The sequence below is a fragment of the Rhipicephalus microplus genome, unplaced genomic scaffold, assembly GCF_043290135.1.
Source record: "Rhipicephalus microplus isolate Deutch F79 unplaced genomic scaffold, USDA_Rmic scaffold_24, whole genome shotgun sequence".
NCBI classification, from domain to species: Eukaryota; Metazoa; Arthropoda; class Arachnida; order Ixodida; family Ixodidae; genus Rhipicephalus; species Rhipicephalus microplus.
In genome coordinates this window covers 4,192,012-4,336,190 of record NW_027464597.1, presented here as the reverse complement: position 1 = coordinate 4,336,190, position 144,179 = coordinate 4,192,012, and the positions used below count along the sequence as shown (strand labels likewise).

General features: G+C 44.0%; 3 protein-coding genes and 2 pseudogenes across 14 annotated transcripts; 4 read left to right on the top strand and 1 right to left on the bottom strand.

Moving 5' to 3' along the window:
- Positions 1 to 60,314: 60,314 nt before the first annotated feature.
- Positions 60,315 to 101,828, bottom strand: LOC142786443 (uncharacterized). Of its 5 annotated transcripts, none has more exons than XM_075884131.1 (13): positions 100,461 to 101,828; positions 87,709 to 87,759; positions 86,565 to 86,641; positions 82,272 to 82,465; positions 80,352 to 80,411; positions 78,587 to 78,652; positions 77,558 to 77,683; positions 77,029 to 77,130; positions 76,512 to 76,713; positions 74,985 to 76,387; positions 64,597 to 64,654; positions 64,282 to 64,331; positions 62,010 to 62,186 (listed from the first exon to the last, which is right to left on the bottom strand). In XM_075884131.1, the coding sequence occupies exons 6-9, from the start codon at positions 78,608 to 78,610 to the stop codon at positions 76,624 to 76,626; spliced, it is 342 nt and encodes a 113-aa protein (XP_075740246.1). In that variant the 5' UTR covers positions 78,611 to 78,652; positions 80,352 to 80,411; positions 82,272 to 82,465; positions 86,565 to 86,641; positions 87,709 to 87,759; positions 100,461 to 101,828; the 3' UTR covers positions 62,010 to 62,186; positions 64,282 to 64,331; positions 64,597 to 64,654; positions 74,985 to 76,387; positions 76,512 to 76,623. The 5 variants fall into 5 exon arrangements, with proteins under 5 accessions (XP_075740251.1, XP_075740246.1, XP_075740247.1 ...); XM_075884132.1 differs by having other exon boundaries at positions 74,985 to 75,157; XM_075884133.1 differs by lacking the exons at positions 82,272 to 82,465; positions 86,565 to 86,641; positions 87,709 to 87,759; positions 100,461 to 101,828 and adding an exon at positions 81,150 to 82,261.
- A 700-nt stretch (positions 101,829 to 102,528) lies between these two features.
- LOC142786441 (lysine-specific demethylase 3-like) lies at positions 102,529 to 106,176 on the top strand. The gene has a single exon (XM_075884124.1). The coding sequence runs from the start codon at positions 102,653 to 102,655 to the stop codon at positions 106,121 to 106,123; it is 3,471 nt and encodes a 1,156-aa protein (XP_075740239.1). The 5' UTR covers positions 102,529 to 102,652; the 3' UTR covers positions 106,124 to 106,176.
- A 151-nt stretch (positions 106,177 to 106,327) lies between these two features.
- Positions 106,328 to 114,916, top strand: LOC142786510 (uncharacterized; annotated as a pseudogene).
- A 279-nt stretch (positions 114,917 to 115,195) lies between these two features.
- LOC142786444 (uncharacterized) lies at positions 115,196 to 118,433 on the top strand (annotated as a pseudogene).
- On the top strand, positions 115,646 to 131,750 carry LOC142786442 (uncharacterized). 8 transcript variants are annotated; one of them, XM_075884128.1, is made up of 5 exons: positions 115,646 to 117,555; positions 118,897 to 118,928; positions 120,003 to 120,058; positions 127,566 to 127,634; positions 128,648 to 131,338. In XM_075884128.1, exons 1-5 carry the CDS (start codon positions 117,444 to 117,446, stop codon positions 128,799 to 128,801), a joined length of 423 nt encoding a protein of 140 aa, XP_075740243.1. In that variant the 5' UTR covers positions 115,646 to 117,443; the 3' UTR covers positions 128,802 to 131,338. The 8 variants fall into 8 exon arrangements, 6 of the variants coding, with proteins under 6 accessions (XP_075740243.1, XP_075740241.1, XP_075740245.1 ...); XM_075884126.1 differs by lacking the exon at positions 115,646 to 117,555 and adding an exon at positions 131,580 to 131,711 and having other exon boundaries at positions 118,578 to 118,928; positions 128,648 to 128,838; XM_075884129.1 differs by lacking the exons at positions 115,646 to 117,555; positions 118,897 to 118,928; positions 120,003 to 120,058 and adding exons at positions 120,070 to 126,894; positions 131,580 to 131,750 and having other exon boundaries at positions 128,648 to 128,838; positions 129,833 to 129,998.
- Positions 131,751 to 144,179: the final 12,429 nt, after the last annotated feature.

Genomic DNA, 144,179 nt, shown 5'->3' with positions numbered 1-144,179 from the left:
GAAGATGATTTCCACCTGAGGGGTGATGACTCGAGCTACAGGCAAGAGTGTGTGTTTACCGCTATCGAGCGAAGACGTGTGGCAACAGCTGTGTGTGTGAAGCCGACGTGTTTCCGGCGAAGAAGTTGAAGCTTGGAGAGTGGCCAATTGAAGACGCGAGGTTTCCTAAAAGAGAAACTTCAGCGAGGTTTCCTGGAAGAGAAACTTCGGGGGCAGCGGAACGACCACAACACTGGACTTTGAGTGAGTGATTCTCGGAAGAGTATCATCCAGACTTTTGTTCCAAGAACTTAGGACTGAATAGGTTTTCTATCTCTTAGGTCTTTAAGTGTCTTGGTTATGCAATGCATGCGACTGCATTGTAGTGTGTATTGTTGTCTGTGTCCGTCGTTTCGAGTGTGGCTGATTTTACTGTGTAGTACGTTGTTTGATTGGTGATATATTGTATGCAACTATTGTGGAGTGTGCATTCTTGTGTACTGTTTTCGATCTGTCATTATTGAGAATATAATTCTGTTTGTTTATCAACTCTCGGCTCTGACTTGTTCTTTGGGCCACAGCCGGCGTCCGCTGGCGCACCAAAAAGGACCACTTCTAAATTGTCCACGCTTTCGTGGTGCGGTTCGGGGACCGATACTTCGGCCCTTGGAATTAGCCCGGCGATCGCCTCCCTAATTAACGGGACCCGTGACAATTACTCTGGCGTCTGCGACAGGACTTTTTGGGGCACAGTGTGTCCAAAGTAGTGAGAAAGAGCCTCGAGTTGTCGATAATGCTACCGGAACGATTTTGTGTGTTGTTCAGTGTTCTCATTAACAAGTGCAGGGGAGTGTTCCGATAGACTGATTTAGGCAGATACTTTTCACACGCGACAAGACTTCATTTGCGAGACACAATGGATCTCGAAAAGTTGATAGCTCTTGGTGAGAAGATGGGTCTTTCTGGCGCCGAACTGCGGAAGTGGGTAAGCCAGAAGGAGAAAGAGGCAGTGGAGAGAGAGAGGTTGGCCGCTGAGAGAGCCAAGGAAGAAAAAGCAGCTGAGTGAGCGAAGAAAGAAAGGGAGCAACAATTGAAGTTGGAGTTGGAGGGAGATAAGCTGGCAGCTGAAAGGGCGAAAGAAGAAAGAGAGGCAAAGGAGCGACAGCTGAAAGAAGAAAGAGAGTAGCAATTGAAGTTGGAGCCCGAGAGAGAGAAGTTGGCAGCCGAAAGGGCGAGAAAAGAAAGAGAAGCGGAAATGGCTGAAAGGGAACGGCAGCGGCCGCACGAGATGGAACTCGAGCGGCTCCGTTTGCAACAGCGAAGTGAAACTCCCGTCCAAGCTAGAGTTGAAAGCAGCGAACGGGAAGATCATGCCTTCCGCTTGAACCCAAGCAAGCTTCTCGTAGCGTTTGATGAAAGGAAGGACGACCTTGACGCGTACCTTCACAGATTTGAGACGATTGCAAGGAGCCAGAATTGGCCGGAACATCAATGGGCAACTGCTCTGAGTACTTGCTTGAGTGGTGAAGCGCTCAGTGTGTACGGTAGGCTGACGCCGACCGATGCAGCCAACTATGCAAAGGTGAAAGCTGCTTTGCTGAAGCGATTTAGATTTACTGTGGAAGGATTCCGGGACAGATTTCGGACAGAAAAGCCGGCTGATGCTGAGACGGCTACGCAGTGTGCCGCCCGACTTTGCCATTATTTCGACAGATGTATTGAACTTTCAGGGACAGCGCAAGAGTACGATGAGCTTAGAGAGCTCCTAATTAGAGAACAATTTCTTACTAGTTGCCACCCAAGCCTGTCGCTGTACTTTAAAGATAGGAGAGCTAAATCACTTGATGACATGCTTGAATTGGCCGATCAATTCTTGGAAGCGCAAGGTGGCACAAATTTGGCCAAAGTCAACAAGGAGTGTCCAGAAGATTCAAAGTCGGCACCCGAACAAAAGAAGCGTGCACCGGAGAGTGTTCCGCGATGTTTTCTGTGTAACCGAGTGGGTCATCGCGCGAACAGTTGTCGAACGACCTTTACGAGCCCTACGGTCGTAAAATGTTTCAATTGTGGTCAGACTGGGCACAAAGCAGACGCATGTCGTAACGGAGCGAGTCAAACTCACCAGGTATCCTGTGTGTTAGCAGCACCGAAATCCAATGATAATGCCATCACCGACGGATTTGTAGAGTTGAAAAATGAGAAGAAACTTCCTATTGTGGGTGCTGTAATGACAAAACAGCCAACCGGTGTTACGAAGGGAATGCCAACGCTGCCTGGAAAAGTTGCGGGCAAGAAGATTACGTTGTCAAGAAACACCGGTAGCTCCACGGTTATCGTGCAGAGAAATTATGTACGGGAAAGTGAATTAACAGGCCAAACGAAACCGGTGTGTCTAATTGACTGTACGGTTCGGATGCTTCTTGAAGCAGAGATTGAGGTTAAAACCCCGTACTTCAGCGGGAAGGTTACTGCTCTATGCATGACGACCCCCCTGTACGATCTCGTCATCGGAAACATCGACGGGGCGAGAGGGCCGAATGATCCAGAATGTTTGGGAGAATACTTTAAGATAGAGCCCTCGCCAACCCAGCCACCGCGAGATACAGTGGAGGAGCGTCCCGTGACGGATCTCACTCGAACCCAAGGTGAAGCGGCGGTGCAAGAGACAGTGAATGAGAAGATGATCGTGTTGAATGAGTTCACGTGCTGGGCAGCCGGACTTACGTCGGCTCGACCTCAACCAACCGACAGTGTAAAGGTGACGGAGTCGGCCAGCCAGGCCCAATGTCGTGACATGAACAAGCGGGGGACAGGACCGGTTGAACGTTCTGACCCGTTAACGGTGTCGGAAGTAACAACGATGGCTGAGACGCCACCTCAGCTACCGTCGTTGGAAGGGGCTCACCGGAACAAAACGAGCAAAAACAATAAGAAGAGATCGAGAGAGCATCGAAAAAAAAGGGCGCAAGCGCCGCTCGAAATGCACCGGATAGGTGTCGAAGTCGATGTGGAATGTGTTTGACAGTGCTATATGTTAAGGTAATGTGATTGTTTTCCTGTGCCACAACTGTATGTCGAGTGAGTCAAAATGTTTGTTACGGTGATGTGATGTATAGTAATAATGTGAGTATAGTAATTGTCGTAATGAGAGAACTTTGTACATTTGTATTGTCTAGAATAAGTGATGGAGTGTTGTACTCATGTACCTGTGGTTATATTTCATGTGTGTGAGATTGAATTACAATGGACAATTGAATAGAGTGATCTATTGTGAATGTGACGTGTCATGAGCAACGGACTATGTTCCAGTATTTAAGTGTGTTGGGACTGTTCGCGCTCGTTTGTGTGGGTTTGAATATTATGAGATAATATTCTTAAAGTGGGGGGCAGTGTAACAGAACGAGCGCTCCAAAAAAGGGCGCGTCGCCAAATTCTCGCGACGAAACGCCGGAGTGACGCCGCGAGGTCAACGATAAAAGAAAAAGAAAAAAGAAAACAAGCTCCCCGGGCACGCTCCCTCTCCCCTCGGAAGCGTGGCTTCGCCGACGAACCTCCTCACCCCACATCGGCGGCCAAGCAAGCACTCGAAATTTCTCGATGGAAAGAGGCGTGGTGATGCCGGGTTGAGTCATCTGTCGCGGACGGCCCTCGTATCGTCTCGACCTTTCCCCCAGCCTTCGCTGCGCATCGCGCCGACGAAATGATGAGAACCTTCTGGAATCTTGCGCGGAAGGTATTTAATCGAGCGGCCGAGACGAGAGATCAGGAGAAGACGAAAGTTAGCGCCAGAGCGCGTAGGGTATACCGCCGTGTAGTCGGCGAAGGTTTTGTCCGTAGAGACAAAGCAGGAGAAGAAGAAGAAGATGATTTCCACCTGAGGGGTGACGACTCGAGCTACAGGCAAGAGTGTGTGTTTACAGCTATCGAGCGAAGACGTGTGGCAACAGCTGCGTGTGTGAAGCCGAAGTGTTTCCGACGAAGAAGTTGAAGCTTGGAGAGTGGCCAATTGAAGACGCAAGGTTTCCTGGAAGAGAAACTTCGGGGGCAGTGGAACGACAACAACGCTGGACTTTGAGTGAGTGATTCTCGGAAGAGTATCATCCAGACTTTTGTTCCAAGAACTTTGGACTGAATAGGTTTTCTATCTCTTTAGTCTTTAAGTGCCTTGGTTGTTCAATGCATGCGACTGCATTGTAGTGTGTATTGTTGTCTGTGTCCGTCGTTTCGAGTGTGGCTGATTGTACTGTGTAGTACGTTGTTTGATTGGTGACATATTGTATGCAACTATTGTGGAGTGTGCATTCTTGTGTATTGTTTTCGATCTGCTATTATTGAGAATATAATTCTGTTTGTTTATCAACTCTCGGCTCTGACTTGTTCTTTGGGCCACATCCGGCGGTCGCTGGCGCGCCAAAAAGGACCACTTCTAAATTGTCCACGCTTTCGTGGTGCGGTTCGGGGGGCCGATACTTCGGCCCTTGGAATTAGCCCGGCGATCGCCTCCCTAATTAACGGGACCCGTGACAAAGACACAGTCTCACCATTAGCAGCCTTAAACAGTATTAATTATCAATGTTTTCTGGCTTAAACATACTGTGCCCAGGCACTGAGTGCTCATTACCACCATGAGAATGCTCTATTCTGGGGAATTTTCGCTTCTGAATACGCCTGAGGCGAATCCTTCAGATGTTTTGTTCATGGCCGTTTTGGCAAAAGTGACAGGAATGGCTGTATGTTTTCTGCGGCTTCGAAAGCCATCTGAATCAAAGGGACAAATTACTAAATTAGTATAATCATAAACTGTAAAGAAACAAGGAATCAGGGGAGCTCCAGCAGTAAAATAGAACATTTTGGAAATTTGGCACACTAACCCCTATTCTGTTATATTGTTGTTACTCTTTGTCTTTGCGCAGTTGGGTTGTAAATTCTCAAGTTCTTAACAGGAACGACACAGAGACAGCATGTTTTGTGCTGTTTCACAAAAAATTCTGCAAAGTCAAATGTGCAGAATATTCTCGCTTTATGAAGTGCGACACTGCGCTGTAACTATATAATCTCCGCACATAACAGTATTCACTTGATATACGCTCTATGTGCGTGTTGGTAGCTGGTTTTTACTATACTGTCGGCGTCCTAAGTGCAAAGTTTCTCAGGCACAGCATTTGAAAACAGGCAATTAGAATTCTGATCCACCAGCATAGTGGGGCTCGAACCAATTTATAGGGTTCGGATTTTGACATTGATTATCATGCACCAAGTGCCACGGTCTTGCACCGAATATTACGCGGGAGCATATCATGCTTCACGAGTGATAGTACTTAACATAAAGTACTAATAGTAAAGCTGTACCGCCATGCTGAAAATAGAACAAAACAGAAAAGCTTCCACTATATGGAAATACGGCCAACCAAGCGAACGGGCTCGCTGCTTAAAGGGGTACTGACACAAAAAATTTGGCCTTGTGTTTTTCGGCTGAAATGCGTTGCTGTAGGGCTGTTAGTCATGACACAACACATTGTTTGCCGCAGCACGTGACATATAAAAAATTGCGGGCCCCTAATTATCAATCAGTTTTGGTTTGAGAGAGTTCCAAAAACTGGGTGCAACTGTCGCCACCTAGCGTGTGCAACTATTGACCACGTCAGCACACAGAACTGTGACACACTTCCGCACTATGCACAACAAGAATTACTTTCGAATAGGAAACGGCTCTAGAATGTCGCCAAACACAAAACTTTCTAAGCGTGCGCCACGACTACGCACTCACAACCAGCCACCGAGAAATATAGACTTCGGGAACTAACGCGGCAAAAGAATAATGGCGGCTACGACGTCACCATAACTTGTTTTGTTGGCCGCGGCGTGGTGACGTGAAGGAAGTAGGCCATCACCTCGGGGTCACCTCCGAGTGTGTCTATAGCGCTATGGAGTCGGTTGCTCACGCAAACTTCCCAATTAATTTAAAATAACTTTAAAGCTATATTCGCTGTTGATAGCTTGCAGATGACATACGGATGTTCACGAGAATCGACCCCGCAGGCTGTCTCGGCCCCAAAATTTTGTGTCAGTACCCCTTAAATGCTTCCAATTCAATGGGCTTTTCCGTGGGTATGTTAGCGTTTTCCTGAGTCTATAATAAGTTTGCTGACTTTATGTTGCTCGGCGTTGTGCCTCTTCTGTGAGTGCAGATTGAAGCAGAGTAATCATGCGCAATATTCCCGCAAGGATGTGTTCGTATGCCTACGCGCTGCGGGAAATAAGACGAGCCAATACTTCCGCGAGCAGATGACACTCTGCCGGCGCTCTGGCTTCCTGTAATGCTTTGGGCCAGCCTAGGTGGCACGCGCCGATTTCTGGAAAGGTCCATTCTGACGCAGTGCCACTTTAAGTCTTTCACTGACAACTGTTATTTCCGTGAATGCCGAGGACATATACTCTGTAAAAATAAAAAAATGTAATTTTCAACATCCGTTGTTACTTTATGTAGTAGCAAGCAAGAAATACATGGCGAAATTATCAGCTCTGTTTATGAAGATAGGTAGCTTAGGACTATTTGTATAAAAGCAATGTGAGTAAGGGTGATAAAAAATTATGGTATCTATAGTTATTTCTTGTGCATAAAGTTTGCCCTGTGCAAAAACTTCGAGATACAACTGCATTTCATTCATAAAGAACTTCTATGTGTAGCACACAAGCAGCAAAAGTGAAACATTCCTTACTGCTGTCACCTCTGCGTAATAATGTGGTTCCCAACTTTACTTGCTTAAAAAACTTATCCACGAACATTTAAGTGAAAAAAAAAGTACAGCTGCAATATTCTATCTCCATCAAACAATATCAAAAGTAGTTTAAGGCTTATAAGCAATGCTGATGATGATGACAGAGTATATTAATAACCTAGAGTTGGAATCTATAGAAAGATCGAATATCAGCAGCTATTTAACTATAAGGTTTCAATTTAAGGCTGATTTTTTTTTATGGTTTAAACATGAAATATTGCTTTGGAACAAAAAAGCAACTTGATTTTGGTTTCACCCTGGGAACTTTCATATTAGCAATAGGGAAATGCCCCATCTCATTGTCTGTAAGACATGATATTAAATGTCTGCGCATTAAGGTCTTATCAAAAGCAACGGTGCACGGGTCGACACCAGATGCAATGGTGAATGCATTAGCAATGGCAAAAACACCACAGTCATAACAGTTCTCTTGACGCTGTACTGCCTTAGTGTGTATGATAAAAGTGTTAGAAGCTAGACTCATTATGTTCTTAACTTGAGTTGCTACACTTGGCATAATGTCCTGGTCTAACGAATCATACAAAAAACACTGTTGGTAGGGGCACCATAATTTGTCACTGTAACCCAATGCCCAGGAATATGCAGAATTTGAATTAAGTTGTCTCGCTTCTTAAATGTCAAGCTCTCCCCAAGAAGAACATCCTGATAATTGCACAGACCAGAAAACTGACGCGAAATAATAAATTTCCCTGCATTTACAATTGCATCTGACAGCCATCTTGTGCCTCGTAAGGCCACTAAATCAGAGAAACTTATTTTGTACAGGTTGCAATTATTTGGACCACAAATCGGGTCAGCTATGGGGTCACTAATTTCTTCCAATGTTTTACCAACGACTGTCACAGATGCCTTTTCTTTAAATTGAGAGTTCTTCAAAACATGCAAACGTAGTCTTTTTTCTCCCCGCTTTCTATCATGTACACATCGCTTACGTGGTCGGCTGCGAGCAGATTTAACTAGAGGTATGCTAAGCGCTGTTAGTTGCTGTGCAAAATTACTAGGCGAAGAGCTAGTATACGATGTCTTTGCTAGAACCTGACATACCTTATTATTATGCGAGGCTATAGTAAAGTTAATTTCATCTTTTGAATCTGATTTAACTTGACCAGATTGCTCTTTCAATTCCGATTTATCTTCTGTGGAGCCCTTCTTCGTAGTGTCATCATCTACAGACTAGGCCAATAGATAGTCGTTCAGGTCTACACTCCACGAATTACTTACTTCTTCTGACTTTTCTAAGCCTTTTCTTTCCCCACTAACTTGTTCATTACTTTGTGCTATTTTATGAAGTGGTGAATCATGTTTCTTATTTCTAGAGTAAGTAACAACATTGTGGAAAAAGTCCTCACACTCGCTCAATTTTTCACAAAGTTCAGTTGCGCTACATTGGGCTAGTACATTAGCAGCTTCCTTTGAAAGTTCCAACAGACGTGCATATGCATATTTATATCTGGCCTCTGAGTTATCAAGTTTCGGCTGTACTTTTTTTACCATGCTTGTGGTTAAAATGGTTAGGTTGTCTGGTGACACCGTCTGGTCGGTCTTCACAAAATGAGAGTTAAGCCAGCGCTTTGACACACAACTTTCATCGAACAGTTCCATATTATTTTTTGATCTAGCTGCAAGAATGTGCCTGCAGGGCAGCTGGTACTGCATGTAAAATGTGCATATGCACGTCGTCATATTATTAGTCACTTCATAAAGCTTACTGCCAACAAAAACGGTGCATTTGCCATCAGAGACAACACAGTCTCCTGGATATTTCATAAACAGCCCATATTCTTTAAATACCAATTTCCTAGCGTATTCGGTGCATTTTTCTGACACTTCAATGCAAAACTCATCAGCTTTACTGGTGTCAATGCAAGTTCTCATTTCTTTATACTGTGTATGGCTGAGTGCGGGAGCATCATGGGTCACATACTTTATCAGAGCTTTCACTGCTTCCACTAAGTGCATGTCACTTGTTAGATAATTCTTTAACTTTTGATTGTGGCTTTCCATTCGATTGTTAGCATTATTTCCTAAACTACATGCGTTTTCACGATAAGCACGAACCCACATGACCTTGCAAATGTGCCAATTTTTATAAAAGTACTCCAGGACAGCTTCGTCATCTTCAAGTGCTTCTTCCAAGTCCTGCAAGTGCTCTTGATATATATTGTCACGCACCAAGAGTCATAGAAACAAGACAGGAACAGCGGGGCAGAACACCGAGCGTGTATCTTCATGATGATGATGATGATGATGATGATGATGATGATGATGATGATCCTTGACACTCTGGCGCACACCCACAAAGGGGGATCGGCCAAGAACCGGGCGGCAGGATCTTAACTAAAAGGCTAATGGTTTTTCAAAGAAAACGTAATTTTGGGCTAAAAAAATATAGAAAGGAAAGCCGAAAATCGAAAAAGGAGTATATCTGAGCAGGGAGCGATGCAGACCATCAGATGCGATTTGAGACAGAGGTAATGGTGGGTCTATATATATATACATATATACATATACACATATATATACATATATATACATACACACATATACATATATATACACATATACATATATATATATATATATATATACACACATACACACATATATATATACATACATACACACACACATACACACACACACACATATATATACATATATAGGCAGATTAACATGGCAATCGCTTTGTTTCAATTATGTATTCAAATACCGCAGAGCAGACGTCCCTGTGGCTATAACCGAATTTAATGCTGCCAAACGACAAAATTACTGCCACATTTAATTTTAATCCCAATTTTTCAAGTGGAGCTACCAGGTATCTTTTCCGCTGATGAGAATACCGGCGACAGAACAAAAAGAAGTGATCTATCGTTTCCATTTTTTGGCAAGTCTGACATAAAGGTGACGCCTTTAGACCAACTTTATGCAAATAATAATTCAGTTGAGGAATTCTGCAACGCAATCTTGTAAAAGTAACTTCCAAGTGCCGTGTTGCACACCACTGTCTATTCCAGCGGCATCTTAGATGTGCGAAATCTCGATATTTATCCAATGAGTAGCAGTCGTATTCACGCAAACAGAGGTTTCTAAACCTTATTGCTGTCGCGTAAGCCGTATCAGGCAAAATCGGGATAATGGGACCGCTAAGAGATACTGTGGCTAGTGCATCCGCCATCTCATTGAGATATATGCCACGATGACCTGGTACCCATAAGAGCTGCATTTTTTTCAAGTTTGTCGGTATGAGTTGTCGAAACATGTGCATAAGTGTTAAGTTGGCTCCTGAAGACAGAGCAGCACATACTGAAAAAGAATCTGTAATTACGACTGCTTCCGATTCGCCCAAAGGAAGTTTCCGTAGTGCCAGTACAATAGCAAATAATTCTGCCATGAATATTGGTGTGTAATCTGGGAGTCTAACCGAAAAGGACCAGTCAAGGGAACGTGAGAAGATACCTGCCCCAGCCTTTTCATTTGATACGGATGCATCGGTCGCAATTATGTTGTTCAAGTTCAAATGCGCCAAGTAATCCTGCAGCCGATCATTTAAATATTGAAATGGCATTTGCATTGCGTTAGAGGGATAAATATTCTCAAATTCTATCATAAGATCTAAGTTAACGTCTCTTGTTGTGAAAATATGTTTTATTTTGACGTTCAGTGGTTCTAGCAGCGCTTGAACGAACAAGATCTGTGGGCAGTGGAATCGTGACCACCAAGTTTCAAAAAATAAACTTGGTTCTTTAATAAAAGCATAAAAGGATGCTCTCTGGGGCACAGTGTATAGTTTTAAAAATGTTTGGATAGTAAGCATTTTGAATCTATTTAACAATGACGGTAGACGCGCTTCCATGTATAGCACGTTGTTAGCAACAAACTTGGGCAGTCCAAGGCACAGTCGTAAGGCCTCCCTTTCTAATAGTATTAGCGGTCTCATTTTATATGTCGCACTGCCCGAAAATAAGACGCAGCCGAATTCCATGATAGGACGAATGTACATTTTATAGACCATTACCAATGTATTTCTTCGCAACCCCCTTTTTATGTTGCTGAGCTTGCGTAACCACCCCATGGCTCGTGTTGCTTTGGACGCAATGTGATCGATGTGGCTTTTCCAATTTAACGAGCTGTTATATATGATGCCTAAGTATTTAAGTGAATCCACCTGGGGAATCTGCTCTGTGCCATACATCAAGGAGATGTTAACAGGATCCCTGAACGAGAACGCTAGAAGCGCGCTTTTGTTTACATTTAGAGACATTCCAATTTTTTGAAGCCATTCCTCTATCATGTTTAGGTAATTCTGTAATGTCTGATAAAGTAATTGCAGATCACTGTTTGTCGCAAAGAAAGCAATGTCATCTGCGTAAAGATATAAATGAATATCGCTATGTGTTGGAATCGAACTGAGGAAGATGTTAAACAACACCGGTGAGAGCACTGCACCTTGTGGTACGCCACGGTATTGTCGATATCTGTTAGAAAAACAACCCCTTTGAAAGCAATAAAACTCTCTCTCCCTTAAAAACTCTGCTACCCATGATGTCATGTATTTTGGTAAATGTGACCTTTCCATCTGCTCTATTAGTATTTTATGCTCCACTTTGTCATACGCCTTGGCCAAATCCAGAGTAACTAATGCACAATACTCTCTTCTACGCCTAGCCAACTGTATACGACTCTCCAAATCCGCGTGCGCACACCATATGGAGCATCCCGATTTAAAACCAATTTGACTGGGGTTCAATATTGATTTCTCCTCAATGTATGTTATCACACGTGCATTCAAAACTCTTTCAGTTAGTTTAACCAAATTAGATGTAAGAGAAATTGGCATCACATTGTCAAGTGTATACCCAAGCCCCTGTTTTTTAAGTATCGGAATTATTTTGGAAAGTTTCCAATCCGCCGGTATCCAAGAAGTTTTCAAAGAGTAATTAACCATATTACAGAGTTCATGTGGGGAAATGTCATATAGTACTTTTATCATTGCTGAAGTTACTCCATCTGGTCCAGGTGCTGTAGGAGGTAAGTGCCTCACTACACCCGCTAGTTCCGCTAATGTCACCTCGTTGAACTCCTCCCCTGCAATTGGCTTTACTATGTGTCTTGGCATTGTTGATCTGAATCTTTCTTCTAATCCTTTAGCAACATTTTCTAAGATTTCAGTGAGTTCGCTAGGCGATAGAATTGAAGAATCAGTATTGTCTGATGGTGGTATCATTTTTCTGGAACGCAAAAATCTAAAAAGCGCCTTTCTGTTGTATGGTTTTGAAAGATAGCTAAATTTGTTAGTGTCATAGTCATCTTTTGCTTTGCGTACTGTGCGTTTAAAATCTGCTGCCACGTATTTATAGTCACACCAGTTTTTTGGGCATTGGTTGTGGATAAGTTGCTTCCACGCCGCTTTTCGTTTTCTATACCCCCTTGTACAATCAGCGTTCCACCATGGGCTAAACGACCCGCCTGTGCCTGAAGTTATTGAAAAAGTTGACTTTTTTATTGCTCTTTTCAGTACCGCACACAGACTCATAGCCCGAATGTCTTCCTGCATGTCCTTGCGAAGAACCAAAGTGGGCTTCAAGTCTTTTTGTAAGCGCTCATAATTTACAAACGAGCCAATTTTACCAGTTAAAAATATTCCGGGAAAGTTAATATCAAAGCTAATAGGAAGGTGGTCACTGTTTGTTGCGCAATCTAATGTTTTCCACGACGAAATGTTTAGTGAGGAGCTGCAAAAGGTCAGATCTATCGCCGACTTTGATTGTCTCCTAATAAACGTAACAGTGGGGAAATTTGCACAAGATAAGTTATTATCAACAGTCCATTCCCACAAGCGTCTTCCATTTACATCAGTCTTGAAACCCCAAGACACGTGGTGTGAATTAAAGTCACCAGTTAATATTACATCCTTCCTGCAGGAAGCTAACATTGCATCTAAGCATCTTGTGTCCTGTACTCCTACCGGAAAGTATGCGTTAACAAAAGAAAAAGGGGAACAGCCTGGCAGAGTGATGTCTAATACCATAATTTCATAGTTAGAATCCATGCACAGGTAGTTAATCTTCGCTCTATGACTAAATTTAGTTGATATAAAAATGGCAAGTCCACCACCTCTGCTAGGTCTGTCTAAACGAAATAAGCGATAATTTTTTAGGTAAAATTTTTGTCCGTTTGTAAGCCAAGTTTCTTGTAAAGTAATAATATCTGGGGAAATTTGCGAAGAAATACACAATAAATCTGTGGTAGCCGACCCTATTGATCGACAATTCCACTGTAATACTTTTAAGGAGCCTATTTTGATTCTATAAACCCGCCGCAGAGTCTGCTTGATCCAAAAGATCTTTCTTCAAAAAGTCTTTTTTGGAGAGGTTCTCCAAAACGTCTTTCTTTGACAGGAACTTTTTAGATTTTGATTTCTGTGAAGACTTTTTCGATAGGGGAGATCTGGCGCGCTTCAAGAAATTATGAGATTCCGCATCCATATCTGTGAATTCATCAGTGTCATCTGATACGGTTTCTAGATCTGTCCGCAGTATCTTATTGGAGGGTCCTGCTTTAGGAGATGAGCATCGTGTAGGAGCTATCGGACTTTCTGTCCCGGCACAATTTGAAACCTCCAAATCCTGTGAAGTCTGATTTTTCATAGACACTGAAGCAATGATTTGGGTCAACTGAGATGTTAACAATTCAGCCACGACTCCAATAATACTGCTGGCAAGACGCTCCATCGCCTTTTCCGTTGCCTTCTCTACAGCCTCTGCTATATATTTTGCTAACGATGCATCCATAGCAGTGGTGTGTCGTGCTGTTACGCTTGCGTAACCTTTCGAGCGTTCTTGTAATTCAGTCACAGCTTCCCTCCGGGAGCAACGCCTGCGTTCCACAATTTCCAACAGCTTAACTTCTCGTTCTTTCGCTTCACAATCTGAAGAGTCTGCAGGATGCGCCTCATGACATAAACAGCACTTCTCTTCCGTCGAGTTGCACTTACGGCTGTCGTGATTTTCTCCGCATAGTCGACATCTGGCAGTTGATCTGCACCCTTTCACGCTGTGGCCATATCTCCAACAATTCAAGCACTGCAGTGGCTTAGGGGATAGAGGCTCTACCTTATAGATAAGAGGCCAAGCTTTAATTTCAGATGGTCTTATCGTTCCCGCAAAGGTTACTATGACCGATTCGGTAGGTGATTTTTTATTGTCAACCAGACGCGTGCACCTGTATACTGACACTGCACCTGCTACTGAAAATAACTCAAGAATTTCTGCAGGGGTCAGGCTCGTATCTACACCGCGGACTATGCCTTTCGAACATGCCAGATGCGCTGGAATAAACGGGCTCACCGGCTGTGCTGCAAATTCGGAACAGTTGAGAAGCTCTCGGACGCACTCCTGATCGGCAGAACAGCACAAAATACCACCACGACCAAAATGCCGGACCTCAGTGATCTTTTGAAAGTGTGTTGTGGCTTTCCGAAGCTCCATTTGAATCATCTTCGGGTTCTTCATAGGTATCGTACCTCCATTGGTCGGTACCAAAGCCACGGGGACGTTAATAACCCCACTGCAAAGAAAAGAATCAATTGGCCAATCCTTGACCGGTATAGATGCTAGCCAAGGAGAAGGCCCTTGGCCAGGCGAAGAAACCGACATCTAGATAGCCTGAGTCGCTTGAACTCAGAAAATCATATGGCACAAACCACAAACAACTGCCGAAAAATCACTAAAACAACAAAGAAGCAAACGTTAAACTCAAGTGCAATCCCGCCGCCCGTCGTTCAAGCCGTTCCAACCCGTGAGCAGCAGCGCAGAACAGGATCAACGCGAACAGGAACAGGAACCAGCTACAAGAGACGTGCCTGTCTTATGCTTGCTCTTTTCTTCTTCTGCGCGAGTTGCCTCGTGCCCAGCTATGTGCCTATGTATCTTCAACCGAAGCGCTAACCACCCTTCTTCTTCGTTCTCTTTGCCCTTTTTGGCTCGCTAGAGCTTGCCGGCACATGACTCTAGGTGGCATTATTCCACCTCTCATTAGAGCATCGACCCAATGCTCAAACATAAGGGGACAGCAAGGCCGGTAACGAAAAAAAAAAGAGAGAGAAACGGTACCTATAGTATACAGGGCATAAGTAGGTGCAAAAAAAAATTGTCTGAGGTTAGTCATATGAGAGAAAACCATTAACAGAGTTCACAGTTCATTCGAGACCCAACAAAATGTAAAAAAAAACGAAAATGTTTGCTGCCCGAGCACAATAAGGCGAGTATCACTGCGTAATATAAGGTTTTAGGTGGACGACATGCACAATCTCTGTTCGTGATGAGTGGCGCTGGGTCGTTGCCGAGCCTCCGTCTAGAATAACTTCGTAGTTGACCTCGTTCAACCGCCGTAATACTTTATAGGGTCCAAAGTACTTGCTCAGGAAATTTTCGCTCAGACCTCGCCGTCTAACTGGGGTCCAAACCCACACTTGGTCGCCAGGTTGATAGGAGACTTGTAAATGGTGGATATTGTACCTTCGGGCGTCTTAATATTTCATTTCATTCATTCATTGCTGGGATCTTATGTGCACGCGAGCTAATTGACGTGCTTTCTCTGTACGCTGAATGTAATCGTGGACATCAGGTGTTAGTAGCTCGTGCTGGTCGATGTCACAACGAATCATAGCGTCTAGCATGGTTTGCACGTCTCGACCGTAAATGAAGCGAAGGGTGCGAACCTTGTCTTTTCCTGGGTTGCGGTGTTGTACGCAAACATTACGTATGGCAGGATTTCATCCCACGTTTTATGCTGCACATCCACGTACATAGAAATCATGTCCGCCAGCGTTTTGTTCAGCCTTTCTCTTAAGCCATTACTCTGGGGGTGGTAAGCGGTTGTCTTGCGGTGGTTCGTGTAACTGAGCTTGAAGATGTCGTCCAACAGTTTTGCTGTAAACGCTGTCCCTCGGTCAGTGATGATGAATGATGGGGCACCGTGACGAAGCACAATGCGGTGCATGAAAAACTGGGCGACTTCAGATGCTGTACCGCGTGACAATAACTTCGTTTCAGCGTAACCCGTCAAGTAATCAGTTGCAACGATGATCCACTTGTTTCCGGAGCAAGACAAAGGAAATGGTCCAAGGAGGTCCATCCCAACTTGGTCAAACGGCGTGCGCGGTAGATCAATGGGTTGTAAGAGGCCTGCAGGCTTTACAGGTGGTGACTTGCGATGCTGACATTCGGGGCATCTTTTCATGTAGCGTTTGACACAAGCTACGAGCTTTGGCCAGAAATACAGCTGTCGAACCCGGTCGAGCGTCCGTGAGTATCCCAGATGGCAGGATGTCGGCTCATCGTGGCAGGCTAATAGGATGTCATCACGGAGGTCTTGAGGGACGACTAGAAGATAAGATCTGCTGCCAACACCGTTGTTTTTCTTGTATAATATGCGGTGTCGTAAGCAAAATGACAGCAACGTACGAAAAAGTGGACGAGTCACAGACGTGGTGCTGCCTTCTAAATGATCGATGATGGGCCTTAACTCGGGGTCCGCTCGTTGCTTACTGAAGAGGTCCATCCCACTGAGAGTACTTAGGAAGGCTCTGTCGTCTTCTACAGCTGTATGGTCGGATTCTAGAGGTGCTCGAGGTAGCGTGTCGGCGTCTTCATACTTTCTACCCGACTTGTATACGACGGAGACATCGAACTCCTGAAGTCGCAGACTTCATCGTGCTAATCGCCCAGAGGGGTCTCGGAGGTTAGCCAACCAACATAAAGCGTGGTGATCAGTCAAAACTTTGAATGGGCGCCCATAGAGATAAGGCCTGAACTTTGTAATCGCCCATATTATCGCGAGACATTCCTTCTCTGACGTTGAATAGTTGGTTTCGGCACGTGATAGAGTGCGACTCGCGTAGGCAATCACACGTTCGATCCCATCTTGTGTTTGCACCAGGATAGCTCCGAGACCAATGTTGCTTGCATCAGTGCGCACCTCTGTGTCAGCGTCTTCATCGAAATGACCGAGTACAGGAGGGAAAGACAATCGATGTTGCAGTTCCGCAAAGGCAGTCGCTTATTTGTCAGTCCACTAAAATGGGGTGTCGTCACTTTTAGGTCTGATGAGAGGCTCCGCAACCTTAGAGAAGTTGTCAATAAAGCGGCGACAGTATGCGCAGAGCCCTAGAAATCAACGACGACTTTTTTCTGTCTGTCGGAGCTGGAAAAGCGGCTACAGCGGCAGTCTTCTCGGGTTTGGGCCGAACACCTGAAGCGCTCACAACGTGACCCAAGGACTTCAGTTCATTTGTAGCCAAAATGGCACTTCTCAGGCTTGAGGGTAAGGTCAGCGGATTTTATGGCTTCAAAAACACTCCGAAGCCGACAAAGGTGCTTGTCAAACGTTTCTGAAAAGACGACATCATCTAGATAGACGAGGCAAATTTTCCACTTGAGGTCAGCGAGAATGGTATCCACCATTCGTTGGAATGTGGCCGGAGCGGAACAGAGGCCGAATGGGAGCACTCGCAATTCATACAGGCCGTCAGGAATTACAAAAGCCGTTTATTTCGTGGTCACGTTCATCCACTTCAATTTGCCAATAACCACTCTTGAGGTCGATTGAGGAAAAGTACTTTGCTCGCCTCAGCCTGTCAAGAGAATCGTCCACCCGAGGCAACGGGTACACGTCTTTCTTTGTGACGTTATTTAGCTTCCTATAATCGACACAAAAGCGAAGTGTACCATCCTTTTTCTTTACAAGGACCACTGGCGATGACCAAGGGCTGCTTCATGGCTGTATTACACAGTCTTGAAGCATTTCCTTCACTTGCTTTTGAATCGCGCGTCGTTCGGTTGGTGAAACGTAGTAAGGCTGTTGCCGTATAGGGTGCGCGTCGCAGTTGGTGATAATACGGTGTTTGGTAATCGATGTTTGACAAATTCTCGATGAACATGCAAAACAGGCGTGGAATTCTATCAACAGGCCGTTAAGCCTTCGTTTGTTCTCGTCAGAAAGCGTTGAATTTATGTCGACGTCCTGGAGAGGTGCTTCGGCATTGTCGGTTGCCTCAGAAGTAAAACACTATGTGACATTGGTTACTGGGTAGGCATAGGCAATGACAGTACCAGGAAAAAGGTGTCGGCACTCGTAGCTGAAGTTTATTTTATTTTATTTATTTATTTATTTATTGCATACTGCCAGCCACCTCTTGGTGGCCAAGGCAGGAATGATACAAACTTTCATACTTGCAGCCACTTATAACACTACACTTCACGGCGCAGAAATAAAATCACCACGTAACAGGTTTGCGTGGAACATGAATACTCGGGTTACAGGAGCAACACAAGAGCGGTATCAAAAATACAATCCAAATTTTTGTTCCTAACACGAAGTGTAAAAACATCATTAGAAGAATTGAAATCTGCACATACGACCAGACAGCTTTTACTACAGACAGGCAGTGGCAGCTGATAAGAATGCGTTGGGCGCTGCGATGCTAGTGACGTCATGAGGTAGTTCATTCCAGTCGGAAATTGTTCGTGGAAAGAATGACTATCGCCGAGAATTTGTTTTTGTAAGCGGCACCACTATGGTGTTATCATGCTTGTTCCGAGTTTTTCGCGATGTATTGTACTGCATGTAAGTGTTAAAGGCGAGTCCTGAGTGGCCGTTGACTATGTTATAAAGGAATTTTAAGCGATGTAGCTTTCTACGGGACTCCAATGTGGGAAGAGCGGATCTATTACGGAGTTCAGTGACTGAACAGTGTCTACTGTACGCGTGGTAAATAAACCGAAGGGATTTATTTTGGACTCGTTCTAGTAAGTATATTTCTGTTTGTGTGTGTGGATCCCATACAACGTCAGCATATTCCAACAATGGGCGTACCAATGTAGTGTAAGCGACTAGTTTTGTTTTGCTGGTGCAGTGCCTCATGCGATGCTTTAAGAACCACAATCGCCGCAGTGCTGCTGATGTTATACCTTCGATATGAGTTTTCCAGCTCAAATTAGAAGTGATTGTCAGACCAAGGTATTTGTACTGGTGAACGGTTGTTATAGCAGTGTTGTTTAACATGTAAGTGAATTCCGAGGGATTTTTTTTACGTGTTATGGTCATCTTGACGCACTTTGCTATGTTGAGGCTCATTTTCCAGGAGTTACACCATGCTGTAATAACCGATAAGTATTCATTTGGGGTGGCGTGATCTGTTCTTGATTGAATGGACAGGTACGCAACGCAGTCATCCGCGAAAAAACGGCACTGCACAGTAGATTCGGATGACATGTCATTTAGATAAACTAAAAATAAAAGTGGTCCTAGGACAGAGCCCTGTGGTACCCCAGAATGCACGGGAGCGGAAGAAGAATTTTTATCTGCTATCCGAACGTGTTGGTGTCGGTGGGATAGATAACAATCAAGCCATCGAAGAATTCTTTCATTGGTTAGGATTCGGCGAATTTTAAACATCAAATGGGAATGGGAAACTCGGTCGAAAGCTTTTTCGAAGTCTAAAACAATCGCTTCAATTTGTCCGCCTTTGTCAAGTGTTTTTAGAAAGTCATCAGTAGTGTGAATTAACTGTGTGGTGGTTGAAAAGCCTTGCCGGAAACCGTGTTGATTTGGGGAAAAAAATGGTTACTCTCCAGAAATGAACTTAAGTGTTTGAAAAGGAAGTGTTCCATAACCTTGCCGGCTGTACATAACAACGAAATGGGGCGGTAGTTTTTCACGTCATATTTATCACCTGATTTATGAATGGGTACCAATTTACCCTTCTTCCAATCTACTGGAACTTCGCCTTGTAACAGGCTTTCCCTAAATATTAAGCCTAAGTATTTGGAACACCACTCGGCGTACCGATAAAGAAAAGCATTAGGTATTTCATCCGGCCCAGCCGATTTTTTTGTGTCAAGATGAAGTAGAGCTGACAAGATGCCTTTATCTGTTATAATCAAGTCTGGCAGTTCGAGATTGTTTGCGTGGAAATCAGGAGGGGTGTCACCCGTTCGCAAAAAAACAGAAGAGAAGTAGTCGTTAAATGCTGTCGCTATGCAGCTGGCATCAGTCACGTCCGCGTCCTTGGTTTTAATTTTTGTCACTTTCACTTTTTTGTCGAAGAGGTGCAAAATCCAAAATTTTCTTGGATTGGTTGTGAGAAAGTTGTGCATTTTTACGTTGAAGAAATGAAATTTGGAGCTTTTAATCTTGTTGCGCAGTTCGGCGCGGAGGCTCGTCAGAGCAGCACTACGTGGTTGTGTTTTTGAGCATGACAGGCGTTTTATCTTGCGTTTTAGATGGAGTATTTCGCGTGTAATCCAAGCACTACGGCCGTGTATTTTTTTCACTTTCTCCGGAACGAACGAACTTATACATTTGTGAACGGTTGTCTTAAAGTGCGACCATAGCTGGTTAACGTCACAGCGATTGTGAAGATGTTTGTTAGTAATTTTGTCATACTCCTCCTCTAGGAGGTCCAAAATACTTTCGTCCGAAGCAGTATTAAAATTGAGGAATCTACATACTTGGGTAGCCGAGGGAGTACACAACATGTTGGTTTTAAATATTACTAGTTCGTGGTCCGATATACCTGGTACAACTTCAATTGTGTTGTTAAACTTGCAAATAGACTCAGAAACAAAAATAAGGTCCAGAATCGAACTCGTGCCTGCAGTGACACGCGTAGGAGTCTTTACAAGTTGCGTCATGCTACAGGAAAACGCTATATCAAGTAGAAATTCGGAGTGCTGGCAGGGTGTTGTAACGCAAAAGTGATCCCAGTTTATTTTTGGCAGATTTAGATCACCTCCTACAAGAATGTGGGTATAACGTTTGCTTTGTTCGAGCAAAAAATCTTGCAAAGCTTCGAGTACCGCTATATCGGAATCGGGCGGCCTGTAGACAGCGCCAATGAGCATGCTCAAATTTTTATGCCGAAGAACTATCCAAGTCATTTCGACGCACGTCCCGTGCGACAAAACCTTAAAATCCATGCCCTTTTTCAGCACTATCACTACACCGCCCCCCTTTGCACCTCGGTCGTGACGAACGATTTCATGAGAGCTAGGAATTACTGCCGAGTCGGGAATGTCATTTGGAAGCCATGTTTCAGTAAGGATTGTGACGTCGGGATCATAAACAATGAGGACGCTTTCTAGATCGACCGATTTGTTGACGACACTTCGAGCGTTTATGTTTATTACAGAAAATGTTGACGGGACCGCGTGAGAAAGTGGAGCCGGTAGCCTTCGTTGACGCTCCAGATTGCTGCTGTGTTGCTGTCACTGCACAGCTACTGGAACCCTTGAGTTCAGTGAGTCATCACACCGATAAAGCTTGCCGTTGACTTTGATCTCGTCAAAGATCAAAGCAACTTTTGCTCCACTACTCCGTTCTTCTCGTGCGCTCGCCCATAGCTTTTTTCGTATTTGTTGAACTCGAGGTGAAAAATCCTCCAAAATGCTGAACTCTGTGCCTTTTAGATTACCGCAGTTCTTTAGAATCCTAGTTTTGTCTCTTCCGTCAACTAGCTTCAGAATGGCTGGCCGGCACTTGTTTGCCACTGGCTTGCCAATCCTATGAATGCGCTCGGTGGCGACATTTGGCACCTGAATTATGTCTTCCAAGATGCCCTTTGCCACTTGTTCACCAAGAGGCTGATCAGCATCGTTCTCTTCTGTCACGCCAAAAATAAGCAAGTTATTTCGTCGACTGCGGTTTTCAAGGTCGTCAATTTTTTTTTGTCAGCCCGTCTACTTGTTTTTGTAGGTCATCTACCTTGGTTGTGTTAGAAGCGACAGTTTGAGAAAGGTCATCCAGTTTTTTTTTCGATACTGGTCAGCGTATCAACCGTTTTACTTAAATGTTGGTTGACTGCGCTCGAACTCTCTTTCAGCTCGCGAATATCATTGATAATCGTTTTCAGCATTGCTTCTGTTGTGGGGCCCGGATTAGACTCAACATCACCACACGACGACAATAAGTCAACCAGGCATTCATAAACGGCACAGTACGCAAGAAGCAATGACCGTGGGCACGGCAGAAGCACAAGGCAAACATTGTCGTCTCGATAACATGAAAGATTGCGATCGTCTCCCACCTGTACGAAAAACAGGAACGGATTCCTGAGCAACATATTCGCAGAGCTTCCGCCGTGCCCACTGGTGAAGATGGCCCGGTCCAAGCGATTTATACTCTCTTCTATCGCTGACGTAATCCACGCCATGCTGAGCTGCGCAGCTGGTTGGGGTGGCCAAGAGCGCATGCCCAGGAGTTCGTCGCTGAAGCAGCATTTTGAAGAATCCATGTTCCAGCTGCCACGGTGCCAATCTTCGTTGTTGTCCGGGAGAGCGCTGCACTCCGCCTGCCCGTGACTGGTGGATGAAGCGAAGACCACGGCCTGTATGAAAAACAGGAACGGATTCCTGAGCAACATATTCGCAGAGCTTCCGCCGTGCCCCCTCAAGTTCATAAAAAGTATCTCGCAGTGGCCAGCCTGTAGGTCTACTAGGCTTCGTACTACGCAGACACCTGGGGAAAAGAGTAGGGATTGATTGCTCTCCGCCACCATTTCACCATGTGCTGATTTGTTACATGCCACTTGAACCATAACACTTGAGCGCGGTGGTATCGTCACAGCATCGTCAATTACCCGCAGACATACTCGATCGTGGCTGGGAGTATGCTCTGGTGTGGCGCTTTTTGTTGAGAACGTCACGAGGCGTTGTCGAATGTCGATGATAGCACCGTGCTCCTTCAGGAAGTCCATGCCAATGATCAGGTCTCGAGAACACTGACGGAGAATGTTCAAGCTGACAACGAAGGTAGAACCACGAATCTGTATTCGTGCTGTGCAAACGCCAAGTGGAATGACGATGTGCCCGCCAGCAGTATGAATTGGCCTGAGGTTCCAAGGCATCGTCACTTTATTTAGGAGAGCAGCCTGTTTTTCACTTATTATAGAAAAATCCGCACCCGTGTCAACTAAAGCACTGACTTTGCGAACGTCTAGTCGCATTGGAATGTCTAATGAAATCTTTGCGGAACCAGCTAGTGCCGTCGTCGGGGAATCATCAGTTTGCGGAAGCGTCGGTAGGAGGCCTATAGCTTGTCCAGTATGAGTGGCCTTGCCCCCGAAGGTCGCTGTGGTTAGTTTTCCCGGCGTGGACTGAGTGACATACCCTGCGCCACGCTCGAATAGGTGCCGCGATTAGGAGAAAATCGCCGCGGTGACGGGGAGCGTGACTGGTGCAAGGATGATGAAGTTCCGCACTGTTGAGCCACATACTCTTCGATTTCAGGGGACCGCTGACTGAACCTGGGTGGTGGTCAGTTTATCGAAAATCCGCGTAGTCCAAGTTGCCGGTAAGGACACTGTCGGTACAGGTGCCCAGCTTCACCACAGTGGAAGCAGAGAGGTTGTCGATCTGATTTCTGCGAGATCAGGCGAGGTTCGCTATAATATGGCACCTCTTGGACCGTCTGCAGCATGGCTGGGGCCACGGTGGGATGCGGAATTGCAGGTATAACAGGTTGCCGCAAAGCTTGAGCATACGACATTCGGGGAAAGTCACCGGGTGGTTGATAATCCCGCATGCAAGGCGGTTCTCTTAAGGCATGCTGGACTTCATCTCGGACAACGCTGGACGAGGAGGTAGTGGGCTGCGAGGGCACTGACAGCTTCTGGAGTTCTTCGCGGATGACTGAACGTATGAGCTTTCGGAAGAAATTCATTTGGCCACCGAAAGCTCCTAAGTAGTCCGTAGTTGAAGCGTTGACGTGCCGTTCGTATGACGGGGCCCGGTGCCTAAGAGTACTTTTGATGGTGACGGCTTCCACGAGAAATTCTGACACAGTCTTGGGTGGACTGCGTACAAGCCCACCGAAAAGCTGCTCTTTCACCCCGCGCATGAGGTACCGTACCTTCTTTTCTTCTGGCATGCCGGGGTCAGCTCAGTGGAAAAGGCGCGTCATTTCCTCAACATACATCGCAACCCCTTCGATTAATTGATTAATATGTGGGGTTTAACGTCCTAAAACCACCATATGATTATGAGAGACGCCGTAGTGGAGGGCTCCGGAAATTTTGACCACCTGGGGTTCTTTAACATCGCAACCCCTTCGTTCGGCAGTTGTATGCGGGACTGCAGATCGCGCTCAGCTCTCTCCCGATGGTCAGGGCTGGCATATGTCCCAATAAGTCGGCGTTTGAAGTCTTCCCATGATGTAAGAATACCCGCCCGGTTCTCATACCAGACACGTGCGCCATCCAAAAGACTGAAATAGACGTGCTGCAGTTTGTCTGCGTCATCCCACTCGTTGCGCACGGCAACGAACTCGTAATGAACAAGCCAATCTTCCACATCCTCAAGTGCAGTGCCATGAAAGGGATTTGGCATTCGCGGTGTGAGTAAGGTGCAATGAAGCCGCGTTGAGCCGTTCGTACCGGTTGGGTTGGTGTCGGTAAGGCTGGTCGGAGCTGCCATGTTGCTTGCGAGCAGTTCAAACTCAGAAGATTGCCCTTGGATTCTTCTGCTGGCGCGGTGCACAGGAGTGACCACCGGTACGATGCTTGTGTTGCTGCTATGTGGAGGGGTACGGTGCATAGATTACCCAGCACACCACCAGTTTGTCACGCACCAAGAGCCGTAGAGACAAGACAGGAACAGCGGAGCAGAAAGACACGAATGTGTATCTTCAAACGAGGCGCTAACCACCCTTCTTCATTCTCTTTGCCCTTTTTTGGCTCGCTAGGGCTTTCCGGCTCACAACTCTAGGTGGCAATATTCACAGTATGTGCAAAAACCAGTTTCGTAATTATATTTTAACACACTTCTTATCTAGGCTGCTTGACTTATGATGCATCACTTTGGTGTGTAAATACTTTAACACGAGCCATGAACACAACAAAATTCTACATTTGGGAAGAAGCTGCTTAATTATATTCATTTCATTTAAATCTTTGTCCATTATCACAATTTTGCACTTATCCTCCATGACAGGATTCAAACAAAGGAATTTCTCTAGGAAAGACTTTAATGTTTCTGATGTCTCCTGCTGAAAAAATGCATAACATACAGACCTCCCATGGCTTGTTCCATCTTCACACAGAATTGAATGCAAGATATACCCTTCTTTATTAACTTTATACGTACCATCAAAGAACCACACTTCAGGGTAATTTTTCTAGTAACTGGGTCATATGCTCCGATTAAAGCAATACGTACAAGAGACCATTTTCTGTATTCTTTTCAATATGAACCTTTCACCCAAAGTTTTCAGAAAACAGTTCGTTGATTTTTTCTAATAGAAGGGCTCCATGATGGGCCTTGTCCTGAATTTTTTGAACTGTTCTATGCTTCAAGTTTGTAATATCACGAGAAGTAACGTGTTTTCTCGTTTTTCCTCAGAATGGAATCCTTTAGGTCTTTAGGTTTCACATTACAAGAAATCAAGTCCTGAAGTTGCTCTTCTTCAAAAGCACCTAATGCACGATTATTATTCTACGATACAAAAATCTCGGGACAATTTTATGGTTGTGCACATTTGCTAAATTTACAACTTCATAATAGGGCTGTAGAGAACCACACAGCGCAAGCTTAAGTTCAACGTTGCAACCTGTACCGTTATACTTATAAGTGCTGAACTTCTTCCCTACAGAAAGATTTCCTCCACCTGTGCGAATATGGCTGTGTGATGATTTTGCTGATGTTGCTTTCTGCTCCTGTTCAGGGCCTTCACCACGAGGTGAGGAAGTACTGGTGTCAGCCACACTGCGTCCCTCGCACAGAACCACACCTTCTGACTGGGGGCTGACTGGAGGCTCACCGTGAATGTTGCGCCGCAGGCGTAGGATGGCCCACAGTCAGAAGCTGGGCTCTGCTGAAAAGCAACAGAGCACAGTGGCACGGCAGTACACCCAGTCTTCGTCACTTTGTGGTGCACACTTGCACCACTGGCAAGAGTAGGAGAAACTGGTTTCTTGTTACTGCACCCTTTCTTATTTTCGGCCCCAACCTCCTTTTCTAAACAGTGATCACCACGAGGTGAGAAAGTGCTGGTGTCAGCCGCAATGCAGCTCTTGCGCAGAACCAGACCTTCTGGCTGGGGGCTCACCGTGAATGTTACACCGCAGGCATTGGGTGGCTCACAGTCAGAAGCTGGGCTCTGCTCAAAAGCAACAGAGCACAGTGGCACATGAGTACGCCCAGTCTTCTTCACTTTGTGCTGCATCCACACACCATCGACAAGTGCAGGAGCACACACAGGGCGCCATTTTACTTGAGCGAAAACGGTCACAGCTGGAGCCCTAGTGCTTGCCACTGCAGTTATTGGCAGTGAAGGGTACCCATGAGCAGTGTCTGTTTCTGCGACCTTAGGTGTCACTGACATCGCACTGTGACATTGTATGGTAGCAGAATCTGACTTCCGTGCAACGTCCGACCACATTTTCTTGCACGAAGATGCAGGGGCTGCAACAAGCGTAGGGTCTGCGGAAAGAGCAGGAAAATTGGTTACATTATTCCAATACTGTGCCAGCCCTTCTTACTGATCACTGCACTGGAATCGAAGCTTCTTGTGGTCCTTTTCTCTCTGGTGCTGCTGCTGTAATGCTCCATTGTGGCTTGCCTCAAGGTCCTCGCTTGCTTGCTTGATGGCCGCACGTAGCAGGCACCCCAGCAGCTGGAAAACAGAGGAGCACATTTACAGTTGAACCCCTCCATAACGGAAGCCCTGAAGAATGAAGTTCTCATAGCAAGGAAGAAATATAACGTCCACGATGAACATTCATTGAGTACAAGGTGTTTGCTCTCTCTCAACAGCGAAGAGATGTTAAAAGCACTCCCACAATACATGTTAGTAATATGCGACTTTTTTTAGACTCTAAAGCTAGATGAGAAAATAGATGTAAAATAATTGCAGCGCCGCTCATTTCATAAGTCGGGCACTTGGCTATTTGCCAAAAGGCATTGGTGCAACCATTTCTGTTTACGTTGTTGAACAATGATGATAGCAAAATCACTTCTTTTTCTTCAAGAGAATACTTTTTGCTAATGCTTCCGTTGGCAACTACATCAGCACATGACATATAAAGTGCCATAATTTCGATAGATGTTCTGTAGACTGCCTAAGTTCTTGCTGATGTGGTTCTGTCCGAACGCATGCCAAGACCTCACATAGTTTGCTTATGTGCAGTGTTGTTTGGCCCTTCAGCTTCAATGGAGCGACACCAGGCGCTGCTGATCTACATGACTTTGTGTGAGGTGATGGTGACCTGATCGTATGCGAGGAGTTCTGCAATGTTGCCAACATCAGAAGTACATGCCACAGTGGAAAAATAAGAAGTGTATGAACTGGCCTCCAGATTTGGTAGGCGAATCAATAAGGCTGTTCTCCTTCTGCAATAGATGGCATAATACGTAGTGAGCTGTGCACCAGGGTCTCACCAGCTTGCCATGTGTGTATATAAGGAAAACCCAGCTGAACTATTGAGGGCAATAAAATGGGTTTGTTGACATTTTTTTCCCTTTGTCGAAGTTCTTGCGATCATCTGCTCAAGCTGTGAAAGTAGAAACAAATGTAGGCTGTCGCCACAGGCACGGCTGTCATGCATAGATACCTATGCGAGCACAGCAGTCACATGAAAATGCGTGAAAAATCAACATACACATTTGTATAACAGGCACCTGCAACATGTATACCCCACTAGAGGGATGGTTTTGTTCTGTAGCACAATGAAGCTGTAGGGAGAGTCAAAGCTGGTTTTTTTATTTTGCTTTTGTTTTTGAATTGAATGTTGGAATTTAGTTTCCGTATTATAGACATGTACTCTGTCAACACTGAAAGTGTTATTTACGTTCGTCGACAACTGCAGGCTGCGGTGCCCACCCTTACTTTTGTAAGGGCCTGTGATGCAGTGGTTTGTGTCGTCTGGAGTTGTAAAATAGTGCCTGTACATCCTCGCATGGCCAGTGGTTTAGCTGGACTCACATTACTCACTGAAGCAGTTTCTGTTACAAATATATTTTCTAACTTTGCCAATTGTGTCAGTGGTTATATGAGCATTCATGAGGCACCACAGCAGAGTATGTCACGTCACATAAGCTGCGCAGGCTACAGTGAAACAAACCTATGGCTAACTAAGACTTAAATACATGTATACCATGAGAGGAGCAGTAGTGACACTCTATTAAAAACCTCAGCAGAACCAATTCCTTCACTGCACTTAGCAGCTTGGCATTTAACGCAATTTTTTCTCACATTGGTCGGGTATCCCAGGTAGGGAACTTTATCGGCACAGTGTCCCTTGACAATGTCCCCCTTTGCGGCATGTTCCTCAGGACGTGTTCATTGTAGTGTGTTGTTCATTCTTTGCACATGCATTTGAGCTTGAAATGTTTTTTGCAGGCAAAATCAGTTGAATGAAGCGCCTGATTGTTCATGAGGACTGCTCGCCTCCACTTGTCCAGAAGATCGTAGTCTTTTCTTGCACAGAACAAGGAAAACTTTTTTCTCACGTCTTATACTCCGGGGTGTATTGCAGCAGGGTACAAAACATTTTCTCCCAATTATGAACTGCAGACTGTGGTGCATTCTTACGAAATCATGTGTTAAATAACTGGGCAGCAACTGATGCTACCTATCATTGAAACCCAACAATTACAGCAAGAGCATGTCACACTCTCTTCACAGTGCTCCCACACAGTCTTCTTTACATTATCTTTTTTGAACGTGGCGCCGCCTGCCTTGTTCTCGCATAGTAGATGCCCTTTCGTAAGAGAGCGCTTGTTTGCCAGGCAGTGATATGAGAGCTTGCACACCAGCTGTCAAACTCACCATAAAATTATCTAAAGGAGTGTCACGTTGGCCAACGAGAGCGCTGTGAAGTGCCGTATAAGGATATACAACATATGTAGAGAGCACGCACAATGACTGTCAGTAGAAGCAACAGCTCACATTGATGCTGCTGACGTATGACGGCGATGTTGCCAACAGCCAATTTAAGTGTTTGGGGGGGCATCTAAGGTTTTCACATTAATAATGCGCCAGACGGCATACTGGATAGTTTTTTTGGTGCACATAATTTATAGCTGATACATTCGAACAACAGTAGTTATTTCGTTAAGTGGTTAGATAAACCAGCCATATTTTGCAGGAGCGCCTTGTGGAGGTGTCTGGCATACAAACTATAACACTGAAATAACTAGCTAGCAAATGAATGAATTAGCATGCCACCGTAAGCAATTCCTTCACAAGAGCTCCAGTCATGGATATAAATCTTCACATTTAATAGCACGAAGACCGCCACGCGAAATGGCACGTCTACGTGAGGTTCCTAAATGATGAACGCACTCAACGACTCAGTAGGTGTTAAAGCAGGGGCTTTGAATCAAGCGAGCCTTGACATAACCCGTACTCAAAGTGATAGACTTGCAACTTACATCGTAGAGTTGATTGAAAAATGTCTGCCTCAAATTCTTATTTGATTCATTTGATTGATCGATATGTGAGGTTTAACCACCATTTGATTATGAGAGACGCCGTAGTGGAGGGCTCCGGAAATTTCGACCACCTGGAGTTTTTTAACGTGCACCCAAATCTGAGCAAACAAGCCTACAACCTTTCCCTCTCCACCGGAAATGCAGCCGCTGCAGCCAGGATTCGATCCCACGACCTGCGAGTCAGCAGCCGAGTACCTTAGCCACTAGACCACCGCGGTGGGGCTGCCTGAAATTCTTACTTCTAATTCTATGCAACCGTGTCTTTGGTCGCAACTCATTACATTCAACAGATGGCATCATGAAATGCTTTCAGTCGACAGTAGACATATTCTGGCATCATAAGGTGCAACAGGCACTGATGGAATCCAACAGCAACATAATTCTAGGGTGAAAGGTATTTAACAGCTCAACGCACACTGAAGGACAAGTGCATATCCAAAAAACAGATGCGTTGTACATCACCGAATCCGTGCTTCTAAAGCAAAGTTGGTAATCGAGAGCGACTGTAAACAAACTAGGGCCGCGAGCAGTCCCACGTGACAGCACCTAGCCAAAACCAACTCGGCGCCAGCCTCAGAGAGGTTCGAGGAGAGAGAGAGGAAGTGTGCTTTTAACCACATATATTGTGACTTAACGAAGTTGCAGGGGTGTTCGCACACCTCTCCTACTGTGCGCAAAAAAAAATGACGATGACAACAAGAGTGCGGAAAGCCGCAAAGCAAGCTTGGGTGAAGTTGTTGATGCTTTTAACATCGTTCGCGCATTCTTTAGCACCCACGACAATGACGAAGCTATGCGAAGCGTACTAAGCGGTCAGCCATCAAACTCCTTCAAAGCAATGTCATTATATGAAACAGAACAAAGTCACCAACAACCTTAAATAAATTTTAATTGTGCTTTGTAACTGCAAGATTTGCATATTTTTCAGTTCTCACTGCGAAGAACTTGTGACAACAAACAGAAATTAAGGTTTTCGATTGTACAACAGTTGCAATAGCTTAAAAAAAGCTCAGAAATTTTTGTGCACAGACGTGTGGTGTCTCACATATCATGGTACTAAATTCATGTTTCTGTAGAGCTTGTGTGGGTTCCGGCTCACTCACAGGTAGCAGGCAACATCATCGCTGACTACCATGCCTGAGAAATGTTAACCTGGGCCGAGCAAGAACTGCAAGAACTACTGCACCCGGGTACCGGCCTTTGGCGACATTACCCGGTTACACCAAGAGGAATGGTGCAAACTGCTAGAACCACACCCCAAACTGTCCAGGCAACAGCAGACGATCCCACATTGAGCGCAGGCAGGATCGCTTAAGCATCAAGTCTTATTTACTGATCTCGTTTCCTTCCTCACATCAAACTCTTTATTTTACTTCATTTTGGCATGGGTTTTGCAAGAACTACTCATGCGAAACAATACTAATATTGTTTAACCATAACATTTCCTCTACTTTTGACAAGAGCCATATTACATAGCGTAATTTTTTAGATTTTGCTAAAGCTTCTGACAAGGTGTCTCATCGCTTACTACTTTTCCAACTTAATATTCTTAACATTGACCCTAGCACCTTGAACTAGATAACCATGCTCAATTTGTAACTTGATGCTGCATCCCCTTGTTGTGATGTAAAGTCGGATGTCCCTCAAGGCTCTGTCCTCGGCTCATTGTTATTTCTAATTTACATTAATGACTTACCAACAGTAATTAATAGTCCCACTAAACTATTTACTGATGACTGTGTTTTATGCCATGAAATAACTAATCAGCATGATAACTCTATTCTTCAATCTGACTTGAATAACGTATAAAGCAACTGCTCGCAACGACTTATGTTCTTAATGCTCCATTGCGAACGAATTCAAGTTTTAGGGATGCAAATCAAGAAGATCACCACCTTTCGAATACGAAAGGTGGTGATCAAGGAGCTTCTCAAGGAGCTTCTTATAGACTTGATTAAGCAGGTGCCTCTTGACCACATGCACCTTGCATGTCCAGGTGTTGTGTGTAAGCTCTTGCTGCTATGGATGAAAGGGGAGAAAGCTTACAGAATTCGGGAAAAAATAAATAGAGAGTGTGTCTGGAGCAAACACTGAAATACGGCACTATGTGCCATCAGAGATGTCGCAAAAGCCCAGAAGCCTCTCAGACATTGACAGGTGGAAGGCTTCAGAATTCCATCTTTTTTTGCTCTATACTAGTCCAGTGGTCTCAAGATCAAATGTACCTTACCAAGTGGCAGATAATATCATGGCATTGCATACAGCTATGAGCATTCTGCGCAGTTCGCTGTCATGTGCCGAGCACCTGGAGTATGCAGAGAAATTGTTAGTGCACTTTGTTAATGTATTCATTACAATATATGGCAATCACGCAGTTTCACTCAATGTTCACTGTTTGGTGCACATCGTGGATGATGTTCGAATTCATGGACCTCTACATGGATACAGCACTTTCCCTTTTGAAAACTACATGCCTAGGCTCAAAAAGTACGTCAGAAAGCCTGAAAAGCCTCTCCGTCAGCTGTACAATAAAATTATGGAAGAGCAAGCATTGGCTGGCATGGTTGGCAGATCAGAAAGTTCTCTTGCTAATAATCCAAGCAATGGAAACTTAACAGAAGTTCGAAAGCTGCTTTTAAGGCATGATAATGGACCGCTTCCACTAGGTTGTGTAGGACCTCAATTCAAAGGTTTAAAGTTCTCCCACTATGTCACTATAAAAGTGAACAAGAAAGACTGCACGTGCATGTTACATGATAATAGTGTTCTCAAAGTGGAGAAGTTAGCAATTTGTAATGTTGGCCTAGAGCCTGTGCTTATTGAGAAAAAGTATGAGAAATTGGAAGACCTTTACACTTATCCATGCAACTCCCCTTTCATGAACATATTTTTAGCTTCCAAGCTTTCAGAGCTCTGATTCTGGCCTGTTTCGGATATCGCACTGAAATGTGCCAGGCTGCTTTTCAGGGGGAAGTATGCTGTGTTTCCAATGAGACACCTGCAGTGATATTTGTTAGAGTTCTATTTACGCTTTGTAATTTTACTTCGTGCTGTTCAACTAGCTGCTTATAACTTTATATTATTTTTAAAAGGCATGTGTTTATACTTGTCTGAGACAGTCTCTCTCTCTCGAAGCTCAGCAGTCTTCCGTTATGAAAAGTGTGGCTGCAGTTAGGTTCTTTCTGTCCTGTACAGAACTTTACTACATTTAGTATGTTTAACCTATTATATAAGCGTTTATGTAACTTGAGCTGCTAGAAACAAAAAAGCATGGCATATAGACTGAACTGACACAAAACAGGCCTGCAACAATGAAGGTGCACAAACTAGTTAGTGTTTGTACATCCTTCTTTTTTGAGTTGCTTGTTGCTTTTTTTAGATGTCTCAGTTATGCGTTTTATCATGTTTTGCATCTTCATGTATCTTGAGTCGGCAGATTTGCCGTGGTAGAATTCCCTGAAGAAGACGACAGCTTGGCTGCTGTGCATGCGTCGTAGCTTAATGAGAGTAGAAATCGGATGCATTCGCCAATCATAAAAAGTTCTACATAGCTTTCTCGCGTAATCACCGAATGAGCAACACCATCACCTGACTGGGAGCAAACAAATTGTGTGGTGAAAGGCTGGGCTCGTATGATTGCACTTATGCTTCTTGTGTTCCCTGCACTGATATGTATATTTTTCAGAAACTTATGAGAATGCATTAGAAATTCAGCAACATTTGGAATACTATACAGAAATGAGCGAGGGGGAAGAGTAGGGCTGAGGTAAAAGAAAAAAAAAGAACTGCCTTGCCTTAGGACTACGACAGCCAACATGAGAAGATAGTTCAGGTGAAGACCACAGCTCCAAACCACCGAGACCACCAACACCACCTGAAATGATGAAAAAAAAAACCGTATGAAAAACGTTCTCTTATAGCTGTTTGTGTGTGTGCACACACCCTAAAAGTTGAGATTGAGCTGCTATTAATTATCATATATACTATTAATATGATCTTTTTGCATTGCTTTCTGACTGCAAGCCTCCTGTGTTCTTTAAGTTTTGCACTATAACCCTTTTAACAGCACAAAGCAAATGTGTATAGGTTAAAAACTTTACTTTGAAATTAATTTTCAGATGCCTATATTCCGACATCTTCTAAATTTCCCAAAAGACCTGGACAACAAAATAAACATTTTAAAAGTTTGTTGTGCATGTTTTCATAGCAACTGACTTATAAACGTTTTAAAAATAGGAATTGTCAAATTAATCTTTCACGTAAACATTGCTTTAACCATTTGTAGTGGGCTGTGAACATGGAGCATTGCTCCAAGCAAGACTGAACTGCCCTCAGTTTATACCCAGTACCAAATCATTTACTCGTATTGTGACACCATTCGTAAAAAAAAGTCATAACTTACGTTGACAACATTCACAGCAAGACACATTCATAACATTCTTTTATTCAGTCACATTAATGAATCTCACTGCTTGTCATAAGCCAGCAGGTTATTTGAAGACAAGGGCAAGACCCAGTCTTTCTGGTGGTGAATACAATATCTTTTGAGATTTTAATTATGGTATTTAGCCTTTTGAAACAAGAAGCTGAGTCATGTATGTCAGTGTTTCTGCTACAACTCTAGAAGCAGCCGGGCCTGTTGCTCAGTCACTTGGTGTATATTGGCAAGTAGCACATCACCTTGCTCCCATATATATATATTTTTTTCATTGCACGTTGTTTTCCCTTTTTATGAGCAGTTAAGTAGTTTCATGACATTGAAATCATCAACTAGCCCAATCTGTGTCAAGTATGGTTTACTTCCAAACAAATGTAGCACACTAGTGATATGTACTATTGCTCATTGATATTCTTTTGGCTTGTGCGAGCTGTGTACAGATGTTCATGCTCTTTTTCTTTTTTTCAGCTGCTTCTGGTAGTGCTGGTCCCGAGACGCAGCATGAGCATTTTCAATTTCATGCTGGTAAATGCCACTCATTAATCATATTAGTAAAGCAAGCTAAAAATAGACATTTCTGCTAATGAGCAAATAGTTATGAAGCAGGTTTCCCTTTTAAAATGGCAGACACAACAGCACAGTCGTTCATAGTTTGTTTTGTGTGCCACTTTTATGAATATCTGTGCTTGCAGTGGATATGCATAGACATGCAGACTTTGTTTTTGTTACCCTTAGCTGCTCCCTTGAGCCGGGCAGCAGGACACCACCTGGAAGCCATGCCCCCAGACGTTGTGCTTGTAAACATTAAGTTTTCCTTCATTATTGGCATGATTATAGCTTTGACATAACAATAAGCAAAGTCTTGGTAGACAGCCTATAGGGAGCTTGCACAAACAATGGCGATGCTATGCACTCTGGGTAGACAGCCATTTTTTTGTCAGAAGCGACCGGAGAGCACAGTAGTGCAGGTGTGTTTCCTAACCTTGTTGTAGCTTGCAGGTGCGAGTGCAACGCAAATTTGACTCCAAGATGTGTCATCCACGATTTCAGCAATACCAGAAGACTACTCCGCATTGTACACGAACGCAATAGAGACCATTCATTTGAAAAAAGAAAAAAAAAGTGCTCAAGGCGTGCTCGACGTACTTCCTTTTCACATGCAATCCCCCCGAGCTTAGCTTCCAGTGCTTTCGTTGTGTTAAGGAAAAAGAGACGGATAGTTTCAACTCTGCTCGCACTGGGCGCATTCTAAAAATGTTTGCGGTGCTCAATTCGTGTGGCAATCAGCGTTCATAATGAAACTGTTCTACAACTGCTTGGAAAAGTGTTTCAGCGCTCCTTTAAGTAGCATAGTTCCAAAAGGCTTTACGCATAGTTTACAGAGATGCATTCAATTCATTCTGCCCATGTGCAACCAGCACTTGATGTTATGAAGCACTAATAACTCACTTGTTTGGCATAAACATTGCAGCCATCTTATCAATGATCTTAACCTGAGTATATTTTTCTAGCTTTTATGGAAAGAGTGCTGTCCACACTCAACCAAATAAAGATGGTGCAGCAGACTCAGACCCAGCTGCTTGCAAAACTCAGAAATAGGTCTGAAAACTCAGGTGTGGAAGAGAGAAGCCAGCTTCCCGGCCTGCCCTTCCAAACAGTTCGCGATTTAATGGAGTGGGACAAGAAGATGGCAACGAACAAGGAAGCAAATGTTGAAATGGTAATATAACTACTTGAATTATTCGTACACAATTTTCAGCAAAAATATCTTCTATCTAAGTTCTACATGTAACCATCGTCTCGGTTAAAACGTATAGCATCTTATAAGGGCATTTCTGTGCTGAGCTTTGTCCTTTATCTCATATTTTTAGAAAAATAACATGATGATTCGAGGTGGTGACAGTGTTAGACAAAAAATAACGAGAATATCGAAAAGTTTGATGACATGAGACCTCGCGAAACAATTCTCTTGGTTTGGTGCGAAGGGAAAAAAAAGTTCAAGTTAAACATCTGCAAACTTCTCTGTAGCAAGACTGCATGCCACTTTGATTTTCTTCATTACATTGATAAAATTTCGTTAACCCCTTAAAATACTTTTGTTTCACAGCATGCTTGACTGCCAATGCAAATAACCAGGCAGATGCAATGCTAGAGAATGTCCAGAAGGCCTTGGTTCCGCCATGCTGCTGAGAGAGCAGCAGCGGGCCACCGAAGAGTACCTATTATTGAAGACGAAGCTGGTTATTGATAGTGACAACAATAAATAATTTTTCTGGTCACTTGATCAATTCCTTAGTTCCTGAATAATTGGCAAGATTTTAAGTGATATATTTATTCATACTAGAAAAACGTGTGTTGATTGGATGAGGGATATGCTTTCCTGTAGGGTAACTGCCTCTCTCAAGTGAAGGTGGAGGGGGGGAAGGGTGGTGGATGGCCCACCTTTTCGTAAAGTTTTTAAAGTATGAGCGTAGCCAGAAATTTTTTTCGGGGGAGGGGGGTTCATCGATACTTTTTGCATGTTCGTGGTTGTCTTTGGTTGTGTGGGTGTATATATACACAAGCAAAACTAAAAAAGGGGGCTTAACCCCCCCGAACCACCCCTGGCTACGCCCTTGTGTCCCGATAACATCCCCACACTTCCTATTTAAACATCCCAAACACTTCCAATGTGGGACATCCCATATGGGTCTTTTTTTGTAACACTTGGGATGTTTTTCCGTCTTGTGTGGGAAGTCTTTTGAATGTCCGAACAGCCAAAAAGGAAATCATTTGGAAGTCTTTTAGACGTCCTAGTGTTGCTTTCGAAGAAAACTTGAAATTATCTGAAATGGCCAGGCCTGGTTCGAAGGAAAGTTGCCCAGCCACGGGTTGTGTAGGCTGACGTGCGGTGCGCGGCCACTTTTTTATCTCTTACGTGGGAGTGCCTGTCGCTGGCGACGAGTGCATCTCGCTAACGCACCATGTAATTTAGGGTCGACGCCAGTGCTTTATTAATTAATTCGAAGTTATAAACTTGGGTGTGCGGTCAGTTTAAAAGGTAAAATAGGTATGAAGGCTGGTGTTGAATGCGAGAAAGTCATGAGATTATCTACATTTCAAATTCGGCCGCACGTATATTTTTTTTTACATAAAGCTTTGACGCAATAAAGTTCCTCGGTATTGTTGGGTCTACTTTAGTGGAATTTCTTTTATGAAAAAAAAATGTTAAGATGTATTTGTACCTTCAGCGACTTAAGAATTTCATTTATCGATGTTAAGAAAGTTGTCATTTCAAGTTTTGGCGCAGTTTAAAAGTTGTGGTTGGTCAATAAGTACGCAACATTGGCGAGCCATGCTATTCTGAATACAATGCATTTCTTCAAAATTTTCATTGTGTAATCTGTCGTAAATGATCTATCATCAGCTAAATGTATTATCAGCAACACATGGAGTGAGTGCCACTCGTCAGACTATTTATAAATTACACAAAAACACGAATATTCTAGTTGTCCAACAGGAACCTATGAAATTCGCACCAAAAATGCTGTTTACAAAAAATGATTCCGGCCTAAATATGGGCAAGGTTTCGTGAATTTTAATTACAATATTCTGTACAAAGGCATACTGTTGCCTACTCTACAGGTACTGCGTAGAATGTGAATGAATATTTTGATAAACTGATGCTGTTTTGTTATGGCAAGATTATTTTTCTGTTGGTATCACAAGCACTGCATTTAGTACAGACTTTTTCAAAGCTTTTAATCGTGTTACATTTATCAACTTTCTAATTTATGTTTTGCCTTTTTTTGTTACAGATCAGCTATTTATTCATGGACAATGTCAGAAGTGCTAAATATGCCGTGCCCCGAAACCTCCATCATATTGTATTTAACGTGGTTACAAAGAAGTACTGCGACTGCGAGAAGAACACCGACTTTGACGATTGGCTACAGATCTACGAACAGATGAGCGCACTCTACAACTGGGAGACGACGCTCATGCTCGCCATTATCATCTTTCATCTTGAGGGAATGGCCAAAGTTTGGTTTTGCAACCACGAGCAAGAGATCCCAAGCTGGGACATTTGCAAGCGAAAACTCATTGCACTACTCGGCAAGCGCATTGGGCAACATCGAGCTGAACAGAGAGATCTCGCGTGCCGACTGCAAACCCACACCGAGTCATAATTGGTGTACATTCAAGACCTGCTCACTCTCTGCCGTAAGGATGACGACAAGATGCCCAGAAATGTAAAAGCCACGCACATTCCCAAAGGAATGCCTTTAATTTGGTGGTATTCGAACTCGTAAACAGTCGACGACGCCATTAGTGAATGTCGGTGCTATGAAGAAGCGGAAAGTCGTCGCGTTGCTCCTCAGTTTTCCCGCCTGCCTAACACAACTGCGACATATACTTGCGAAGACATCCATCTACCACCTACTCCTGCTGCAGCCAAGAATACGGTACCACTCGTCCACCACGAAATTGAAGCTGCAGCTTCAGTCTTCACGGAAGGTCTTGGCCACGGCGATTCACACACGATTTCTCTAATACAGACCATTGTGCGCCAGGAGCTCGCTAACCCCGGACTGCAGACGCTCTGCGCAGTGAATAGAGCAGACTACCGTCCACCCGGTTCACCTAATCTGCCCCGAAATTCGTACGCCCGTCCTCGACACCGGAACCAGGTAGCATGGCAAACTCCCGATGACAGCCCTATTTGCTTCTGTTACGGATACGTAGGCCACATTTCCCGCCACTGCCATAGTACCTGGAGCTCACAGCTCTGCTCCAGCTATTCCAACAATGAGCATTCTCTCGTTAGTTCCTGACTCACCGTAACAATATATTTGTACCTCACTAGAGAAAACTTTCACCACGAATCGGTCGTACTGCGAGACTGTGCTGGGCACAGGTGTATCTCGAAGCATTTTTTTGGAAATGATCTGAGGCACGTTTGTAGAAAAGGGATATTTTTTTTCTATCTGTGTGTGTTAACCTAGCAAAGGTGTGCTCGGGTCGACGACATAGGGAGCGCAGCGATGGTTTCTCACCAGCACAGAGTAGCCTTTGTGACAAAGCACCTGATGGCACTGAGGGCAAAAAGACGGAGACCACTCACACTCTTCCCAAGAAAGTCGCGTCTTGGCTGTCTCTCAACATCACGCAGAGCGACTAAGTTTTTTCAGTCTCTTGGGTGGCCAGTGAACGCTTCATGACCTCCGCACGGATACCGCATCCAGACAAAGGCTTCAATTGCATTCAATTCTCAAAATGGTGGTACTTTCAAAACCATTTCCCACAGCTGCGGCACTGTCTCCATAATAACTTGGTCGCACTTTCAGTCACACCTACAGCATATGAGGGTGCATTCCTATATAGTCAATTTACAAGCTTCAAGTGGTCTTTTATGGCACCTGCACCAGCGGAGCCAGCTTGACATGTTGGGGCGGCATTCACTGATGCTCCTGCGTTTAATTCACACATATACCCAATAAAGTAGATGCGGGGAGAGCCGCTAAGGTAGCTCAGTTGATAGAGCATCAGACGTGTTATTCAAAGATGCAGGTTTGGTCCCTGCCCACGGCAAGTTGTCTTTCTGCCCACGGCAAGTTGTCTTTTTATCCACTTTTCTTTCTTCACATTTATTATACAAGTAACTCTCATAACATCCCCTATGCTTTCTTTGGCAGGATTGCCTGTCAGATCTCATTATTACTGTATCTACACTCGCTTTGCATATTGCTGAAATTGGCGGATCATTTTCGAGCTTTCATTCGAGATTATGCTTTGAGAAGCCACTGCCTCACAAGGCTGACTCGGAAGGATGTCCCCTTTTGTTGGAAAGAAAGAAGTGACGATGCCTACACAGAAATGGTCCGGATAGTTTCTTCTGATCCAGTGCTGTGTTTACCAGACTTCTCGCTGCCCTTTGAACTGAACACCAATGCGTCTCATTTTAGACCGGGAGCCGTACGTCCACCAAACTAACAACTTCATGTAGTTGGACTCTACAGCTACACCTTTAACAAAAAAGCACTGAACTACACGACGAGGAAAGAAGCTTTAGCCACTTTAAAAGCCGTCCACTACTTTTGGTCATATTTTGAAGGCACGAAGTTCAAGCTTTATACAGACCATGAAGCCCTTAGATATATACGATAGCTGAAGTTAAGAAAAAGATAGCCCGCAGGCATAGGCGTATCAACCGGGGGGGGGGGGGGGCAAGTGGGGCGTGAGCCCCCACTTTTCTCAGTGGGCGGGGGGGCTCATGTATATATATATATATATATATATATATATATATATATATATATATATATATATATTTAAAAGGTGTTTATTGGCGTGTGTTGCGACGGTGGCCCTGCGATGAAAACACGATTGGGACAGAGCAACGGTCAAGCAGATGCCGTCGACGATTAGCACGAGGCGAGCGAGAGAAGCCCAGAACCCAGTACCCAAGTGGTGGCGATGTTGCTTGCCAACGATGCGTTTTCTTCTACACAATATATATATATATATATATATATATATATATATATATATATATATATATATATATATATATATATCCTGGCTGACGAGTGACGTAGGTTCGCCTTCCCCCTCTCGCGAAAGAGTTGGTACGCCACTGCCCGCAGGGTGGGAGAACTTCAGCAATTAGACTAAGGAAACTTATCGCCCCGGAGCCTCCATTACGGACGCGGATGCGATGTTGCAATTAGCGATGGAGCTGCCATAATTTTACGAAGGTATTGTTTAGAGGATATTGAGAGAAACAGGTTCAGCAGCAGACAGAACATGGAAGAATTGCCGTGCCTGCTTCCTTAGCTTCAAAAATATTATAACTGTATCGTGAAAGCACCGAATCAGGTGGACACAATGGCATTTGGAGAACCTATATGAAACTGAGAAAGAGGTTTACAGGAACTCGCATGAAGCTAGACAACAAGACCTATGTAATCCTGTCAAAAAATGCGAACAAAGTGCAATTTAAACAACCCAATGCAGAAAATTGTATTACAAACATATTCTAATAACCTATTTATTAAGTTCAATAATTAATATGCATCCAGCATTTAAAGGTGGCTAAACATGATGTCTGGAAGCGGCAATCATCATCATCATCCTAATCAGCCTGACTACGTCCACTGCAGGACAAAGGCCTCTCCCATGTTCCGCCAGTTAACTCGGTCCCGTGCTTGCTGCTGCCAATTTATACCTGCAAACTTCTTAATCTCATCTGTCCACCTAACCTTGTGTCTCCCCCTAACCCGCTTGCGGCAGTAGCTCACTACAGTCGAACCCCTGTACATGAAAACTGAAGGAGCGCAGAAAAAAATTTCGTTAAAGCGAAAATTTTGTTGTAGTGAAATCGAGAAAATATAGCCGATCTGAACTAGCAAAACAAAGAAACGTTTTTTTCTAAAAAGTTAAAAAGTGTCCGCTGCTTTTTATTCTATCCCCGCAGCGTCACAACGCGATTCTCACCCATGCATGTCGAGGTCATGGCGAAAAACTCGCTGAAACAGTGACTATAACCGCTTTCGTGAACGAACCAAACAGTTGCATTATCACGTTAACACCAGCAGCTGTCCGCCGTCAAAACACCGAGATTGCAGCAGGGTATGGTGAAGCGGTGACCTTTGCCTTATTTTATGCCATTCTTATCATCCATCACTCGCGGCTAGCTGATTTTGTTGATAATGCGGACGAACAGCTGCTCTGATCAGTTACCACACTCGCCAAGCGCAAACAAATTGATAAGCATTGGAATCGGAAAAGGCATCGTTCCGCAGATGCACACAGCAGCTGCGCGAAGGAAACCATGAACTAAGCAACTGAGCTTCAGCTTCGAATCATCCGCGGCTATACAGTGAACCCAATTTTTAACACTTTGATGCATTTTCAGGAATTGAAGATACGTTGACAAAGTCTAAAATATGCGTTGGCACTACCAGAAACCACTGCTGTGCATCAAGCGTGGACGCCGCCATTCCTCGATAGCGATAGCAATAAGGCTGCCCTCTTTTTGGCAAATTGAGAAGCCTCATTGCCATCGCTATCGAGCAATAGAGGGGCCTATGCTTGCTCAACAGCGGTAGTTTCTGGTGGTGTCAACGTGTGTTTTAGACTTCGTTGACGTATTTTCAGGTTCTTAAAATGCATCGAAGTGTTAAATATTGGGTTTACTGTATAGCAATAAATATCTGAGCCTGGAATCGCATTGTGAGATTTCGTTGAAGCGGGATGGCAGAAGAAAGTGTTTGTTGTGGCTACAATATGCATTGACTCCTTTGGACTGCTGAGGGAAAAACGTGAATTATTCGTTGTAGTGGGAATTTCGTTAAAGCGGCGTTCGTTGTAGCGAGATTCAACTGTACAACCATTCATACACAATCAGACTGGAATGCACTCCTCTATTCGCTGCAACAAGGTGACAAACATATTCGTTTGCTGACAGATACCTTGAAATTAAAAAGAACATTAGGCTCCAAGAAGCAGCAAGATCATAAAATAGCATATCGCTGTACCATGAAAGAAAGAAGAAAAATTTCAATGAGAGACAAAATACAATATTCCCAGAACTCAACGTTGGTGACTTAGTGCTAGTGAAATGAGGACAAAGTCTCAAAGTGGCCTACACCAGTCCATTTCGCGTTATAAAGGCGGCACGTCAACTAGGACGCTGGAAGACCACATGGTACATTCGTCCTAATGACAACATGGAATCCACCGCTATAAGAAATATGTTCAAGTATCAACCCGGGACGGTTGTAAACCACGCTGGTGGCAATGAATCAAACCACGTGGCCTACACCTTGAAGAAGAAGAATACAAGACAAGTGACAGGGGGGTGAAGAGAACAAAGAAAAAGTTGGATAGAACAAGATGTAGTCTCTTGTGTTCAGTGATTAAGTAAATTTGATTAAATATATTGTCTGATAAAATACGCCCACGCGAAAAGGGGCTTACCAGCACTCAGCACGACAGCGGCGAAAAGAGCAAATACCCATATCATCGTCTGCATGTCTGCCAACAGTGTTCTGCACTGCTGAATAGTTGAAAGAGTCCGCTGGAGTGTGTTCATAACTTTCTCACAACGTGTCGACCCTGGTTAAGTCTGAGGAACCAGAAACAGAAACCGTCTTCGTTTTGGACATTGCTCCTGCTGATAGCTGCACACACCAGGCAATTCTAGCCAGCGCAAAACATTCGGTCAAGCGGCTGCCTTAATACAGACCTTTCTTTAAACCGATTGAGAAAATATTGTCAAAGTTCAAAAGCATTCTGAAAGAGTACCTCGGCGAGCAGCGTGATGCAGTGCTGTTGACTCCACAAGATGTCAGGTAGAACGAGCACAGGCGCTCGTTGCTTATGACTGCAGTATGCAATGCCGCTTGTCCATATTAGAACAACAGCTAGTGTCATACAAGTATTATTAGCACCCAAAGAGTTCAAGACAATTGTTGGATATTGGAGTCGTATTGTAGGCGTTGCGGTGGTTTGGACTGGCGGCTGAATTTTCGCACCAATGTAGTTGGGTCTGACGTAATGACTGGTGGTGCACTAAACAGGACGGCCACGTTCGGCGTAGCAGGTGCAGTTTGTTAAATTTCTTTCAGTATCAGGTTCAGTTACTAGGGAACCCTGAATAAAAGCTTCTCTTGTGTTGAGGAGATGTTGCCAGTTTTGATAAAGTACTTTGTTGTCTTCTGTCAATACCTTTTCCGATCTTAGATACACCTATTGATTTTCTTGCTTTTCCGCGCCCAATAATTCTTTATCCTAGCTGTCTCTCCTTTGTCCAGTGGTGGCAGGTCCCGTTTGTAATCTTCCTTTGGAACATAATTCCACACATGTGCTGTCTGCTGGTCACTAAAACCCGATAGTGTCAACCTTAATCGCCTTCCTTGGAGTAGTTCTCCGGGCGATCGTCCATCTTCTAAAGGGTGCTGATCCGTAGCTAAGGAGGCCCAGCCAGAAATCTTTTCAAGCATCTTTTGTTTTCTGCAAAAGTTTTTTTTTGCTATCAGCACGCTCTTCTCTGCTAGTCCGTTGGACCTTGGGAACTCCAAGCTTGAGATGGCATGTATGAAATCATACTTGCTTGTAAACTGGCCGAAGTCGCGGCTGACGAATTGAGGTCTGTTGTCTGTCTACACCTCATACGGAATGCCATATCTCACAAATACGGCCCCCAGCTTGTCGATGACAATTGTTGCCGATGTATAACGCGGCTCCCACACTTTTGTAAAATTATAAAGGGCATCATACATGGACAGATAAGACTTTTCTCTGCATTCAAAAGGGTCGACCCCAACCTTATACCATGGGTATTTTGGTGTCGGTCTCATGGTAAGCGGTTCACTATAGGCTGCAGGACTACAGGCATAGTGTTTGCAAACAGCACACCTATGGATCATGGCTGCGATCTCTGCATTATTGCTAGGCCAAAAATTGAATTTTCTTGCCCAGCATTGCAGTTATTGAGGCCTATGTAGCCTTCGTGGACTCTTCAATGATCTCGCTCCTGATGGATACAGACAATATCTCTTTGGTTCCTTTCAGTAAGATGCCTTTTACGACTGATAGTTGCCCTGTGCAAGGCTTCAGCTCTCCTTCAACGATATCGCCAGCGTGAATGGCCTGTAATACTAAGCATAAATATAGATCTTTTTCAGTTTCTTCTTGTACCCGCTTCAGAGTGACATCGCTAACAAGAGCCACAACCATACTCACGGCATGTATTTCCACGTCGGAGTCCGCATCGTCCTTCTCCGGCTTCACGGTTGTGGTTCACGACACCATGTCCTTCATGATGAGTTCAAGCACACATAGAAAAAAAAGCCTTTGTAATCCAGGCGGCATATCAGCGATTGCTTTTTGAGCTATACGTATTGGCGGCCGATGATCGGTATCCAGCATTATCTGTCGACCATAGATGAAATAATGAAACTTTGGCATCCAAACGTCACTGCTAATCCTTTCTTTACAATCTGCCAATAGCGCTGTTCCGCGTCCGTCGGCAACCTTGACTGATCGATATGTGGTCTTTAACATCCCAAAAGCTCTATATGATTATGAAAGAAGCCGTGTGGGCTTGGGAAATTTATAACACCTGGTGTTCTTTAACGTACACCCAAATCTGATCATATGGGCCTAAAGCATTTTCATCTCCATAAAAAATGCAGTCGCCACAGCCAGACTTCGATCCCGCGACCTGCGGGTCAGCAGCCAAGTACCTTAGCCACTAGACCAGCGTGGCGGGGCAGCCAGCACTCTTGACACGTGCACCACAGGGCGCCATTCGCTTTCGTGATACTGCAGAAGTGCCGAACCCGGACCACTCATTGACGCATCTGACGGCCCTTTCGTTTTCTTTTGAGGGTCAATGATTGCCAACAATGGCTGTTTTTTAAGACAGTAGCATTCATTCATACTCTGACATTCATTTGAGTGATTTCAGGGTCATACAAAGGCTGAATCATGCTTAATTAGGCTGTGCAAGAAAACCATCCTCTGCGACAAAGATAATAACTACTTGGAAAAATAATTGGTTACGCCCAAAAGATGCTGCCCACCCTGTTCATCTGTCAGCATGGGTGTTTCATGCACTCGATCATCTGACGAGTGGGTTTGATACAGTCTTTCAACAAAATGATCCCAAAAAACTTATTCCCTGCACGCTAACGATGCAGTTCATGACGTTTAGCTTCAGCCCAGCCTTCCTAGCGGCTTTGAGGACTGATCGCAAGTGCTGGTGGTGTTCCTGCAAGGTTACCCGAATCAAAATATCATCAACATACAAATTAACACCTGGCAAGGGGTCAAATATTTCCTTGAGAGTCTCTTTATATACATCTGATGCTGCTGCGATTTCAAAAAGCATCCTGCAAGAACCTATACCTCTCAAAAGGAGTAGCAAAAAAGCAAATTCGTGTTTTTTCGTCGAGAGGCACTTGGTGAAAACCAGCTTTCACGTCAAGTCAACTTAACACTTTTGCCCCAGCTAGTTCTGCCTCGATGTACTTCTGCCTTGGCGTCTTGTAATGCTCCCATTTTGTATTATTGTTGACTGCCCAGGGATTCACACAGACCTTGAACTTTCCATCTTTTTTCCTTGGCAGTTGCCAATGTGCTTACCCCTTCAGTTGGCTCGTACACCTTGATCACAATGCCAGACACTGCATCTGCTTCAGTTTGCTGTGAAGTGGTTCCTTCAGGACCAAGGAGACTCAGCGAGGAGCTTGAACTATGGGGACAGCGTTCGACAATATCGTGTATGGACGTTACAGGCAGCCGGTGTCTCCGAATAGCTTGACAAATTCTTTTATTACTTGTCAGCTTCTACTGCGTCAACTCGACAGGTAAATAGCCCGAGTATTGCACTTGCTTTGAGCCCAAGTAGTGCCTGTCTTCCTTTCATGAAGACATAGAAGATCAAATGATGGCCTCTGTCTTCGATGACTACCTGTTGGATGATGACCCCTGTGTGTCCAACGATGGTCCCATCATATGAACGCAGAGTGGTGGTGCTGTTTGATAGGTCGAATTGGCAAAAGCTTTCTGTAGACGGAATACGCTATCAGCTTAGCTTGAGATTCTGTGTCGACTTTAAATGTGACAACCTCGTGACCATGGCTCGCTGTTACTATCCAATCTCATTCATTCTGTATGCTGCTGAAACACACATCTAGAATCTTGAAGTCATCACCATAGCAGTCATCCTGTAGCTCATCAACACGCGTCGCTCTTCTACAGCACACAGCGAAGTGATTACTTCCCTACATATCATGAACATTTTTCAACAAGCTGGGCAGTCGCAGGGCATGTTTTCTGTACCGCAGCAGGAGCACTTGAAGGTTTGGAGATGTTTCATTAATTCCGCAGCAACATTGGCTTATTCCACTTAGTTTCTTCTCTGCCCCGTGCTTCACATTGCAAAGCAGCTGCGTCGGCTGCTTTGCACATTTTTTTCGATTTTGGCCAGCATGAGCTCATTGTCTTGCATAAGTTTAGCTCGCAGGCCGTCGTTGCTAATACTAATAACAATTTGGTCGTCTATCATGGAATCTCTCGGTTGTCTGAGATTGCATGATCGGGCACGCATCCTAACGTCTGGAGAGAAATATTCAAAACTTTTCCCAGCAGTCTGCATTCTCTTGCAGAACCGATACCACTCGTTTGTTTGAGCAGCCCAGTATGGGTCGAACTTGGCAACGACGGCGCCATAGTCTTTTACGCTTTCACCTTTGCTGAATGAGAAGTTGTTAAAAAACTTCTAATATGTCATCACATGTCAAGCTCAAAAGTATAGCTGTCTTTGCCTTCTGGATCAAAGGCTTGTTATGCAACTTCGTTACCATGAAGTAAAGCTACACCTTTTGCTTAAATCATTGCCAATTTTTGCCCATATCACCTGTTGTCAACAGTGGTCCGGGAGCCTTGAGCACATCATGTTTCTTCTCTGGTTCATTTGAGGTATTGCTCCTGCTTGAAGTAGTTGCTCTCGGTGGCCGCTTCTGACACCATGTATCGTTCCATGTATTATGGGCATGTAGGAAGCATTGACGAGGTTGAGCTGCTGACAGGCGAAAGACTGCTGGCACCTTTATTGCGCTTGCTTATAAGGCAACACGAATAGACGAAAGGGAAAGGAAAGAGAAATGACATGGTCCAAGTCGAGTACAAATGATGACGTAAGTTGCGCCATCACATCATGATTATCTGCCTTTCCACACTTCTGTTTCATTCAGCAGTGGCAATCAACAAAATATCTCTTCGCTGACCAGGTGATATGCAGGTCGATGGCCGGAAATGGCGCTTCATTTCATTTGCATAAAAAAGGTGGGCCAACTGCGTGAACATTGCCTGTCCCCAAACTACTTCATTTCTCATGGACATTGTCAGTGAGCCATAGTACATGAATCGTGGTGGCATGTGTCAATGGTGATCAGAACCTTTGAACGTTATATCATTTGCCAAGAATGTCAGCCACTGATGAAACCTCACCCATGGGTAAGAATTATGGTGATGTCACGTGAGTCACTAGTGATCAAGTCACGTGACTGAGTGATGCGTATCAGGTTATTGCCTTTTTTAACACGATTCATTTCATATGCAAGTAGGCAGCTTAGCAAAGCACACGCATGGGTGATAGGCGTGATAACATCACAAAAGTGACATGTGATGAAGTCATGGGAATAAGTGATACGTATTAGGTCATTAGTCTTTAAAAGACGTTTCATTTCGTATGCATGTCTGCAGGTTAGAACAGTGCGTGCGTGGGTGATAGGCGTGATTCTGTTAAAGCAGTCACAAGTGATCAAGTAACTTGACTGACTGATACGTACCAGGCTATTACTTTGTCACTGCATTTTGTTTGATATTGCCACGTTCTATTTCTCGAGTTCTGTTATCGCCCCAAAACACTACACAATGCTCAGCGCAAACCACGCCTGCAGTTTTTGAGAAGCTTTCGGACTTTAGTAGATAATTTCGATAAGATCACGCCCACTCTGCTAACTGTACAGATTATTCTGGAACCTACGCCACCGCCAGTGATAACGCTAGAACATTCGCTGGCAAGAGTATAAATGCCGACGCACTTCGCTACTTGTGAGTAGTTGATCAACGGCCGACGCTCCGTTCACTGCTATCTGTGCAAGACTGCTACTGTAATCAGACTTTCCGTTTGCCGGGCACAGGTTCGCCCAAATAAACTGTTAAATCCCAACACAAAGTATCCTGTCTTTGGCCACGTCACGACCCCGTGACATCTGGTGGAGGTGCTGGGTACACGGCTTGACGGGGGCGTCCGACACATGAACCGCCGTTGCCAGTACCAACAGGTGGGACTGCGTGGCTTTGCCGTCGATGTACCACGTGCGCAGCCGGGAGAACGGCCACGTGACATCGCCGACTACCTGACAGGAACTCAATGAACACCACGAAGTCCTTCCCGTTCGCCGTCCGCCAGCCGCTGCATATCACCGCACCCCCGGCAGTGCTCTGGCCCAATGCGGGGCCGGTCTCCTAGCCCGTATCCTGGAAACTAAGGGCAGCAACCGATGGAGGTGCGGTTGCTGTGCGACGAACTACCGAAGATCCTCCGACGACGCCGACGCCGCGACGGAGCTTTCCGAACACAACGCCAACCAGGCAAAGCCCTGACGGCGAAAGCTCACTTACCGAAGGTGGCCTGACGACGCAACATGGAAGCAGCGGAACAAGCCGACGCAGCCGTGACCCGATGCCACGCCCTAACTGTAATGCGAGACGGCGAACTAGCGACCTAGACGTTCGTATCGACAGCCCCAGTGTGACCGCTCTCGTCGATACTGAAGCCGACTATTCCGTCATCAGTGGCTCGTTCGCCGCGAAATTAAAGAAAGTTAGGACAGCTTGGGAAGGCCCTGAAATCCGCAGAGCCGGAGGTCATCTCGTAACGCCTGCAGGAATCTGTACAGCGAGAGTCACCATTAACGGCCGTATTTATCCTGCAGACTTCGTAGTCCTACAGCGTTGCTCGAGAGAAGTCATCCTTGGCATGGACTTCTTATACCTCCATGGTGCTGTCATCAACCTAAGAACACAGTCGATAACGTTATCCACAGAAGAAGCACTATCGCCGCGCACGCCGTCAGGAAACCATGCCTTGAATGTACTGAAAGAACAAGTCCCCATTCCGCCTCGCTCAAGCGTCATTATTTCAGTCGGCGCTCCTAAATGACCTGACTTGGAAGGCGTCATTAAAGGCAGTCAGCATCTGTTGGTCACCCGAAATATTTGCATCGCAAGAGGAATTGCAGAGCTGCAGGGAGGCAAAGCAACGGTTATGCTCACGAATTTCAGCAATGAGTACAAACATGTGAACAAAGGAACAACGGTCGCATACATCGAAGAAATTGTCGAAGCCACCAGTGCTTTCGCCCTCGCCGATTCTGCGGAACCCGCTCAGAGGAACCAAGCCCCTCCCAAAGCTTTCGATGTCAATCCCAGACTTCCGAACCATAAGCAAGAACAGCTCAAGACCCTGCTTCTGCAATACGAAGATTGCTTTTCGTCGTCGTCAAAAATTTGGCAGACTCCAATTACAAAACATCGCATCATAACCGAAGAAAATGCCAGACCACTCCGCCAGAGTCCGTACAGGGTTTCGACGCGAGAACATGAGGCCATGAAGAGACAAGTCAATGAAATGCTGCGGGATGACATTACCCAGCCGTCCAAGAGTCAATGGGCATCCCGCGTGGTGTTAGTGAAGAAAAAGGATGGGACCATACGTTTGTGCGTCGATTACCGCCACCTGAACAAAATCACAAGAAAGGACGTGTATCCTCTCCCACGAATAGACGACGCACCTGATCGGCTCCATAATGCCAAGCACTTTTCGTCAATGGACCTCAAGACTGGCTATTGGAAAATCGAAGTCAACGAAAGAGACCGAGAGAAGACGGCGTTTATAACACCGGTTGGCCTCTTCGAGTTTAAGGTGATGCCCTTCGGTCTATCCTCAGCGCCTGCAACTTTTCAATGCGTTATGGATACAGTACTGGCAGGATTGAAGTGGCAGACTTGCCTTGTGTACTTGGACGACGTCGTCGTCTTTTCTTCGAGTTTCGACGAGCATCTTCGGCGCCTTGAAGCCGTACTTCAAGCCATCAAGACGTCTGGACTCACACTGAAGCCAGAGAAGTGCAGATTTGCGTACGAGGAGCTCTTGTTTCTGGGGTACGTTATTAGCAAGTCTGGAGTTTATCCCGATCCACGCAAAACAGCCGCATTCGCCGACTTCCCGCCGCTATCTGACAAGAAGGCGGTGCGCCGATTTCTGGGCCTGTGCGCCTCTTATAGGCGGTTCATGAAAAACTTCGCCTGCATCGCTGATCCTCTCACTAGCTTTACCAAGGTCGACGTGGAGTTCAAGTGGGAAACGCCGCAGGAACACGCTCTCCAGGAGCTTAAACATCGCCTCCAGACGCCTCCGTTACTTGCCCATTTCGACGAATTCGCTGAGACAGAAATACACATGAAGCAAGCAGCACATGAAGCAGCACATACACATGAAGCAAGCAGTCTTGGCGCCGTTCTTGTGCAGACGGCTGATGGACTTGAGAGGGTTATAGTTACGCCAGCCAATCGCTATCCAAGGCAGAAGCTATTATTCCACCACACAAAAGGAGTGCCTCGCCATCATCTGGGCTATGTGAAATTTTCGCCCCTACCTCTACGGCAGGCCCTTCAAAGTTGTGAGCGACCACCACGCCTTTTGTTGGCTAGCCACCTTGAAAGACCCTTCAGGTCGCCTCGCACGATGGAGCCTGAGATTTCAAGAATATGACATTACCGTCATTTACAAGTCCGGCAAGAAACACTCCGACGCTGACTGTCTCTCTTGTGCGCCTGTCGACCAACCACCACCCGACGACCCGGATGACGACTACTTCTTGGGAACGATAACTACCGACGACTTCGCTGAACGACAGCGGGCCGACCCGGAACTTAAGGCTCCAATAGAATACCTCGAAGGCAGGACCGCCGAAGTCCCAAAGGTATTCAAGCGTGCACTTGTGTCGTTCTTCCTGCGAAACAGTCTTCTACAAAAGAAAAACTTTTCACCGCTTCGAGCTAAGCACCTCCTTGTGGTGCCTTCAGCTCTGCGACCAGAACTGCAGACCCTGCACGACGATTCGATGGCAGGGCACCTCGGTGTTTCTCGCACGCTCGCGAGGATACAAGAAACGTACTACTGGCCACGTCTTAACACCGACGTCACTCGTTATGTGAGGACATGCCGTGACTGTCAGCGACACAAGACACCACCGACAAGGCCAGCGGGACTTCTGCAGCCAATTGAACCACCTTGCCGACCTTTCCAGCAGATTGGTATGGACCTACTGGTGCCGTTCCCGACGTCGGCTTTCGGAAACAAGTGGATCGTGGTAGCTGCCGACTACCTCACCCGCTACGCCGAGACAAAAGTCTTTCCCAAAGGCAGTGCATTCGAGGTAGCTAAGTTCTTCGTCAAAAATATCGCCCTACGTCACGGCGCCCCGGAGGTCCTTATCACCGACAAAGGAACGGCATTTACTGCCGACTTAACTCAAGCAATCTTGACATACAGCCAGACAAACCATTGCCGGACGACAGCGTACCACCCGCAGACCAACGGCCTCACCGAGCGGCTTAACAAGACGATCGCTGACATGCTGGCAATGTTCGTCGATGTCGAACACAAGACGTGGGACGCCATTCTTCCGTACTTTCTTCGCATACAACACGGCGGTGCAGGAGACGACGCAGATATCTTCCTACAAATTGGTCTTTGGAAGGAGCCCGGCAACGACGCTCGATGCCATGTTACCCAACGTCACCGACGAAGAAAACCTCGATGTGAGTGAGTACCTTCAGTGGACCAAAAGCCCGACAACTCGCGCGTCTCCGTATCGATAATCAACAGACGACCGACAGCCGCCGTTACAATCTTTGACGACGCTTCGTGGAATACCAGCCCGGTGAACGTGTTTGGGTGTGGACGCCGATATGCCGACGTGGACTAAGTGAAAAGCTTCTGCGACGGTACTTCAGACCATACAGGGTGGTTCGACGTCTCGGCCCACTTGATTACGAGGTTGTCCCCGACGGCATCACGAACTCTCAACGACGCCGATTGCGACCTGAAGTCGTCTATGTCGCGCGCCTCAAGCAGTTTCATGTGCGTTAACAAATTGAAACAGTGTTTTTTTGTATTAATATTGTACCATAATTTATTCATTGTACTTTCTTGCATTATTGTTGTACCTTCGTCTTAGTTAAAGCATCGGGACGATGCCTTTTTCAGAGGGGGGCAATGCCACGTTCTATTTCTCAAGTTTTGTTATCGCCCCAAAACACTACACAATTCTCTGCGCAAAACTGCACCTGCAGTTTTTGAGAAGCTTTCGAACTTTAGTAGATCATTTCGATAAGATCTAGCCCACTCTGCGAACTGTACAGATTATTCTGGAACCTACGCCACCGCCAGTGACAACGCTAGAACTTCGACGGCAAGAGTATAAATGCCGACGGACTTCGCCGCTTGTGAGTAGTTGAGGCAAGACTGCTACTGTAATCGGACTTTCCGTTTGCCGGGCCCAGGTTCGCCCAAATAAACTGTTAAATCCCAACACAAAGTATCCTGTCTTCGGCCACGTCACGACCCCGTGACAATATGAATGTAGGCAGAGTTCCAGGAAAGTTGTACATATGCGATATGCATGACAACATCATAGCAGTCCTCACTGATCAAGCTGAGTGAATGAGTGGCAGGTATTATGTTACTACCCTTTCAAAGGCGTTTCATTTTATATGCATGTAGGCGGGCAAGAAAAAGGTGTGCATGTGTGATAGACATGATGAAGTCACAGGCATAGCTTGTGATCAAGTCACGTGACTAAGTGATACATAACAGGTCATCAGTCTTTTAAAGACATTTCGTCTCATGTGCATATCGGCAGGTTAAGACGCTGTGCGTATGGATGGTAGGCATGATAACATCACGGGAGTCACCAGTGATAAATCACTTCACTGAGTGATATGTTTCAGGTTATTATCCTTTTAAAGATATTTCATTTGGTATGGATGTATGTAGGTCAGCAAAGTCCACGCCTTCGTGATATGCGTATTGATGTCAGAAGAGTCATAAGTCACGTTATTCAGTAGTAGGTATATCCTATTGCCCTTTCGAAGACGTTTCATTTGAAATGCATGTCGGCAGCATGGAACGGTAAGTGCTTTGGTGAGGCGTGACAGTCTAAAAGGAGTCACTAGCTATAAGTCACTCGGCTGAGTGATACTACGACGTTACCACTATTTTAAAAACGTTTCGTTTGATATACATTTCAGCAGGTTACAGGGGCCCTAAAACACTTTTTCGAGTAACCATGGAATTAATTCACTGGGAAAACGTATTACTTCACAAATTGAACGCCGCAAAAATTTTAGGAATACGTTGAGTATGTGCAGGGTTACAAAGATTTGTCACACGCTGCAATCACATTGTCTCTTCTCTCATCCCGACAAAAACGCTAGAAGCTGAGCAGGAAGAGATGGGAGGAACGAACGAACAAAAAACTTAACTAGCGTTCCTTGAACATGAGCTTTTTTTCATTTTTTTCTTCTAATACGCGACTTTTTCAGTGTGATTGCGCGCACGCGTGTGCACAAGTGACAGCGTCTTGCGGCGACCTCTGTAACAACCGAGCACGCCATGTTTAAATTATCTACGGCTGATAGATGGGCTTACCGGACTTATTTTTTGTGAATTGTCGAGAGAAGAGAAAATTATTTCTAGCTTCCTTTGATAATGTATTGTGAATTCCAGGCTGCATGCCACACTATAATATTTGGCTCGCGTGTTCTTGAGAGCCTTTACTACTGATCGGCAGCGTTTTCTGACCATGGTCAAAAAGTGTTGCAAGGCCCCTTTAATTCAGTAAGTTCACGGCTGTAGGCACGATGGTGTCACGGGAGTCATTAGTTAAAAAGTCGCTTGGCCCAGGGATAGGTACTACGATATTGCTCTTTCAACGACGAAGTCACTAGGCCAAGTACTGGGTACCAGGTTATTACTCTTTTAATGGCGTTTCGATGGGTATGTCGGCATGCGCAGTGTGTATACGGTTCATAGGCGTGATGATGGCACACGAGTCACTAGGTATCAGCTCACTGGCCTGAGTATCAGGTGTTAAAGGAACACTGTGAGGACAACGTTTTTTCTTTGATATCCACGTCAACAGGTGTGAATCGTGCGTATGTGGGTGATAGGCGTGATGACATCTGAGTCACTACTGATCGCTACACTTGACTGAGTTATGTCACCAGTTATCAGGCATGTCATCATTAGAAAAGTACTTCATTTTATATGCATGTTGGCAAGCCAGAATAATGCATGTGTGGATTGAAAGTGGCTTGTATTCATGTCGGTCACTACCGACCACCTGCTGAAGTACAAGATCAGTGAGCTGTCATTGGTTACTAGTGATCATGTCAGCTGTATGAGGAATTGTACAATAATAATTGCTGGAGCTTAACATCCCAAAACCACTGTACGATTCTTGCAAGCGCCGTAGTGAAGGACTCCAAATTTTGTCCACGTGGCGTTCTTAAACGTAGAGCTAAACCTAAGAAGACGGGCCTCAAACATTTTTGCCTTCATCGAAAATACGGCCGCCGCGGCCGGAAGTCTCACAAGTTATCTTTCACCCTAGACTCGCACGATATCTTTCACGATGGTCACCGACTCATCTGAGTCACTTTTCGCTTGGAAACGCGCCTGAAAAAGAACAAAAAGAGGGACGTACTACAGGCTAAAGATGACGTCAATAAATAGCCTCAACTGATGAGAACTTTCTGGAGCTGTTTACCATATAATAAGTTTCGTGCTCAAGTCAATTGCAGGAGCATTGCCTTTTCTGGCACTGCGAGTAAAACGGGTGACATTTGGAATAGCGTTGCTGGTGCAAGGATTTAATCCTGTGGCACATGGATTTATTCCAGTGTGGTGCGATTAAATGCGCTTCAGCATGGAATAAGTAATTGACGCTCGTAATGAGAGTGTTGGTGCGTCTGGATTATTTCTAGCATTTATATTAATTTGAGCAGGAAAACCTGTAAATTAAGCGCTCTAATTTGAGCTCGAGGTATACTCTTTATTTCCCATCCACACGCTTTTTTTTTTCAATTGCATGGTGATCTTTTCTAAGATTAAAAAAAAGTCACTTTCATCTGCCTCCAATGCAAGTGATGTCTGATCCTGATTGATCTGCGCCTTCCACGTGACGCTCCCCCCATCCACTTCCCATTCCGCGCATAGGAACAATTCAGGCTTGGGGAGAAAATTAGGGTCCATGACCTGCTCAGACGTCGAACCACTTTTCCTTTTACTCTTTATCTGTACCGTCAAGTGCAGTAACATAAAAGAGCTTGGTACTGATAAAGACAACCTGCAGGCTTCAAGCTTCCAAACTATTCTAAAAGCTTGACACATCTCGAGATGGAAAACGTCGATTCTCAGATAGCTGCAGTCACGGGCTTTGTTGCGATGTCCATGTTTCAGCTAGTTCATGTTGCGAGGTCTACTGCAATCCCACCACTGTCATCGAGTTGTTACAAGAAAATCCATGTTCTCTTGTATGCTGTAAAAAAATCATTTAGGAGTGGACACTCCGCCCCACGGTGCGTACAGATAATGTTGGCACTTTGAGTTCCTCCCGCCCCTAAATAAGAGAAAAGTCAAACAATCTATTTTTCCTGTCCTCGTTCCCTGCGTTTTGCCTCGGCGCTGGATGCATCTATTGGACAAATGCCATCACATACTCCACGCGCGCATTTTCTCTAGCTTGTTTTCGGTGTTCTAGGGCTTAATCTCCATAGCTGTGCACAACACGGTGAATTGCACATTTGTGCAGTGAGTTTCGCGCCACTACTCCAGACGTCTGCTGTGTGATTTCAGTTGCTTTGTGCTCACTGTTCCATTTTTATGCACTTGGGTTAGTAGGAAACGTTAAACTGGCAGCAAGCTCTGATTTGGATTCTATTTGAGAAGAAAGACGCGTCACAATGAAAGATCTGGCTTAGAATCTGCTGAGATGAATTCAAATTGTGTCGGCTCTGTAGGGCATAGAGTTTATCACAAATACCTAAAAAGAAATCTGGTGACACTGTCTATGCGAATTTCTTAAGGGGTGCTGATGGAGCACTGGGAATGATTGTATATGTGTCTGCGAGGCTTGTCTTGGCTGGTGTTTAGCGAACCTTCGTCTCAAAAGTGGATATAACTGCTCAAGTAAAACTTCTCTAAAACAAAGTTGATCTTATCGATCGACAAACGATGATAGAAATAGATGGCATAAAGTGGTAGAAAGAATGCTGACTTTGTCGTCTGCCTGCCAAGTTTAGCAACCGTTAATTACTTTTTACACTTCGTAAAATCGTACAACGCCTCAAAAGTTTTCAGTGTTAAATAAAATATGTTTCTGTGCAATGAGAAATGATAAATAGCTTATTATGTGCTCTGACAGTAAGAAATCAACCATTTTGACACTAGAAACACGTTGAAGCCAGATGCGTCTTCCATGTGTCCAAGCTTTCCGTGAAGAATACAAATCAGAGTCAAGTTAAAAGCTCACAAGTAGTTATTCCCTAGCATCTTGAAGCTCACTTTCGCCAGGTTTCGCTCAGGTCTTTTTGTGAGAAACTCCATGCTATAAGGTGCGCGAGAATCTCTTCGTGATTCTTAACATCATAGATTTTCGTCTTTCTAAGCACTGCATATTTGTTTTATGTTTACTTGTAATGTTCGTCTGCCCAATAATAAGTTTTCAAACGAGTCTTCTTTTGTGTGCAGACTTGCATGCAAGGTGCATTTCATGGCAACGCCTCCGTCCACCACATGTCGCATGTTCCAGGACGAGAAACGCGGCGAGTGCTTTCAAATCTTGCAGTGGTTCAAACACACTTGCCAATTAAATTTTTCTGTCTGTCTATCTGTCGATGTTTTTTCCTTCTATTTCGTCAGTCAATAATAACTTCACACCAAATAAATCACAGCATATCCACGGAGTGAATGATGATGAGTGGGGCAAAGCGTCCGTGCTTTTCTCCGTCTGTACATGCTGCTGCCCAACCATGCGTCTGTCCGTGCATCTGTTCCTTGGTCTGTCTGTCCATCGGTGTGTCCATGCGTCTGTCTGTCCATCTGCCTAGTGAACACGCCAAGTACCACCATCTCGTATCTTTTCTTCATATATTCATCATACACAAGTACCACCATCCAGCAGACATTCCAAGAGCCTACTACTACTACTGTCGCCTATTCAAGACCCGAGCCCTCTACCTAGAACATCCCTTTGTTCTGACTGCTCGTGCCTAATTTCGTCTTCTCCTCGCTTCTGTTGCTTGTCGCGCGGCCGCAATCATCCGCTACATACTCCCAAAGGGCCATGTCGATCACGGGGCAGTCTCGCTAGTCCAGATCACTTGTCTGGCTGACTTGCCTAGATAATATATGCTAACTGAACCAGTCGCCTTCCTTGCCTTTCTGGAAGCTATAAGTCACACTAAAGCTTGCGTGCAATATTATTCTCTCCTGGGTACGCTGACCACCCCATTCAGCTATTGTAGCACTGAAGATGTGCTACCGTCAGCACAGGAACACACTTTGCAGCTCCCAACAGCGAGGCCTTCGGCGTTCAAACGGTAGCACAAATAACCGTCTCGATGTGTTTCCTGTCAAGCGAGTGATCCCGTATGACCGGTCTTCCCACCAATGATCTCCCGCGGATTTCCACTGGATAACTGGTTGGCTCTAGAAGACGAGCAGCAACTGCTTAACATCATGATCATAGGAAATTGTATCAGACTGATACAGACCTCTATCAAGATTTTCGCTAGGGCAGCGTTGAGCTTGAACCCTTCAGTAGGGCATCATTGTGGCAGGCATGACCTAGCACGTGCGCTGAGGCATCAGACACAGCAGGAATCTTTATTCAGCCAAGAGCACCGTTTTTGTACAGTCAATAAGGTAGTATACATAAACGTGTGTCACCCAGACAAACTGAAACGTTCCGTATGTACAAGATCCGCACATACGAAATCAGTGGAGTACTGAAAGCTGTATACACAGAAGACCATGTGGCGATCCGCCAATAAGAAAAGCTGTATGATGCGGAAAGGTCTGCATATAAAGAAAGCCATATGATGTGGAAAGATACGTACGTAAGGAAAGCTGTGTGATTTAAGCGGACATAAAATCGATGTCCGAATCTGGTGGAAAGCAAAATAATACCGTATTTTTCGGTGTGTAAGACGCACCTTTGTATAAGACACCCCCCCCCCCCCCCCCACTTTTTGCAACGTCCCATGCAAAAATTCATATATAAGACACACTTGTGTATAAGACGCACCTGCAATTACTTGTGGAAACTGCATAACGTGCGGTCAATCGAGAATTGTAAAATGCCGTACTTACGTTTTTGAGTGCTAGTCCGTATGCACTTGACTCCTCTGTACGCAGTTAATTTCTGTTACTCTTGCTCCTCTAGTTTTCTTTGGTGCGGGGATATAGTAGTCTAGCTTGTGTAGATTTTTAATGGCAGCTGCGACGTCCTGCTTGCTTTTATGGTGATTTTCCACCTTTATAGGTTGCAGAGTATTAAGTCACAAGATTGTTCAAGATGCCATTGTTGCACACAAACTGTGAAGTTAGGCAGCAAATGTGCATGTACTCACTATCACATCTACATTGAGGAGTTTAAATGGCTGTTCCTAAAATTTTAAAAGTTTATAATGACATTTCACTGAATTTACTCTACTATTCAAAATCATAAGAACAACCAATTCATTTTTAATGTAATACGTATGCTGTCTCCTGGCATGTAGGAGAGCTCATTTGTGCGCTTGTTCTTTACCTCTTTCGCTACTGCACCTCTTCAAATGTTTCAATATGAACGATGCATTTTTGGAGAAGATTTTCCCTCGCCTCAAACAGTTTCATGTAGCAGCATGTGCGTGCCGTTCATGGCGTCATTTTTCCGTGCGGACGGCCTAAAAGACGATGCGAATCAAGCGCATTAACAGCAGATTTTGAGGATGGAATCGGCAGCAGTGAGCCTGGAGAAGATGTTGACACAGCAAATTTCAGCCCCGAGGATGCATCAAGGCAGCGAGTGAGTGACGGCTGTACGTGTAGTGCCCGTTTTGTTGTCTAATTAGTAGTTAGGGGCAGCGGAGTGAGTACTCACAGCGATTTACTCATTTTGAGGGTCTCAACGTTCTGCAGACATGATTCCTGGCCAACGTGCAGTGTCTTTCGAGACGAAACTCGGGGGTCGAAGTCAGAGGCGCACTTCAGAGTAACTCACGAGCTTCTTCTGGGCCGTTGATTTCATCGAGTTGTTCTTCACTGCACATCTGACCAGCATGGTCTGCGAATACACGAACAAATACGCGTGGATACATGCTTTAGAGATGCAGACATACACGGAAAGTGGCAGTTTGTGGAGGAACTCCACTTCCATCGAAGTGCATTAATATCCTCATTTACTTCGAAATGACTGAGTTACCTCACCTTCACCTCTAGTGAAATACGTCAGAGTTATTTTTAAGCTCGATTTCTTTGAATAATATGCGCAAAAGCCGTTTTTGTTCGTTCCTTGCCTTTCGAAGTGTCACGGACTCGGAGCAGACCGACCCTGTCTGTGATGACAAGCTGCAAAGGATAACCCATCTACGGCAGCATCCCCACTAACTTTCTTTTTTGTGGAAAGAACAGTTCTTTGCAATAATTCTTGAGACTTTTACAACTTTTTGCAATATAAGAAGCTACAAATTGTATATTTCAACTATTTTTAACCTCATTATTTTTAAGTTGTTCTCCTTTTGAAAGCGTTACCTGTATAATCACTGCAAAAAATTTTCATTTCAAACATTTTTTTTTACTTTATGTGCATAACAAATATATATGCTACATTTATGTTATTGGACAGACCACTTTGTTTAGCTACAGTATGGTACCTAATAATGTAAGTAAAGCATTATTGTGTAACCACAAAAAAAATTGTTTTTTGACCCCTAGTAAATATGGCCCCTTTTTCCGCGGTGGCTAAGAGTCAAGATTCACACATGCATAACATGAAGAATTGTGTGAATTTCCTTTTTAGCTTCATTCTATGCGTTATCATTCTTGTGCATGTGAACTAAGGTGCTTACATGTGTGTCTGACATCATTTGTGCCAATTGTTTACATTTTCAGGTGCCTATGAAGGACACACCTAGGTGCATGACAGTGACCTCCCGTATCTGTAGCGATTCCGGAGCCTCAAGCAGCATTTGGCCTATCTTCTAATGGTGTTCAAGAGATAAACAAACCACCACACTTTCACAATGCTGTGATTATTTTTAAAACTTTTGCTTTAAGATTATCGTTATTGCATTATGCTTTGTGCCCCCATTTTGTGGCTGAGGTACATCTCGTGAAATTTCGGTGCAGGGTCACTTCATTTGCGTATCGTCAACACCGAGATCTGGCTATTCACAGCTGGAGCATACAGACAAATAGAAAATATTATTCATTGTAGCAGAACTGCTTTCGATGTGCATACGCGTGCTTTTCTAATGCATTTACTAACTTCGTAAGTTTTTCTTTGTATATTGCATAAAACACTGCTTTACTTGGTCGCAATGTAACCCCGACATATGATGCCTAGCATGTTAATTTTGTAGTATCCTAACATACTTTATTTAAAAGCATATTTGCTCATATATCACGACTTTTGAAGATACCATTATTTCATTATCTCATCATGCATCTTTTAAAGACATTGTGACCATTCTTACGCAGTATTGCACGTTCATTCAATTTACCTAGTGTATTTTCCGGTCTATTCAACTTACCTAGTGTAATTTACCTAGTGTCTTTTTTCTCCAAAATTTTCGGAGGTGCATTTTATACAATGGTGCATCTTATACATACTTATTTTCGTAGTTCTTTCGGGAGAAACTCGCGTTGATACTGATTAGCCTTTTTTATAAATGACTAGAGCAATAAAATGTGAATAATGCACCATAATTATAAGAACCAAGACTCATGGCGACGATACTACAATTCCACAACAAAAACAAAATTACATAATGTCATCGTGTGAGTTTTCAGCTCACGGAACCTGCGCAAGTTTCAGAGGCTGTACTTAGTGAAATCCGCATAAGATGGTGATAGGTGCGCCAATCCAACCCAATCTGAGTTGGGCTCCGCCTCGGCTGCAGTTGGATCAGGCCCCGAAAACTCTCAAGTTCAAGCGATCAAGGGACGAAAAAATCAACTGTGGCACGTTTCTGTTTCAAACACCGAGAGTGGATCTACTAACCTCTCTCGCCACATGCGCTATTGCACTTTTTTGTAAAGGTGCCCTCGTCGGGGCCAAGTTTCAGTTCTAAAACTATCAAATACATTTTTATGTACCGCTACACATAAAAAACAACTTGTTCTTATAGCAAGTAGTCTTTCTTAAACATGTGCTGCGAAATCAATTTTTTGTAATGATTTTTACTCCAGTTGACTCAAGGTCAGCAGCAGCCTATCAACATCATTATCCTCATTTCAAAATATACAGCGGCCAACGATTGCGACGGCAGGTAACAGTTCGCGATACGTTCGGATTTGTCTCAGACTGTTTCGTTTCGCTGTAAATATTTCGAGCCTCTGCTGACCAACACACTCTTTCTCGCTTAGTTTATTTTCACACGTTCAAATGCTTTTGCGAAGAGAATTCAAGTGACTTCCGAGCAACGAATGTTGAAGCTTTATTCGGATGAGCACCTGTTGCAAGCCCGGGCCAGTGAGTTGAAACCACTTCAGTTTTTTTAAGGACGGTTGCTTGCTGGGCTAGTTGATTCATTTCAACATATGTAGTTTTTTTGCCAATGACTCCATAGGTGTCACACGGTGGCAGCACACTGCAATATTAAATTAAAAAATTTTTTAACGTCTCAATCTGTCACTGAAAAAACGTGCGTTATTTGCGGCGTGGCTTGACATGGGCAGGAGTCGCTGACTCAATAGTTAATTCTGAAATTCCATCGCCAGGTAACACCAACCAGGCCATTGCGATGTAAGAAGGCAAATAAATCACTGTCGCCTCACATGTATTTTTCTAGCCAGCCCATATATTAGTGCAAAAAACCTACGAGTTAACAGTATACTGCAGTCGCATTTGTGAAACATCACATAATTATGGGTGTGGTTTTTCTATATGTGACAAAGAAAGCGTCACATAAATCAGAAATACTTCTTTTTCTGCCATAGCCTCCTGGCCCACTCGACATGGAAGCAGCTGTGTCCAATGGGCAAGGAACCCGCTACAAGACATGCCTTGTGAAGAAGTAGCCCCGAGTGATACACGTGTTATGGGGTACCATTACATATATGTATAGAATACTGTTGTTTACTAGTTAACTGAGTTTATTTGTTTACTTTGTAAAATTTCATGCATTGACATCTGGTGATGTTACTTTATTTTCCAGGCTGCCATGCAACGACAGAATGCCTGCCCCCGAATGTCCCCTCTGCAAGCACGTTGAAACATCTGAATGTCCACTACAACAGGTCATCTCGAACCTCACACACGCAATGCTGTATTTGTGAATGTTTCACCGCGCATATCGTGAAGGAGTGCTTTAGATTGGCCACAAGCATTGGCTGTCTACCGTGGCATGGAATCTACACTTTAATAAAGTTGAAACTGTAACACTTTTAGTTAGACTGTGTGGCAACAATACAGGTTTGATCCCAGCTTAACACACAGGTTTGATACCAGCCACAGTGGCCATATTTCGATGGGGGTGAAATGCTAAGACGCTTGTGCGCTTAAGGGTTTGTTCAATTCGCCTGCCCCACATGATCTATTTTACGAAGTGCTGTACCTTGCCAATCGTTTCTGTGGTGCAGCAATGGCATCTTCTAACCGTGCCATTTATTTAAAAAGCGCAAGAGAGGTACAGCCCCAAAACTAGTTAATGATTTTTTTGTACCTCCCACTTTGACGGTGCTGGTTTGGTGCAGCTGCAAACACAGCTTAACAAACAGCAAAGCATTAACCGTAGGTACCGTACCCACCTCTACAAACACGGTGTGTTTTGTCAAGATGTTTGCACCTCATTCAATTCAGCAAACAAAAATAAGGATTTCAGCTTGTCGGCACCTTGTCATTCACTTGTGCACTGCTGAACTCATGCTGCACAAGTTCTGAACCTTTGGTGCACAGCTGTGAACCAGTTCCCATTGCTGCAGGTGAACTATACTCACCCTTAAAAGATGGAAGCTTGAAAATATAAAAAATCTATCAACATGAGGTGTCAGAGCAAATGTTTAGACAAACAGTCTTTTCTCCAGCAAGGCTACAATGTCATTTGTTTTAACCCCTGGAAGCTAGAATCAATCTAAATTTACCCCCTACTGTACGACTCACGATCACTTCATAGTTGGCATATGAATCATCAGAAATGATTAATTGCATTATAAAATGAACATGGACACCCCCACACTGAGGGGCACTAACAGGCTTTCCGACATTTAGTTGTGCCTTGTGACAGTTTACGAACAACACCCAGAACTGTTTTGTCTTAATTAACTGTGTTTAGCTCTTACAAGTTCACAAAAACATGCGCCAACGCTCATAAGACTGCACTCAATTGCTTTAGCTTTGCACATATATTCAATGGGCTCTGAAAATAATGATTCTTAAAGGTGATAAGCACTTGCAGCACAGCTTCCTCAAAGACGTGAATGCTGTCGTGTAGAGCAAGATTGTGTTCATTAGATGTGGTACTGTTTTTTTTTATTATAGCAGAGAAACGTCCCAGATTTCTTTGAGCACATCTGCTTCTCTTTAAACTAAGTTGTGACAACTATAGTGTCTACCACTACGAAGTGAAATTTTGTGCACTACCGTCATGAAAAAAAATCTAGGAAATCGCACAGGTAGTTGAAACATACATGATCTTGACTTATCCACAGCCACACTGCAAGATAGTACGTATTTCAAGTACTAACCTCTTAAAGTAGCAGGGAGAAAACAACTTCAGCGTTCAAGCACAAGTATACTGAAAAAGTAAACACAATAACAAGTGTAATAAATGTGGCCTTTATTGATCCAGTATTTGGACAGATTGATTTCAGGAGCGTTTGCTTGCAAGAGAGTGCTCAAGTTCTATCGATATGTCTATGCAAATAACAGATTGTGCTCAGAACTGATCAGATAGTGTACTGTAAGAGCACCTACAAAGATATACTAACAACAAAATTGTACAATGCATGCCTAAAGTTCACTTTCTTAGAAGTGGGCTTTTTCGATCTGAAAGCACATACCTCAGAACTGTTCGTTTAGCATACATGTTTGCTGCATACTCCACAGACCGGTCATTACCTGCGAAGAGAAATTTTAACTCTGGTAACTGCGTAACTTAACTCTAACAATAAATGTAGCAAGCCTGAAATATTTTTTAGGCCCATCGCCTAAATACATATTACCTATGATATGAGCTCACGGCAGAGAAATAAAACTAATGCCTACCCTGTCGACACGACGCGACATTGCACAATTGCGAAGCACTCAGTGCAGTATTGCAGAGCAAGAAAAATTCAGAACTGCACGCATTCGCGATTGCTTATTTAACAAATTTAACAAAACTACACTGTTCACACAGCGCAACGTATCTATTGGCAATGTGCAAGTTCCCTCATCACTTCCACATCATCAATTCAAGATCAACGCTAGAGGGCAAATGCCACATCTCATGGCAGAATCGGACCCTTGTCCTGAAGCCACGCTATTTAACTCAAACGGCGCAACACAATGAGAGCGACATTCATTCAGCAATCTCGATGTTCAGTTATATGCATATGCTTGTTAGCTTTCAAGAGTCTTTACACATGGGTTCAAAGCTTTCGATATGTATGAGTTACTCATTTCGTTCAGACCTGATAGTATACATTGGTGATCTTAGACACTCGAAATAACGATGCAAACCTTACTTGATTGACGTTATTTTTGCCAGTTGAGGCTAGCTAGGTCACCTGGCAATAATTACAGATGCGACGCGCGATTTAGCAACGAAAAAAAATACCAGAGGAAGCGAGCAGCCCAAACCAGCTGCGAGCCCCCCACCTGCAGCAAAAAAAAATGTCTTTTTATTGATGATGATAGTACTACAAGCGCCATCTCGGTTCACGATATTGCAGTTCTGTACGCCGCGGCCCCGTACTTGCGCGTTATTTTGATACAACAGCCCCAAGATACAGTTTCCATTCTCCAAACTGGTAGGTGTTCTGTGGTAGGTGTTCTGTGGTTCAGCGAGTCGGGCCAGTCGTTAATTGCAATCTTACTCGTTCGGCTGGTCTGCGACTTTCTTACTTTCACCAGCGGTATGCTGGCTTCGCTGAAAAGTTACACGGCAACGTTTAAGCTTACCGCTGTGAAGTATGCTGAGGAGTATGGGAACCGGGCAGCGGGCTGCCATTTCGATGTCGTCGAAAAGATGATCCGTTCATGCCGACAATATACTGGCAAGCTTCAGGCCATGAAGAGTGACAAGAAAGCTGACCGCGGCAAGAAGGCACGATGGCTAGTCCTTGATGGACGTTCGGACCAAGGAGGATACATAAAACTTGCTGGAGTGGAAGGGGCGCTGTGCGAGTGAAGCCAGCCGCCGCCATCTTGCCAGTGGTAAAAAGCGTGCTCAGCGCCATCGCGAGCTGCTGATTTCGTCCGTTCTTGTTTCACCTTGTCGGCATGTGAAGACAAATGGTTTACAATGGTTGGCTCTTGCGTCGTTTACGGATGTGCCAAGAGGTTGAAAAAAGGTTGTGGCCTCACATTCCACCTGTACGTGCACGAAAACATCTTCGACATAGCCATTCCGCACTCGTTACTAAAGGGAGCTATAGCTGACGCGATCTAAGCGTGCAAAACATAACAGTCCGGATTTGTTTTACAGGTTTCCTAAAGATTCCGTAACGCGGAGCCTCTGGGAGTGGGCCGTTCGCCGTGAGAAGTCGAATGTGAAAGACTTAGATCACTTCGCTCTGTGCACTTCGCGCCAGAGTGCTTTGACCACCTCTTTGACATTGAAGGGAAGCATGTGAAATGGGGTTATGAAGTGGCATCAAAGGCACTTCAAAGTGAAGAAGGGTTTTGGCTCGGAAACAAACTTATGAAAGTCCACGTTCAATTGGAAAAGCAAGAAAATGAAGGCATGATATGCTGTACAACTGATCGAGTGCCTCAGTTGCCGACGCTTTGGACTTCTGCGAACAAAAGCTAAAGCTGCCACAATTCAAGGGTGCCAGCACAAGATCTACGTTTATTAGAACTTTTGATCGCTTGTTTGACATCTTAAACTACAGGAACCCGCTGGCAAAGTCGTACAAAGCGCCTCTTCAGCAGGGGAACGAAGCATTCTAGAAGTCGTTTTTTGCGGAGACTTGAGCGTACATAAACGGGCTGAGAGATCCGGCAGTGACAGAAGGACTGAAAAAAAAAACGGATTCATTGGTTTTTGGATACGCATGGCAAGCACGAAAAGAATGTTTGACAGACTTGTCAGCCAAGGTCAGCTGAAATATTTACTAACACACAAACTCAGTCAAGACTATGCCGAAAACTTCTTTGAATAAATACGTGGATGAGGCGGCCATAACAACCCAACAGCTTCGCAGTTTATGGATGCATACAAGCGTCTATTGGTTCCGATGGAAGTCACGTCTTCAAGCTCTGGACACTGCTCCAAAGATGTTCTCTCCGTATTGAATGCAACGACTCCTGCAGCCATGGTAGATCCAAGAAGCAATCTCACTGACATGCGCAAGGGCCCAGTCCTGCAGCCCGATGACCACGACAATACGCATCGCATTGACTAGCCCGAAAGCTTTTCTGTTTTTGTCAGTTCCGTGGTGCCATACAGAGCAGGCTTCATTGTTCGAAAGGTCGAACTGCAACTACCTGTGAAGAGTGCATAGCAGCCATGCACTCAGATGAGCTGACACCTTTAATTAAATGTAAGAGGCGAGGTGGTCTTGTTTCACCGTCGCGAGATGTCATTAGCCTCTGCAAAGAAGTCGAGGAATGAGGCGGCTACAGGCTGAAGGTGATTCCACCACAACGGTGAAGTCAAGAGCAAAACACCTCATCCTGGAAGTTCTATGAGCTTCCTCCGAGAAAAACTGGTTCCATAAACTAGAGCAGCACCTCCTAGACTTTGATACGCTTGATAATCAGGTTTACTGTTTGTGCAGGCAAATCGTCAAATAATACGTAAAAGTGAGGATACAACACATGATGAAGGAAAAAAAACCGAGAATCAGTCAAAAGTAAGGTGGGACCACTTTTGACAAGGGCAATAATTTTCAACCACCAGTAGGGCACTTATGTTTTCGATGATGTGTTTGCTTTAGGCATCGCTATTTGATGCATATGCACTTTGAGTTCTCTACATGCCACTTGGCTGCGTACAAGTCGCAATAAACATTTACAACCAGAATTACTTGTTTTCGTTGCTTTATATAAACACACGAGTCACTTCACCCGCAGAGCGATGAAGCATAAATTTGCAGCGCTCGGCTCTTTTCTGCCACTGGCAACATGGCCGCCGCACGCTCGGCGCGGCTTCACTCTCTCCCGTAGCGCCGCATAGGCGGCTTCCACTCCAGCAAGTTTTATGTATCCTCCTTGGTTTGGACCCATGGATATTGGAGCAGCATCCCCAAGGTGGGGCGATGTCGACAGTGCAGCTGCATCTCAAAGTGCAGGTGCTAGCGAAGAAGATGGGTGCCGTTGACTTCGTTCGCGCATTGTCCTGGTGCTCAAGATTTTGGCGCCGCAAAGCGCTGGCGATGAGAGCCCGCACAAGCATGAGCCAAAATGGACAAGCTTGAGAGGTTCCAGGCTTTCATAAAGAAAACCATTGAAGACAATGGCACTAGCGACAGCCATATGATAAATATGTACAAGGTGCCACTAATGTTTGACATTCAAACGAAGAGGAGTGTGGCACCAAAAGTGACAAGGCCGTCACCATCAAGACTCCCGGCCATGAAAAAGGGCACAGGGCCGTCACCATCAAGACTACTGGCCATGAAAAAGTGCACATCACGGTTGTGCTCGCGTGTTGCACTGACGGGCAAAAACTTCCACCAATGCTAACATTTAGGTGGTAGATAATGCCGAAAGAGGCCTCCCCATCTGGCGTCGTCACAGGAACGAACGTGAAAGGCTGGATGGACGAAGAAATGATGGGCAAGTCACCCAAGAAATGTTTTTCTAAGCGACTGGATGGTTTGTTTCATGGGAAGACAGGGCTCCTGTTCTTGGATAGTATGCAGGCACATGTAACGAGGCTGACATTGAAACGCATCAAGGCAAAGAACTGCACCGCTGCCGTTATCCCAGGCGGAATGACGAAAATGCTTCAGCCGCTGGACATCTAAGTGAATCGCAGTTTCAAGATTATTCTGCGGTGCCTGTGAGAGTTGTGGATGTTCGATGGCGAACACAGCTACACTGCGACCGGACGCACGAGGTGCGGTTCATTTTGCGAAGTCGTGAAGTGGGTGCACGAAGCCTGGTGCGCCGTGTTACAGGCCACCGCAATTGCGGGGTTCCGCAAGGCAGGCCTGCTAACATCCTCGGTTCCTGACCTCGATGATGACAGCAGCAGCAGCAGCGATTTCGAAGACAAAGCAGAGGAGGTCCCAGTGCCGGTGCCGCCAGAGCTGGTTGAGCTATTCCAAAAGGGTCAGAAGACGAAGACTTTGATGGCTTCGAAGAATAAAGTGTTTTACCTGCAGTCATGCGGAACATTTCAGTGAGTGTGCATTATTTTCCCTCAAGTTTGGCGTTGTATACGTTTTCATACGGACTAGTGCTCAGAAACGTAAGTACGGCATTTTACAATGCTCGATTGACCGCACGTTATGAAGTTTCCGCAAGTAATTGCAGGTGCGTCTTATATACCGGTGCGTCTTATATATCAATTTTTGCATGGAAACTTGCAAAAAGTGGGGGAGGGGAGTGTCTTATACAAAGGTGCGTCTTATGCACCGAAAAATACGGTATCATATTGCTTTCCACCAGATTCGGACGTCGATTTTATGTCTGCTTGAATCATACAGCTTTCCTTATGTACGGATATCTCCACATCATACGGCTTTCTTTATATACAGACCTTTCCACATCATACAGCTTTCCTTATATGCGGATTGCCACATGGTATTCTGCATATACGGCTTTCCGCACATAAGGCTTCTCCATATACATCTTTCAGTACTTCACTAATTTCGTATGTGTGGATCCCGTACATACGGAACGTTTCAGTTTGTCTGGGTGACAGACGCGTTTATGTATACTACCTTATTTACTGTACAAAAACGGTGCTCTTGGCTGAATAAAGATTGCGTTTCACAGACTTCAATTTACAAATGTCAGTAGCCCGCTCATGACCGATTGGTGCAAAGATTTCATCTTCCTATTGTTGCCTTCGCGTCTCCTAAAAATAATGTGAGCGTCTGCAGAATGCTCGTGCTTCTCTAAAAGAAGGCAAAAAACGAAGACAACCAAGTATGCACTAAAATTTTGGAAATGGTTTCTTGGCCTTGCGTTGTTCCAATCGCCCAGTACCTGCTCGACCGTACTTTTTTCTGAAATAAATCTGAAAACTTCAAACAATCTTCTGGTTCTTTCGCTTAAACAAAATAAACATATCATTTATTTCCTCCCAAATAACTAAGATTTATTGCATGGTGATGGCGTGGAAAAGTATAGGCTGGATGCGTCTGCGAAACCGAAACAGAGATCGCATGAAAATGGACTACTTGACTTAGTAACACATGTGCAGAAGCTCTGCCACGTTGCTTTGGCTGTGCTGCCAGAGAAAGTTGTCCCCGAGTATAGCATTGGTGGCTTTTTGTGTGCATGTTTTGTTGTTGCATTGCCCTTTTTTATATTGATCGTTTTGTTTTCTCTGGCTTCCTTTCGCCTTGCCACTGCTTACTTGGACAGTCTCAGCTCCCTATGTTGGCCCTTACATCACGCTACCCAGGAGACCATGGTGTAAATAAAATAATTCAGGAGCAGACGATCTCCGCCCGTGTCGACAGAAACCACGTCCCAAAAATGTTCGTATTTAGTACAGGCACCGGCCTCAGTATCGTAGTGCTTTAATGAAGTGGGTGCTGTTACATGGCGGCATAAAGGAAATGAATGTGACGAGGCAGATGCACATTTTTTTTTTCTCCTATTGCTTCTTTTAAAACACCGTTCATGCCAGTAAATAAAGCAAGCAACGCAAGTCGCACTCTTTAGGGCGGAAATACGCAACGTGCCGCAAACGCTGCAGTTGCCTTCACAATGTTGTCCCGTACTCAACGCTGTCAGAAATGCTACATGGGCAGTTCGTTATCTATTCTTCATACTTATTCTATAGTTCATATTATATTAATCATGAACCAGCTCGCCCAAGCAGCAGGTTTAGTTCATACGCCGGCCACAATCACAGGTGGGTGGGGGAGGGCATCTCGACATGGGGCTGGTGAAACCCCCGAAGACAGTAAGTGTAACATCATCTCCTCTTTTATCGTTAGGTGCCGGCATTCCTCTCTCTCTCTTCTTTCGACCATGGCTCTACCCATGGGGCGCTTATCTAGAAAATGCTCTCCACATCAAACCTTGTCGCTGCAAATTGCTTGCTCTTTTCAGCTGGAATTTTAATGACATTTTTTAGAGGGAAGCTGCTTAAGCCCTGGCCCATGCATCCCTGATGTGTAGTAGTAGTAGTAGTAGTAGTAGTAGTAGTAGTAGTAGTAGTAGTAGTAGTAGTAGTAGTAGTAGTAGCAGCAGTAAGTCCTTGGAATGTCTGCTGGATGGTGATACTTGTATATGATGAATATATGATGAAAAGACACAAGATGGCGGTACTTGGAGTGTTCACTAGACTGACAGACAGACAGACGCACAGACACACGGATGGAAAGACAGACAGACCAAGGGACACATGCATCGACAAACGCATGGTTGGACAGAAACGGACGGACAAAAGCACGGATGCTTCGCCCCACTCATCATCATTCACTCTGCAGATATGCTGTGATTTTTTTCTTGTAAAGTTATTAGTGGCTGCCGAAATATAACGAAAGGACATCGACAGATAGACAGACAGGCAGAAAAATTTAATTGGCAAGTGTGTTTGGACCACCACGAGATTTGAAAGCACTCACCGCGTTCCTCGTCACAGAAAATGCGAAATGTGGTGTACGGAGCCGTGAAGCCTTCACAGAAAAGGAGACTCATTCGAAAACTTCCTGGAAGCGACAGATGAACATTACAAGTAAACGGAAAACAAGTATGCGACGCTTAGAATGACAAAAATCTAAGACGTTAACGAGTCACGAAGAGACTCTCGCAAACCTCACAGCATGGAGTTTCTCACAAAAATACCTGAGCGAAACCTGGCGTAAGTGAGCTGCAGGATGCTAGGGAATAACTACTTGTGAGCTTTGAACTTGACTCTGATTTGCATTCTTCATGGAGAGCTCGGACATTTCGAAGACGCGTCTGGCTTCAAAGTGTTCCTAGTGTCAAAATGCCTGCTTTCTTACTGACAGAGTATATAATAAGCTATTTATTGTTTCTCATTGTACAAAAACATGTATTATTTAACACTGAAAACTTTTGAGGCGATCTGCAATTTTACGAAGCATAAAAAGTAACCAACGGCCGCTAAACTTGGCAGGCAGACGACAAAGTGAGCGTTCCCTCTACTACTTACGTCGTCTGTTTCTATCGCCGTTTGTTTGTGATGTGTAGCTTTAGATAAGCAAAGTATTAATTTAGGTTATAATACGCACCTATAAGGTCAACTTTGTTTCAGAGAAGTTTTATTTGTGCAGTCATATCCACTTTTGAGCCGAAGCCTCGCTAAACACCAGCCAACACAAGCTTCGTAGACACATCTATAGTCATTCCCAATGCTCCAACAGCACCCCTTACGAAATTTGCAACGCCGGTGGCAACAAACTTCTGTTTAGGTATTTGTGAGGAACTCCATGTCCTACAGAGCCGACATGATTTGAAGTCATCCCAGCAGATTCTAAGCCAGATCTTCCTGTGTGGCGCTTCTTGCTTCTCAAACAGAATACAAAACGCAGCTTGCCGTCAGTTTAACGTTTGCTGCAATCGCAAGTGCACCAAAATGTAAGAGCAAGCACAAAACAACTGAAACCACGCAGCAGACGTCTGGAGTAGGGGCGGGAAACTCACAGCACAAATGTGCAGTTCACCGTGTTGTGCACAGCTATGGCGATCAAGCCCTAAAACACCGAAAACAAGCTAAAGAAAATGCGCACGTGGAGTACGTGATGGCATTTGTCCAATAGATGCATCCCGCGCCGAGGCAAAATGCAGGGAACGAGGACAGGAAAAATAGATTGTGTGACTTTTCTCTTATTTAGGGGCGGGAGGAACTCAAAGTGCCAACATCATCTGTACGCACCGCGGGGCGGATTGTCCACACCTAAATGATTTTTTTTACAGCATACAAGAGAACCTGGATTCTCTCGTAACAACTCGATGACAGTGGTGGGATTGCAGTAGACCTCGCAACATGAGCCAGCTGAAACATGGACATCGCAACGGAGCCTGTGACTGCAGCTGCGTGAGAGTCGACATTTTCCATCTTGAGATGTGTCAGGCATTTAGAATAGTTTAGAAGCTTGAAGCCTGCAGGTTGTCTTTATCTGTACCAAACTCTTTTTTGTTATTGCACTTAACAGTACAGATAAAGAGTAGATAGGGAAAGTGGTTCAACGTCTGAGCAGTTCGTCACCCTAATTTTCTACCCAAGCCTGAATTGTTGCTATGCGCAGAATTGGAAGTGAACGGGGGCGCGTCACGTGGAAGGCGCAGATCAATCAGGATCAGACATCACTTCCATTGGAGGCAGATGAAAGTGACATTTTTTTTAATCTTGGAAAAGATCACTATGCAATTGAAAAAAAAGTGTGTTGATCGAAAATAGAGTATAGCATGAGCTCAAATTAAAGCGCTTAATTTTGCTGCTCACAGGTTTTGCTGCTCAAATAATACAAATGCTAGAGATAATCCAGGTGCGCCAACACTCAATACGAGCGTCAATTACTTATTCCAGGCTCCAGCACATTTAATTACACAATGGAATAAATCTACCTGCCACGGGATTAAATCCTTGCACCAGCAATTCTATTCCAAATGTCACCCATTTTAATCGCAGTGCCAGAAAATGTACTGCTCGTGCAATTGCCTTTAGCACGAAACCTGCAATGTGGGAAACAACTACAGAAAGTCGTCATCAATTGAGGCTATTTATTGACGTCATCTTTAACCTGTACTACGTCCCTCTTTTTGGTCTTTTTCAGACGTGTTTCCGAGCGACAAGTGACTCAAATGAGTCGGTTACCATCGTGAAAGATATCGTGCGAGTCTCCGGTGAAAGATAATAAGTGAGACTCCCTGCCGTGGTGGCCACATTTTCGATAGAGGCAAAAATACTTGAGACCTGTCTTCTGAGATTTAGCTCCACGTTGAATAACTCCACGTGGACAAAATTTGGAGCCCTTCACTACGGCGCTTGCCGTAATCGTACAGTGGTTTTGGGATGTTAAACCCCAACAATTATTATTGTAGAATTCTTCATACAGCTGACATAATCATTAGTGACCAATGACAGCTCACTGATCTTGTACTTCAGCAGGTGGTCGGTAGTGACCGACATGAATACAAGCCACTTCCAATCCACACTTGCATTATTCTGGCTTGCCGACATGCATATAAAATGAAGTACCTTTTTAATGGTGACATGCCTCATAACTGGTGACATAACTCAGTCAAGTGTAGCGATCACTAGTGACTCACGTGTCGTCATCACGCCTATCACCCACATACGCACTATTCACACCTGTCGGCATGCATATCAAAGGAAAAACGTCGTCCTCACAGTATTACCCTAATACCTGATACTCAGGCCTGTGAGCTGATACCTAGTCACTCGCGTGCCATCATCACGCCTATCAACCGTATACACACTATGTGCATGCCGACATGCCCATCGAAACGCCATTAAAAGAGTAATAACCTTACTTTCAAGTTTTCAAGTTTCAAGTTTTATTATTTCAAAAACAAGGTACGAAACCTAAGATATACAGATTGGCCTAGCGACTTCGTCTTTGGAAGAGCAATATCGTAGTACCTATTTGTGGGCCAAGCGGCTCCATAACTAATGACTCACGTAACACCATCATGCCTACAGCCGTGAACGCACTGACTTGAAGGGGCCCTGCAACACTTTTTGATCATGGTCAGAAAACCCTGCCAATCAGTAGTAGAGGCTCTCAAGAACACGCGAGCCAAATATTAGAGCGCAGCACACGGCCTAGAATTAGCAATAAATTATCAAAGTCAGCTAGAAATAGCTTTCTTTTTTCTTGAGAAATCACAGAAAATAAGCCCAGTAAGCCCATTTATCAGCCATTGGCTGATAGATATTTTTCATAGAACCAGTCAGTTTGTTCCTTTAACTTCTCAGAGCTACATAACGAGGCAGTTATGTCTTCATGCCATCGCCATGGCCAAAATCAAAACAACCTTTAGGGCCAGAAGCAGAGAACTGAAATGGCTACACGACTGCAATATAAACACAAGGCAAACAGATGCAAGATGAATAACTACTCACTTTTTCCAACGTGCCATATATTATAGATGTGCTCCATGTTTGCCTCATGTGTTGTCATGTATTATTCTATCTGTTATTACCTTTGTGATTTTAAGGTTTCTAGCTTTAAGCTCAACAATTTCTTTCTGTAGGTCAAATATTTCCATCAAATTGCTTTTCAGCACCTCGTCATTCTGAAACAGGCAGAAAATGCACAGTTTGACGCGCAACAATACTTTAAAAAAAAAGAGCTATAGCTAACTACTTTATAAGAGGCATGCTCCGGGGAGCAATTCTGGTCTTCCATACAGACGTTCTTTATAAGCAGGGTACCACGTATGCATTTTCTGAACAAGTATTTGAATGTAGGTGCATTAGTTTCTCTTATACCAGTTTGTATCTTCTATAGGTGTCTTCTATAAAGAGGTTCGACTATATGTCAGTAATTAAGACCCCTCACTTCTGCAAGCTTCACCTCAACAAGGTGCACAGTTTTATTACTGCCAATATCTATGAAACTGTTTGTCAAGTATTTTGCATAAAAGCCAGCTGAATCACACCTTCTATCACCAGCCAGTTGTGCTTCACCCTGCCGTCTTTCAAGGACAGGGTTCTATTCGAGATCCCACACCTGAAAAAATGACCCCATTTGTAGATACAAACTCAGGAAGCTGCTGAAAACAAGTTCACAGCGCAAAACGTTCACACTATGGAAGCCATAGTATGAAGTGATGGCCACAGCTGCTTGCTCGTTTGTAATGTGTACAATGACAGTGTCAATGGAACGTAAACTGGCTCATAATTGCCTTCAAATACGTAGACCCGTAAAAAGACGCTGTGTGCTGATGCATGAGTCTCATGCTTGATCACTACATGGGATTCCCAAACTTCCCAAAGCTATGTCATGCAGAAACTGCTGACTAATATTTGTTATTGTTCACACATAACAAAAATGCCAGGGTTCAAGTACCAGGCATGTGGTGTTAATCTTTTGGTAAAAAAACAACAGTGCTACCATGGGAAGAAAGGTATACTTACCCACAAACATGTGCTCATTTCAATACATACTTGTACTGTAAGCTGGAACAGAAGCCTCTGGTAGAGGTAGAACATTGTCAGGCTAGGCCTCTGTATATTCACCTCCTCAAGCAGCCTCAAAACTTTCTCTGGGCTAGCGCCAGTGAAGCATATTTTAACACACAAAAGAAGGCTTCTCACCGACATTTTCTTAATTTGTGGTTGGCTGTGCCACACGAATGAATGCTCGAAGGGGGCAGAAATACTCAACTTGAAACAACGAGCCATGCACTTTTGTGGCAATTTTGCAAGGTGAGGCACATGTGGGGTATTTTCTAAGCAGCTCCAAGAGGCAGCTTTCAAAAACTACGAACTTACATTCTTGGGCAATTGGCAACGTGTCATCTCTGTAAAGAGAGGGTGGGCCACATATACCTGTAGCCATCAGAGTTAAACATGGTTGAAGCATTCTAGCTAGAGCTTTGAATTTTTGCCCCCGTATTCAATAAAACATAAAAGAGCATAACTCACAGCCACGAGCTAGAAAACGATGGCTGGTTCGGTTCCTCATCGTCTTTTTCATGGCCTGGCCGCAGAGAGGAACATTGAATCGATAATGGAGGTGCACCAAAATCTGTAGTTGCTAACTGCGATTGTCCAGTGAACTGGCGGTGAGGTATCTGTTTGCGACACTGTTGTTACAGTCTTTTTCTATACAGGAAAACCTGCACACCTGTGAAAGAGAAACACCAATCATTATTTTTTACGCACTGGTGCACCGGCAAACACTTACAGGATATAAGCTACCATGCAACACAATAAATTGGTAAACACTGCTCAATGTAAAAGCAATCCTGCACATAATATAAAGTGAAGTTAAAACCATACACCAATGTTTATGATGGTTTATTATAAATGAAGGATGAGCAATGAAACATTTTGAATGCGATCCTCTACGAGCAACGAATTGTGCAAAATTGCCGGTAATTTGAAAAGCCAAGCATGCCCTTCATGAAAAGAGAAAAATGGGGGTGTCAAAAACAATAACCTTGAGATTGCAGCTTTCGTTGGGCATAAGGTCAGTCTGTGCAGCTGCATGGTGCTTGTTGGTGTACCAGTGGCCCTTGAGATAACTGATGCTTTTTGAAAGCTGTAATACAAAGTGTGCAGAAATCATTTTTAGCAAAGTGCTTCGTGAGTTATGAGGGAAACAACTTAAATAAGTACCTAAAATTATAGTCCACACGCAACTACCATGATTTTAGTTGTAGCTATGCCTTCAACAGCAACACGTCTGTAGCCAGAAATTTCAGTGGGGGGGGGGGGGGGGGCATTTGTTATAGGCCTTCGATAACACCTAATTTCATTATTTACTCTAGGCGAAAACCCCTCAGGAGGGGGAGGCCCAGCTTTAGGGCACCTCCCCTGACTACAGGTCTGAGCAGCAAACAAATGGATGCCCTGAAACAAACCATGGCTTACAAAAAAAAGGGCTCATTCACACCACTCAACAGAGCCCACACAAATTTTTTCTCCTTTAACTCACTGCACAGTGATCCATATATTAGGTTTAATACCTGGGAAATTTTAAACGCTTCTGACGTGGGCTCCCCAAAGTTTGGAGTCAGGTCCATTGCATCAGTCTCAATCTCCATTGTGGCACCGATGTCTTCAAAATAGGCTGCCTCTTGACTAGTCTCCTGCTGGAACAATGTAAAGGGTCACACTGGATTTTAACGCACTTACAACATGCCAACAATGTGAACTGAACATGTGTCTTCCAGTACGCTCACAACATATGGTACATGTTATCATTTTGCCAAGGTGCAACGCAAAATAGTATGTCTTCTATGTGCTTGATCTGTGAACTCCATTTTCGTGCGCTAAATACGGAGAGTTTGCTTTTCATTTCCAAATGGTGAGTTCATGAGATGGTGTAGAAATATTTTGTTTTCTTATACCTGCTTTCATTGTGTTAGTAAAATAAACTATTCTAATATTTTGACAGCAGAGCAAATGCACATCACATGCCAAGCTATCGCATGTGTGAATAGTTCTTGAAGAATGCATCAGGAGTCACACCGCTACTGGGAAGCATTGTCTTCTTGAGTACACAAACATGTTTATTTCTAGAGTATGCTTCATTGAATAAAGTAATTCAGCTATTGCTACTGATTTGCCTTTCACAGTTGTTTTATAGAGTACATTGTATAGAAGGGTATGACTATAGTAAGTGACGGAACAGTTAAGTGTGCATAACAAGGCAAAATAGCTCACTTGACTTTCCAGCACCAATGGGAACTGATTGACAGAACACAAGAAAGTAGGACAAAAGGTGCAATGACAAAGAGACACGCACAAATAGCTACAGTGTGGATTTGCACATTCATAAAGAGACACTGTCAGCTGGAACACACACTGAAGCCTTGAACCAACACTGCATTTTTTTCACAAACAGGTGTTCAAAGGATGAAAATGGTGCACACCTAATTTAATTCATCACCTTAGTATGTTGGTTTAATGAGTGAACATGTACCAGGCAAAGTTGGACTTCCTACCTATACTAGTCTTTTCTAGCAACTCATGGAGGGAAAAGCAAGTCTTACAGAAAGGAAGTCCTTGGTGTCCATTGAGAAAAATTGCTCCTCCAGCTCATGTACAGGGAAGGAGTCCTGTAAAAAAAATGTAAATGTGACAGGCGTTTGCACTCGTAGTGATAAGGGAGGCAGATCCCCCTAAGATGTGTAGCATGTAGCAGAATGACAAGTTGGGTGAATTCATGCTATTCATATTTGAAGAAAAAGACACAGCGCACAAAGAAAGCATATACGAGAAATAGAGGGAAGACACAGGAGCACACTGTCTTGTCTGTGTGTTTTTGAGCACTGTTTTTTTTCTCGGTGTGATACATGTAAGATTCAGATTAATGTTTGCACATACGAATGAAAGACGCACTAATGCAGTCATGACTTTTCTTCTTCATAGCTTTACAAGAGTAAGTGAAACTTGAAAGATTCCCTAGTGATTTCCTAACATGTATATGTACCAAACTGCTGTACAGCCACACATTGTGCAACTAGACTTGAAGAATGGACCTACATCATTATCAAAAGAATGGGGCAAAATTTGAAGGGAAATGACCTCAAGCGTCAATTTGTGCAGACAGAAATTGACAAGCATATCTACAGGCACATCTATAAAATATAAGCATTAAATATAGAATGGGACAAGCACATCTATTGGGCTCGGCTCAACTGAGGCCATAGCGCACTACGTTTCAACACAGATTGCAAATGACTAATACACCTGTACATAAGAAATTTGTGCTGGATGTTGTGCTCCTTACATCTGTTCCATTTCACAGTTGCATGATACCTTTGTCACTATCACAGCTTACGCTGTGCCAAAATACAGGTTCTGCACAGCATCCGTGTTCACTCTGTGGCACTGACCATGCACAATATGCAGGTACAGCAAAATTTCATTATAGGCATGCACGCATTTTCCCTCGACAGACTTCAGTGGCTGAAGTAGATGGAGTTTGTGTGCTACATGTACACAGAGGGCTCCACAGAAAAGCACTGATGTGTGCTGAACTCACTTCCTTCACTCACTCACTTTTGGAAGCACAATACTACAAGGTCAACCATTCGAACTAGCAATGTGATGTTCACTCACAACTGTTTCCACATACAAGTTAATTTTGTGTTGCTATGTGCCAAGCTATGATAACATTCATTACATACCATATGTGTTTACGAAACCGTAACTCTGACTGGGTGTTATAAAAATACATTTCCAAATAACTCTCCGTTCCACCTAGACTTCTGGCCACAGGCAGCAGCTCATTATGTAACTTATACAGGAAAAGAAGTGACAGACAAAATACCTGTTCAAGTGCTCTGTAATTGTGTGCATATACCAGTGTACCTTTAGGGAAATAGCAATGTGAAAGAAAGACAGACAGTATCAGTACGAAAGCTGCTTGAAGCTGGCCACATTTTCAAAAAAGGCAATGACTGTATTAGTGTTCTGTTTGCCTTGGTTTTATCTTTGGCAAATACAAATTGATTGTTGCTGCCAGAAAGTAAACTAGAATGTTTCTTGTGCTTTATCTTCTCTATATAATATTACTTTGGAATGTGCCACATTACCTAGACTAGCTGTGCACAAAAGCGTCTAACGCAGTACTCTGCTAAGCCACATAAAACAAAATAAAGATAGAATCATGATTTCACTTCACTTTCCTGTTTACAATGGCACTGCACATTACAAGTGTGCCACAGTGATATTGATTTCAGTAGCAAAGAAGTAAACTTGCTCTCTGCTACAGTTTTTTCTTGATAATGACTCTCGTGTATATATCCTTACTTAGGTAGAATCTTCCAATGCATCCATCGAAGCAAGAAGGTCGACAGTTGGCTTGACTACCTGCAAGTTTATATAATATAAAGGGTTGCATACAACAGCACAAAGTTTCAGGGATCGAGTCATAAAAATCTAAATCCACCGAGAATGCAATGCTGCTGGCACATTAAACTATTCTTGATTACAAATAAGCAGCGCACGACGTTTTACAAAAGAGAGACGATAGGGACACCGCAGCGGTGTCCCTATCGTCTCTCTTTTGTAAAACGTCGTGCGCTGCTTATTTGTAATCATGAACTATCACCAACTCGCCCAACTTTCGGTGTTATTAAACTATTCTGCTGTCAGAAATGTGCACCCTTATCAAAGCTAAATGAACGAACACTTTCACAGCTGCAAACTCAATGAGACCCACACAGCGTACAGGTCTAATGTAGTACAGTCACTTTACTTGTAGAGTGGCTAACGTTGCTTCATAACAAAGTGAAAGTGACTTCCGTTGCAAAAGCTCACGATTATGACCGATGTAAGTTGCTGAAGTTACGCCCACAGTGTTGCACGCCGCATATTTCGCTTGCTGGTGTCAGTCTTTCATCTCTCTCCCTGGGGGCCCAATAACATACGTAGTGGCATGGCAGTGCGCTGGGGTATGATTGTTTTGCTCGTCGATACTGCTTCTGCCAATACCAGAACCGTCATGCAATGCTCGCTATTGCGCCTACCCCTGACATTACTGAGATCCTATTTTAAAAAAAAAAAAAGATACGCCCGGGCATACATCTAGAGCCAGAATGTACTGACCTCACTGCCGAGCCGCTGGCCACCCCGCAGAGCGCAGCTAGGCACCGCATCCAGGCGAGGTCGTCAGCGGCTATAGCCCGTAGTCCTCTTCAGCGTGTCTCTCCCATTGTAGGTGCTCGTAGCAAAGTGCAAGGAGCACACTTTTCAACTTGATGTGCTTTTTTCGCTTTCAAGACCTAGCACTTATGGCCACAACTGCCGTCTTTCATTGCTCATTGGCAGCCGATGAAACAATACAGCAGCAGGACTGTTGCCATTGCTCATGCAGCTAGAAAATGCGCATCGAATATGCACCATACTTACGCACACAGGTGATTACATGGGTGTGGCAATACACAACAATGTACTTTTGCCAAAATACCAAGAACCAGATTTAAGGTACGAGAAACGATCGGCAAGTGCACACCATAAAGACAACACCAGAAAGGGCGAATTCCTGGAATGCATAGTCTTCAGCTCCCTAATTGCACAGGACACCTAGAGTTAGTGTTGTAGTTCTGAAACACACATCATTTAGAAACAAAATTTCTTTCTTTCTGAGAAAGTACTAAAAGCATTTTTATGGTTTTTATTTACTCATATGGCCTAGATACCATGATATTAATAGTTCAAGCTACTTGTCGCGTTAAGCCAACCAAAAAAGAACGGTCACTGTCATTGTCGGCAGTCACAGCATCCCCATCAGCATACTTATTAAGGGCTTTTTACTCACATTCCTTCCCATACCGTGTGGCAGACTTCTAGCGGAAAAGTGTCTGCCCACATCTTAGGTATTTTGGTGTCCCACGAGCTGCTCTCTATTTGGGTATATAAGTGTAGAGTGAGTGGCATGTGCTTCCTGTAATTCTCGCTTTTCTCTCGCGCTGCCATTTGCTATTATCCTGAGACATTTCTGTACATATTCTTAATGCTTCATTATAGGTCACAGCAACATAATCCCTGTAAAACTCTCTCTCCTTGTTTGTGAAGTAAACATAGATCCTGAAAGCAGTTGCACTCCCTTCTAAATGCTATGTCATGGAAGAGTATCTCCGTACGAGGCGCCACGTTTTGTCCTACTATGTGGAGTAGCGTGGCCTCCTCTGGCATCTATATCCATTGAAAGTAGTTTTCGCTGCCTACCATGAAAATGCTTTGACAACGCACTTCCAGGTAGTGCAGCAATCATTCGTTGCTCTATATTCTGTTATGCTTGCTCATACAGGTCCAAGCAGGTGGGGGGGGGGGGCACAGATCCTTGAGGAGCTGGCTGCAGTTTTTCCCAGGCTTGTTTGATGTCGGTAGAAGTCAAAGGCTCGAGATTCTCTATGCCGGTCCTTTTAGTAGAGAATAGGAAGTCACGTGTTATTTTTCAAAATTGCTTCACAAGTTCACCTATGTATGACAAAATATTACGACATGGCAATGGCATACAGCACTTAGGCAGTGTGCTTGATTGGGCTGGTTGGTGCACAGTATATGAAGACTACAACATGGGAGCTGATTATCATTGTTGTATGGCCTGTATCACATGTATGTGCTTATGTGTTGTTATGTGCAAAATTCCTATATGTTGCAATTGTCTTGCATGAAACGTTGGTTGTTACACTCTGACATCATGTGCAACATTGCGGAAGCTAGCGAGACTTGTTGCAGTTGATGCGTTTGCAACAAAAAGTAGTTTGATGTTCTTATCCCCAAAAATTTAATTTTTCTTTCGTTGTTAGGGCAAGAAGTAATAGACCTTTTTCCAGCAATCCCAGAGCCCGCGAGGGCGTCCGAAGCACTATGGGAGAAGTGTGTACGTCGAAACCGGTCAAGCACGCTGGCTGTTTTCTATCGCCCGCTGCTGGTTGGCGCCATGGGAGCACCAAACAAAAAAAAAACGATAGGCCTCCCCACATGTTGACTGTTATTCCATCCAAAATACTATACATGTCTGAACCCACTAGCATGTATATCTACGCATGAAATACATAAGGAATGATTCAGTCAGTATCACTATAACCAAGCGGACGTATACTAGATGTAGCAGTTAAGCGGCATGCAAATAAATGATGACGTGCCGACACATGCAGTCAAAACGTGCCATCATGAGCAATGGAAGCTGGAACATTGAATTTATAATTATTCAATGAATACTTACTTCTAAGTTGAAAAATTAATGAATTGCCTATGATGGGGTGTAGCCAAACTGCAGAGAGGTTTTACAGTATTCAAGTACAGAGATTATCATTTTATTTCACAGGTCACGTGCTTTACAAAAAAGTGAGCACATTCTAAACACGTTTAAACAAAAAGGAATGGGACTAGAACTCATTTGTGAGGTTCTTTGCTTTGATACTTTACAGTTTCTTGGTACATGCTTTAAAGTTTGATTGTGCATTCACCAAAAGTGGTGTTTTAATCTTGCGTCGGTACATTAGTCAAATATTGTCCAATGAGGAATTGTGATGACGTGCTACGCATGGCATCGGTGAAAAAAAAAACTTGCTCACGTAAGATGAGTAGTAGTTTTCAGCTGCAAATCGATCGCCTCAAAGAGGCCGGGATCCTGCATTGGTTCACATGGCAAAGAAAGATAAATATCAACGTACTTCACCCGTGAATAATGAAGTGGGGGGGGGTATTGCCACCACAAATAAAATTATTCGCATTTGTTCCCTCGTGCGCAAGAGATCGCAAGCGTCGGCAGTGAGGTCTACTGCGGTGCAACAGTAACAACGGTGCTCAGCTGCTGACCCGAAGGTCACGAATTTGATCTCTGCCATGGCAGTCGCATTTCGGTGGAGGCGATATGGTAGAAGCTCGTGTACTGTGCGATGTCAGTGCGCGTTAACGAACACCACATAATCTGGAGCCCTCTACTATGATTTGTGACACTGAAATGCCAGATATTATTAGTATTGCTACTCTGCTATAACCCAATGAAAATTTGATCAGAGTCATGTCAGTTGTTGTGTAGCAGGTAAACACAAATTTCTATCTCTCTCTTTTCGTCCACATTGGCTACGCTAGTCGATGTGTTAACACGTGCGCCAGCGAGCGTCAGAATTCATTTAATGGAATCACTTCATCTCGCCCCGAATGTTAGTCATGCAAATGTGATTCAGCCTTCGAAACCACAGCAATTTTGTACCATCAACCTAATCAGACAAATTGAGAAATTGCGGAAGCATATCATGTCACAAGTAACGCCACACTTTGTGCAAGCTGACCTTCGCGGTTATTACAAGACATGTAATTCGACTGTATTAACTGTAAAGAGGCCTTAGTTTGACTTTTTGTGTCTTTTTATAACGCGCACGCTACACCCCCATTTTTGTAGATTTTTTTTTTCATGCGTGTAACTTTCAGTTGTAAGGGAGCAGTAGATGGTGAATGTATTCCCAAGCTTTTGCATACTGCTTTTCTTTGTTTTTTCGCCCTAAGTACTATTCAAACTAGTGGCAATGCAGGTTAGTAGACACTTATCGTCATTACTTATGTGGTGTGAGCAACACACACACTGTTTGAATGGGTGTTATTGTATTAAATTCCGACTATACTTTCTACAGTACAGTGCAGTCCACTTATAACGATATCGAGAAAACCTAAAAATATGATCGTTATAACCGGTGATCGTTATATCTGGACTGCCGCCAAAAAATCGTCGCCGGACGTACCTTTTGTAGCTCCAGGCTTCATTTCGCTATTTTCACCAATTAATAAATATTGTAGATAGTAGGATGTCAAAAACAAGACTTTATTTCTTACTCCGAAGAACGCATCACGGGTTCGATGAGGAAGAGAGACTGACCGACGGCGGGGTGGGAGCAGTGGGAGGAAGAAAGCACAGCCAGAGGTACACAGCCGGAATGTCAACGAGGCCCCGCCCCGATGCCGCCGCTTTGCTTTTCGCTTTTTTTATTTTCTCTCTCTTTCCCGCTTTCGTTCGGCAAGCTACGAGTAGCTTGCCGGCTTGCCGTTGTAGAAGGCGGGGAGCCCCGGAGCGCGGCGCTTTGCTTTTCGCTTTTTTTTTTCCTCTCCGCGGTCGACGCGCGGCGAGGCGCAAAACGTGACACAGCTGGCGCCATCTGTAGCGCGTCGCGCCAACTCGCGATGCTCTCCTCGGCTTTTTGAACGGCCGGGACGCGCTGCCGGTGCTGTGCTGCAGTGGCGGCAGGTACTCGCCTACGCTAACTTTTCGTCTTGTCTCGGCATAGTTCGTTTCAGAGGAACTTATCAATCTAAATGTTACGATTATTCTGAATGAAACATGCCGTCCACGGCAAACTTTTCATCGTTGTATCCGATATGCGGTGGATAACATATCGTTATATATGGTTTTTTTCCCCATAGCCCCAATGCATAAAATGAGACTGTTAAGTCGACCCATCGTTATAACCGATATATCGTTATATGTGGTATCGTTATAAGTGGACTGCACTGTACTCTTCAAAAATTGGAACCTCAAATTCTACTCGCCGACAATGTCAATGGACATTGGTTACAAATGCATCTGCAAATCTAAGACCGCTGGTGTGCTTCATTGGCAACCGAGTGATCTCTTCTTTTTGTTTCATTTTTTCGCCATAGAGCACTGGTGTAGAAAAAAAACAAAAGGGTGACGTTTCTGAGCTGCTTAACAGATCGTGCAGTGAGTGGAACAACCAACGGAACTAGTCAAGAGGCCCACACAGCTAAACACTGAAGTACGGGATTGAATTACGCAGCAATATGTTCCACCTCGCCAAATTCGCGGTGTCTAAGAAGTCCTGAAACAGCACAGGTAAAGCGTGAGGCCCACGCACTTGTCGCGGTGGCTGTTTCGGCGTACCAACTTTTCCCGTGAGCACTTGCGCGCCCGTTGGTAGCGCTGGTGTGCTTGAAAATGGTCTATTGAAGATATCATGTGTCTTACAAACAAAAACGCCGTTGAACATCTGCTATTATGTGGCTTTATAGCTTAGTTTTAATGTGGAGTCACATACAGGCTCTCTACTCTGGGTACGTCACAATGGCGGCCACCTGAACTTTCAGTGTCAGTGCAGAACAGGACACCACAGGGTCGTTCGGTACCCGCATTCTTTTGTGCTCATACCGGTTTCTTCTGTTCGACAGTCGTGCCAAAACGGAGCACAAAGAGACACGAGAGCACACTGGCACTAATCAGATTTAACGTGAGCGACCACGAAATGCACAGAGTTATAAGTTATGCTGGCCGAACTTCTTGCATAGCTTCCACTGTTTTGCTCCTGGTGTGTAAAATGGAGTATAGTCAGCAACGTGTATGTATCTTAGCCTTGTCCTGTTTTAAGCGCTGTTTTATACTTCAGCACTTATGTAATTAAAAGGTTATTAAACTGAAAAATAAAGGGCCCACTTTTGCAGTGAGAGCTTCAAAGGCGGTGCCAAGAAATTTTTATGACTCTGAAGTGCTGCAGACTCACTTACTGGTTCATTCATGACCTTCAGGTAATCTCATAGGAATATGCACTGCATGGCGACTCTTCAAAGGGCCCTTCATGAGGCTGGGGCATTGCAAATAGAAAAGTGCAAAACACAGATAGTTCAGCGATTATCATATTTGCAAAGTATCAAATGGCTAAACGGCATGCAAATACTCAAAATATCAAAAAGAAGTCTGAGTGCACCATGTCTGAGAGAGCCACTCTTCAAAAAAGCTTTACACAGCACTTACTGCTCTCAGCAGTGCGCTTTTCATAGCAGCAACACTAAAGCAAAAAATATTTTGAATATGTGAGCAGTTCATGTCTTCAGTTACCTTTACGGTGAAAGTTATAAAGAACACTTGGCAGATAAGAAATTGGTGGATATTTAATTAAGTAATCAGTTATCCTTGTGGTACTGCATTAAGTAACTATAACAATTGAAGTGTCTTTAAAAAGTTTTTTACTTATTCTTTTTTATTTATATAAGTACCCTGTGGAGCTGAGGGCATTACAAGGAAAGTGGGTTACTCTTTTAATACAACATACCTTTAAAAATAAATAATAAACTTGGGGGTTACACAAATACAATGAAGGAAGCCAAGATTAAACAGCATACAGAAAAAGGACAAGAAAAAATTGAGCGGGAATGCAATGCATTTGTTGCAAAATTGTGTGCTGTGTGAACTGAAAGCTGAAGAAGAGGAGTAGTTAACTTGAGGCTGGACGAAGTTTGAACTTTTCACAGACTCTTAGTTGGGACGGTATAGTGCAGTGCACCAATAAAAGCTCCAGAAGAGATTTTTCCACAGCATTAAAGGATCTGTTACAACAAAAAACCAATAATCGTAATTTGTTAGTCTTTTCTCTAACCTGCACAAGTCTAAGTAACTAATTAATAGAAGAAATGATGAAATAGAATGCAAGTTGGCTTTTCAATAAAAAGGCCAGCTCCATGAAGATTTCAGCTCTCATGATTTAATAACTTGAAGATTTATCAATATGAGAGCAGGCGGCAAAGGACAGAGAGGTTAGACAGTTCTCAGATCTGTTGGCTGCCTTGTCATGTGAATAGAAGCATATGCTTACAAACAAATAAGTACAAAACAAAAAAAGCATGCTTGTCTATTTACGAGCAGCAGCATTACCACTAGATGCTTGCATCACTGGGAGTTGGCCGCTTTGCAGAAACAGTGACCCTACAGAAACACAAAAAAATGTAAAACAAAACAGCTTTTTATGCTTTATGCACTTATGCAAACGAAGTAGTTGCCACACTGTTGCTAATGGCAGGCACTTTGCAAGCGTTCAATAATAATGACGAACACGTCGGCGAAATGAGTGCTTGCATGTTTGCACAAAGATACACGTTTATGCTGATCACGTAAGTGTTGATGGCCGTTGCTTAATAACAAAAATGTTTCGTTTAAGTTCATAGTCATGCTATATTAATTGTCGAGAACTGCATCGGGGCGAAATGACACAGCCGTCAACTCGCTCGACCAATTCTTGCGGTATGTGGTTCTCAAGATCGTCTCGATAGTAACAAGAGCTTGATTCGGGCACGTTGACTAATGCTCAATATCGTAGGTACTGCTCAACGAAAAAATCACAATATTCAGTCTCGATCGCCTAGTAAAAAGTAAGGCTCACGCAATGAGCAATGCCATACAGGGCACAGCCGTCAGCTTTATCTGGTCTTAGAGTGGCCCAATAAGGCATATGCGTACATAGAGGCATAAGCATAAGTATGCAGACCCCGAGATCGTGTTGCCTAAGGCATTGACGTACTATCTAGCGATGAAACGCCTGCCGCGGTGCGCATGCACATCCCATCCTATCAGTTGGCCTCTCATGTCACTCTTTCCGATGAGCTAGTAGCCAAAACGACACCTGGATGTTGCTGTCTTTACTCCATCGAATTAGTGCTGTTTTTTGTTTGTTTTTACGTGGAGGCTGTGACAGTGCTAGAATCACGTAGTTTATGTCGATTGATTCATATCTAAGCATAGCCAGCCTCCGAAAACCTGATGAAGCCAAGCACACAAAATTAGGTTTTCTCAAATCAGTTGCTTTTGTTACTTTAGGCCAAATATAACTTGAATCAGCCTAGTTATGAAACAAGCACAATAAGTACAAAGAAATAATTTTAATTAGTTTCAACGTTAGCTAGATTTAACTTAGCTTATTGAGACTAGACTCGGTGATTAGTAATTAGTGTATTCCTCAGCTTGGATTCTCTGAGCTCATAAAAATTGAGCTTCAATTACTTTATTGTTTTATTAGAACTTAGTAATTACACTTATTTGTAATCAGACTAGCTCGGTGATGGCATGATAAATCACACTCAGATTTTTCTATACTTACCTTGGCACTGCCTCATACAGTTAGGTATTCATAATTAACCTACTTATGTCATGTGAAACTCTAGTATGTTTCGCATAAGTGGATATCATACTACTTAATCATCCATAACTCGTATGCACCTTAAATAACACTAATTAGACATAAATTAGCTTGATCGGTACAGTGTCAGTATGGAGTAATTAGCATCTTCCAGTGTTTGGCACCTATAGTCTCATGGGGAAGTCGACTTGAATTAAGGGGAGATGCGGGTCGAAAAATGAGTTTTTTTTTTTCGAAATTACCGATTTTTTTTATTTTCGCCTGTTTGGATAAAAGAAGTGCTTCTCTTGTTATGAAAAAAAATGATACAGGTCGAGACTTAACAGGAAATGATTTAAAATTGCATCTGAAGAGCACAAGGTGCCTGTTAAAAGGTCGAAAGTGTGCAGTCTTCGAGCACCTTACCGCCGATAGTGCGCCGCCGCTAGCCATTGGAAATCGCATGAGTCGAAGAGTCGAGCCTCACTATTCAAATACCAACAGTTTCTCTCGCTGATGCAGCGCAAGAAATAATAAAAACAATCACTCTTCTGCGCATTTTTCGAGCGCCGCGACTGGTTTATCACATGGTACGAATTGGGGACCGCCATTGGCCGCGGCGCGCCTGTATGTGCTCTGAAACCTATTTGCGGGGTCCATGTTTTGTCGAGCAGCGCAGCTGAACAATGCTTTTCTTGTGTAATTATGTCCGTTATGAAAAAAGGCATTTCTCGCAAGTGAAAGCCGTTGTGCGGTGCGCTCTGTAGGAATAGGCTACGAGCAGCTGGTCCGATTTGCAGCAGTTGTTGGCTTTAAAAGACAATGCATCAAAGTCATCCACACCCGTCAGCCGGAAAGTTCGTGATGTGGCAATGGATGACGTCAGCACAAATCTTGAGAAGTCGAAAGAGCTCGCAGTGAGAGAACTTAGAAAGGGCGACATTGCCATTATGTACAACGGTGTGTGGCACAAACATGGCCACAAAATGGCATGACACTGGACTTAGGTTGGATTTCGCAGTCCTGTCGAACTCCTTCCTAGCTTGCAGTTGGCACAAGGCTCTGCCAGATGGAGCGGTAGTTTGGCAAGCGTTTCATGGCCCTGTCTGTGAGCGAAATGTCTGTGAGGTGTCTGCTCGAAAACGCCGAGAGGGACAAACTCATGGTGCCGGCGTATTTTAGTCGCAGTGGCCACTACAAGAAGGATTGTTGTTTATGGTGTGCAAATATCATCTGATTTAATAATATCTTTCATAAATAAAATTCAATTTTAACTTTAAAACTCGTTTTTCTCAAAACCCAATTTTTGACAATTTTTCCAATGTGCCCCACCTTTTCTGGGCACATTTAATGCTCGGATCTGCATGTGACTTTGCCCAAATTTTTTCTGACGTATGACAAATACAGTTACCTACAGGTTTTCCCACTCAATTTAATCCAAGCGCCAGCCAAATTAATCTAGGCACCAGTCAATTTAATCCAGCCGCCACTCAAATTAATCCAGGTGCCATTCATTTTAATCGAAATGCCACTGAAATTAATCCAACCGCCAGCCGATTTAATCCGGACGCCAGCGAATTTAATCCTGATGACATTGTGACTTCAAAACGACCCAGAATTTTTGGGAATGCGTGGAGTGAATAGCTTTGGAGTGAATTTAACAGGGAAAAACAATGAATGAGTCACTGGTGACACAATGCAACTCGCGCGACTTTATCACGTCTATCACCCGCATAAGCACTATTCACACCTTCGACGTGCATATCACAGGAAATGTCGTCCACACAGTAATAACTTGATACTTATTATCCAGGCCAATGATCTCATCGAGTGACTTAGGTGACGTCCTCACGTATTTAGGGTACCTAAATAAATAAATATCCCCCACGCACGCACTGTCTTAACCTTCCGTCATGCATATCAAGTGAAACGTCTTTGAAAGGGCGGGAGCCTTGATATCTAAAACTCGGCCAAGCCACCGGATCACCAGTGACTCAGGGGACGTCATCACAAATATCACCCGTGCACGTAATTTACTCGCCTGCCGAAATGCATGCCAAACGAAACGTCTTTAAGAGAGCAATAACGTGGTACCTATGACTCAGCCAACCGACTTGATCACTTGTGATTTAGGTGACGTCATCACGCATTTCACCCACGCACACAATGTCTAACCTGCCATCATGTATACCAATCGAAACGTCTTTGAGAGGCTAATAAATTGAACGCTGTCAATCGGCCTAGTGACGTGATCACTAGTGACTCGTGTGACGTCATCGCGCCTGACACCCACGCACGAAGTGTCTAACCTGAGTTCATATATATCAAACAAAACGTCTTTGAAAGGGTAATAACTTGGGCGCTGGCACTAGGCCTAGTGACTTGATCACTAGTGACTGGTGTGACGTCATCATGCCTATCACATACACACACGCAGTGTCCAAATCTGTCTTCATACATATCAAACGAAACGTCTTTGAGAAAGTAATAACGAACTCTGTCACTAGGCCCAGTGACGTCATCACTAGTGACTTGCGTGACGTCATCTCACCTAAAAATTATGCAAGCACTCTATAATGTGCCTTCATGCATATCAAACCACAAGTCTTTGAAAGGGTATTAACATGAACAATGTTACTAGACCTAGTGACGTCATCGCTAGTGACTCACGTGACGTCATTACGCCTATCACACACGCACGTGGTGTCCTAACCTGTCGTCATGCATATCAAACGAAACGTCTTTGAGAGAGTGATAACTTGAGCGCTGTCATTAGGCCTAGTGACGTCATCACGCCTATCACACACGCACGCGGTGTCCTAACCTGTCTTCATGCATATAAAGGAAACGTCTTTGAGAGTGTATTAACGCGAACGCTGTCACTAGGCCTAGTGACGTCATCACTAGTGACTCACGTGACGTCATCACGCCTATCACACACGCACGCGGTGTCCTAACCTGTCTTCATGCATATCAAACGAAACGTCTTTGAGCGAGTAATAACTTGAACGCTGTCATTAGGCCTAGTGACATCATCACTAGTGACTCAAGGGACGTCATCATGCCTATCACACACGCACGCGGTGTCCTAACCGGTCTTCATGAATATCAAACGAAACGTCTTTGAAGGTGTAATAGCTCGAACGCTGTCACTTGGCCGAGTGACGTGATCACTAGTGACTCGCGTGACACCATCACGTCTGACACCCACGCAAGCACTCTGTAACCTGCCTTCATGCATATCAAACAAAACGTCTTTGAAAGAGTAATAACTCGAATGCTCTCACTAGGCCCAGCGACGTCATTACTAGTGACTCATGTGATGTCATCACTTCTATCACACACGCACGCGCTGTCCTAACCTGTCTTCATGCATATCAAACGAAACGTCTGTGAGGGAGCAATAATGTCATACTTATGACTCGGCCAACCGACTTGATCACTAGTGACTTACGTGACATCATCATGACTAACACTCATGCAAGCACTCTCTAACGTGCCTTCATGAATATCAAACGCAACGACATTGAGAGAACATTAACTTGAAGGCCGTTGCAGGCAGCGTCTGCTAGTGAAAAACTGACTTCTCGCACTGCACAGCTGTTCACCAGCTAACCGGTATATGTAGGCACCAGATCGTGCGTTTCGAATTCAGTCAAAGGCGTCTTTACATGGCTTTTGTTTGACTTGACGCTTTTCTTGACTCAAGTAGATGCGATGGAAGAAACAGTACCTTCAAGCAGCAGTGGGGTACATCCCAACATCAGCGTCCCACCACTCGTTGAGGGCAACGCTTCTCCTTCATTCAATGAATAGGAATAATAAAGGCCAAATGACAATTAAGCATTTTCCAAACCATACTCAATTACGCAACATTCTGATCACTCTGTGATGCAGTTAGTCCAGCTCGTCTTGTGGGAAGATGTGGGTGGCTTTTTTGTTGCTTCTTGTGTTTCGAAGTATCCCTTGAAAAGGCGGGCAGCCAGGCCGCACTACTGTGAACGGACAGGCATTCTACACCAAACAAGCACGCTTATTCCAAGCACACTAACCTATAAGAAACGACGTGGCGTAGAATGTAGAAAGAAAGGCACGAGTCAGCCACAGCATACAATGATGCATCCGCAAATGGTCGCTTGCAAATAGCAATAGTATGTATCTCAAGTATGGGGACTGCTCTCAATTACAACGGACTTGTTTCACAGGATAACCAGATGAAATATTAGTTGGGCCGAAGGAGTGGTAGACAAATCTTTTTGTGGCAAGTTTTGGAGCAGGCAGACCATGTGCCTTACGCTTGATTACGGATATAAAGTGTTTTGACTAGAGGTCGGATTAAATGCAAATGTCTGTTTCGTTTCTTGCACTCCTATCGCGTCATTTTGACACATGAGCAAAAACTAGTGGGCAAGAAGAGCTTTTATAGTGCCTATATATGCCTATTTCGGACGTTGTAGCCTCAATTCGTATAGGTGCCTGTAAATGCTTGTTTTCAAAATCGATGCCTATATAAACGCTATTTAACCTGAAATTTCGCTTTCAAGTACCACTGGGGCCCGGTATTCATGTTACACGGCAAAATATAGATATCGGGACACTGTGGGGTGCAAACTACACTTTATTTCACGAGTTACTTTTAGAACTGTCAAGTCCAGAAGGGATTTTAGCCAAAAAGAGGGTAGATTAGCCTCTACACATGTATACCATCCATGTCGCGTCGTCTGCTCAGCCTCTTTCCAGCGTCCGCTCGGATGCAAAGGATTTTTTTTTGCGGCGTATTAACTTGGCCTAACCACACAGGCTTAATTTTTCTTCTGTCTGTGAACACCTTAAGGGTCGTTACACAAATTTAGGAGTTTTGAGAAGCGAAAAAGAATGCATACACTGGGTGCTCAAGATCTCATTTACCAAGATTTGCAGTACTACGCGCATCATAAAGAGGTGATATGCGAAACTGAACACGGCTTGACCTTCATCTCATGGGCGTGCGCCCCAACATGGTGAAGGTGATAGAATGGTCCTGCATATGTGAAAGTAGTACGTGACACTGCAAGAACTATTTGAGACAATGTGTGTAATTTGTACAAACTGCTGCCTAAATAGAAGCATAAAAGTTGACAAAAATGTTAGTACACACAGACGAAATCTATTCGCCTTATATACTTAATTTCATATCGAGAGAGATGCGACACTAAGGTGCCTCCATTTTGTATGCGTTGGTGTTCTCGCAGTTCGCGCATCGTGTCGGTGCCAGCATTCACAACGCTGGGCGTGGTTTTGGTGCATCGTCCCTAACAGAAGTTGACTCTCCGCAGTTTCGCATTCATTCATCATCCTGCCGCTGCACAGAAGCACCTCCTGCTCCCTACCCATCCTAGCGGACGCTGGAAAGAGGCTGAGCAGACGACGCGACATGGATGGTATACATGTGTAGAGGCTAATCTACCCTCCTTTTGGCTAAAATGCCTTCTGGGCTTGACAGTTCTAAAAGTAACTTGTGAAATAAAGTGTAGTTTGCACCCCACAGTGTCCCGATATCTATATTTTGCCAGGTAACATGAATACCGGGCCCCAGTGGTACTTGAAAGCGAAATTTCAGGTTAAATAGCGTTTATATAGGCATCGATATTGAAAACAAGCATTTACGGGCACCTATACCAATTGAGGCTACAACGTCCGAAATAGGCATATATAGGCACTATAAAAGCTCTTCTTGCCCACTAGTTTTTGCTAATGTGTCAAAATGACGCGATAGGAGCGCAAGAAATGAAACAGACATTTGCATTTATTCCGGCCTCTAGTCAAAACACTATATATCCGTAATCAAGCATAAGGCGCATGGTCTGCCTGCTCCAAAACTTGCCACAAAAAGATTTGTCTACCACTCCTTCGGCCCAACTAATATTTCATCTGGTTATCCTGTGAAACAAATCCATTGAAATAGAGGGCAGTCCCCATACTTGAGATACACACTATTGCTATTTGCAAGCAACCATTTGCGGATGCGCCATTGAATGCTGTGCCTGACTCGTGCCTTTCTTTCTACGTTCTACACCACGCCGTTTCTTATAGGTTAGTGTGCTTGGAATAAGCGCGCTTGTTTGGTGTAGAACGCCTGTCCGTTCACAGTAGTGCGGCCTGGCTGCCCGCCTTTTCAAGGCCTACTTCGAAACACAAGAAGCGACAAAAAAGCCACCCACATCTTCCCACAAGACGAGCTGGAGTAACTGCATCACAGAGTGATCAGGGTATCGGTTGAATGTTGCGTAATTGAGTATGGTTTGGAAAATGCTTAATAGTCATTTGGCCTTTATTATTCCTATTTATTGAATGAAGGAGAAGCGTTGCCCTCAACGAGTGGTGGGACGCTGATGTTGGGTTGTACCCCACTGCTGCTTGAAGGTACTGTTGCTTCCATCGCATCTACTTGAGTCAAGAAAAGCGTCAAGTCAAACAAAAGCCATGTAAAGACGCCTTTGACTGAATTCGAAACGCGCGATCTGGTGCCTACATATACCGGTTAGCCGGTGAACAGCTGTGCAGTGCGAGAAGTCAGTTTTCCCTAGCAGACGCTGCCTGCAACGGCATTCAAGTTAATGTTCTCTCAATGACGTTTCATTTGATATTCATGAAGGCACGTGAGAGAGTGCTTGCATGAGTGTTAGTCGTGATGACGTCACATAAGTCACTAGTCATCAAGTCGGTTAGCCGAGTCATAAGCATGACATTATTGTTCTCTCACAGATGTTTCGTTTGATATGCATGAAGACAGGTTAGGACAGCGCATGCGTGTGTGATAGACGTGATAACACCACATGCAAGTCTTTAAAGGTTCAGCACTAACAAACTCTACAGAATACCACCATTTATTATATATCTGGCGAAGAGACTTTTGCCGCGCTCAAAAACAAGAAGTAGCTATCACAAGGCTGCGTTGCCGGGTACCAAATCTAAATTTCTATAAACACAGGTCTGCTCAGGCACCTTCACCACTGTGTGCATTCTGTGATGAACTGGAAACAATATACCATTTCTTTTTGACCTGCAAGCGGTTTAACACATTACGAAAAACCCTATTATAAATACCTTTACGTGGTATTGGTATGGACTTATTTCTGCTTGTCATTTTGTCTTTTGGAGCTTCCATATATAGTTTCTCTAATGCGACAGTAGGCGCGGCCGTCCGGGACTATATTGATGAAACTAATAGGTTGACTAATTAACCAGTTTCCTTATCCTAACATGTCCACATAATTATATACGTATAAAATCAGATTATTGCTCTATTCTAAGAATAAATTTATTTATGTAAATATTTGTATGCATTACATTAAGCACCACACTTTCCTAGGCTATCGGTAATCTTTCTGTTAAACCTCCATCACTCCAAATCTGAACAGTAAACTTTAAAACCACTCGATTCTTGGCCAATCCCCCACAGTGGGTATGCACCACTAACAATAGGAGAACAACAACAACGACGTCACATGAGTGACTAGTAATCACGTCGCTAGGCCTAGTGAGAGCATACGAGTTATTTCTCTCTCAAGGACGTTTCGTTTGATATGCACGAAGGCAGGTTACAAAGTGCTTGCGTGGGTGTCAGGCGTGATGGCGTCATGCGAGTCACTAGTGATCGCTTCACTAGGCCAAGTGACAGCGTTCGAGTTATCGTTTCGTTTGATATTCATGAAGACAGGTTAGGACACCGCGTGCATGTGTGATAGGCATGATGACGTCCCTTGAGTCACTAGTGATGACGTCACTAGGACTAGTGACATTGTTCGAGTTATGACCCTCTCAAAGACGTTTTGTTTGATATGCATGAAGGCACATTAGAGAGTGCTTGCATGAGTCTTAGATGAAATGACGTCACGCTAGTCACTAGTGATGACGTCACTGCACCTTGTGACCACGTTCAAGTTATTACTCTCTCAAAGACGTTTCGTTTATATGCATGAAGACAGGTTAGGACACCGCGTGCGTGTGTGATAGGCGTGATGACGTCACTAGGCCTAATGACAGCGCTCAAGTTATCACTCTCTCAAAGACGTTTCGTTTGATATGCATGAAGACAGGTTAGGACACCACGTGCGTGTGTGATAGGCGTAATGACGTCACGTGGGTCACTAGCGATGACGTCACTAGGCCTAGTAACATTGTTCATGTTATTACCCTTTCAAAGACTTTTGGTTTGATATGCATGAAGACAGGTTAGAACACCGCGTGCGTGTGTGATAGGCGTGATGACGTCACGTGAGTCACTAGTGATGAAGACACGAGGCCTAGTGACATCGTTCAATTTATTAACCTTTCAAAGACGTTTTGTTTGATATGCGTGAAGGCACATTAGAGAGTGCTTGCATGAGTCCTAGGCGAGATGACGTCACGCTAGTCACTAGTGATGACGTCACTAGGCCTAATAACAGCGTTCAAGTTATTACTCTCTCAAAGAGGTTTCGTTTGATATGCATGAGGACAGGTTAGGACAACGCGTGCGTGTGTAATAGGCGTGATGACGTCACGCGAGTCACTAGTGATGACAACACTAAACCTAGTGACAGCGTTCAAGTTATTTCACTCTCAAAGACGTTTCGTTTGATATGCATGAAGACAGGTTAGGACACCGCGTGCGTGTGTGATAGGCGTAATGACGTCACGTGAGTCACTAGTGATGACGTCACTAGGCCTAATGACAGCACTCAAGTTATTACTCTCTCAAAGACGTTTCGTTTGATATGCATGAAGGCACATTATGGAGTGCTTGCATGATTTTTAGGTGAGATGACGTCACGCAAGTCACTAGTGATGCTGTCATTGGGCCTAGTGACAGAGTTCAAGTTATTACTCTCTCAAAGATGTTTCGTTCGATATGTATGAAGACAGGTTTGGACACTGCGTGTGTGTGTGTGTGATAGGCATGATGACGTCACACCAGTCACTAGTGATCAAGTCACTAGGCCTAGTGCCAGCGCTCAAGTTATTACCCTTTCAAAGACGTTTTGTTTGATATATATGAACTCAGGTTAGACACTGCGTGCGTGGGTGTCAGGCGCGATGACGTCACACGAGTCACTAGTGATCACGTCACTAGGCTGATTGACAGCGTTCAATTTATTAGCCTCTCAAAGACGTTTCGTTTGGTATACATGATGGCAGGTTAGACATTGTGTGCGTGGGTGAAAGGCGTGATGACGTCACCTAAATCTCAAGTGATCAAGTCGGTTGGTCGAGTCATAGGTACCACGTTATTGCTCTCTTAAAGACGTTTCATTTGGCATGCATGTCGGCAGGCGAGTAAATTACGTGCACGGGTGATATTTGTGATGACGTCCCCTGGGTCACTGGTGATCCGGTGGCTTGGCCGAGTTTTAGGTATCAAGGCTCCTGCCCTTTCAAAGACGTTTCACTTGATATGCATGACGGAAGGTTAAGACAGTGCGTGTGTGGGGGATATGCGTGAGGACGTCACCTAAGTCACTCGTGATGAGATCATTGGCCTGGTTAATAAATATCAAGTTATTACTGTGTGGACGGCATTTCCTGTGATATGCATGTCGAAGGTGTGAATAGTGCTTAAGCGGGTGATAGACGTGATAAAGTCGCGCGAGTCACATTGTGTCACCAGTGACTCATTCATGGTTTTTCCCTGTTAAATTCACTCCAAAGCTATTCACTCCATGCATTCCCAAAAATTCTGGGTCGTTTTGAAGTCACAATGTCATCAGAATTAAATTCGCTGGCGTCCGGATTAAATCGGCTGGCGGTTGGATTAATTTCAGTGGCACTTCGATTAAAATGAATGGCACCTGGATTAATTTGAGTGGTGGCTGGATTCAATTGACTGGCACGTAGATTAATTTGTCTGGCGCTTGGACTAAATTGAGCGGGAAAACCTGTAGCTTGAATTTCAATATTTTTGTATAAAAAATTGTATGTACACATATACTAGGGTAGGTGAAATATGGACTTTTTTTTATATTCTTTTCCACGCGTATTACATATTTTGTATCTGCTTCCTAAATAGTTATTCGCACTCTACACTTTATCTGAAGCATTATGAGTTATGAATGGTAAAAAGTTATAGAATTTTAGGGATGGAAAGAGGCAGGGCAAAAGGCTTATGGTTTTCACTTTGTCATGCTGCAGAGCTAAAAGTGTGTAACTTGCAAGAAAACTAATTATATATTTCAAATCGGCATAAAAAGTTCCATAAACAGCTCAAGTTTCATTGCTCAAGGGCGAATATTAAAGAAAAAGTGTCTTCGAGTAGCATTTCCTCTTAATTGGCTGCTATTAGATTTGTCTTATGTGGTCTAATTTTTCTCGGCTAACTGAAATGATAGCATGATTGATTATGCATAATTGGATTTGGCTGTACGTGTACTTTTTTTTCTCAACCCAACTGGGCGCATCGAAGTTTTACTGCGCTTAACAGCAACCTGGACTGGGCTTGACCTTACTGACACCCGAATTTATCAGGTGATACCGTGCTCAACTAGGCTGGATTAGATTCGGTTACACTTACACTCACTTAACTAGGCTCATTGAAGTTCAACTTGGCCTAACGCGACAAAGGCAAGCTCAGCTGAGAAAATTTAATTTTGTGTGCTTGGCTTCATCAGTTTTTGCGAGGCTGGTTGCGCTTAGATATGAATAAACCGGCATAAACCACTACGCGATCCCGGCGGTGGAATCGGCACCGTCACAACCTCTACGTTAAAAAAAAAACAGCGCGAATTCGATGGAGCAATGACAGCGACACTCCGGTGTTTTGGCTAATACCTCGTTGGAAACAGCGACATGAAAGGCCAACTGATACGACGGGACACGCATGCGCACCGCAGCAGGCGTTTCGTCGCTAAATAGCACGTCGATGCCTTCGGCAACGCGATCTCGTGGTCAGCATACTTATGTTCATGCCTGTACCTTGATAGAGCCGTCGAGTCCATAGACGAACTCAGGTTTGTGCGGATTTTATTTCACCTGCGATGTCTGGACACACAGGCCTTGTATCGTAACGGACAACGTGTCGCAGCTTTTCCGTCCACAGCATGCAAGGTGGCGAGCGTTCACCGCTACACCTTCAATTAGACATCTAATTCTGCTGTCTCCCACTCCCCTGTGGCTCATGACATTACCTAACGTAAGTGGCCTCGCAAAAAGAACTGCACTGCTGGCGCACATCGTGCAAAACGTGCCGCACCACGCTAAAGTACACGTGTGGGGCCACTCCGGGCAATCCGGTGCGTCTATCCTCCTCGGGACAGCCACATTGAGTCGACTTGCACGCCACTTATAGTTCACCGACAGTATACGGAGTCCATATTTGTTCCGCAAGATTTCACACGGAACGTTTCAGTAGGGAAGCGCAAGGAACGACTTCCTCCGTAGACGCCGACGGGAGAGGTGTTACAGTACGCGATCATCAGTGTTATCGTATCAACACAAGGCAGCCGGAACACCGTCCGCGTATGCAACGAAATTTAGAAAAAGGGTCACTGGTTTTACGTACATTTTCCAATCGCATTTTTTCTTCCAAGCAGCTGGTGTTGCTGAAGGCTGGCAGGTTGCCGGTGTTACTTTCAAGGCGGCTTTGGCTATTGAAGTCCCACTTCCGCTGATATCACTCGCACAGAACTTCCCAGTCATTGCATGTGCGGGAAACAAAATATTTCACGACGCACCACTGTCTTTGTTTCTCGCTGCTCGATGAATACAGATCACCTAACAAACACGCACTCATGCTCGCTCCCTAGGGTTAAGGAAGGAAAAGCTTTCCTTCCTCCGTGCTTCCCAACTTAAACGTGAACTTTACCGATCGACGCCATCATTGCTTACCGAGGCACAGAAAAATGTGAAATGGAACTAAAAAACTAAAAACAAAAAACACACAGATGAAGCTTTATATTACATTACAAATAATATTCAACAATATGTTTGCATTTTTTTAATATTTTGTATTATCCTACACGATACACAAAAGTTTGCGTTTGTGGACTACATGCAGAAGCGCAGTATAAAGAAAAAAAAGCGTGCTAGGGCTTTGTATTATTGGCTACAAGAAGGAAACAGTAGAACAAACGAGGCGGCTGCACCTCATCTTGGCTGATTTTTTACGGTGGGTGAGAGCAGTGGCGGCGCTGTAGTCACATAGTACTAAAGATCTCAGAAGCGTCTGCATTGGGAGCGCCCGCGCCATAGCCTGCGAAAGCGTGTATTTGCTCGTTTTTCACGTGTTTAATGCATTTCTGGTTCTTTATCAGTGTATGCACACCCGGTATGAGCAATGGTGCATGAGTGAATATGCAGACACGTCGAAATTGCGTCGAGGCATTCACTGCTTCAAGAACCTGCCGGCGCACATAAAAAAAAAACATGTACAATTGGAATTTGCACGGATCTGCCTTGCTTCTCACTCAAACGGCGCTTTGTGCTGCGCTACATAATAGGTGGCTGCTGGTGAACTTCAGATAGGAGAAGTGCTAAAACTACAATTAAATCATACGCTCGTTTTGTCGGCAATCTCTGCGAAATCCATAGCACTGTTCCTCATATGAGTCCCATGCGCTCAATTGGTTCATGAGAAACCTGAGTATAAGCAACGTTGTGACAACATTTATATCGGGGACGACTCACTTTTATTATGCCAGTTTTGTGGAAGATAATAAATACCGCCTTTGCTGAAAGGTCTAAATTGTCTCAACCACGCGCTTTCACTCTTCCTTTGCTTACAAGGGTATGTAGTTGGGCGTGTTGGTAATTCATAACTAATAATATCGTAGCACGTAAAAACTGAGACACTGGAAAAGGGAAAGGGCAAGAGGGGAGCGCTAATTTTGTGAGTTTCAAATGTGTTTTGTGTTCTTTCGCAGTTCGTGAGTAAATGTACGCTCCCCGAAATAAAACCTTCTTTAATTCTTTTATGAAACCTCCAAATGCTTACAATACCAGGAGACCGAGCCAGGGAGCCAAGCTTGAGGCGTGTACCTCCAGTCATGAACTCTACGCGAAATGGGTTATCTTAAACACACACACACACACACACACACACACACACACACACACACACATATATATATATATATATATCAAGTTCACGCGCATTTCACTGACACGTCACCGCGCCCTTAACAATATCTATGCAATGCCCCTTAAAACAGCCGCTATTTTTACGCGGTGCATTTCTAGTCCCACTACCTCAGAATGAGACCATTTCTAGTCCCACTACCAACGAGGAAAGAATTAAGACGGAAGAAATTGGAACATGACACGCCCTTTCTAAATTAATTTCGATCTCTAACAAGGGCTTTTATGAAACTTATTTTAGTAGATTGGCGTGTGATACTTAAAGGGTTATGACATCATGTGTTAGACAAGAATGGTTGGCAGGTACGAAGGAATCTGCGTCAAAAAGTGCGCCGGAGGAGCCGAAGCGCATAGCAGTTCCTGCGTGCAGCTCTTTTAGTACATTCGACTGCAGCGCCGCCGCTACAGGCAACACTGTACCTTAACTGTGCTAACATAGAGTTTACTATGTTACTCTATAGTGCTACCACAGCAAGTTGGCGCCAAAAATTGGCGCCGAGATAGATGCACCGACCACGCCGAGGGGAGCCGGGTGCCGCTTCGCTGTTTAAGCCGGAACAGTCTACCAGCCCGGTCTGGCCCGGTCAGCATCAGTAGCGCAAGGTACCTTTTGTTACCATGCACGGACGTCCTATCCGTCCATCACGATCGCCATCCATGCATCGGTCGCCTGACATTTCGAGCCCTCCTAGACTGACGCCGCCATTGCCACAATCATTGAACTTTCAGCAAGGTGCCCTATCTTTAGGCAAATGCAAAGTTGCACTTGATCCTGAGCCAGCGAACTTGCTATGCCTTGGAGAGAGTCCATCGCCTTTTCACTGCTCAGTTCCGCCACCAGTGGTTACTTCAACAGCATGTGGCATGGATGCAGAAGCTGCTTCTCTTTTGGGCTCATTAGCTGTGACAAGGTCTGTGCAGCTAAGAGAAGGAACTTCTTTTTGTGAGCAAGATACTTTTTGCCCGTTTGCTGCTGTAACACCACATCAGCAACAAGTGATACCTGCTTACTTACAACACCAGTCCGCTGCCAGTCAGGACAACTATCAAGCATTCTATAACATGTGCAGAACAAAAGTGAGACCTCCCGTCGCCCCTTTTCTAGCATCTGGAGAGTATAGCAAGCCAGGAAATGTCATCGGTGGGTCATCCATTGTGCACGAGTACGATTCTGACACACGAGTTACTCAAAGTTCGGCGCCTAGTACTTGCATCACAATGAGCAACAGCAGCATCCACACAAAACAGAAAAAGGTTTGGTTGCAACGGCACTCTGAAATCAATAAGCCTCGTGATGGAGAGGCACACTTGGACGGCAGCAGTGCTTCTGTTTCACCTTCCAAGCAGCAACAAGTACCGATTGAGACGACCATTAATGCGCACGGCTCAGAAGCAGACGGCTTCATAAAGGAGGAAAAACGAGCAGGGAGTCGCAAGACAAGGAGTACCAGAAAGCAACGAGTTAACAGGGACAAATCTGGTAGCAAGTTGCCACGTGAGAACGAGAGAAACAGTGATGCAGCTCTTGAAGAAACATCTAAAAAGGAAGAAAAACAAGAGAATATTTTTGGAAGAGAAAGCAAGAGGCCCAAGGGAATTGAGCTCAATACAACTGATGAATTGGCTACAATGCCTCGGAAAGAGCAAGCACGATCCGCAGAAAAGCGAACGATTGACCAACTGAAGAAGTCTGGTGAGTCATTTCTCCAGGATGCATCTTGTTATAAAGTTGCTCCAAAGCTGCCTAAGTGTAGAGAGTGTAACATGAAACCAAGCCAGGAAAAAAAGGAAACTCCGAACATTATCTGCCGCTTCTACGCATTCAGAAAGCTACGCTTTAACAAGAGTGGCACTGTGGTAAGTGATGGCTTCTCGGTTCTAAGTGATGCTTCACAAGAAGATTTAAAGCTGTGGCTGCCCACATTAGGTCGTGCACCCAAAGACTTGGATGTTAACACTGCAAAAACCATATTGTTCCACGTGCGCGACCAATTTTTTGGTCTCGTAGAGCAAGAACAGGAAGCGCAGTCTCTACACATGGGCCGAGATAAGACCATATTGTGGAAGCGCGTTGTGCAAGGTGTGCGTGAACTGTGCGATGTCTGTGAAACAACTATCTTCAACATTCACTGGATTTGTGACAAGTGTGGCTTTGTAGTGTGTATAGATTGTTACAAGGCAAAGAAGTGTGGTACAGTGAAAGCTGAGGACATGCTTCCGACGGACAAGGATGAGTTTCTGTGGCTCTTGTGTGCCAAGCGACAGCCGCACAAACAGAATAAATTGATGATGACGCAGGTAATAGTTGGCAGGGCTCTGTTGGAAGTCAAACAATACCTAGACCGTATACGCCATTACTGGGACATCCCGAGCTACCGTGGCTATGACTTCCGCAACAGTGATAGTTACAGGGAGTTCTGCTCCTATAATCAGCAGCGCAAGGAACTCATGAAAGCCGTCAGCAAGTCTTTCGACCCTGACAAGGAGTGCATTGCAGCCGATGGTGAAATGGGGCATGCTGTCAAGCGTGAAATTCAACCTGTGAATGGCGGCGCCACTGCGTCTTCTGATAGAGTTGGTTGCACGTACATGTCAGAGAGTGAAAATTCTCCCCTGTCATTGTTGGCAAATGTGGCACTGACCTGCTCTAAAACTAAGTACAAAAGGGATCAGCAGCAGCCATATAAAGGTGGTAATGACGAGAAGGGTGATGACATTTCCAAACTATGTGAACTGCTCGCCCGCCCTACTGGTTGCATTGCTAAGAAGAGACCGGTGGATGAAGTAGTGACAATGGCAGTGGAGCAAATGATGGGCAAGAAAGATGAACAGCAGCTGGCACGTTTCTGTCGACGCTTCCCCAGCCCACAAAAAGGCCGTGAAGTCTTGCCTGTGCGTGTCTGCAGCTTAGCTGAGACCTCATTGCTCTACCCCAAGGTTCCCCATTCATGGCTCTGCAATGGGACTTTGCTTGTACTCCACGAACCACGCAACAAGCACAACTTGTCAATATTCCAGGAGCAATGGAATCGAGGCCAGCCTGTGCTGGTCACTGGTGTTTGCAAGAACATGAATATGCCACTGTGGCACCCTGACTGTTTCTGCGAAGACTTTGGTCAAAAACAAAATGACCTAGTGAATTGCCGAAATGGCTGTATCCTTCCAAACCAGCCAATGCGGAACTTTTGGGAAGGTTTTGAGAACTTTACCAGGCGCATGAAAGATGAAGATGGACAATATATGCTACTGAAACTGAAGGATTGGCCACCTGGTGATGACTTCAGTGACATGCTGCCCAGCAGGTTCAATGATCTTATGAATGCCCTGCCACTGCCAGAGTACACTCACCGGGATGGAGTTTTCAACTTGGCTGGGCGGCTGCCGGAGTGTTTTGTCAGGCCGGACCTTGGGCCAAAGATGTACAGTGCCTATGGCTCTGCACTTTACCCAAGTAAAGGCACCACTAACCTACATCTGGATGTCAGTGATGCTGTTAACGTTATGGTTTATGTTGGAATTCCCAAGGATGGGAAGGATGAAGAACACATCAATGCTGCACTGAAGGCAATTGATGAAGGAGGATGTGATGTGCTAACACAAAAAAGGGTGAGACAAAAAAATGCCAAACCAGGGGCTCTTTGGCACATCTACAATGCCTGTGATGCTGACAAGATCAGAGATCTACTCAATAAGGTGGCACTGGAGCGTGGTGAGAAGCTGGAGCCCCATAATGATCCCATCCATGACCAGAGCTGGTACCTAGATCACGAGCTCCGTGAACGCCTTTTCCTCGAATATGACGTGGAGGGCTACGCTATTGCCCAGTGTCTTGGAGATGCAGTTTTTATACCAGCAGGGGCCCCACACCAGGTGCAAAACTTGCACAGCTGTATAAAAGTGGCGGAAGACTTCGTATCCCCCGAAAACATTGCTCACTGCTTCAGGTTGACCAACGAATTCCGGCGGTTGTCTGATACCCACACAAACCACGAGGACAAGCTACAGATTAAAAATGTGATCTACCATGCAGTGAAGGATGCTCTAGTCATTCTACAGGCTAATTCTGCTTCAAACACCAACAAGAAATAAATGTTTGTGCCATAGGCAGAGCAAATAAAGAATTATGTTATTGCCTCTCTAAAGTTCTGTGTGCTCTTCTGCTTCCGCTGCTTTTGGATGCGTCTGGCAGGTCTCGACTTGTCCACCAAAGATGTTTCCGCCATCTCCTGCCTGGATATGGCTTTTGATCATTTTCTTCCTTTTCCCATCAGTCCACCACTAACATAATGTGCATGTTCTGTAGTATGAACCATTGAATTTCAGTTGTTGCTAGTATGCTTTCCTTATTGTTATTTTGCCAGGGGCTTAGTGTTTTGAAAGTATTTGAATCAAACTTGCGCGTGACAGTTGTGTGTGCCAACACCTGTCACTTTCCTCTGTGCTCCTGCTTTGAAATTTGTTCTGCCGGCTATGTTCAACATTTTTTCATAGCGGCAGCCTTTCAGAGACATTACCAGTGCACCCTTTTTCTGCACTGTTGTGAAGTAAAATAATAGTTTCTTTTACTGTTAGCAGTGCCGTTGGTGGCTCGTTTGAGTGATAATTGCTGTTCAGTCTAACTCGGAAAGACAGCGTTGTCAATCTTTGAGTGCAAAGCAGTATTGTGACCCGGGCCATCGTCGTATGCCATCTTCATCTGCTGTCACCTAATGTCGTAGCATTGTGCCATGAATGCAAAGCCATGTACACCATAGCCACGTATAGTTAGGTATGCAAGGTGATTGTAAGGGGATGTTTGTGTAATGAAGAAAGGTGTGATGATGGGAAAAAATGAAAAAGAAGCGTTAAAGTTAATGTATGAAAAAGAAGCGTTAAAGTTAATGTATGTAACACTGCGTCTCTCGTAATCAAATGGTGGTTTTGGGACGTTAAACCCTACAAATCAATCAATCAATGTATGTAACACTGGTGTATGGCGCTTTGCAGACAAAGCTATATATGAAATGGTGCATGTATATCTGAGCATTTTGTAGCACAGCATCACAGCCCCGCCGTGGTGCTCTTGTGGTTACGGTACTCGGCTGCTGACCTGCAGGTCGCAAGATAAAATCCCGACTGCGGTGGCTGCATTTTCGGTGGAGGCAAAAATGCTGTAGTCTCGTGTGCTCAAATTTGGGTGCACGTTCAAGAACCCCAGGTGGTCGAAATTTCCGGAGCTTTCCACTACGGTGTCTCGTAATCATATGGCGGTTTTGGCACGTTAAACACCACATATCAAGTACAGCATCGCATGAGGGTGGGAAAAGAAAATGAGGGTGAGGAGAACTGATGTGAAGTCATTGAAAGATTGTAAAGCTCAACATATAACTTGGACTGGGTAATGCGTTAGACATGAGTACCAAGCACATGGGTACATGAGCACGGCATCGAACGAGACGAGATTCCTTCATGCTGCTTGATGTTTCAGGCTGCTATCACTTGGACTATCTGGTCATGGCTCATCAATCTGGGTCACCGTCTGCCAACGTGCTTGGCACTGGCTACGCCGAATTCGACACATCATACGCCAGTTCTGAATGGAACCTGCCCGTACGTCTGGAAACCCGAATTTACGACAGCCGAGTTCGAGGCGGCTGGAGCACAGTATAAGAAGCTCCCAGAAATCCTGCACTTTGGGCACGACATCGCACGAGACAAGGTGCTATCATGCTGCTTGATGTTTCAGGTTAGTTACTTAAACAATGCGGCTTATGTTAAGAGTAACAACTGTTGTCTTCTCGCAGTGTCGTGCCACGGGCTCTTGAAGACATATTAAAACGAACGGCTGCCTTTTCAGCTGGCTTTTGTTCTTGCTTGTGTAACCTTTGGCTCCTGCTTGCTGGCGATGTCGAGTCCAACCCAGATCCCATGTTAAAAAGCGAGGCTGAGGTTTTGCTGTGGCTCTAGAAACTATCCGCAAGCTTGAGGAAACACAAGGTTCCTTACTAAAGGAGCTGAAAAGTGTAAGAGAAAAACAAGAAACTTATGAGAACACTGTTCAAATACTTATGCTAGAGTGACGACCTTGAAAGCAGCTCTTCGTATAACCTAGAAAAGGAAGACAAGAATGGCGAAATTGTGTGCTTGTCAGATCAACTGAGTGCTATCGCCACAAGATGTGAGGATGTAAAAAATAGGAAGTGACGCTCGAATCTTCTATTTTTTGGTGTAGAAGAGGAGTCGGGTGAAGAACGGCAATGTCCGAACAAAAAATACTTAAATTCTGCTTGGAAGAGTTGCAGATGACCGCCAAGAGTCTTCAATTCGAGCCTGTTCACCATTTAGAATAATATAGCCCTGAAAAGCAAAGGCCAATTATTGCCAAGTGTTTCCATTTCAAGGACAAAGCACTTACTTTCTTTGGGACGTAAACTTAAAGGAACACTAAAGCCAAATAGCAATTTATGTCACAGTGAAAGTTCAATGTATGACGTCTAAGACAACTATATTATCAACAGCAGTGGCGTACTTACCGAGAAATTAGGGTAAATGCACGTGAACACCAACGCTACGGTCGGACATTTTCAACACTATCCTGATGACGTGAGACGAACCGCCTACAATTAATCACCAGTAATCAAACTAGCTGCATTAAATAAAGAACCTTCCGAGCATCAAGAGATGTAATAAAATGCTGTTTGTTCGTTTCTGCCTGATTCATGGAAAGAATAACCTCTCTGGCATTGCCATGGTGAACGGCGCGCGTGGTTCAACAGTTCTGTATTCGCCGAACTGCGCTTCGTCCGGCGCCCTGTGTCGCTCACGCGGTCAGATAACGCCTACGATGCGGTCGCCTCTCAGTGGTAGTTTCGTGATCGCGCACTGCCGTGTGTTTTCACGCTCATGAAAGTAGCGCCGACAGAAAGTTCAACAGAATGCTGCATACGTGCGATGTTGCCGGATGCCCCAATGGTGCACGCCACTAGTACCGCAACAGGTGAACCAATCTGTCTTTTCACTGGATGCTGCAGAAAGAACCCTTACGCTCGAAGTGGCTGAGTGTCATACCCTTGCACCAGCGTGCTAAACAGTCAAAGACTGTCCTTGTGTGCTCGCTGCACTTTTGTGATGAAGATTACGAGACCAGCCGGAACTTGGTAGATGCTTGCAATGTGCTCCTCCAAGCAAAGCTTTGCCCCTGTGTTGTCCCATCAATATTTCCCAAGTCCGAAAATCAGCTTGACACCCGGCCCGTGTTGCGTGTGTCCGACGACTCGCAACTTTTGCTAAACGACGATGCGGTGCGTTCGACATTTGCTCCTCTTGATAAAGGAAGCTGCAAGAGTGTGTATTTATATGACATCCATGTATGAGGGCTACATGACAAGGAGTTCTGTTATTTTCAGACTGAATTTACGGAATCTGGAACCACACAATCTGCAATCGATACCGGTACCAACAATGACGCGAAGGTACGTAACAAACACAAACAGCTTATGGTACTCGCACTTAACAGTGGTGACAGAGTTCTCTTACAATTCGGGTGCACATGACGGGAGGCTTCGCAATTTCTTCGTTATTTCTGGGTGGCTGTTTATGCAGAAACTCAGACTGATCGTTTGTCGAGGACTGACAATAACAAAAGTGTTGCAAGTTTGTCTGAATGGCACGAGCATTGGTGAGTGTGCGTGCAAGCGAGTCTGCACATTCCGTACATCATGATTCAAGCTGAAATATTCAGTTCATATTTTCATTAATTACTCTTTCCTCATACATAATTTTGAACTTCAAATTTTTTTTCTTTCGGGGTGAAAAAAATGCAGCTATCTCAGGAATTCATAAACTGTTTTATTAATTTGATTAATCCAGGCAATCAGGTGCTGCTTTCTACATAGATGTCTAGTTATATTTGAAATCAAGCAAGCATGCTGCCAAAATGTGTAATGAGAGGATCATAGATGCGGTTTCATCCTTTCTGTGTTACATATATGTCGACATAAAGCAAGATAAAGAAAAAAAAAATGAAGTTTGGTTAGAACACGAGTGTTGAAGATTGGGCGAGTTGATTTGTCGTACTTGAACTGTCACATATCACAGATTCATAGGCGGTTACCCTGATTAAGGAAGGCCACTTCATGTTCAGATAAAACCAAAGAAGGGGCGCTAATACACGTGCTGCCAGCTCTTGCTATACAATGCGCTTCTATAATTTCTCGAGTTAATTGTGACGGGTGCTTTTTTTACCACTTCACATTGATCAAACATGGGGGTACATCCACAATCACGGCAGTGAATTCGAATGTGGCCCTAGATTGCTTTGTGAACATTATAATGGTGCTCTTTTAGCCTTTCATTAAGGCATCGCCCAGTTTGGCCGAAATACCACATACCACATGAGAATGGAATCGCGTAAACAACCCCCGCTACACACGGCACGAACCGAGTTTTGTGCTTAGTTGCGCAACCAGTGGTACGTGATTTGAGAGGGTTGACTGCTTTGCAAAGCCGCTGTAACATATCCGGCGCTGAAAACACCACTTTGACGCTGCATTTCTCCCCTATCTTTTTTAGCCGGTGGGAAATGTCATGCACGTAGGGTAAAACTACGGGTCTTTTTTGGTCGTTAGATTCCGGCTGAGCCTCAAAGTTGCAGCCTTTCTTTATCTGTTTTAATAGCTTTTCAGCTATAGATGCCAGTAGGATAGCTGGGTACCCAGCACTCAAAAGCTTTTCAGCTTGAGCTGCAAAGCTGCGCTGCATGACATGATGACACGATTTCCTAAGAGGATTGATGAGAGAAAGATTTGTGATGCTGCGCTTAACTAACTTGGAATGGGAAGAGTCATAGGGTAAAAGGGGTTTTCCATTTCTAGGTTCAAATAGCCAGCACACATGGTCAGGTGAAAGAATTAAATTCAAATCTAAAAAGCGTAAGCTATTGTCAACTGGCAACTCATGAGTCGATAAAAGCGGTTTAAAACATTCTTTAAAAGTCATTACAATACCGTCGGTTAGGTGCTGGCAGGCAGCGTCGCTGCAGTCAATGAAAATTAAAAAGTCGTCTACGTAACGACATATTTTGGTGACAATAGTTTGGTCCAGCAAGCTCATCAGCCTATGAATCTGTGATATGTGACGGTGCGATGTTGTGTGTTATCTTGTCGTTGCGTTAGGGTGGTTTTGTATGCTTGCGCCGGTCTACATATTTGATGCAGTTTGACAATAAAGCTCAGTTGGAAGTTAGCGCTCTGTCCTCTTGTGTTGGTCTGCTCGGCCGTTTCTTCTTCCCCGTAATGCGCTATACCTGTTCAAGGTTAGAACAACCTTGCAGCTTCAATTATGCCAACACTAGATGCTTAATTATAGGGCAGGTTCACTTTGATCACAGCAAATGTAATTTTAAAAAATGACCGGTTGATACCAGTGTCTTAGAACGTGACTTTAAATGCAGGGGTTCGAGTTAATTGAACTGTGAAGAACTCAAAAGGAACAGGAACACAGATGCGTAAGAGGAAAAAAGTTACTACATCAACACCAGCAAAGACGAGGGGAAAACAGATGTGTAAGAGGAAAAACCCCATGACATCAATACCAGTGAAGAGGCCTTGCAATGCTCAAAAAGATCAAAGAGCAACACGGCAGCGAGAGACCTCAATATATGAGCCCACCTTTTTAGTCTCACGAGACCCATCACCAGTGAAATGCAAGCCAGCCATGCACGATGTTATATACGAACCAGAGAACTTAACCTGAATCTCTGATGACACAATTGTTGATGAGTAAGTACATTTCACATTTCAAAACACAGAAACCAGATCTTAAAGACAGTTGGCATCGATTGCAACTAATAGTGCAACAGCCCTTGCCACCATTACTTTCTCCCTCATAAAAAAAGAGCTCAAATGCCATGAATTTAACAGCTTAATATTGGGCAGTGATTTTTATGACTTGACCCGATTGAAGTGAGTTTTCAAGGATGCCTATAGCACTTATAAACAAAAGTCTTGGTCAGGATGATGCATTCGCACTATACAGGTAGCAAAGAATTAGTAGCGGCACTTTGTGTTATGAGTGCGAGACCAATAGTGAAATGCTGGAGTGGTTTACATTTTAAGCTGTGTATGTCAGACCTGGCAGCGAATATTTCTTTTGTTTCCAGAAGTGTAGAACATCACACACAAGGCAACCATCTAGAGTACTTCCTGGTGCACCAGTCTTGCCTGGTGACACTTCTCAACCGGTGCCACACATGTGCATCAAATTCAGTCACTGTGAGCCTCTCTTGCATCGGCACTCAGTTAGCAAAATTAGAGTGCCCTCAAGGACACCTGCACACACGGTCTAGCCAGCCACTAGTGGGAAGAAAGCCAAAAGGCAACATTGTCCTTTCAACAGCGCTGCTTTATTTTGGTTCAAGTTTGACTACTACACTAAGGATGATGCGATAGATGGGCATGCAAGTGATGAGTGACCAGGCTTTCTTCAATTACCAGAGAGCATATCTTCTGCCTGCTGTCACCATGGTAAATGCACTCAGGTCGCTCAAAGTGTTCAAACATTAATGAGCTGCTTTTGTACAAGCTATATATGGGAGAGTCAGGAGGAATGGCACAAAGATTTATCCTTCCTCCGGTTACTTCGTAGGTGTTAGACAACGACTCAAAAAATGGTGCTACCACACCGAACGCGTGAATGCAATGGCAGACATCTTACATGAATGAAGCTTCATGTAACTGCAAGGCGCCTTTTTTACATTTTGAAGTTTCTGCTATCTCACTTGTAATGCTTTCAGATTACAACCGCGCAATTTTTTTTTTTAGCCGGACAAATTTTAGTCATCACAAGCAATCTTTTTTATAGCTCAACCAGGATCCATAGAAAGTGTTGCATCTCAGAAGGTTTTTGGCTTGTTCAGTCTTGCATTATAATCAAACATTGTTCCACGTTCAACTTCTACAAAACTAATATATCACTGTAAAAAGTGCCCCTATATTTCAGACTCTCCCCTATATGTTAAATTCACTTAATATCTTGTCCTTCCCATTAGTTTTTTGCTCATATACAGTAATGAAGGTGCATGCTATTATGATATCAATTTCAGGGTGCAGTGAAAGCACATCAGTGGGGAAATCATTGAAACACAGAAAATTTGATTGTGTTATTCAGGGCCGTGAATCAACCCGGTAAAGTTATGCATTAACGATCAGACAAAGTCAGGCATTAGCTTTCTTTTAGGCGCATTTATTGAAAACCAAAATGTACATGCCACTTGCAAGCGACAAACTAATAATGAAGAAGTGAAGCATAGATGGAATGCCAGCCAAAAAGTGCTTTGCGTTCAGCTACAATCATAAATTGCCAAACTCACTCATAAGTCTACTCAGTTAGTCTCATTCAGACTCGGATCTGTTCTGGCGAGTTTGAGTTCCAGTGAGTCCGGTTCAAGTAAGTCCTGCTGAGGAAAACTTTGGCAAGTCTGAGACTGAGTGAGCCCTAATAAGGACAAATTGATTTTCATGAGTGAGTGTCATTGTGCTCCACATCTTTTGCCGACTTATGCTTAAAAATACATACCAGGCTGAGCGCCTTCCTTCTCATCTGAACTTTTCGAACCTGACTTAATCATGTGCATTTCCATCAGATTAGTACGGAGAAATATAATTAGAAATATATTCGTGTCTAGATTATTATGTCGCAATAGCATTTCACATAACAGTTCTATTTGTGACCTTGAATTATTATGGGGTGGCTAGTTTTCTAGCGAATACATGTCAATTTGAATGTATTTGATAGACTTTGTTATAACTGATCATGTGTGAAGTTAGGTACTATGACCTTGTTCTACTTGCTAGTTTTTTTTCTTCTTGGTTTGCCTTTTAGGGATTTTTTTTCCTCCACATAGTGCCATTTGTACAATTAGCTTGTAAACGTATCCCATTTACATTCGAGGCTTTTGCAATGTTGTGCAGTTCAAAACAGATATCACAGGACAACACTGATTACCCTTTTCAGATCTGACAACTTTTTTCTTCAATGGCACATGTAGGAGCACGAAGCATGGGATATCTTGCTATGTTAATCAGCATTTTGCTATATATAACTGAAGAAGAATAGCAAACATGCTTCTGATTTCAGTGTAAAAATTGTGCAAATATGCCCTGCCTGGTTTATGTTTTCGTGCGTTGTCACACGAAATGAATTTTGACCATGTTGAGGAGTACACTTATCAGTGTAAACTTCTTACAGGTGTGGGAGTAGCACCAAAACACACTTCTGACACAGCTGCACAAGACCAACTTACAGCTTTGTGGAGATGGACGGTGCGATTTTCTCAGTCACAGTGCCAAATACCTGATGTACTCTTTCCTGTGCCCAGATAAAAAAAAATCATCCACACGGAGCAAGTGCAAGTGAATGAGGTAAATAAAGCAAGAGATATTTCAGGTATATTCACTGTTGCTTGATCATAAAAGCATAATCTACCTCAGGCACCAAAAATATGGTGTGTATAATTTTGGCCTGCAACCTGAGCAATTTTGTGACTAATCGAAGTATTAATATGACCTTTCATTATAATTCTTGAACTGTTAATTACCATAATTTTTCCAGAGCTGTATATCAAAAGTAGATGTGCTCTCTATTCATTCCTGCTTGCAGAGTGAACAAATGAAGGCGAGTGCCACAATGGAGAAGAAAGGCCTTATAAGAGGTCTAAAATTTCTTTCAGACAATAGAATCACAGTGATGTCACTCACCGCAGACTGCCACTCAGGCATAAAAAATACATGTGGCTGCAGTGCCCAGGGATCGATCACTACTATGATGTATGGCATGGTAGAAAAGGTGCGAAAAAGTCGTTCTGCACTCTTGAAATACATGGCCTTGCCCTACTGTGCTTCCTGAACATGTACGCTGCATAACACCTTGTTTGTTGACTAAGTTTACTGCACCAAGGCAATTACAAATCAATGCAGGAACCAGTGTGCAGATATATACAAGGCATTAAGTGCTCTCAACATCAGTTTGCATGCTTCTTATCATTATTGCTATTTTTCTTTCTGCAAAGGTTTTTGATTTGCACCTGTGCACATCCTTTTGAGATTTAGCCGTAATGAGTGTGTTGTGCCACTGCATCATTACAGGCATTAGGATAAAGCTGGCTGCTGCTTCCGGAAGGGCCACATGTGCTGTAATCACAGAATGGACACAATAGTCTACCATTTATACTGGTGTGCGTGTGCTTGTGGAGGCAACGGAGACCTGCTGGTGGCTGCATGGAGCAGCGTTCTAAACCATGTCAGGAACATCCATGAAGGGCATTGAAATTTGTACCTCTGCTGCCTTCATCGCATGCATTGGCCGACTGCTGGTAAGCACGAATACCCAAACAGTGCCACAGATAAGCTGCTGCACATATTGAGCGCTACTGTGCACATAACATCCTTTTTTCCAGATTTTCCAGCCTACAAACAAATTAAATGCATCATGACCACATTGTTACTCTTGAAGTACATCCGGCAACTATCACCATTCGTGGAAACCTACAGCCTGGAGTCCTTTCATAGTGTCTTGAATAATTTTGCCCCAAAGTCCAATGTATTCACGTATGAAGGCATGAGAGCCTGGTGAGCCTATATGACCAATATGTTATTCAGATGAGGATGCAATACATTATTAATGTTGTGAAACTTCTTTTCAAGGACACTAATTACTGTACTACACTTCAATTAAAACTCTCAAGCAAGAAGTAGTGACAGCACAGAACAGTGGCACGTCAAGACATTAAAGGTCAGGCCAGGCGCCTCGACAGCTTGTGCACTCAATACAGTAACCACATTCGGCAAGTCATTTTTCACTGTCGCATTCTGCTGCCTTGCCTGTTATTCAGTGTAGTGTTAGTCACAGAGGTTTTGTCTGTACAGACATGCTACGTACTGAATAGTATACTTGTAGGCAACCATTCAATTTATAGTGGAGTGAAAATAAGAAAGCCAATGGCGAAGAAAGTGTGTTCATCAACCTTGTGTAAATATTATATTTGAAAGCAAGTGTCGATTACATTGTATCGGATCTGAAATGAAGAAAGCTTCCATGTAGTAGTTTGCGAGAAAACAGCTCTTAAAAAATTGATGCACACCATGAAACATGTTGCACTAAAAAAAAACGTAGGCTGCTTAAGCTCGTCTTTTTAGCTGCCAAATAGTTCCACACATGCCCACACAAAAAGTATGCTTGATCAATGACACTTCTGGCATATTAGCTATATGTATGCAATTAGGTTTAATTCAAGTAGGTCTAAATATTTTGTCAGCATACACAACCCTTCGCATGCCGTAGCACTGCATACAGTCTATAAGACGTATTGTTTTCATAGTGAGCTAAGGAGTGCTAGTGTCATTTGTCACAAGAAGCTTATATTTGCACACACATTTGTTGGATTAATGTCATTGCCATCTGTAAAAGTACATATATTTGGCCCATATCTGTGTAACTCATTTCACACAGCCTGCTGTGGGAAATCTGAAATTGATATCACCTCGTCATTGAAAAGGGTGCAACCACATAAGAGTCGCAGTAATGAAAATAACGAGCAGTCAGTAAGCAGACTGCAAGTGTGTGCTTCTAAAAGCTTTGCAACACTTCTCTATGAAAGTTTGCAACCACGTACACTTTCAGCAATAAATATCAGCAGTCAATAAGCTGACTGGTGCAAGACATGCGCAGTTTCGCTGAATAATCATTGTCAAGTAGAATAATCAATAAGGTACATTTTGTAAACTAGTAACCCTTGAAGCAACACACGGTATTTAAGCTTGAAAAGTTCATTTCCTGCATTAGCATGTTACGTATGGTTAGTGAGAGGCAAGCCGCTAAGATAGGAGCATTCAAGTGCCACAGTAAATCAACACACTGCAATGACCGTAGCTGAAACATTTGTCTGTCTGTACATGCCTTGTTCTGAGATGCATGCATGTGTTTAGACTGTTAATTTCTACCAGAGAACACCAAACTCTGTATGTGTACAAGTATAAAACAACGTAGAAAACGTATCTTAACCTTTTTCTTTTTCAGACTATGCACAAGACTTGCGCGAAAAAGTTATGGAGCTGTGTCAGGTGCACAACACATTCTCGAAAGCACTTTCACAGGTGGAGGAAAAAGTCCCGCGAGCATTCTCATCCAAGGATGGCCAGCAGGTGCACAAAGATCTGGTAGCTGCACACGAAGCACGGTTTCTCAAGTTTTGATGTAGAAAACAAATCGTGCTCATGCAGTTGGATATAATCTGGAGTTCTTTGTATGTCAGCCTTTCCGAATCTCTTCTAAGATGGAAGCAGTATGAACTGAGGTGAGGGAACATGGATGGTTGTCGTAATGAAAGGGCATCCAGGAGTTCTTCGGAGGACGTTCGAAGACCAGGCAATTGCCTATGCTGGAAACGATGCTTGGGGCAGCTTGTCTCACTCATTTGCAAGCCACCTCTGTCCATGAAGAGACTAATGTGCATTACTGTGTAGCCTGCACCTTGGACTATAGATTGTGTGAGTTTTTGTAAGTCATTGAGGCCATTCCTAAATAGTGCTAACCCCACACACACAGATGTGTTTCTCACACCTCAAACACTATGCCTTGGTCTCACAGTCTATTTTTGTAGTTATCTTGAAGTGAAATTTGCCATCAATGTATGGAAGGTCTTGAACACGTTGACAAATAGTTTAGCTTCCCACCACAAACCAGGTGAAAAAGGTTCTACTTGCCAAACACTGTTTCTATTGCCCTTGATCCTTCCTTTAGGAAACGAGTTCGGTCTGTCATAATCATCTAGTAAATTTAACATCACATTTGGAGCTCCAAATACATCTCATGAATGTGATCAGCTGGCAAGTTTAAACCAGTCATTGTGATTCCTCTGTCTTACAGTCAGTGCACTGCTTTGAAGCAGTGTAAAATGTTTATTGCGGATGTTTTCTGTAACAAGTCTATCCATGCTGTGCCTTCCCTACCAGCAATGACTAATGGCCTATGATTGGACACAAATTGGATTCTCATCGGCTTTCGTTGTCATTAGTCAACGCCCTGACTGGGTGATAAAAAAGGGCATGGCCTACATCCTAATTATGGGCAAGATGATGGTAATGGCGGCAAACATGTTTTTTGAAGTGTGTATTTCCCTTATCGTTGGCAGCTGCCACATATCAGAATGCAACGAGGTTTTGGAGATAGTTCTGTAAAATTTATTATGGTGGCCAAGAACTCTTCTGTGACATACCATGGTCGCGAGCCAATTCTCTCAGAATATGCTTGGTCATAAGTACACTCACTTGTGCGTATTGTATATAGCTTGTGGAAATTCGTGGCACAGGAACATGTATGCACCGACGGTGAAAAAAAAAATAAATTACATGGAAGCGCGGCTGTACATATGTGATACAATGAAGTCGTACAGACAACTGTACCCGAATAACTAGAAACATGTATGTTAGCGGTCCATAATGCAGTTCACACGCAGGCGCTCTAACGAATACCTCACTTTTTTTATCCAGAGAATAGGGCCTACAAGCACGTGCATAATATTCGCGATGTTTGAATTTTGTCACTTTTCCTGTGCTTCGAGCACTTCGGCCTCTGTACAGCCATACTGCACTAAAAAAAAATAGTTCACACAATGATTCGAAAAGCTATTTTTGAGAACTCGCAAAGCGCAGCAGTTGTTAAGCATTCACGTTATACTACAAAATTCGTCAAACATATTGCATTTGATTCGTCTTTATGCGTGTTTTGGCATGCACATATTTGCATGACAGCGTGCATGGTTTTTATCCGACTTCCCCTGCGCCTCCTGCATGTGTCTGCCCTTTTTCACCTTTTTTTCACTCGGTCAGGTTGTTCATCAAAGCTTTCGCCAAAATTGAAGGTGAGTAAATTTGAACTGTCTTTTTCACTGCTCTTTTCATTGCGTGCTATTTTATAGTGAGATACTGCGATGGACATCGATAATTTTTATGGTGTATTCCTAGATCCTTTTTAATTATATTACACAGGCCGTCATGTTATCGGCGGACACGTACAAAACATTCTTAGATGCGGCATTCGAGCACCGATTCAGTTAGCCCTAATTTGTAGTGATCAATTCGCTGTGTTTGGGACAAACAATCGGCTACATGAAACCATCTCAATTCAACGAACGATGTCCCTTCAGGCCATATGTACTACATGCAGTGGAATGCGTCAGCCATGCGGGATGTCGTCGCTCCTGTACATTCCTGCAATTTTTTAATAATATCGCGCAAGTGTTGAGTCAGTTGGCCGCAGAATATCGCAGCGCCTAATATTGGCGAGAAGTAATGATCGCAATTCTCTACGATGCGCAAGTGCTAAAAACACGTGTGTGCGATGCACACACTTTGCCTCGCTGTTTGCTTAGAGGTGATCGAATGCACCCTCCCTGTCAGCGTTATCTGTGCAATCGTGCTGCTATGAGCCGGTGTGAAGCTGAGCATCGCATTGCTGGTCTCGTCGCTTCTCGCTGATATTAGAAAGAACCTATCGATGTTTATTTTTTTTTGCTGAAAAGAAGAGTCGCATAGCAGAGATTTTAATTGGGTTTTAAACATTCATGTGTAATAAATGATGCTTTGGCAAAGTTTGCAGTGATCTTTTGACTATGTGAACTATGAATTACTTGTTCTATGTAAAAAAAATAACACTGCTACATAATAGTAGCAGCAAATAGACCAACAAAGTGAGATTTGATGCGAAAGGGGGTGCATGCCTAGAGATATGTCTGCAGTTAACTTAGTGCTCATGAATAAAATTAAACAGTGCACTTGGGATAAAAATGAAACCAATGTTTGACCACCTAAACCATACACTTTCTAATGGTTTCAAGCTGACAAGAGTAACCATACATTAATTACTACTGAAGTGCAGTCCATGTGACCTTTTGGAGTGTTGCTGTAGTGCATTTTGGCTATCATTTTTAATACAGGTTCCTGTCCTCAGGTTCAAAATGAGCATGGAGCCATCTTCACTGGATCAGAAAAGGTGATAATAAGTCCTTGCGTTGTCATACGATTGCCATGATTAGGTGCAGTGAAGCCGAAAGGACACGGCGCAAAGAGTGGAAGAAAATTATTGGTGATGCCACCACAAGCATTTCCCGCATTGATAATTTTGTGCACCGTGCATCCAGCTACACACAAGATGACTTTACTCAAGAGTCTAAGAGACTGCAACTGGGCCGATAGTGTTCACATCGAAGACACGTCTCTTAGTACACATGAAGACATTACACATGAGCAACTGCCTGTTGAACGTTGCAAGTGCCAACACAAATGGCGAATTGGGGGCTTATTCAAGTTCATCTGCGAGTTCATCTGCGAGTACATCTGATGATGAATCCATGGTTGTTAACAGGCCCCATGGTATCATTTCTTCACTCAGAGGATGGGCACTTGATGGAAACATCATGCATGAAAGTCTTGATAACCTTCTGCGTATTCTGAAACCTCATTTGCCACAGTTGCCTTGTTCAGCGCGCACACTCCTAGCAATGCCATTGGTCGTTACGCTTAGTAAATTGAGTACTGGACACTATTATCACTTTGGATTAACGAGGGGCCTTAGCACTCTGCTTGAGAGTATGCAACACCTGCCAGGTTTAGCCTTCTAAGTGAGATTCAATTTTGATGGTCTTCCACTCTTCAAAAGCAGTGGAACAGAGTTTCGTGCATACTTGTCGAACTGCATCACCCTTACCATCGTAGAGAGGACAGTGTACACATTGTCGGGGCTTACTGTGGAAACTCCAAGCCTCTTCTAGATGAGTTTATTTATCCCTTTGTAGGTAAGCTAGCTGAAGTTTTGAGGGATGGCTTTATGTATAGGGGAAAGCACTTCGTTTTCTCAGTAAGAGCTTTCATATGTGATGCTACAGCCAGATCATTCATAAAGGCAGTGAAAGGACACAATGCAAAGTCTGCTTGTGAAAAGTGTACAACTGAAGGTGTTTATTACAGGCGAATGACATTTCGGGACATCACAGCTCCTTATCGTACTGACTCCGGCTTTTATGAAAAGACTGATGATGACCATCACAAAGGCCATTCACCCCTGACGTCTCTTGGACTAGGGATGATTTCGTTGTTTCCTCTTGAGTATATGCACCTTGTGTGCCTAGGAGTAACAAAGAAACTGTTGCTAACTCGGCTGAACGGCAGCCTTTCAGTAAGAATGCCATCAGCCAATGTATAACGGTTGTCAGGACTTCTTTGTGGAATGAGGCTTCAGATTCCTAGGGCAGATTTTCCCAGAAAATGTCGTGGGTTTAATGAAGTCAGCAGATGAAAGACAGCTTAGTTTCATTTTTTTCTACTTTATACTGGTCCTGTTGTGTTGAAACCTGTTTTATCCAAGCAGTTGTATGAACATTTCCTCACATTACATGTAGCAGCTTCCATACTTCTGAGTTATTCCTCTGAAGAGCATATTAAGTGTGCTGAGCAGTTGTTGAAGTTCTTCGTGGAATGTGCAGTTGTGTTATATGGTAAGGAATTCTTCGCCTACAATGTACATTGCTTAGTACACCTAGCTAAGAACTGCCTGCGATTTGGTCCACTTGACAGTTTTAGTGCCTTTCCATTTGAGAACTATTTGCAGAAAGTTAAGTTTCTTGTGCGCACAGGCAGCAGGCCTCTTGAACAGCTGGCAAAACGAATTGAGGAGACTCATAGAGTCACATCTTTTAAGGTGCCTGTCATTGCAAATATTTCAAAGTGTCATGTAGACCCTCTGTCACAGCATTCAAATGGTCCTACTTGTGGGCTGCTTTGGAAGGCACAGTACCATAAAGTTCACTTTGGGACCACAGTTCTACGTACAGAGAGCCCAGACAGGTCTGTACTTCTGAAAGATGGTTGCGTGCTGTTAATCAACGACTTCCTACTTTGTGACGACAAGCTTTTTGATGTGGGTCAGGAACTAGAGCAAATTGAAGACCTCTACTCTCATCCCTGTCATTCATCACTTGTTTCTGTGTTTTCTGCTCGTGGTGGTAAGCGGCAGTTGTTAAGTTTCAGTGCTTCCAACATTGCTTACAAAGGCATGCTTTTTAATGTGGAATGCACAGTTGCCTTTTTTCCACTTTTTCACATGCTTTGTGTTTAGTGGTGTAAGGCCTCATTTAGCTCTATATTTTTAGTTCTGATCATTAAAGTAGACACACAACCCTTTTGTGTTATTTAATGCAAAAAGGATTGTGGATTAGGCCAGCATTTTGCAAGAAGGTTGTCTTTGGGAAATTATATTTAGGCCTTATGTACCAAAACCATGACATAATAGGCTGCGTGGTGGAGGGTTCTGGCAGTTTCGGCCATCTGGTGTTCTTTAATGTGCACTGACATCACACTCTACACGGGCCTCTCTCATTTCGCAACTATTGAATTGTGATCGCAGCAGTTGGAATTAATCCCGCGACCTTCAATTCAGCAGCTGAGCACCATAACCACTGCTCCACCACAGTGATCATGTCTTTGTGAAAGCAACAATCACTTGTAATCATGTCAACACTCTCACTTGTTTCAAAAATTTAGTGTGAGGTTCAAACTGCTCATTGAGCCATACCCTTGTATAACTTTGAGGTTATCTCTTCTTCAGTTTTACCACAATGTTTAGCACCGTCTCATGGAATTTTATCAATGGTGCTAGGAACACTTTTATGAATTACAACCTCCACGCTATGCTTCATTCCGAGACTTGCTCTGGAGCAATTCATGTGTTCATGAATTAACAGTGCAATTCCCCACATTTTTCAATTTCCAAGGCTAATGATATTTCAGTGTGTGCTTCAAGCAGCTCGGGCAGTCCAACTTTAATTTGAGAAGGTTGGTGCATGAAATGTTACTTGGTTCAGTTTGCAATGGCAGCCTGTTTGTTTCCAGTGATTGTAAGCATGCTCTGCGTATCTGACAGCCACCGTCATCAGATGCTCCACAGCTTTTAGAGATAGAGGACATGGATTCTGATTTTTTTGTATTCTTCATCGATTGAGATGTAACTTGCTGGGCTTATGTATATTAGTGTGCAGATTTCAAATATGCAATAAGTTTTTTACTAAAGTAAGTAGTTTTTGAAATATTAGACATTTCATACACTTTTTGGGAGCCATAGTTTGTCTAAACTGAAAGAGTTACATAGTAAATAAGCACATTAGAATCACTTGGAATGCATTTAGAATGCAAGTAAACACAAATTAAAGGAATTTGAAAACTACATACTCTCCTGGGGAAAAATAATTGCGTATTTGAAATCAGCACATAAATATACATAAACTTGACAAGTTCTACTTAAATCAATAAAGGATAAAAAAATGTTTTCAGGCACAGTGTCTCTCCATAAGGGCCAGGGTTCGATGAATATCATTTTCATTTTTTTTTTAGGTATCTAGTAGTTGATTTTCTGAGTGAAAGGGCTAGCTATGTTGTGCCTTCAACATGGATAGTTGAAGAAAACAACAAAACTTATGCCTTCTGGCCTCCAGCATCGACTAAGTTGGACATTTTGAAGGTGATGACTTCTAAAAAATTGTCGATGCTTCGTGGACACTTCAAGAGGTGAAGATTAGTGGCCATCTAGGTATGAAGCAATGTTTACTAAGGCCCTTCAGGCTGCAATACTTCACTGTTTCATCTTGTGCAAATATGCCTGTACATAGCGTGTTATTTTTTGAAGATACCCTAAAGAAAGCTTTTGACAAGCTGAACGAATCAGCCGACACATCAGACTTTAGGAAATCTGATCCAGACGAAAGAAGAAGAACGAGAAAGTTCAGGAAGCGAAAAATACATCGTGACACCTCAGATTCCGACGACGTTGATGAGCCAAGTTAAGGTCATCGCTCACGATCATCGCGTCGCAGCAAAAGTACATTGATTTTTTATTTAGTATTTGATTAAATATGCATCTCATTTTACAGTGCCTATAACATATCTGCTTAAAGAGGATACCTGTATGTTTCGTTCAAAAGTCTAGTGTCAAAATTTTCATGGAACAAAGTTTGTCGAAAGCTTCAAAGCTGCCGCCTGCTCCAATACCACCGCCAACCATCTCATGCTCAAGAGAAGTAATGCCACCCTGTTCATTTGACAGCTCAATGGGCACAGAGCCAGTGAACAGTTGCTGTTGTCTGTCTCCTTTAGTACTGAATTGCACCCAGGTACGATAGAATGCAGTTGTTTGTGATAAGTCTGCAGGTGTAGCATTTAGCCACTTTCCACCCTGTGTAAATTACGCGATTTGGTGGATTTAATAATTTTGGATATATTGTCATTCACAGTCAATACACTGTAACTGTGACCAATGTAGATAATTGAAAACAACGATATTCTGATGTGGAGAAAATGAGCTTTATTAAATGCTTGTATTCAATTAATTATTGTCGGGTAGTTGGCAGCATTTAACCAGTCAGTGCAGTTGGTGGTTATGGCACCAGTTTATTTTATATAAATTGTATTACAAATATATTTAAATGTCAGCTTAAGCTCTTGCACTGAAATTCACTGGTCAGCGTAAAATAAGTAGACAAGGGGTGAGCTTTTTTTCTAGTATACTACAGGAAATCACTCAACTCCACTCACAATTAGGCCCAATTTGCATCGATGCCAGTCCTGTGCAATACTGCCTTCTTCTGTGATTTCCAGGTTTTATATGAGCATGTTTTTGTAATCACCTCTTTAACACTTTTAGAGAGTTACACTCTGCACTTCGTGCAAACACCATGTAATAGTCCTGTTGTTGGGCAGCAGCAAGCGCATTCACCATCGAGGTCACTGAACATCATAGAAACTCGAAGTCCTACAAGGGCTTGTACTCTATCACCATTTCAGACTCGTAGGGGTCGTCTCTGTCAGCAGGAAACAAGTACTTTTAACGTGATTGCTTATCTAGTTATCATGGATTGTGTCGTATGATCCAGTATATCTCTCACTTGTGTTTGTTTGTTTGAAATTCCAAGCATTTGGATTGTTAAAACAAACTTTTTTTTGCTTTGGTCTACACAACAGGGCTCGAAGTGTCATGTTACTAGGGGTATGGAAATATTTATTTTTTGTGATGCAATTCAAGCCATTCTTGCTTTTTGATTTTTCACTCATTATTAGAAATATACTTTTCAATAGAACATATAATTGAGTGAGTTTGTTAAGATTCATAGCAATGAGTGGAGCAAATGGCTTAGATCAGTGGTTCTCAGCCATGGATGGGTCTGGAACCCCTTGTGGGGTGGTGTAAGTGATGGGGGACTCCTTGCAGCAGAGTGAGGGGGGATACGTTGGTAACTTAACACAACTGTGAAACAGTGTCTTTTATTGCTACCAAAAACATCAAATAAATGTGCCTCATCACTTCGTTTTGGACAGTGAATCAATACGTGGCACAGTCAGGCTTAAAAAAATGCAGGTGAGGGTCTCACGGATCATAGAAATGGCTTCGCGGACCCCCTAAGGTTCGTGGACCCCCCCCCCCCTCCCCCCCGCCCCATTCGAGAACCACCGACTTAGATGAAAATTATCACACCGACAAAAAGACTAGATTGCATGACGAGAAACCTATATTAAAGAGCATGCACACGTGGCCTTGTGGCGACACGTTCATTATAATAAATAATTTGTTTGACACTCAGCACATCTGCTGACATTATCCCATAGGATTATTTGATTATTTCACCATCTAACAAATGCATTCACTTTTTTCTTTTGATAGCATGCCTCTACCATCTTTCATGCCTGTAAATTTTCATGCTAAAAAATTCTACTATAAAATTGTATACTCAGTGAGTTAGTGCTTGTCTTTTTGACTAGTACAAAGCTGTTCACTTCAGGGGTGCAACAGCCAAAATGCTGTCTGGAGCAATTTTTGGAGCAGCAACATGTTACTTTTAGAGCACTGAAATTGAAAGTTGGAGCAGGTTACGGGGAAAATACATGAAATTTTATCATGAAATACACAATTTGGAGCAGTATACAAAAGAAGGCTTTTATTTATAAAAGAATATAATCATAAATCATTCAACATCACCTAAATTGTGCACTGTGAAAGTGAGCATTGCTACTTTAATGAAAGTTGTATTGTGAACCACCCCACTGGGCTAACAATGATAAAGTTCATATTAGCATTTCCTGTAAAAAAAATGGCATGCAATTGAGTTTTTTTAGCAATGCAGAAATGTCATGCATGACTCGAAATGATTGTCAGTAGCTTATTTAGACGTCGGTGGTTATACTGGTACACTGAATCATGAAGCGCATGAGTAACTGGACAAAACTAGCACTGTCCCGTGAATAGTGCTGACAGCCGCTTCCAAATCCTAATACGCTTTTCTGCAGAGCGACTGTGCTGCGGTGAAGGTGGCTTAAGCCGCATTCTTTACACGGGTTAGAAAAAATCCCCCCCCCCCCCCCCACAACACAAACATTTCCCACTTTTTTTTTCTTTCATCGTGGGTTAGGTGCCACTTCGGCTTGCTAACAAGGCACGTTTGACTAAGTAAAATAAGCGCGCACCCGTATGTCCGGCGACGATATCAGATATCTACTGTGGCTGGAACAATGCAGCTTTAAGGGTGTGAAAAAAAAAAAAAGTTTTTTGTGCCACTGCTAAGGCAATCAACGTGGTCGCTGGCAACACCGGCGTTTGCAGCACGTGAAGCTTGTTTGCGCAAGGAAAAAGCACCATATGCTTTCCAACAAGACACAGCTGCATTTTCAGGCTAGGAAATTTTCGATGAAGGTCTGTCGTCCTGGGGATAGGTATCCGCTGCAGTCAGCGGACAGATGAGCACGCAGCTTTCTTACTTTATCTGGCTGATTGCCTCTCGCGAGCATAGAGTGGGTACCCAGAATATTTTAAGTATATTTTAGGCGCTGTAGTTAGGGTCTGTGCATTTTTACTGATGGCCCAAACTGCAGGTGGCCAACGTGGCCTGTATTTCTCGCCGAAATCAGTGCACCTGAAAAAAATTTTGAGTCTGGCTGGGCATTTTGGTGCAGCGTGATGCAACTTCAGCAAATTTCATGGTTTTGGCACAGCTCGGCGCAAAAATTGGGAATTGTATCAAATTGGCGCAGCTTTGTCACCCCTGTACTCGGATAGGCAGTGTTCTAGACAGTAACAAGCAGTATTCTTTTTGTCCTGCTTTCTTTCTACATTCTTGTACTAATGAAATTTGTCTTCTTCATATACAGCGTATACAAGGCAAAGCACAGGAACAAAACTGTGTATGTGGACTAGCTGAGGGACATATCTATTATGTTGTAAACTTTTTTACAAAAATAATCATTGCTTATTGTGCAGTTGGCTGCTCAAAATTAAGGTGGATGTAGTTTTATTTTTAGTTATGCAACATTGCTTGCCACTATACAAAAAGCTTTACGGGACATGGATCAGCTGTCACTTCCTTATTGAAGTTCTTACATTTAAAAATATGCTTCACGGCATCTCCCTGTTGCTGCAGTTGATATTTTAGTCCTTGCGTACGACTGTCTTTTCTTGATTGCAGGGTGCTCCAGCACGCCTCCTATAGGTCGGCGCACTTCTGCCTCATTAGATCAACTTCAGTGTGGCAGAGGTATGAATCTTACATTTCTGCACAAGGAAAGCTTCAATGCTCGCAGTAAAGCTCCTTCATCTTGTATATTTTACATAACATAGACTCTCGGTGGCTTGATGCCTGGACAACTATTGGTACTAGGCCGTTTACTTCCTAGCTCTTTGTTTGTTGAGTTAACAATACGTTGATTCCAATGCAGCAAGCATTTTTTTGTAACTTAGCTACCACTAACCATTAGCATTGGCATAGTTTAGACAAGAGTAGCATATATTTTTGAAAGGAAAAGGGACAAAATAGGTTTTAAATAACCTTTTTGGCCAGTACTTTTAATGTATATCGTACATATTTATCACACTTGGTTTTATTAGTTTTCTAGCACTAACAAATGATGCTATATTCATTAACATATGCACCTATGCATATTAGCTTGAAGAAACATGTGTACTGGCTGAGGTATTTAATCATTGTCTTAGGTTTACAAATACTGGTAGTTCATTCTTGCTCATATTTGGCCAACATTGCTCTGTTGTTGCTTACAGATGCAGACAGCACATGCCCCACCCTACAAGAAACATTTCATCTCCTAAAGAGGCTTTATGCAAGACAACTTGCTAAGAAGCACGTAAAATTTGCAATATCTGATAAAAGAAACTGATACAGTACTTTACAGTAATTGAATAAAATCAATTTATTTTGAATAGGGTTGCACAAATGATTAACTTTGAAGTATTATTTAATAGTGTTTGCTAGCAAATTGACTGGCCATATTTCGGCTATTTTAAGTATATTTCAATTTTTGGAAAATAGACTGGTCGCACTCTTGAAAAATCATATTGCAAGGCCTTTAGTTGATATGCCTAAACCAAATTCTTCTCATAAACTTTGAATTATTGGAAAGGGTTGACAGCCGTCACTGCGCTTTGATATTTACTTTAGACAGGGCAGCACAATCAGTCTTCACAGACTGCAAACAGTTGGGCTGATGACTAATGCCTTTTTTCTAAAAAAATTTCATGTTAAACCTCTTTCAGGGTTCGAAAAGGAGGTCTTAAAGACTCTTGGCGACATACTTGTGAATGTGAAAAGCATTCGCAAGAATTACTGTGCATACAATGCTGTGATGCAGCTGCCAAAGGACTGCCTAGCCCTCCCTCTCAGCTCATTAGAGGAACTTATGGATTTTGACAAGTATATGTCAGATCAGGCAAACATGGAGTCAGTGGTAAGCCGCTGCACAAATGGAAATGGACTTCATTGTCAGCTGCATGATTTAGTTTTTTACCTTTTTGAACATACAAACATTGTGAAGAAAAATTATGACAGTATTTTACCGCAGGAAATTGCAGTAAAAGTGTTATGGTCTTTCTGCCATGCCACCTCCCACCTCAGGCTACTTAACTTATGAAGCATAATTTTTTTATGCATTATGCAGGCAGTACATGTTTGAAAATTTGTTCAGTTTAAAGGTTATGGTCAATGAGTACACACAGTTGGTAAATCATGCTATACTGGTTCCAGTGCAGTTCTGAATTTGCATCAGACATTTCATGCTTTGAATTTTTTGTGGACCAAATTTGAAAAGAATGTAGTGAATTTGGCAAAATTAAAACTGAAGCTTCGTGACATTTCCACGTAAATGGACTATCAGCTGAATGAATGATTGGTTGTCCTATTGTGTCGGTGATAAAATTTCTGTATTACATTTTCTTGGATGGAGGGGATTCCACATGTCAAAGTTATTTTTGATTTGCACAAACACAATTCTTAACACCGCAAAATAAACATCTGTAAATTTACAAAAAAAAATTGTGTTTTCAAGAGTAAAACAAGTTCTATATGGTTAATGGGTTTTATGATTCACAACTTTTTATCATAAAGGCACTGTTTTAGTCAGGCTATGCAAGTATTCATTGAAATCTTTTATATTTCAGGTAATAAAATAAAGATAAAACTCGATTTTACGGATGCTCTGAATAAGCCTACAATTGTGCACTTCCCTTGGAGCTGCCAATAAACTATTTACCATCCTGATAAAATGAATTATATTACGGTCCGCTCAGTATCGTCAAATCGTATTGTAAATGAGGTGGATTTTATCTCTGCAGATTATCTTTCCGTTGGCACCACAACCTCAGATATAATGCAGGCATTTGAAAGTGATTTCAAGCAAGATGTAAATCTGCTGAACCTATTAATGTATGGCTTTTTTGTTGCAGACCAGCTATTTTTCACTAAAAGAAGGCAGCGACTCCAAAGATGCAGTACGACGGGTGCTACGTCACATAATATCAAAGGCTGTTGTGGTGCAGTGTAGTTGGGCTGGATCATCCGGAAACAAGTTTCCGTTCAAGAGTCTCTCCAATGTTCTGTTGCTTATTCTTGGTAACCATAACTCAGATAAATAGGACAATTGTCTCGTGCTGCAGCTTCTTCTCGCAACATGCACATTATGAGATTTAGTGTTATTTAGAATTCTGTTATGCAATGATAATGTAGCTACAGTTGTTTAAAAATGCTTCGTGACCTTTAACAGTGATGTTTGTTTGACAGCTTGCCTTACTTATTCAATTTTTTCTTAAATTGACGTACACTGGCTTTATGAGTATTACTGACCTCTGCCGACTGTAGTTAAAATCAGCAATGACGACCCGTTTCCCTAGAACCACCTAATTCACCAGTTCGGTGTTTGATCACCTTAGTTTATGCTTTATTCAGTTTTCCTCTCTTTGAAAGCTGAGAACTGGGGCACATAACCGATTTCATGATTTATTAGTCGATTTCACAGCTGAGCAACACCAATGTCAACTGATGACAATTCGAGGACAGCGAAAGCTACATGGAAAATTGAGTTACAGTATTTTTTGTGTATCAGCTGTCCAAAAACTATTCTTAAAATAAAAGAACATGCAGAAATAACAGGACAGGACAGAGTGCTCATGCACCAATGCTCCTTCTATTGTTCTTTCAGAAAAATAATGTGTTTTTTGTCACTTAACGAAAGATCTTGTTCTGCAAGAGGTTGCCAGTGTATAACATTACAGAGGCCCTGTAAAAATGTCTAGGTAATCGTCAAATTGCTCCATTAAAACAGCACATCACAAATTGACCACTGCAAAAAATTTCACAATCCATCAAGTATGAGTGGAGTTACAGCTATTTGTCGCCAGTGATTTCTCTTCTTGTGCAGCAGCTAGTGTGCTGAAAGGCACTTCGGTGAGGGGAGTGACAAGGCGGCAAGAAGACGTGGTGGCGGGTCAGTTTTTCTGAACACGCGATTGCAAGCACACGCATGGGCACGTGGCTGCATCTCACTGTGGCTGGAGTATTTATACAGCTCAAGATGCTCAAATTAGACAATGGCTGCAGACTTTGGGTTTATGGTATTATCTGTCAAGAGCGAGGCGAGCGATTTGTTACAGGCTGGGAAATTATTTCGGATAAACAATTCAATGAATGTTCTATGTTAGTGTTATTGACAAGCACCGTGTCAAGAGTATTTGATGTTGAATGTAAATTATAGGCCACATGCTGCGCTACTACGCATGACCCTGCTGCTCTCTGGAGTTTTGACTACCAATCACCACCATTTTCTAACCATTCTTCAAAGCTATTGCAGGGCCCCTTTAAGTGGACCTTTTTGTTGTTTTTCTTCACATGTTGTGTCATGTTTTCTTTCATATTGATGAGGTTCTCGCACAAATGTGTAAGCTACCCCCAGTAAAGAATTGGTTGTGGAATCGGTTGTGGAAAAAACAAGAGCTGATGAAGCAATGTAGTACATTGCTTCATCAGCTCTTGTTTTTTTCAGGTCCTCGCGTGAGCTGTCATGCTCATGATTTTGCATAATCAACTATCATTTCAGCTGTGCATTTTGTTGGAGGAAGAAATGTTGAACTTGCTTTCAACATTCTTTTGTCGTTAAGAAAGTGGGCTCATGGTATTTTGTGTATTTGTATTTTACAGGTGCAACACACACATTGTTCAGCACTACTGATGCAGTAGTCGCAGACACGACTAAATGGTGGCTGATGTTTGCCGCTGACCAGGAAGGTGGACGAACACAGAGACGACATGCTTCCATGAATAAGAAATCCCAGAATAGCTAAAGAAGCATTCCATTATCTCAAGGAGAAACCTCGGGGGGGGGGGGGGGGGGTTCTGAATTGTAAATAAACATGACATACCAGAAATATTTGCCTTGTGACTTATATAGGTGGGACTGACAAATACCTAGCAAAAAATCGGGCATGAAGCTGTATCCAAGATGAAAAACTGAATAAAAGTGCTAGAAATTGAATTAGCCAGAATCCTTAAGATGCTAGTCTTAGAATTCTGGCTAATGCAATTTCTAGCACTTTTATTTATTTTTTCATCCTGAATCGAAAGCAATATGCTATTTCCCTAAAAAACTACAAGAATAGCTGGGCGTGAAACTGTAGCCAAGATGAAAAAGTGAAACAAAAGGGCTAGAAATTGCATTGGCCAAAGTGCTTGGCTCCTATATCAAAAAAGCTAGCTTGGTTATTGCATGGCATTCCACCACAGTGCCAACCATGGCAAGAGGTGTTTCTAATAATTTTCCAAGCATTGCCAATGCTAGGCTTGTCACACGACCGAAGCACATAACTTGCTTGGCTTCCAATAACTTTCCAATCATGGACAGCTCGGCCACTGATGATTTGCCATGCTTGGTCCAAGCAAATTTTGCTTGTAGGGTTGAGGCTTCAGTTGCACCACTGAGTTGCAGGGTAACTGTTTTGAGCTGTTTCTGTTCTTGGGGCTGACAAATCATCCTGCCTACAAGCCTAGGTCACCCCTTTTTTGGCACTTCAGTATTTCTTGCAATTAGTTAATAAAATTCTAACCTTTATCATTGAAAAGAAACCACATGTGCAGCAGCACTTCTTTGTATGGAAGACAAATGTGGAATACCATGACTAAATGTAAGTGAACCATTTTCCTGTGACTGCTGGCAGTTGAAGCAGTGTGGCCACTCTTCCAGAATATGAAGCCAAAACACTAGGCTTGCGTGTGACTGTCACATGTCATTAACCGTTTTTACAACAGCTGACCTCTACTACAATTTTGTTTGAGGTATTTTGAATACATGAAGTAGTGCCCACTTTGATGAAGCCTGAATTTTCATAGCACCTCGAACTTTCACTTGAAAGAAAGCAACAGTGGCAGGGCCTTTAAGAGAGCTAACGTGGTTGCTTGGGCGAGTTGGTACGACATGATTCACATAAAGAACAGCGCCAATAACGAGGGACAAGAGAAAGGCGGAGACAGACAGCGGCACTGACTTACAACAAGATTTATTTGCTAGAACCGCACAATATATACTTGGGCAGTATCTGACAAAAAAGGGAGAAAAATACAAAACAAAAAAAAAACAGAATCCACCTAACAACCGCGTGATCATCGCCACAACGCACCATGAACAACACGTGTGCTAACGTTCCGAATAAAATCTATTTCTTTTTGTGATAGCGCAATCGAAGGCCTGCTGACAAGAGAGGTCTTAAAGGGGCCCTCCAACACTGTTCAAGTCCCCATGTTTTATTGGTTAATTGTGTAGACTGAAGTACAGACAGACTAATGCAGCGGAAACAGCAGTGATAAGGGCGCACAGTCTGAAGTTATTCGACATAGGAAATTCAAAATACACTAAAAAATGCTGACCCTCAACTCGATTTCTGGGGGGTCACTTCACCACATTTCACTCACCCATGACGTCGCACAACTGCCCCAATCAAATAAGCTTGAAGTGCCGATGCAGGGGAAGCTCGCGCCCTATCGTTGCTTTTTTTTTTTTTAAGTAATGTTGATCTTGTGCCAGACGCATGGCTTGCCAGAACGTGAGCGAGAGCTACTGCGTTAAAAAGCAAGGAATTTTCTGCTGTTTTTTTTTTTCAATATTCTGGGTCACTCCCTCCTTTTATTCTGAAAGGAACTTGTAGAATGAGCAGTACAGCGAAGTACTGTTGACCCTTCGCACGTTGTTTGCTGAGCCGCCCGACGAACAACAATAGTGCACTGCACACCTTCAATAGCGCATGTGCGAAAAGAGCCAGCTCACAAACTCCCAAAAGCAATTAAAGGGAAGAAAGAGAGAGAGAGAGGTCTTCCATGCGGACGTCCGACCCGCGCAAGCCAAAAATTTAGAGGCGAAATGGCAGCCAGAGACACAGGCGTGCTTTGAAGTCGCAGTGAATTTTTTTTTTTTTTTTTGGGGGGGGGGGGAGGGGGGAGGGAGGCACGTTTGTTTAGGGTTTGATGAAAAAGCATAAAAAGAAGAATGAAACAGCTTAGTAATTTCAGTTTTAATCTTACACTACAATCACTTCTAACGTTACATTTATCCAATCATATTGCGCCAACCTTCCGGCGTCATTTCCGCCCGCATAATCTGGTGAGCGCCACTAAGTGGTGATGCGGTCGGCAACGATGTAGCGACCGTATTGCATGATTAAAATACTAAAATGTTTGATATTGGCATTTAGACCTATAACAAAATTATCTCCAGCTATCGGTCAATACAAACCATACATAAAAAATAGATGCTTCAATACTGTTGGACGGACCCTTTAAACAGGCAAACCTGTCTCCTCTGTCATGGACTGAAATATGTTACTTTTGCCAAACAGGAGACCACTTGTGAGGTGTCCGTGAAACTACAATGTTTATTGCTTGGAAGTTTTACGCTGCAACAACTTTAGGAGTAGCAATGTGCACTGCTGTAAAGGCCAGGTCAAGTGGTGCACGTTATGCTTCTTGGCTACAACCACTGAATCCAGTACCGCAGCCATGAGTAAATAACGGACTTGTCAGTACACTTAGCAGTTCAAAAAAATTCTCGTTCTTTGTTGGTTCCTGTTAGTTATGGCTCCAATATTTCCTGTTCCTAAAATTTCGAGCTTGCTTGTTATACTATCTCTGTCCATGAGTATCCGATATCATGCAAGCTTGTTCAGCAATTTGAAAAAGCCTCCTCAATTTCATTTGAAAGCTTCATTTATGTAGTCGATCAATACAGTAACTAGGCACTTCGGTTTCTGTCATTCGATGGTTCCTTGGTTCCAGCACCATTTGCCTTTGGTGGGGGACTTAAAAGGCTGTATGGCGGTAGAAAATTCATCGTCAACATGAGAGTGTACCGTCAAGGTTGGCCCAGTTGTGTCACTCATAACTTATGTGTCAGTCATAACTCGAGCAATCTATTTAAGTTGCAGAAGCGTTTGTGTGCCAAGTGAGTTTATTCGTTTCCAGCACGAAGGTTGCTGTTTGCACAATGGCTTCTGCAAATATTTCATTGAATACTGCACAGACTTTGAACAAAGACATATTTCACCTTCCATGATTGCGTTCTGAATTTCTCACAGAAGCAATAATATTGTCAGCTTTTTTGAAAGACTAATTTCTGCAGTGCCAGCTGAACCACCCTTTCTGTCAGCAGAAACTACCAAACATCATAGTCTCTATTTCCAAATGATCTAATCCTTTATAATTCTATCCAGGAATGTGGCTATATTGCATTGTATTGCATGACATGGCAAGTCAGTTGCAAAGTCTGTTTCACCATCTGACTTGTCAATACTAAATGATCGCGGCTTGCCACCATGCCGTCTTGTATGAGCTGTTGAATTGTTCCAAAGTGCTGTCGTATCTAGTGCTCGTCACGAGCTTTCACATGTTTCATGTTTGAGTGTCTAACGGTGCTCTTGCTATGGAATTGCACTGAAGGTCTATGGCATTTCAACAAGTTGTAATGTTACCATCAAAATAAGTGACAACATAAACATAGCAGGCATCCTATCATCAGCTTAACTTTGACAGGAAACTATGAGGCAGGCTGCAACTCTTGGTAGCCCAGATCTGACTCTGCTGTTATGAATCTCGTGAGGAAGCTTTTTTATTTCATTTGCATTGTTTATGCTAGTGTGTCTGTGTATGCTTGCATGTGTCTGTACGAGGTTGCGTTCAAAACCTACAGCTTTTTTCAACTTGGTTGGACTGTGTTCATGCACACCTTGAATATCTTGAGAACCACGTTTATATTGCAGATTAGTTCATGTGCAGAATGATGATATTGAACTGTTTTGGTATTGCTGTGTGTTTGTGACAGTAAAGAAGGAGGCAGTCGGACTGGCAAATCTGAAAACACTTTTTTGAGTTAACTTGTACTGTCTTGAAATCGCACGAAAACCGACGGACACACCGTTAACTCTGTGGCACAATCAAGAGATGAGCAAGTGAAGGCAATCTTGAAGTTCCTTCAGGTTGAAAGCAGAGAGGAAAGTCAAGCGTCGTGCGAGAAACCCACTTCAGCAAGCCCGTCACGGAACCGTAATACTACGAGCACCGTAACGTCACTTTATCTGCCGCCCCGCCGCGGTGGTCTAGTGGCTAAGGTACTCGGCTGCTGACCCGCAGGTCGCGAGTTCGAATCCCGGCTGCGGCGGCTGCATTTCCGGTGGAGGCGGAAATGGTGTAGGCCCGTGTGCTCAGATTTGGGTGCACGTTAAAGAACCCCAGGTGGTCGAAATTTCCGGAGCCCTCCACTACGGCGTCTCTCAAAATCATATGGTGGTTTTGGGACGTTAAACCCCACATATCAATCAATCACTTTATCTGCCATCTGCCTTAGCCCTAACAGCACAGTCATCATCAGCAGGTTCGAATTCAAAGCCTGAACAGACTATATGTCCCCTTTGTGGCATCTCGGGACTCACGACACCTGATTGTCGGGTCCCGTTATTGTGTATGTGATTGTCGGGTCTCAGTTTGGTAGCGGGCCCCCGTCGTAGGAACCATCGTTCGACAAGTCAGATGAGGCGCTCGTAAAAACGAAAGCAATTAATTTACATGGCTAGTAACTGAGAATTCGAAAGGAGAACGAGAAGTAAAAAACTGTACAGGAGAACTGTAGAACTTTAACTATACAAAAGTCTTCCACTTAAATAGCGCCTAGTTGCCAACCCTGGGCGCATTGTCCGCGGCTTCCGCCAATAGGGCGCTCCATGGTCTAGGTGCTCCACCCACGAAGGAGGGGAAATACACCACACAATGCATGTGGAGAGGGCACAGCCTACACGATGCCCAAGTAAGGTCACAAACGCACTGCACCGACGTTTCGCACACGTCACCAAGATTTCGCGCACGTCCGATGATCTTAGGTGACCTTGGTTTCCAAGACTCTTCTGGCAGTTGAGCGAGTTTCGAAAAGCCGACTGCCGGTACACGTGTCAAACTTGTCTGACTGCGTTCGGGTAAGACAATGAAGTGGTGCGCCAGCATATCGTCAAAATATGCCACCCCATTCAGCCGATCCTACGGAGAAAGGGGGAAGGAGGAGTGGTCGACTAATCCCTCGTCATCGAGGCGGGCTCCCGCAAGGGTTGCAGCAGATAGTGTGCCTTTTCCTTTTTTTCAACACCACATTCCATTCCTCGTTTGCTAGAAGCAGGGGCTTAATTGCGAATATCCGGGACTCCGGTTCTCCTCGCAAGGCGCAGCCACAGCCAGTTTGGTTTTAGCTTTCAGCACAAACTGCAAATACCACGCATGTTCGAATCTTTCAAGATCTTCGGTGACCTCAAAATGGCCCAGCTGCTTCCTTGTTTGCCTGGAACGCCTTGGATAGAGTCTAGCTCACAAGGGCCTTTCTTGGCTCGTGCGTTTTCCTAGCGCAGACCCGTCCTGGACACCTTTTTCACGTTTTGCTGACAGGAAACCAACCCGTCTTGACGGCACATCCTCGCCTGGAATGCATCGAAATATTTTCGTTCAGTTCACAAAGGCCGAAAGACTTTAATAGGGATTACGGCCATAACAGCAGTGAAAGTTGCAATGACGTCACACTTGATATGTAGAGACGTGAGCGACCTCTGTTACCTCACTCTGAAAAAATGTAGTATTTCGGTAGCGTTTAGCTACGCAACAATAATCGTCACGTACTTCGAGTACTTTCTTGACGATATAACAATGGTTTCGGTAAATCGCAGTCGCGAACGGTGCGCGCGTTATCAGTGTGACATGGCATTCCTGACAGGAAAGGGGCCAGCACGGGATTTGAAGAAAGGAAACGTGAGCAAGCCAGATCATGATTATTGTTGTGTAGCAGAACTACTCCCCGAATACTTCAATTTAAGAGTGTATTGTGTGCACTGTCTGTTGACTTCCTACGCTTAGAGACTAGGATCATATGTGCTCTGTGCTATATATTTCAAAAAAACTAAGAATTAGCCGGTACCTTATCTGTACGTCAACATCTCCTTACTTCATGTCAATATCAAAAAGAAAACCGAGATGGATAAAAATGCCCTGTGGTATCCCACCTCCCTCATTGTAACTTGTTAGCTCTGTTGGTAATGCGAACACCCAAGGAGAGCGTTAACTGGCCGAGGACTCAATGCCTGGGTGAAAATGAGTTCGTTCACTACGAGAGAGCTTTCTTATAAAAAAAATGAATAAATTTCTGAGAAATCTGTTGAAGCAATGCCCTTTGATGACGGCGTCACGTCAAGTCACCTCATGACGGCGTCCAGTATTTCGGGAATCTGTGACGTCATGATGTCACAGACGAAGTCATCTAGAAAAAACTTACTTTTTGCATTGTTTGTGTTGCGCCGACAACCACTTCTCGCGTTCAATATGGCATCCCCGGCTTAAAGGAAGGACGAGGGAATCCGACAAAAAAAAAAAAGGTGGTAAAAGAATCAGAAACGGAAACTGTGCTTCTTATCGAATTAAGAAACGGGAGAGCGTTACGCTACGTTGGAAAGCAGGCTGTTCGTATTCAGCATGCGTGATTGGTAGAGTGAAATCAAAGATTCACTTTGCGTTCGAGGAGATGGAGAAACGACATTCGGGAAAGAGGTGCAAAACAAAGGGGGGGGGGGGATGAAAACGGTGACCAGATAAACTCGTAAGGCCGGTGCCACAACAGAAGCATCCAACAACAAGCGAGACGGGGAGGGGGGCATGTGGATATAAAGGTGGTGGACTTGAGGAGTGATAAGAACACAAAGAACGACGACTTCCAGCTGGCCATCGACGGGCAGCCAGTGAAGGATATAGCGTCTGTCGAAACAGAGAGGGAGCCACACCTGCCCTTGGGACGCAGGGACGGACGCACAGATGGCCGTGCGGACGCACGCACAGACCCGTGGACGGTCACACAGACGGACGGAAGCAAGAAAGAATGGAAGGACGGATGCTTCGCCTCATTCTCCATCATTCACTGCGTGGATATCCTGCCATTTTCTTTTTTAATGCGAAGCATTTCTTAGCAAACTTCGGCGACTTCGAGCGTATCTATCTGCCTAGCCGCCTACGACTTTTAGCTCTTCTGGCCGTTCGGATAATGGTATCGATACCAAACTTGGTATGGCAGAACATGATTATAGTACGAGCATATTTAACTGGTCATAACATGAAAATCATGACATGTGTGACATGACTGTCATGATTTACATGTCATGGTCTTGCTGCTTTTGCGGTAGTTTCATTCACATGAAATGTTGCAAAACTGGTATGGTATGAAATGATTGCATGGCGAATACAAGCGAATGACCCTAACATGAAAATCATGACATGCTTGTCATGTAACTACATGACTGCATGCCGCGCTCATGATGCGCTCTCGGCCATTTCGCTAGCGTCACATATACCAAATTTGGTATTACGGTACGTGAATGAATGACGAAGGTATCTGATGGGTGCAAACATGATAATCATGATATGCGTGTCATGTAACAACACGAATACATGCCACGCTCATGATGCGCTGGCGGCCGTTTCGCTAGCTTCGCATATACCAAATTCGGTAATACGTGACGCGAACGGACGATATAGGTAAATGACACATCCAAACATGATAATCACGACATGCGTGTCATCTAACAACATGACTACATGCCACACTCATGATGAGATCGCGGCCGTTTCGCTATAGCTTAACGTATGCCGAATTTGGTATTACGTGACGTCAGGGGATGACGAAGGTATGTGACTGGTGAAAACATAATTATCATGAGATGCGTGTCATGTGAGAACATGACTACATGCCGCGGTCAAGGCGCCAATATAATTCGACATTACCCGACGCGCGTGCGCGCCAACGTTCGTTTTGTTGCGTCACGTCGTCGTTGCCAACGTTACTAGAATAGCTATTCTAGTAACGTTGGTCGTTGCCACGCGAGGCGCCGGTCCTGCCATATATACTCGCAGGCGCACGCTGCGTTGCTTGGACGCATACGGGCTCTAGCGCGTCCGGTATTCTGTGGTATACCTCCGTCTCGAAAGGAGGCAGACGCAGTGCGGTCTGGGTAACGCATTGACGCCAAATGCAGCATGTCGCATTTAGCGCCGGTTGCCGTCGGACCGCGCCGTCGGACGCTGGTCGCGCCGGTCGCGTTTGGCTAACGTAGTGGCGCTGTGCCCAGCGTGCGCGTGCGTCAGCGTTATGTTGGAGTATATTGGGCCTTTCATGATGCACTCGAGGCCTTTCCGCTAGCTCCTCATATACCAAATTTGGTGTTACGTGACGTCAATGGATGACGAAGGTATATGACTGGTGCAAACATGATGATCATGAGACACGTGTCATGTAAGAACATGACACGCTCATAGTGTGCTCGCGGCCGTTTCGCTAGCTCCACATATACTAAAATTGGCATCAGGTGACGTGAATCGATGGCGAATGTAAACAACACATCCAAACAAGATAATGATGACACGGAAGTCGCGTACGGCGTAATTTGCCTTAATTTCGTAACATTGTGGTGATTTGAAAGTGGCATATCAACCTTCCTCATTCGTGCTTCGCATACAATTGATGCCCACTGTATGTGGGATCTGCCAATTTGTTTTCTCGTTGCTTGACTGAGAACACCACATTCACCATTGAAAACTAAGCAGAAGCTCCGGTAGGCAGAGCATCTTTTGCCTACCAACACAGCACCACCGCATTTTCGTGACGTAAGTCCGGTGGAACTTGTCTATACCAAATTTGATGTTACGTGACGTCAGTGGATGACGAAATATATGACTGCTGGAAACATGATAATCCTGACACGCGTGTCATGTAAGAACATGACAACATACCACGCTCATGGCTGTTTCGCTAGCTTTACACGTACTAAATTTGGTATCACATGACGTGGATAGATGACGAAGGTAAACGACACATCCAAACATAATTATAATGGCACGAAAGTCATTTACGACATAATTTACCTCCACCTCGTAAGGTTGTGCTCATTTTAAAGTGACACATCAACATTTCTCATTCGTGCTTCGCATATCAACGATTCCCACGATATGGAGGGTCTGCCAATTTTTTTTTCCTGCTCATACCTTACACACAAAAGAAAACATTGCTTCACAGATTCAAAACTGGAAGAATATTCCAATCATTTTTTTTTTCCCAGAAACTCTGGGTCGCATTCTGCGAAACGCTCGCGCTCATTGTGGCCTCTGCCGCTTTCGCGATCACCAGAGGCAACAATGAGCGCGAGAGAGATTCTAGCCCAAGTTGGCTATCTTGCCTCATTCGTTATTTTGGCCAGCTTTCTTCGTGACACCGAAGATTCCTGAAGTGCGGGTAAAAGACTCGCCATTGTCCTTTGGTGTTTGGTTTCGTCATGAAATTAGGACCTGCAGCTTTTCTTTTATGAACTTGTCGACATTTTTGTCGACGCAAACCTGTTCTTTTCAAACGCGCCTTTCTTCTTGGGGACACACGTCCCTTTCAACTACTCCTCTCGCCAAATTTGCCTGACCGCATGCCCCAAAAGACGTTTTGTTGAATCGCCCGATGGCCAAACCTTCCGTTTTCGCTGCGGCGTGCCCTCTGCCTCCACCTTTTGTGGTGCCACACGTCCCCGCTTCCTTCTTTTGGGGTGACGCTTGCGTACAACCTTTCCTTGGTTGTTACAGACTTGTAATTGCGTCATCGTCAATCTTACAGTTCAGGTGTGTCTGTGCACCACCCCTTCTACAGCTTTTGCCCTTCCATTTCTCCGCCAATTAATCTGCACTACCCCTCACGAAAACAGACGCTGGGCCCTCCTTAACCGCAGATGTGAACTCTTGAAGATTTCCGGGTAGTTTTTAGCGTCCGGCCGATCGTTTGCGCGCCGCCGCACGAGGCATGTTTCTATAACAAAAGCTCTGTTAGTGCTGCTGGGATTAGACTTTTCCTCGAAACGATCCTCCACCGAATTTGTGCCTGTTTGTACGCCTACGACAGCCTCGCAATGTACCTTCTCACCTTCTGAGACATTTCCCACTCTATCTGTAGGAAATGCTTTCAACATTAGCTCGACCTCGCTGGCAGTACTGTCGAGCTTCAGTAGCGTTATGTCTTCGCTACCTTTAGGACTACCTTCGTCGTCCTCTTTTTCAACCTCCAAAAGGTCATTCCCTTGCTGAGGCTCGAGCGTGGTCTCCAGCTCATAATTCTGTTCAATGACCCCACCAGGGCGACTGGAACCAGCCTCGGTCTCACATGGAACACCCTTTGGAATTGCCACAGTTTGCATGCCAGCCCCCGTCCCGCTCTCTACATGCACCACCTTCGCACCATCGGAGAGTCGCGTACCTTCCCTAGGCACATTTTCACTAACAACGACCTGTTGCTCTTTTCTCTCCGCCGGATGATCACTTTGCATGTCGCACTGATAGAGACGCGTACCTTTCTCGGGCGGTACCTCGCAAACAGCGGCTTTCTCGGTTACTTCACTCTGCACCATACTCGCCACTTCACCGCACCTTTCAGGCTCTACACATACTGCACATATACACGACCAAATACGCTTCCGATGCTGTGCCCTAGTTTCACGATTGATTCTTTAAATGTCTTCGTCTAATGCTCGCATTTTAGCCTCGTGTGTACGTATCCTTTCGGCTTCTTCTCTCTGGGCTTCTGCCTCTTGTCTCTGGGCTTCTGCCATTTTTTTCGGTTGAATGCTCTCGACATACTCGGAGAGTGACTCATCGCTTGTCCCTGTCCCGACGATCCGCTCGATCAGTTCTTTTCTGTTTGGGGAGTTCGACACATCCAGTTTCAACTCCTCTGCGACCGCTATCAATAAGGGTTTTCGCAAGGCTTTCAGATTCATGACTGCTTCCGGTACCGTTATCTGTTTCAAGAATCATTCCTGTCTTGCAACTAATTAACCCTGACAACAACGGCAGCCCTAGTTTTCTGCCTTGCCTCAAGTTACCTGTTAACTTAGTCTGCAAAAGCTTCCTTAAGCTCTTACACGGAATCCTGTTCTGTCACTGTTAACCTTGTCGTCACCCACAGACTATACCCTAAACAAGCTATCTCACAATTATCTGCCTGACGCAAGTTATCTGTTAACCTGATGACTAAAATAGCTCTGTCACTGTTAACCTTGCCGTCACCCACAGACTAAAGCTTAATCAAGCTATCTCACAGTCTGCCTGCCGCCAGTTACACAATGACCAAAAAAGCTATTCTCCCTACCAGCTTTTACTCACACATTAGTAAATGCCTGGTAAAGTTTAACAGAGAAAGTCGGCACTCACCCGGCTCGCAGTCGTACCTCCAGCGTCGTGCATCTCAGCAGTGCCTTCCGGTTGCCTCTCGCAGTCGATGACCTCATGTCATTCCAGAAGTGCCGTTCGGCTGCCTCTCAAGTCGAGAGGTGTCCGCTAGGGGGCAAGGCAAGGCTGGTGTGCCTCGCATGGGCTCCGTATTCTACGAAGTTTTTGTAGAACCAAGACTGCTTTTTTGGTGCCAACAGTGGTCTTTCTTGAACTTCAGCAAGTTGCCGACGCTGCTGGTGAGTGCCTCAAACCTCTTTGTTCTTGAGGAGCTTTGCAAACACCAACTCTTGCTGAGCGGGGGAACGCCGCCTCGTTAGCCCTAACGCCACCGGCACCGGCGTCGGGCTCGCGATTCGGCGACGCAATGGCATACATGGTGAGTGGCACGGATTTACCTGCCACAGAACTCAACCCAGAAAAATGGAGTGTAGTCCTGAATGCCCGACAACGCTCACCTCGACAACAGTCAAAAGAAACTGAAGGAACGCAGTCAAGTAAACCGGCGTCAGCTGCCGAAACGCCAGCACGCAAAACGGAATCACCGCCCAGCGTTTCCTCAAAGCTCGACAACACAGCTGTGGCGCGTCCTCGCTTAAAACGACTGCCACGGTTGCCAGTCGATGACTTCAAGATTGTCTTTCGTCCGAGTGCGGGCGTAGATCTGGCCCAATACAACGACGTAGAGTTACGAGCGGCTCTAGTCGCCAAAAGCGGACTGCACTCTGTGGTTGCCGATGAAGATCTTGTGTGCACCAATCTGGCCAAGAATATTTTCACCGTGTCCACATCTTGCGCCGACCAAGTTGCCAACTATGCAAAAATACGAGAACTCACGCTACGTGGTAAAAAACTGGGATTTCACGCGTACATAGCTCCCCCGGACGGGGCACGGGCAGGGATCATCTACCGCGCTTGGAATGGTGAATCACCTCAGGACTTGCTTCAAGAATTACGTCGGGCGAATCCCCTTCTACCAATAGTCCA

Coding starts and splice junctions, on each gene's coding strand:
- LOC142786442 (XM_075884126.1), top strand. CDS start 118,680: ATGATTCGAAAAGCTATTTTTGAGAACTCGCAAAGCGCAGCAGTTGTT. Junction 120,059..127,565: donor TCTTCACTGGATCAGAAAAG/GTGATAATAAGT, acceptor TCTTGATTGCAG/GGTGCTCCAGCACGCCTCCT. Junction 127,635..128,647: donor TCAACTTCAGTGTGGCAGAG/GTATGAATCTTA, acceptor AACCTCTTTCAG/GGTTCGAAAAGGAGGTCTTA.
- LOC142786443 (XM_075884131.1), bottom strand. CDS start 78,610: ATGGACACCAAGGACTTCCTTTCT. Junction 77,684..78,586: donor ACACCAAGGACTTCCTTTCT/GTAAGACTTGCT, acceptor ACATTGTTCCAG/CAGGAGACTAGTCAAGAGGC. Junction 76,714..77,028: donor ACGAAAGCTGCAATCTCAAG/GTTATTGTTTTT, acceptor TCTCTTTCACAG/GTGTGCAGGTTTTCCTGTAT.
- LOC142786441 (XM_075884124.1), top strand. CDS start 102,653: ATGCACGGACGTCCTATCCGTCCATCACGATCGCCATCCATGCATCGG.